This window comes from Papio anubis, chromosome 2 (assembly GCF_008728515.1).
Source record: "Papio anubis isolate 15944 chromosome 2, Panubis1.0, whole genome shotgun sequence".
In the NCBI taxonomy this organism is placed as follows: domain Eukaryota; kingdom Metazoa; phylum Chordata; class Mammalia; order Primates; family Cercopithecidae; genus Papio; species Papio anubis.
The window spans coordinates 41832001-41976179 of NC_044977.1; the positions used below are offsets into that span (position 1 = coordinate 41832001).

At 40.2% G+C, this 144179-nt stretch overlaps 1 protein-coding gene and 1 long non-coding RNA gene across 12 annotated transcripts; both read left to right on the plus strand.

Moving 5' to 3' along the window:
• The first annotated feature begins 411 nt into the window (after positions 1–411).
• On the plus strand, positions 412–62415 carry CD86 (CD86 molecule). Of its 11 annotated transcripts, none has more exons than XM_009200070.3 (7): positions 412–592; positions 33855–33904; positions 44410–44745; positions 47073–47375; positions 50135–50278; positions 59333–59378; positions 60720–62415. In XM_009200070.3, exons 1-7 carry the CDS (start codon positions 579–581, stop codon positions 60814–60816), a joined length of 990 nt encoding a protein of 329 aa, XP_009198334.1. In that variant the 5' UTR covers positions 412–578; the 3' UTR covers positions 60817–62415.
• A 2615-nt stretch (positions 62416–65030) lies between these two features.
• On the plus strand, positions 65031–75411 carry LOC116273727. Its single transcript, XR_004182067.1, has 3 exons — positions 65031–67910; positions 73926–74101; positions 74553–75411. It is a non-coding gene; the product is annotated as an uncharacterized LOC116273727 (long non-coding RNA).
• The last annotated feature ends 68768 nt before the right edge of the window (positions 75412–144179 follow it).

Sequence of the window (144179 nt, forward strand, 5' to 3'; positions counted from 1 at the left end):
TGGTTATGCAGTCCTCACAGAACATCTCTCCACCTCCCACCCCCACCCCAGCTCAGTGAAACTCTCCATACCTTGGTTGTGGAAATTGGCAGGGGTGGGTGGCTACTCACTCCCAATCCACATCCATAATGAATCACTTTTTATTATCTTACCAAAATCTGTAGATTATTCTATTTTGTAGCTATGGAGATTTGTTTTCTCTTTCTAATTATTTTATTTTCTAGGTTTTTTGAGGGAATTTCAAGAGGGGAGATTTTTTTTAGTCAGGTTCATCTTAACGTCATGTCTGGAGCTCAAGCCACTGAATTATATATTTTTTAATAGATGTAGACCTACGTCAACGAATTTAAACTGCAAGGAAAGGGTTAAATTTCTTCCTCAAGTGTGGTCAAAATCTGTAGAAAAAAGAGGAACAGCTTCTCTTAAAGAAAGTTAGCTGGGTAGGTACACAGTCATTGCCGAGGAAGGCTTGCACAGGGTGAAAGCTTTGCTTCTCTGCTGCTGTAACAGGGACTACCACAGACACACGGACGAGTGGGGTCATTTCCAGATATTAGGCCACAGCAGAAGCAGACAAAATGGATCCCCAGTGGTGAGTAATAATTCTTATTCTTTGCAGAGAAGTTATGAGTTGAGACTGCAGTGAAAGACTGAGGTTGAAGATGGTGCTTTGTTGTGTGTCCTCCACTTAGTTCCTAAGTGGAGAAGCCTTTATTTTTTCTACAAAAGATCTTTGTCACATGAAGGTGAGAATTATTTGCAATGCCCAAAGCAGTTTATTGGTGGTAGTTATATATATCTTTTAGGTGCCTAATTTTGGTTTTGTAAATTTGTTATTCAAATACTGAATGTTATGGTCATTGATTTTAAGTGAAGAATCAGGAATTTTTAAAATATCTTCCTAAGAATGACAAATAACAGGGAATATGTTTTTTGTCTACCAGGGTCAGTTTGGTCTGAGGGTGGAGGAATGAGATAGAGAAGATAGAGGGTGAGAGATCAAGAAAAAGAGAGAGAAAAAAGAGATATAAGGAGAAAATACAAAACTCAGTTAATATGTCATAGTCAGGCCATGGGAGATTCTGGGCAGGGTTGGGTAGTGGAAGGATGTAGAGTGATTAAATTAGCTACCATGTATTGAACATGCATGATGTGCTGTGTACTTTACTAGTGTTATTTCACTGAATTTTATTATTCACAATGACTTTTGGAAAGATATCATCATTCTTTTTGACAGATGAGGTAACTGTGGCTTAAAGAGGCTAAATAAACTTGCCCAAGTTCACACTATTCATAAGGCGTAGAGCTAAAATCTTTCCTGCCCGCTTCACTGTGCTCCAGAAGGTTTCTCCATGCTGTGGAAACTTCCTGGAAGGAGTCACACCCGCCCTTCTCTTGGATGGTGGCAGCTGGCACCAGTCACTACATATTTATTTATTTATCTACTTTTAATTATTTATTTTTCAGACAGAGTCTCGCTCTGTCGCCAAGCTGGAGTGCAGTGGCGCAATCTTAGCTCACTGCAACCTCCGCCTCTAGGATTCAAGCGATTCTCCTTCCTCAGTCTCATAAGTAGCTGGGACTATAGGTATGCGCCACCACGCCCGGCTAATTTTTGTATTTTTAGTAGAGAAGGGGTTTCACCATGTTGGCCAGGATGGTCTCGATCTCTTGACCTAGTGATCTGCCCGCCTCAGCCTCTCAAAGTGCGTGAGCCACCGCGCCCAGCTGTCACTAAGTACTTATAATTACTGTTCTTTGAAACTCGAAATAACTTTCATCTACCCAGTGCATACTGGTTTCAGAAAAAGCTTTGTTGCTTTTATTTCAGAAGATTAAAATTTAATTTTCAAGTAAAGACTCCTTTTGCTCCAATGGAATTTTGAAATGTTATACTCGTATGAAGAAAAAAAGAATGTCAGAATTTATAATTTTTATGGTACCATAGAGGGGATACTACTTAATTATGCCATCACTGTCTGCAGAGGTCTAAAGAACCACAGGCTGCTGTCTATATTGAACTTGTTAAGATTCCTTTTGTTTCAGAGTGCCTGAAGATTGGTCATGAACCAATAATGGCCGTTAAACAATGTTTACTCTCATAAGAGGTGAGGTAAACCCAAATTAAAACAACAGTGAAGTATCATTTTTGTCTCTATGAAAGAGATAAATATTAAATTTTAAAAAGCAAGTAAGCAAGAACCCTCCATCTTGCTAAGAAGGGAGGATTATTTATACCCTAGTTGCCCACTAACGGAGATATCATCTTTCTGGATAATAATCTAGTGATACATATCAAAAGCTTTTTAAAATGTATATGCCCTTTAACCAAGAAATTCACCTTTTAGGAATTTATTCTAAGATATAATAATACATGTTTGTAAAGTTTTAGTGATGGATATTTTTCTTGCTATTGTTTCTAATAAGGAAAATCTTAGAAACAACTTACATGTTTAAAAACAAGTGATTGATTGTTTATGGAACATCCATAATGGAATATCATGTAATTATTTAAAATTCCATTGTAGAATAATTCATAATATATTTAGTTAAAGGGGAAAAATGCAGAACGAACAGTGATGTATACAAACAATATTAATCAGAAATATAGGTGGTTTGTATTTTCTTCTGTGTGATTTTGAACTTGAATCCCATCTGCAAGCAGAAAAATAAAGCTAAATATTTAAGATAAAAAAAATAGCTGTTTTTTTTCAGAGAAGCAACCATCTAGTGGTGTGTGATAATTTATAAGTTGCGAGATTCCATAGTTAGGGCTTTAGCCCTTTGCATTTATCTTTTGTCATCTCTTGAATCCTCTTCAAAATACACCCACTCTACCCATAACTCATTAGATCTTGAAAGCAATGTTCTGATAGAATTTTATATTTAGAACAGGCCGGAGCACTCTTCCCTTATTTTACAGAAGTGATTGCATGACTCTCTAGGGTGAGTTGCATATTGAGAGGGAAGACAATGCGGTGGCTAAGTGGCCACACGTTGAAGCCAGGCTGCTGGGGTTTGAATACCAGTTCCCCAACTTCCTAGCTATGTGATTTTGGACAAGTTGCTTAACCATTGTAATTCCGAGTTTCTTGTCTGTAAAATGGGAGTATGGTAATATGTCATAAAGTAGTTGTGAGATTTTAATGAGATAATCCATATAAAGTGCTTAGAACTTTGTCCTGCTAAGTACTCAGGAATTGTTAGTAGTTTTTATTACTATTACTGTTTGGATTAAGAAACAGAGGAAAAGTGATTTGTCCAAGATTATACAACCATTTAATGGCTTTACTAGGAACAGAATGGAGGAAGGTTTTTTCCAGCAGAAATGTTCAGTATCCTCTGAGCCTGGCAGGACAACCCCAGGTTGTGCTTTTGGGATGCAGGAGCTGATCTGAAACAAGCAGTACCCAAGGACAAGGCCAGCCTCCAGGGAGTGACTGATCACAGTGGGAAGCCAAATGGTAGAAAGCCAAGTGAAGTTAGGGAAACTGAGAGTCAAGTTAGGAGGAGGAATGAAGCCTGGAGCAAAGAGCTACTATAAGAGAGAGCAGATGACTCAGAGACACTCATGGGAGGTTAATGTGGTTTGAAGTCTCAAGGTCTGGGTAATTAAATAGACAAATGGGGTTTAGATGCATGGGGGAATTTTAAGTATAGCTTTGAGAAGATGCCTAATGGGGAGTAATAATAGAGGATGAAACTGGGTGGGGTCAGAACAAGGAGCTCAGAGTCCAGGCATCCAGCTATGATCATCCTAAAGGAACAGCCTAAGTTTGAAGAATCGTAAATAGAGACATTATAAAATTTACTTTAAAAAAAATCCCCTGGCAGAAGAATGAGAACTGATTTGGAGTGACAAGGCGATCATTTAGGAGACTATTGGAGTAAGCCAAGGAGAAATGGTGAGGGCATGAAACCAGGGCAGTTATGGTGGAATCAGAGAGGAGAGCATGCATTTAAGAGATATTTAAGCACCAGAATTGACAGAATTTGGTTTTGACAGATGTAGACACTGGGAGGGGAGGAGAGATCTAGGTGCATAGTGGCATCCTTCACAAAATGGAAGGCATAGGAAGCAGAGTGGGTTTGTGCCAGGCAGAGAGAAAGGACAGATGGTGAATTCCTTCTTTAACGTGTTGAGTTTGAGGTGCCTGTGGAGCAGCTGGATGGAGATGTTCAAGTAGACAAGTAGATATTCAGGTGCAAGTTCGAGAAAGAAGAATGGCCTGGAAGGCACATGAAGAGTCTTCTGCATAAGTACAGTTGATAGCTGAAATTCTCATTGTGGGTCAATTCAGTAGCAGAGAGGATGGAGGACTGAATTGAGAGGAAGCCAAGGACAGAACCTGGAAAACCTCGACATTTAAGGAGGGAGATGAGGAAGAAGAATCTACAACAGATACTGAGGAGAGGCTAGAGATACTGGAGCAGCCCAGGAGAAAAGTGGTGTCATAGAAATCAAGTGGGCCTGTAGTCCCAGCTACTTGGCAGACTGAGGCACGAGAATAGCTTGAACCCGGGAGGCAGAGGTTGCAGTGAGCTGAGATAGCACCAGTGCACTCCAGCCTGGGTGACAGAGTGAGACTCCGTCAAAAAAAAGGAAAGAAAGAAATCAAGTGGGGAGATGGATGCAAGAAAGAGGAGAATGCATCCATGGAAAGAGCATATTTACCAAGCTTCAGTGTTGAGCACGTGAGATGTGACATAAAAGGTAACTGTAGTGACTACATGCTAAGCGTTGAACTGTGGCTCCCTCAAAGTTCATATGTTGAAGTCCTAACTCCCAGGACCTCAGGATTTGGTCATATTTGGAGATAGGGTCTTTACAGAGATAATAACATTTAAATGAGGTCATTAGGGTGGGTCCTAATCCAAGACAATTGTGCTTATTGTAAGAAGGGGAAACACACAGTGGAAAAGCGGTGTGAAGACACAAGAAGACAGCCATCCACATATAAGCCAGGGAGAAAGGCTTGCAGCACATTCTTTCCTCACAACTCTCAGAAAGAACCAACCCTGTGGATACCTTAAGTTTGGACTCCTGGCTTCCAGAAAAAAAATAAAGTTTTGTTGTTTAAGCCACCGCAGTCTGTGGTACTTCGTTACCACAGCCCCAGCAAACCAATACACTTGGCAAGAGTGCATACAGCCAGAGAAAGAAGCTGTGAATAAGTGCATCAGGGAGGAGGGAAAGAAACCAAAACAGGATTGCATCACTTAAATTAAGAGTAGAAACATTTCACAAAGCAGAGTGTAGTCACAGGTCAAATTCTGCAGAAAGGCGAAGTAGGAGAATGACTGAAAATGTCAGTCCAGAGGCCCTCAGTGACCTTTGCAGAACGCTCCCAGTTGAGTGGAGGCAGTAGACTTTGGAGAGCTCTGAAGATGGAAGCAGCACAGATGGTCTCCTGCAGAAAGTCTGGTGATAAAATGAGACCTCCTCACTGGAGTAAACTCACCTCTGCTGTCCGTGGAAATAATCTGGAGCCAAGCCAGCTAGACCCGGAGTTCTTCCTTCCTCCATTTTAAAGGTTAAACAGAGCTGAGGTCAATGGCTCATGCTTGTAATCCCAGTGACTCAGGAGGCTGAGGTGGGAGGATGGCTTGAGGCGAGGAGTTCAGTTCAAGACCAGTCTGAGCAACATAGCGAGACTCTCATTCCTAAAAAAAAAAAAAAATTTAATTTAAATTAAAAAAAAAAAAAGGCTAACCAGAAATAAAATTCGATACTTTATTTTTCCCACCCAAAACTAGTTTGGGAAGGATTTCTGGAAGAAAATAATTTTTGCAGTCATTTTACATGTTGGATTTTCAGTACACATACAGATTCTATTCTGTAGTATCAGTTCAGAGGCAAGCTATAATTTGAGGCTTTGCAGAGGTAAAGCCTCTGGTGAATCTGGTGATATAAAGAAGAAAACAAGCCAAAGAGAAATTTCAGGGATCATTTATAATTTACATCAATAAGCAGATTGGGAAAAAAAAAAAACCCATTGGAGATTGGAATAGAGAAACATTTTCTTAGAAAGCTTTGAGTCAAAATTAATCTTTCTCTAGTGGCAGGAATATGATAAGCCAAACAACCCTAATGTCACAGCTCTATATTATTAGGCATCAGATTAATCAGATTTGCACTAAAACATCAAGTAAAAATAAAAGGAATGAATATTTGGTTAAGTGAACCAACTAGTCAATACAGGCCAGAAACTGGTAAAACTGGATAAACCTAAAATACTCAGCTACCCAAAGGCCAACCTAGATTATCACCCCAATCTTACAATTATTTTCAACCTACTAAACAATAAATCTTTATCAAGAGTCTGATAGTTTAAGGTACTGTGATGAACACAAATGAAATCACTGATACCTTTTTTTAGTCTATTTAGAAATAGAAACCCGCAATTATGAAATGACAAAAGCAATTAATGCAGTTAATAATTCAGTAATTGTTTTAAAAAGAAATAAACATGACAAAGTTCATTCTCACTAAATACTAAAGAAATGCCAATTCAAACACCAATGAGATATTTTCCTGTATCAGATTAGACAGTAAAACAAACAATCCAGTTAGAAAAATGGGCAAAAGATATAAAAAGACATATCCCCAAAGAAAATATACAGATGGTGAACAACCACATAAGACAGTCAACGTCATTTGCCTTTATGAAAAAATTAAACCACTACCTACCTATAAAAATGGTTAAAATAATAAAAAATAGTGACAACACCAAACGCTGGCAGGATGCAGAGAAACTGGATCATGCATCCATTGCTTGTTGGGAATGTACAATGGTCAAGTCACTCTAGAAAACAGTTTGGCAGTTTCTTATAAAACCAAACATGCATTTAATATATGACCCAGCAATGCGTTCTTGGGTTTTGATCCCAGAAAAATAAAAGCCTATGCTCCTGAAAAAATCAGTATATGAATATTTATACCAGCTTTATTCATAATAGTAACAAACTGGGGGAAAAAAGTCCCTCAGTGGGTGAATAGTAACACAAACCGTGTGTGCAAGATGTTACCACGGAAGGAAGCTGGGTGAAGGGTACACAGGACTTCCCTATACATATTGTCAATTTATTTTGAATCTATAATTATTTAAAAAATTAAAAGTTTAAAAAGTAAAAAAAAAACAAAAATGTTCATCTTCACTAAATATTAAAGAAATGCCAATTCAAACACAAGATATTATCCTTTTACAAATTAACAATTTATGTGGATTTTGGGATGGTTGGGAGTAATCATGCTAATAAGTATGCAATAAGAGTATACCTTCATATACTACTGATTGTGGGAATATGAACGGGGAGAACATTTCTGGAAAGCAATTTCTGTCAACATATATCAAGAGTCTTAAAAATGGTTGTGCAAGCAGACACCCTGGGCACTTCCAGTTTGTCTATGTTCTTAGTAAATTTTTTTTCAGTTCATTCAGCATCTTTGTTCCAGGCACTGTGCTAAACATTAAAAATAAAGCAAAGATGAGTAAACATGATTTCTGTTCTCAAGTATTTCAGTTTTGTGGTAAATATATCAAAGGTGATTTTTTATAAGAGTTTTTTATAACTGTGTGACGTTTCACAGGAGCATGAAGGTAGCTGTTTCCTATTTGCCTGTAGGCATATGATGTCTTAGGTAAATGCAAGGGTTTTGAGTTAGTTTGGTTGGTGTCAAATAATAAGTAGTTAATAAATCATCTTCTATTTATTAGTGGTATCACTTTGGGAAACCTATCAGCTTCCTGAACTTCAGTGTCCTCTGTAAGATGAGGCTACTAGCACTTGCCAATGCCATGAGGAATATAATAATTTATAACAGACAGGAAGTCCTATGGAAAAAAAATATTTTAGGACTCGCATTCTTTGCTTTAAAATCTATTATTTCCTATATTTTTAATTGTCAGAGTTCTTTAGCTCTGCCATTCTGATTGATTTCCAGCAGATGGACTCTTACCTATAACCTAGAAGTTGCTATAGTAGATCTCCTAACTATAGATAAGAGAAGGGCATGCCAAATGCAGTTCAATCAGGTGAAAGTCAAGCAACAAAGCCGCCTAAAATAAATTTTATGTAAGGTAGGATGCCAAAAACATTAAAATAAAATTCTATTCTATAATAGTAATCATGTAAGTGCTTTCATGACGTTGTCTATGAAAACCTGCTTTTTCGCTTTCTGGACTTCTAAGTAAGTAAGCACGTAGAAAGAATTTTTTTTTGTTTTAAAGACGGAGTCTCACTCACTTTGTCACCTAGGCTGGAGTGCAGTAGTGCAATCTCAGTTCACTGCAACCTTCACCTCTGGGGTTCAGCCTCCCCAGTAGCTAGGATTACAGGCACACGCCACCACACCCAGCTAATTTTCTTGTATTTTTAGTAGAGACACAGTTTCATCATGTTGGCCAGGTTGGTCTCAAATTCCTGACCTCAAGTGATCTGCTCACCTCAGCCTTCTAAAGTGCTGGATTATAGGCATGACCCACCACGCCTGGCCTAGGAAGAATTTTAGAAAGAAAGCTCCATATCAGGAATTGAGAAGCTGGTGTTTTAATTGAGAATATATTTGCACAAGTCTTGGCATAAACATTGGTTTACAAACAAACATACAAAGTAATGTTCATTAATCTTGCATCAGGAGCTGCCCAACAACTCCGAAAAGTCAGCTTATGCAAAACCAGCCAAGGACAGATGAATCAGTCAAACAAGAGGGAAAGGAGAAGGGAAAGTGTCGTTCACAGGCAGTCTTTGAGGCAGTGCATAAACTATGCTTCTCCACCATCCAGACAAGACAACTGTGACACAGGGTTGACAAAGCAGGACAATAAAGGGTAGCTGCTCGTAAGGTGGGGATGATGCTGGAGCAAGGGGGTGCCCCAAGAGGCAAAAAAACAAAAAACAAAAAAAAAAAAACAAAAAAAAAGATAGCAAACAAATATGTCAAAATAGTCATAGTAGTTACCTCCTGGTTGGTGGGATTATGGAAATAGGATTATTTCTTTGACTAAAATTGCCAAATCTTCAGTACAACTACATTGCTCTGCTGAGCAGGATGAAATCAAGTTGAAAAGTAATCTAGTAGTGAGGTACAGCCCCTATGCCACGAGTGGCCAGCATAGATCCTCAGATGACGGAAGTGAGTGATGCAGGCCTGTGGTTTATGTACAGCTCCATGACGTATGAATGGCAGAAGCTGTGTACGCCCACAGGCAAGTCCCATTTCGAGGAGTACTTCTGGTCACCACTCTGTCGTCCTGTGTATAAGGACGTGGTTCAGAACAGCCAAGTCTTATATTTCAAGAGGAGCCAGAAAGGCAAACTTACCAGTGAAATCCTAATATTTATATAATGGCTCAATGTCTGGAGGGGCTGGTTTGGTATAAACCACCAATTTTACCTCTGACCTCTGTTAGTGCATCAGAGGTTCAGGAGAGAGTGAGAAAATTGTAAATTGACTATTTTAGGAATATTATATTGGGGCCCAGGCTGCAGTGAGTCAGAGCTAGAAAGTAGGGGGCTGGAACTATTTGACTATTAATTTATTCAATAAAGTTTTATTTAATGTTAGAAAGATGAAGATGAATCAGATGGAAATCCTGTTTAGAAGCTTCTATGGGAAGAGATATCACCATAGCTAATATGTCTTAGCCTCTGACAGGAATTATGGCATACTCTATTGTATCATATATGATCTCATTTAATCATCATAACCGCAGGAGGTAAGTACTATCATCCCGGATTTTCCACAAGTGAAAACTGAGTCTTGCTTAGTTACACAGCTGACAACAGAACCAGGATTCCAAATGCCAATCTGATCCCAGAGCCAAGCTATGAACAACCATGCTATATATTATTATGGCAGATCAGGGAAGGAAGACATTACTTCTAGCAACAAGAAACATTTGCGGATGAAAAGATTTGAGCTTGGAGAGAGCTGTGTTGAGCCATGTCCAAAACAAGTTCTGGCAACCATATGATAAAGGTAAAAGCCAGAGATTGAAAAGTAAAAGCTTGTGGACTAAAAATGGTCCTTAGACAGAGAGTCATCAAAACAACAACAAAAAAAACAAAAACCTTAATCATAATTAATTGCGAATATTTCAAAAATCTGGAGAATTCACATAAGTTTAGATTTCCAGCTCTTCTGGAGAATTAGAATATCTAGTAACAGTGTGCTAATAATCCCAGATGCATATACTGCATGAAACATTTTATCATCCATAGGCTTTTTAATTTCCTTAACAGCAGTAATATTAATAATTTACATAACCTGAGAGGCTTTCACCTCAAAACGTAAAGTCCTTCTAATTGAACAACCTCCTACTAACTTAGAGTGACTATACGCATGGTAACAACTGGTGAATCTGGCAGAGGCTGCCCAACTTCCAATGGGGTATAAGCTATCCTCTTCCTATGCAACCTGCTTGCCTCATTTATATCAGCTGCTTGGATGCTGCAGATGCTTGAGTCTAAGAGCTGTGGTCTGGAAAGTGAGGCCCCAACAAGGAAGAAGGAACAACCTATGGATCAAGGGAGGTGAGAACTGGGAGTCCAGAAATGAAGGTTATTTGCAGCAAGTCTGGACCCAGCCATTCCACTCCTTTGAGGAGACAAGATTCTAAGGAAAAGGCCATTTACATTCTGCTCTCCAAGATCTCTGAGTGTTGGAAGAAACTGAATTGGGGGAGAGGGGGAAACTTGACTGGGGCTCAATACAGACATGTAAATTTGAAGGAAACAGAGTTTAGATGACAGGCAGTAGAAAAGTTAATGTGTCCATTCTATGGCTGACCCAAGATTCTGTTTCCAGGAGATCTCTCTGGCTTGTTAAGTGTTCACGGTTGCAGGGGAAAAGTTAGAAAAAAAGAAAAACAAGCCAAAACACAGCCCCTTAAATGTTTCTAATTTTATTTTCAAACAATCAGGCAGAGTAATCCCTTTACACACTCTTCAGGCATTGGCTGAGGGTCCCAGTCAAGAACCATTCAGTTCTGGGGGCCTTAGGAAAAATATTTCCTATGATTAAAGTAACTTTGGACAGGTTATTGCCTTCTTTGAGCCTCAGTTTCTTTGTCACTTAGAAGGCTGAATGGTTTCCACGTTCAGAGGGTAAGGAATAAGAGGGTGAATGAAGAAATATCAAGTACACAGCTCAGAGTAGGAAGAAACAAGTGACCACTGTGATGACCAGGGACAAGGCTAAGAACTTACTCAAAAGGTACCCAGCTGCTCAGTATTCTGTCCAAAAACCGGACACTGACATCAATCCAACATTCTAACAGTAGTCACATAGCATTATCAGCTAGAAATGAAAACACATTCAATTCTATATTCTGCTAAAAGCTTGAGGGTCACACTAGCTGTGTGATCCTTGGCAGCTGAACAAAACCCTCTGAAAGGCAGCTTCCTCACCTATAAAATTTTTTTTTAATATTTTTTGTGAAGATTAAATGAAGTAATGCATTTAAAATACTTAGAGTGCCTTAGAGTTCTAGCAGAGTGCCTAGCTCATAGTAATCAGTTAATAGATATTGACTTTAATAAATAGATACTTAACTGAGCCTCCACTCTGAGCCTGTTACTATGCTAAGTACCAGGAGTAAAGGGAAATGAAACACGTTCCCCAAACTTATGGAACTCAGAGCAGGCCAGCTGAATGAGCAGTGACTTTTTAACAGGATGAGGAAACTGTTATAATGGAAAAATAAATAGTGTGAAGAGGGACTAAGGAAGATAAAGATATGGTGAAAAAAACAGGGAAGGGTTCAGGCTCCAACTGTGGAGTGATCTGGATCTGAAAGGAAGAGTGGAGTATTGCAGTAGAGAAAGCAGGGAAGACATTCCAGGCAGAAGAAACAGCTTCCACAAAGGTAAAGAAGGCAAAACGTTTTCAAAGTTTCTAGGGATGGGGGATGGTGGGGAAGATGGTCACGGAATAGTGAATGGTTCAAGTGTAACTGTTGTATGGGTTGTGGAGGCAGTTGTATGCGTTGGGTAATAAAATCAGAAGAGAAAAATTGAATTCACACTTTGAAAGGCCTTGTGTGTCTGGCTAAGAAGCGTGACCACTAACTCGTGAGGAGTAAGGCGTGGGTCTTTAAAGGAAGGAAGTTTCATAATCAAATTGTTCTCCATGAAAGATAATGAAGGGAGTCACTGTTGCAATCAATCGTCCAGACTAGAGGTGACGAAGACTCTAAAACTGGCCACCAATGAATTGAAAGTGGATGGTGAGGAAGAAAGAATACAGGGTGACATAAACACAATATGTAAACTCCAAGGTATGAAAATGGCCTTGTCCCTTCTTCCTTACCACAGTCATCCCAAGAGACCAAAACAAAAACACAGAAAATCTCTTTTAAAAATAATCTCTTTTGTTTGTATGCAAATAGGCCATCCACAGTGAAAATGCAACTCAAATTCAATATTTTGTCTGCAATCTGCCAAATGCAAAGACCAAATTGGTTTACAAATACTGTCCTTCTTAAAAATTCCAACTCCTCACATTAAAACTATAGCCAGCTAGTGCAAGTTAAGATTGTTTGCAATCTTAAATAAGATTTGAGTAAAGCTGAAATTGAGACACTTTTCAAAAGAGGCCATCCCTTACTCACATTGCTAAAGAGTAGAAAGAGTGACACCTTTTACCAGAAAATTTCTTTCAGGCAGTAATGCCTCTGTGTGGCGGCAGACCCTTCAAGTCTTCCAGATAAAGCATGTGATGGAAGTAGTAGGGAGCTGCAAACATTGCAACTCTTTGATTCTGCATCACCGACTTGAAAACTACAAGCCCAGGTTGACAAATGCACATTTTAAGTGTTCAGAGAAGTCTTACGTGCCTTGGTCACAAAGATGCCACAGGGAAGTAAGTCTTTGAATGTGCAGTGCCCTGTCCCCACCTCTGTTGTGAAATGGAAACTTAAAAAAAAAAAAAAAATCACTGATTTAGAAAACCACTGGTTTTTTTTTTTAACAAGTTTAGTCATATTGCCTGTGTTCTATATACCCCAATCTATTTCATTTTACTTTGTAGTGTACATTTAATTTATACTCAAATAAATATTTTACATAAGGTGCTTTCACGGATCTTCATGCTTCCTTAAATTTTAAATATGCTGCCATTTGTTAAAATGTGTTAGTTTTGTTATGTATTATATCCCTTCCCCCTGCATGCATAGAAAAAAAAATATGAACTTAACCTTCAAGCAACTTTTACATTTAGAATATTACCTCATTTTATTTCTTCTAACTGAGGTTATAAAGAAAATGGCAAATGTCATATGCTTTGTAAAGAAATGACAGTTTCTCAGAATATGTAAATGCACACCCTTAGACAAATAGGCCACTTAAATTCAGAGTCACAGTCTTTTGAATATTGGTTTAATATTCTCAGGTAAAGATTGAAAAGGTAACAAGTTTGGGAATCAGGTATCTACTTTGAGTTCTGAAAGGTAACATCACAGGTGTTGGTAGTTTATTGATATTTAATTTTTAAATGTGCTGCTGTATATATTTCATTGGTATTAGAAATATTTTACATAGTTATGTTATTTGTTAAATAATAGACCATCTTTTTATAACCTATCAGAAGAAGTCCTGATATTGTAAGATTAGATTGTAAATCCTACTGAATAGCTAGAATACAGAATTATTAAATTGGAAAGGAAGTTAAATCACTTAGACTGTCCTTCCCCCAGGAAGTTCTCTCTACAGTGTTATCCATGACAAATGTTTATGCAGGCACCCTAACCATTTAAAATATGAACAGAAGGAGAACAGATATATCGATAAACCTATTCCTGAGACAAGAAACCAGGGGAAATTTTTTTTAGTTGTGACCTACACAGCTAGTTAGAATCTACCTCATGCTTTTAAGATGGTGTTTAATCATAAGGATATCATACATAACTGAAGTTATGTAATGTTGAAAATCATTTCGTGGCAAGTACCTCAACTTTATTAGGTCAGTGTAGGTCTCCTACATTCAACTATTGTCTCTAGGAGGACAGGGACCACACTTCTTAGCTCACCCTGGATCTCAAGACCAGTCCAAGGCCTTCATTCAGTCAGAGCTAGTTAAGAATTTGTTGATTGAATGAAGGAAATTTTAAAAAACTAGAAATTCCAAATGGTGCAATTACATCTGTGAATTTTAAGGTGTTATTGGAAAATGGGAAATATTACTGAGATTCGAAGATGGATAGGAACAAAGGTAAAGCATCAAAAATGTGCATATTTGTGTGTTACTAGAGTCAATAGTGATTGCCAGTTCCTATGCAGCCCTGGCACCACCTCTGAAACCTTAGCCAACCCCTTCCATGAGGTGTTGAGATACACGACAGACAGGTGATGAAGGAGAGGTGCTCTGGATGTTGCCTTGCCGCTAGATCCTGGTCTTTAGTGTCCGTGTCCACGGGGTGAGTTGTGAGCCCATCAGTTTCCCACACTACAGTCCTTCTCTGGCTTAGCCTTGCTTCCATATCCTGTGGTCCAGGTCCCCCCTGGCCCCTGTGGCCTGCCCCCAGGGATGGACACCCCTCCACACACTTCTGAGGAGCTCCTGATTCTGGGCATGCCCCAGCACACCTCGACTCCACTCTGCCTTGTCTCCATCAGACCAGAGACCTCACTTAGACCCTGGGTATGGGGTTGCTGGTTCCCCATGTGCTGCGGTTGTCACTAGCCTGAGCTCTACCCAGGCGCCCATCTTTCTCATCTTCCACACTGCCCGTTCTGCTAAAGCAACTGCACATCTGAAGGCTATACTTATCCCCAATTCAATGGTACTTTTTCTAAAATGCATACACCCTAATGCTTACCCTTTTGACAACTTTCTCCTGAACCTACCTTTTAATATAAGCAAATTCAGTCTTCAATTCAAATAAGTGTATTTTGCTGCTGAAGCCACCATGTGATTTTGAGAGATAGTAAAGACAGACAGTCTTTTGCATTCACTTGTGGAATCCTGAAAATACCTCTTAGTGTCTCTTGCTTTTCTGACTTCTCGCTTGAAGACATCTAGACAAAAATGTGTCCCTGGGTCCTAGTTTCTGGGTTCAGAAATTGATTAAATGCAAGAAAACAATATACATTGCCTCTTCCTTAGCATGCATGAATGGTAGATGTGAATTTGCATCATGAGAAAGTAAATAAAAGAAGATTCCCCAGGGCAGCTAGGGAGGCAGAAAAAGCCAGCCTAGGATGGAAGTGGAGGACGTGACAGAGGTTATGAGAGTGAGAGTCCGCCCCCCCCACCTCGGTCACTTACTGGTATGATATAAATGCTAAGACTGCAAACTTTTGGCTCACACAAAGAAAACTACTCAACTTCTAATGCTTAACTATGTAAAATTTACTTTTAAAGTACAAGTTACAATTGTGTCGCCCCTCAAAGAAACAAGAAACTCATTACATTTCTAAGAATGTTCCTTCAGAAACATGGAACTGAAAGCTATTTTTAAAAATTGATCTGGCCCTTAGAAAACTGGGGCCTTTTCTTTAATTTACCTAAGGAATTGACATAAAAGTCTAGGGTTCTGCACCAGAAAAATGCAGAAAGTGTCAAAATAGAAGGCAGAAATACAAAAGGAGACTTTTCGCAACAACGTTCTATGTCTAGCATTTGATTCCAAGGGTGCAACATGGGGAAGTGAACATGTGGACTGTGAAATTGATGCTAATTTTCTTTCCCACTAGTCTAGCAGCCCTCAAAAATGTCATGTTATTAATTTAGTTACTTTACCAGAAATCCGTGTATGTGGTTAGTGTGTGTGTTTTTTTTTTAAATTAAGAGACTTTACTTATTTTTAGAACAGTTTTAGATTTTCAAAAAATTGAGCAGATAGTACAAGAATTCCCATCTACTCCCTTTGTGGCACACAATTTCCCCTATTTTTACCATCTTGTACTAGTGTGATGTATTTCTTACAATTAAGCCATTGTTGCTGCTTCGTTGTTATTATTATTTAAAGCCCATAATTTACATTAAGGTTCTCTCTTTGGGTTGTACAGGTCTATGGATTTTGACAAACATATAATGTAATGCATCCACCATTATAGTATCATACAGAATAGCTTCACTGCCCTAAGAATCCCCTGTGCTCTGCCTGTTCACCCTTCCCACCTCTCCCCAACTCCTGGCAACCACTGATCTTTTTACTGTCTCCACAGTTTTGCCTTTTCCAGAATGTTCTATCTTTGGAATCATAAAGTATGTACCCTTTTCAGACTGGCATCTTCATTAAGCAATGTGCATTTAAGTTTTCTCCATGTCTTTTCACATCTTGATGGCTCATTTCCATTTATTACCACAAAATATTTCGTTGTCTGGATATACCACAGCTTTACCAACTGAGGGGCATCTTAGTTGCTTCCAGTTTTTGAATAAAAGTGGCTATACATATTCATATATTTTTCTTAGTTGTGACCTACACGACTAGTTAGATTCTACCTCATGCTCTTAAGATGGTGTTTAATCATGAGGATATCATACATAACTGAAGTTGTATAATGTTGAAAATCATTTGGTGGCAAGTACCTCGTGTGTATTCATGTGTAGGTTTTTGTGTGGACATAAGTCTTCAATTCAATTGAATAAATATACCTAGAAGTGTGACTGCTGGATCATATGGTAAGAGTATATTTAGTTTTTTAAGAAACTGCTAAACTATCTCCCAAAGCGGTTTTACCATTTTGCATTCTTACCAGCAATGAATGAGGCTTCCTGTTGCTCCACATCCTCGGCAGCATTTGGTATTGTCAGATTTTTGGATTTTAGCCATTCTAGTAGATGTGTAGTGGTATCTTACTGTTTTAATTTTCAATTCTGTAATGACATATGATGCTGACCATCTTTTCATATGCGTATTTGCGTCCGTGCACCTTCTTTGGTGAGGTATATGTTCAGATCTTTTGCTCCTTATTAAGTTGGGCTGTTTGTTCTTTTATCTTTGAGTTATAAGAGTTCTTTGTGCATTTTGGATACCAGTCCTTTATCAGATATATCTTTTGCAAATATTTTTTCCCAATCTGTGGCATGTCTTTTTATTCATATAATGGTTGATATGTGTTTCTGCTTTAAGGAGGAAGGGTTTTAAAAATACAATTTACAGTAGCAGTAAACATAAAAATTCACTGCAAATGTCTTATGTTCACTCTCAGGTAATGTCAGGGAACTAGGGACCCAGCAGAGTTTAATTAAAGGGGAGTGTCAAGTCCTGGGGGCTGTGGCTGACAATCCTACTTTATTAGCAATTGTGCAGCAGGCTGAGAATAAGAAGACAACCCAGTCCTGAGCTGCATCACTTCTAAATTAAGAATAATTCAGGAACTGTGTTTACAGTGAAATCCTGTCCTTCTCCAATAGATTATATTATGTATAGGATATGAATTTCCATCCATGAATCCAAGTACATAAAAAATCATCACTTTGAAAATTTCCTTTAGCTCAACTTAATCCCATCTGTGAGCCTCCATTCTGCCGGTTAAACAAGAGACCGTAACTGGGTCATGCAGGCGTCACCTTCCTTTCCTGCAGCCCAGTCAGAATTCAAGAAGTTCACCTGGTACCTGGAAAATGATGGAAGGACCTCAAGTCCCTAGTCCGTCCTGGTTGCCATTGGCACCCTTACTATCTGAGCCCATAGTGGCCTGTGAAGTCCGGCAGCTCCCTGCCCCCATGCCACAGTGGGAAATGAGAATATCTACTGAGGCTGGGCCCCATGAGCAAAGCACACTGCCTTTCTAGGTATGAGCCGTCACACCTGAGGTTGCTACCCCTCGGGAGCACGGACAGAGGGTTAGTTGGGTTTCTACTGCTCGCGGGACCCATACAACCATCCCCTGCCCTCCCTTCTCGCATTTCAAAAGCATTCTCTCCCTCTCCTTTCACCTCTAAGCCACCTGCATCATCTCTTCCATGGGCTTTCACAAAAGTCTCGATGAACCTTTGATCTTGTATCTCTTCTGCTTTCCCCCTTGCACAAACCTCTGCATCAAGAAAGCTTAGAAAATAAACAGTAATTAACATTTCAATAAATAATGCTGCTCTAATTATTTGTGAAAACTATTCTATATTAGAACTCCCATCAGCGCCACCTCCTAGAGTGCTTTTACACTTGACCACTGGCCACAGGAGGCCACTTCCATATAACAACAAACAGATGACTGAACTTGGAAAACTCAGCTAAATGTTCAGAGGTTTCTAGACTCCCATGGGTTTCTGGCTCTGTCACATGGAGTAGATCTCTGGTGAAGTTTGGTGAGGGCAACTTTCACACCCACACATACCAGCTGCTGTGTGTAGCCTCTCCCCCTCTGGTTGCTTATCCTTGCAGCCTTGGCCTCTTCAGTTCTGAGAACATCAGAGAATGAGGCAGTGGAGGAAGTAGGCCCACACAGAAAGCAGCTTTCTGAAGTAACCTCAGCAACTTCCTCCTCACCAAACACAAGGAACTGATCTTCTCCATTGGGCTCGGCCTCCTGTCAGCCAAGGACAACGCTGTTGACCACTATCACAGTTGGCCCCGCTCCACCCTCGGCTCTGATGACATATGTGGGAGTTAGAGGAATTTTGATTGACTGACTGCTGGCCTGTCACACAATCAAGATGGGGCAAGGGGGTGTGATCTGATTTGACATGTGAAAAAAAAGCCATGGTGAGCAACCCCCTGCAACTGTTGAAAGGCTAATTCAATCTCAGACTCATTAACAAAAGTGATCTTGTTCACTGCCTGTTCTGCCCTGAGAGCCTTCTCTGCTAGGAGGTAGGTTGACTGACTCAGGGAGAAGGGTGCTGGCGGCAGAGCTGCCAATGGATGAGGGTCCTAGAGACCATCGGCATGAGGGGCAGTTGAGGACTGTAGTATTCAGCCAAGAGGAGAGACTACTAAGGAAATTTACAAAATCAGCTTTCAGTTATTTGGAAGGGTTTATATAAAAGGATAAAATAATATGTTCTCGTAGTTCTAGAAAACAGGACAGAGACAAGTAGATGGTACTTAAGGATCAGAGGAGTGAGTGTCAGTAGTTTGGGGATTATTTATAAACAAGACATTCTTCTGTTAACTCTCTTATCAAATAGTGAATTTCCCAACTTGACAAGTAAGAAAACACAGGCTAGACATGTATCTGTCATGACACTGAAGGGGTCCTTGCTTGAGTGAGAGACTGGAATGATGACTTTTGAGGTCCCTTACAGCCTAGTAACTCTAGCTAAGTTGGAGAATAAGAGAATTCCATGACACCATATCACCCCTGATTTCTGCTGCCTGCCTCACCATTCATCTCTCTTTACTCTTTTTAATATCCTTCTACGTTACAGCATTGGAGGAGGCTGCTCTAAGTAGGAACTGAAATAAGTAGATTAAAGAAGTGCTGTGGAAGGGAAAACAGTAAAACAACTCTTTTTTTTAAGAGCCTACTATTGCCAGGATCTGTGCTAGGCACCATATATATGCCATTCTATTTAATCCTCATGACATGCCTATGAGAGATTTAGTATTACTTCTGTGAGGAAGCCAAAGCTCAGAGAGGGTAAATAACTGCCCCAAGAACACACAGGCATTAAGTAGTGGAGCAGGGTTTGAACACAGGTCCCTGTGACTCCAGAGCGCACTGTGATATTTATTTTTACTGATCTGTTTATGGAAAATGATACTGCTTTCTGATTTAGTATTAACACAAAGATTTTTTTCTAAATAGATTTACTTAAAGTATGTTATAAAAATACTATATAAATAATGGAACAGATTTTACATAAGTATGAAGTGTTACTAGTAGCTAGAATGATGAAAGTTTGGGAAATACTACTCCAAATATTTTGACAGCTAGCCTTTCAATTTAGCCTGTCTTATATTTGGACTGCTGAGTACAAGGAAAAGAAGGAAACATGAAAATTAAGTGAAATATGAGTTACTTCCCCTATGCTCTGATAGGTGGGTAATTGGTCATATGTTACAATGAGAAAATCAAATGAACCCTTTCAAACAACAGCAAAAAAATTGTGATTGTAAAATCCAGAGGAAAACCCCAGGTGGGATCTATCTGTATGAAGGATGAAGTTTCCAAGGTCTGAACATAGAATGACTGGGAGGAAGTGATGACCCTGTGAGTCAAGACCCTGGACTCTGGGGGAGCCCTGTGGGTTTGAGAAGCCCTGGATGAAAGGTGAAGGGTTTTACAGACCTGTTTACAGACCTCTGTAGTGACAGAAGGGAGGGAGATCTTTGTGCAAAGGTCAAAGTAAGAATTGGGAAAGTCTGAAAAGAAAATAGGAAAGTAGTAATGAAGATGAAATAACTGCTTGGCATACTCAGTGCCACGTTATCTACAGGCAAAGACTCCTTTGTTTTTCACAACAATGCAGCAAAAAGTGATTATGAATCACATTTCTTAAGTGAGAAGACTGACATTCAAACATGCTCAATAACTGGCCCACGGTCCAGTGGTCAAGCCAGGACTGGACCTCGGACCACCAGTTCCAAACCCACACCCCTTCCCTTGCACCACACGCTTTTGCGTGGATGAGCCTCCACAACCCTGTCAACAACAAACTGTCAGTTTGCGACTTTGAATGTCTCCTGCTTCACAGGACACAGCTAGCCTCCAAGAGATCAGGGAGGCATGCCCAGAGGGGGCTGCTTCTCTCTTTTTAAGCTCAAGTGCCACAGACCTCAGAGGCACGTAAATGTCCCCCACACTGAGCAGAGGACTTTGTGGTGCCTGATCAGGGCAGAAAAAGGAGGCATGCACCTGGGGGAAGATCATATATGAGTGAAACCTGTCCCCGCTGAAGCACTAGGTTTGGAGAAATCTGCTGGGCGTTTACACACCTTTCCCACTTCTGCTTGTGACTTGTAGCCAAACTCAAGAGCACCACCCACTACCGGGAATAGTGGACCAAGGTAACAGAAACATTCTAGATTCATACAATTGGGGTTAGATTAGGATCATCTGAAAATGAAGGTTGTGTATGTCAATTGCCTTCTAACAGGATGGGTGGAGAGGTGTACTTAATGAATGATTTGGGGGAAGGGCTAGAAGTGAAGCACCTGGCCTCTCTGCTCTCACTCACTGAAGACTGTCTTCTGAAGCCTGTGGAACTCAGTGCCTGCCACATGGTTGCCCACATTTGTTGAACTGAACTGCATTTTCACCTATGGGCTTCAAAGGCTGTATGTACTCTGGGATCTCTGGGAATCTGTCAGGGAAGGCCTCTTTGTCATGTTTGTGGATGGGGCTGCCTTTGGGGGTTTCCCAGGGCTTTACACTCACGCTCCGAGGGTACGTTTGTAGTCATTCTCATCAGTGGAAATGCCCACCTGCCGACAGAAGTTATTTGGAACCAAGCAAGAGCACTGTCCCTGGCTGTGGTGTTGTTTCTCTAGTCAGTTCCCCTTTTTGTATTTGAGTTCTACCGTCAGTCCTGACATTATTTCCCTCTCTGCAAGGAGCCTTAGGAGGTACGGCGAGCTCGCAAAGACTCCTTTTGTTTTTTTCTTACTACCTTGCTTCTGTGTTCCTTGGGAATGCTGCTGTGCTTATGCATCTGGTCTCTTTTTGGAGCGGCAGTGGACAGGCATTTGTGACAGGTATGTTTGTGGAGGCTCAGACGCCTAGGGAGTGGCATGAGATAAAGCTGCAAGATGCATCTGGGCAGAGGTGCTGATGAGCTAATGGCCGGCCAGGGAATGAGTAAAAGGGGTTGCAGAGAGCATGCTTAAAACCTCTGACCATCAGGTTTGCTTCTCAGATTGACCACATTGGAGGTGGGATAGTACAAAAAATGTATCCCTTCCTGCCAGATCCCTTCATCTGTTTTTTGTGAGCTAAGAGACAGAATAGGCAGGAAATAGAAGGTGCCACTTACCAAATAACTGGCAGCTGTCCTTGGCCTTGGGGTGCTGGGGTCTCTGAGCAGCCTCTCTTCTAGAAGAAGCAGTCCAAAGATGTCAGCTGGCCCCGCCTGAGTCCCCTGTGCCAGTGGGAAATCCAGAGAAGGGGGATTTCCTCCTCTTGCAGCCTCTCTGCAATGGACTTACTTGGCTTTCCTGTTTGACCTTTCCCTTCTCTGGTCCAGAGACCCTTCCCCAATATTTCTTCCCATCCAAGTGCCCCATCCCAATATTAGCCCCACTTGGCACCAGAGACCAAGAACTAATTTAAAAAGAAATATTCTTGGGTCAAAAAAGAGCCCAGGCAAGTGATTGAACGTACTGTTTCACATGCTGTGAACATATTTGCATTTGCATTTGCAAACGGGCTTAAAATATCATCTCCATTAATAGTAATTTAAGGTTCTGGAGAGTCAGGTGAAAATAGTTTTTGGCAAAGGGAACTTCCTACTCCTCTTAAACTGTAATAATGAAGGAGATGAACTGTTTATCTTACATGTAACCTCAATCTTGGGACTAAGGCCCTGGACTAAAATGAGTCTATTTATGTGCTCAGACTTGCAGTTCGTGTTATATCTGCTGCTGCAGATACCATTAATATTATTTATGTGAGCTATCCTGTGTATAATGGAAGCTTTTATAAATCTCTATTTATGTGTTCCTAATATATTTATTAAGTGCTTGCTATATTCCAAGAACTAGGGACTTAACAGGTAGCATGAAAGACATAAGGTGAAGCTGTACTCTTGGTTTCTAGCCTAGTGGGGAAATCACATTAATTTAATCACACTAAACATGACTACATAGTGCTTTAAAGGGAAGGAAATCGTTCTATGTGACTATATCAGCTGATTAATTACTAAGCCTTTGCATTTGATATTTTGGTTAGTCTATTATTCTTCAATTTCATATGCCTCTTCCTGGGTGGGGTGAGGATGGGATTTTATGGAGTCAAGGCTAGGGCGGGTGGGGAGAAAACATGAGAAAGATGAGATGAGCCAAGCCAGATTCTTCAGCAGAAAAATCAAGGTTGAAATACCATGTTTCAAAAATCAGATTGAGGTGGGAGTTGAGGTTAGGGGTCCCTAGGCCAGGGGATTGAAGCTTCAAAGAGATAAAACTAGAGCAAAAGCAAGCGCAGAGGGTGGCAGAGAGGTCCCTGGGCAGTTTTCCACAGTCCATTCTAGTGCTGGCAATTCACCTTTCATGGCAGGTAAGAGTATTTGTGGGGTGGGAGAAAGGGTAGGGCCATAGGCTAGGCACACAGCCCTTTACTGGCCCTTATCTCTCCTCTCCTCTCCTATACAGCGCTGTTTCTGAACTGTACATTGGCTTACACTCGGGCTGAGGTTTGGGGAATAGGCGCCATTTTGAATATGTTTGGAGGAAGAAAAGTGTGTCTTCAGCACTTTCCACCTCCCCATCATGGCCCTGAGACCTCAACACCGGGAAGCATCTCGTTCCCTATTGGTCCTCCTTTATTCATGGATGGATATGATTCCTTTCTAAGTTCCATGTCTTTTTAGATAAATTAACTTGAACCTAATGCCTAATGGCTTAAAAACAAACAAAAAAAACCCTCTCTCCTCCAGCTAGCATTTGCATTTTAACAGGGGCTTTCAAAAAATGCCTTAGCCCAAGGAATGAGTAATGTGGGAATTCCAAGCAGCAGGGTAGGACTGGTGCGCAGAATGGGGAGAGAAGGCCCCTCAAGTTGTGGCCCTGAAACGTTGGCTTCCTCTCTTTGACCATGATGCTGTTTCTGAGAAAACAAGAATCAGGCTACCTTAGGGGGCCAGGATGGGCATGGCTCCTTTTTAGTGAGTTCTGTAAGCCTCATTCCTGGCAGTCAGAGCCCTCGAGTGGATGAGCACAGACTAGGAGAAGCACTGTAAAACTTTGCATGATCCTTACCTTTTTGGCAAAAAGGAAAAAAAAAAACATTGTTTTCAAATTCATCAGTAGTTTGAAATAGGGTGCGCTTTGACTCAGAGAGTTTCGATTCTAGATACAACTCGTCATGCCCACCACCCCTTTACTGCTTCAGACTCACCATCTCAAGTCGATGAGCCTATAATACTGGCTTTCTTGATCCACCCTGATACCAGCCGTCACCTCTTGACAGGGTTATTTTCTTTAAGCTGTCATTACATCATTTTTCTGCTCCCAAATTATTAATTCCAAACTCCCAATTTTCTGTTAAATTAAATATGAATTCCTTATTTGACTTTTCATGTGCTATTAAGCCATCTTGCTCCTTGCTTTACTTATAGAAACTAATTTCCCATTATTTGTCCAAAGACAACCTCTGCTTCAGTCCAGTCAGCTTTTCTTATTATAAAAATTCCGTGATCACTCCTCCATTTCCATGTGTCCTTAAAAAATGTTATTTGATTGGGTCTCAAAAAGTTTCCAAAGAACATTATGCCAATGAAAAGCATCAAACACAAGGTTATACTTGATGCTTTTACACGTGTGTGCATGTATGTGTGTATCAAAAATATGGCTGAAATGTTTATCCAGTGAAACTCAATCAACACTAAAAAATGGTTCTTTCGGAAGCATCATTTCTTTGAGATCCATTAAACAGATGCCTCGGATGCAGGGTTATGTATTATCAGGAATCTGTCTTGGGAAGAATTATCGGAAGCTTGCAAAGCCTTTCAAGGACAGAGGAAGATAGTTACCACGTTGAGTTCTAGGAAATTAACAATTGTTATTGTTAAATGAAGACAGCATTTCTCAGAGGAAGACTGTTAAACAGTGCAGTGGCCTAGGCTGACAGCCCTCATGAGTGGGAGTATCAGAATGAGCAGACTTAATTACTTAGAACCAATACTGGGTGGAACCTCATCTGCTGTAACAGAAATAGACTCGTGCAAGTTCTAACATGCAGGGTACAGTTCTGACACCAAGTCTGACTCACTGTCAAAGCTCAGCTCAACTATTACCACCTTTACACCACCCTTCCAAGCTGTAGGAGTGCTTGCTATACATGTCTTCTGAAGCCCTGGGTCACTTGTAGCCAGCTCAGCAGACTCTACCCAGACAGGGATAGAGATACTTTAAATGTACCATATTGTCTACTATGTTAAAATGAGAGGAACTGACTCAGGGTGAGAGCAATGGAGTGTCCAGATGTTCTCCTTTATTTCTCCTTATTCCTGGAAATGTAATGAGAATCTTAGCGGTGAACTGAAAAGTTATGAGTTCAACCACCCACTCAATTCGAGATTCGCTCCTAAAATGTCTCTTCTGTGTTATTACCCCCACTTTGGTTTGAATAGTACTGGTGACAGGGAGCTTATCACCTCACAAGAAAATCCAGTCATTGATTGTAGCTCTCTATTAAAAGTTTTCCATCGTCTGGAACTGAAATCTGGCTCCCTGTAACTTTTAGTTATTGGAACTACTTGCCCTTCAGCAACAGTGTATGTATCCTCCCATGGAAGGGCCCTTAAATATTTGCAGATGGCCAGCATATATTTGCAATCTTTTCTTCTGCAGGTTCATTACTGTAGTCCTTTTAGTTGTTCTTCATCTAACATAATTTCATTATTCACTAGTGAACCTTGCTGCCCTTCCCCTTGATAAACTGAATTTGTCATTGTCATTCAAGTATAACTGACCTCACAGAACGTGATACCACAAGCGATGTGGTCTGATTAGCAGAGTTCAGTGAATGAATCCTACGCTAGGATTGGATGAAATTTTAGTTAGCCATACCACACTAACATTTATGTGATTTTTATGTTTACTATGGATAGACTATTTCTCCTGTGTCCACTTATTCCTCTTATACAGTTGTTATTTCAAAACTGAAGTACAGATTCTCACACTTACCCTTAAGAAATTCATCATGTTAGTATTAGTCTCTCTTTTCAGGCTTTATGAATATTAATTCAGCTAACCAATTTTTGAGCGATCTCATTTTGTCCCATCTGCACAGCATAAGTTTGATTTCTGTTGCTTTTATTAGTAGTTTTACTAAATATGTGAAAGTGAAATAGTAAAACACAGAGTCTTGTAGCATCCACTGTGGGATCAGTCTTTTAGACAAGAATGATGCAGTTGCTGAGTCAAATGAATAAATGAATAAATCAAACAATACTTTGTCCTCATTTCCTATATTGATCTATAACCATATCCTGTTAATTATAATTCTAAATATTTCTTGATCTATCCACTTTTCCCTCTCTTCACCTGCTACTATCCCAGACCAAACAGCCATCTTCTTTTACTCAAACAACTGCAGTAGCCAACTGATTGGTCTTCCTGCATCTGTCCTGGCTTCGCTGTCATCCATTTGCTACACAGAAACCATGGTCATCTTTTCAAAATGCAAATCTGATGATGTCACTCTCAGCTCTAATTTCTTTGATGGTTCACATATAAAGACCGAAATCTTTAACTGACCCAGAAGACAAGTGTAATCTGGCCCCTGCTCACCTCTTCAGCCTTGTCTTTCACTTGTCTCTTCATTTTGGCCACAGGGACCTCCTCGTACATTCTCTCACGTGCCCTCCTGCCTCAGTGCCTTTGCATATGCTGTTCCCTTTGCCGAGAACTCTTCCTGTCAACTCCCAAGCCCTTCACCTACTTAGCACCTACCTATTCAATCTGTTCTGTTTGCCTATTGATACATTACAAACTGTCCCCAAACTTAGCAGCTTAGAACAAGGAAACCCTTACCCACTCTCACAATGTTTGGGGTCAGGAATTTGAGCAGGCCTTGGCTGATTTTTCTGTTCCTCATGCCATCAACTGGTATCACCTGATGTTATTAAGCTGATGGATGGGCTGATCTGGAGATGCACTGTCCAGTTTTGTAGACACTGATCACTTGAAATGCAGCCAGTTCTAACTGAGATGTGCTGTAACTATAAAACACCCACATGATTATTGAAGATTTGGTACCACCAAAAAACATTTAAAATATTCATTAATAATTTTTATTCTGATTACACATTGAGATTATAATATTTCAGATACATTAGATAACATAAAATATGTTATTAAAATTAATGTCACCTATTTCTTTTTAATTTCTTTAATGTGACTACTACAAGTTTTCAAATTATATCTGTGGCTTGTAATTGTGGCTTGCATTATATTCTTTTTTTGAGATGGAATCTTACTCTGTTGCCCAGGCTAGAGTGCAGGGGCGCGATCTCTGCTTATCACAACCTCTGCCTCCCAGGTTCCAGTGATTCTCCTGCCTCAGCCTCCTGAGTAGCTGAAATTACAGGTGCCCGCCACTACGCCCGACTAATTTTTGTATTTTTACTAGAGACGGGGTTTCCCCATAATGGCCAGGGTGGTCTCAAACTCCTGACCTGAGGTGATCCACCCGCCTCGGCCTCCAAAGTCCTGGGATTACAAGTGTGAGCCACCGCACCTGGCCTGTTTTATATTCTTATTGGACAGTGCTGATCTAGAGCAGGGATCAAGCAGTTTTTTCTATGAAAGGCCACATAGAAAATGTTTTCAGCTTTGCAGGCCATGAGGTCTCCATCATAGCTGTTCGACTCTTCCATTGTACTGCAAAAGCAGCCATAGATAATAATTTACAATAGACATGGCTGTGTTCCAGTACAACTATTAATAAAAGTAGGTGGTAGCCAGATTTGGCCTACAGGCTGTAGTTTGCTGACCCCTGATCTAGAAGATCCAAGATTTTATTCATATGTCTGGTGGCTTGGTAGAGATGGGAGGAAGGCCCAGATGGGACCATTGACCCAAACAGCTATACAGGCCTCTCCAGCATGATGGTCTCGGGATAGTGGGACATCTCGGGATGGTGGCTCAGAACTCCAGAAAACGTACTCAAGACAGACAGGTAGAAGCTTCAAGGCTTCTTATGACCTAGCTTTTGAAGTCCCAGAATACCCTTTGTACTGCATTCTATGGTCAAACAGGTCACTCAGGCTAGCCCAGATTCAAAGAGAGGAGATCAGACTCTACCTCTTCATGGGAGGAGTAGCAGCCAAGAATATGTGTTTATTTTTAATCTACTATATCATTCTTCAAATCTCAGTTTAGGCTGATCCTGTTATGGGCTCTCAAAGTACCATGAACCTCTCTTTTGTAGCACTTGTCATAGCTAGTTTTATATTTCTTTGTATGATTACTTGATCACTATCTTGCTTTTCTACTAAACTGTAGGCAACCACATGAAGAGGAACTGTTTCTGGTTTTGCTCATTATATTCCTAGCACCAAACACAATGCCTGGTTCAATAAATATTTGTGGAAGAAACAAATGAATGAATGAACCGATAGCAAATGAATGAATAACAACTGTATCAATATTAATACCACATCTCTCCCTATTGCTGTCAAATATATCATGAGATACTCTGTCAGAAGCCTTGCTAAAATTCAAATATATTTGATTCCCAATAACCTTCCTATTTTGCAGTTCAGAAACTTTATAAAGAAAGAAATAAGCCTGTCTTACTCCTCCCAGTATCTTGAAGGTAGTAATACCTGCTGCCAACGTATAGCTTCAGGTCCTGGTGCTCTGAGAAGCAACGCTATGCAGCATATCACACCCAGAAGCAAGCCAAGGCCCCAGGCAGCTAGGGTTGCACTGGAACTCCACTCTCCTCTCAGCAAGCTGATGACGTGCCAGTCCAGCAGGCCTGGTTTGTCCAACCACAAGTATGAATCGGCAGAAGGCAGTGAGCTGGGCCCTGAGTGCTGCGGGGCTGAGGCTGACCTAATCCTTCCTCCACAGAGGCTGTGGTGTCCCCTGCTTTGCTCAGGGCAAGAACTCTTGTATACCTCACGATAAGCCAAGGACTACCTACCGCCTTCCACACTGGCCCTGGAGCCTGCATTGTAGTTATTTGTGGACACTTCTTCTTCTTTTTAGTGTCAGGTGAGGGACCAAGGCCTGCATGTCTTTACAACCCCTCAACATCTAGAACAATCTGACACTGAGTAGATGCAGCGAATATTTGCCTGAAAGACTACCTCAATAAATAACCTTCTGAGGCACCAACAAACTTCTCAGCATTTTTCCTGATACTCTGGTTACCACTAACATTCTAGACAAAGTTGTGAAATAAATCTTTTTCTTTGTTGCTCTCCAACGTCTGCCGTGGACCCCTCCTCTCACTTCCTGTTTCGTCCTCTCTGCACTCCCCTATCCCACCCCATTTCTGGCTGCTGCCACCCCACGTCCCCTCATCCTGCTCTTTGCCTGAACAAGAACCCACACGCTCCTTCAGACCTCAGACACAAAGATACCCCTTCTTAGTTCCTTCCTTTTCTGCCCAAGTGGTCATATTTCCCCAGAGCTCTTCTAGATGTGACTTAGATGGTCCACAGTAGTGTGCACCTGAAGCCTAAACCCACGCTGGGAAGCTAGTGCCTGCCCAGGTTAGAGTGGAGAAGAACTCTCTGTACCTGGCACACAGTGGGTATTCGACTAGTGTTTGCAGAATGAACAGCAGCTCAGGGCAGAAACCCTCCTGATGCAAAGGGATGCTTTACGGCCCCTTCTCCCAGCCCAGTCTGTCTCTCTGAGTGTCCTCTCGATTCCAGGAGCCACCATCACACCTGGCCCTAGGCTGTGCTGCTCCCCTCTGTCTCAGAGGCTAGAGAGCATCAGAGTCCTTTCTGCTGGCTTCTGTGGCAGAGCAAAAACTGGGTGGCATTTTTAAAGGTGCTCCGCCAGTGTGAAAGAAACACAGTGAGGCTGCATGGGTTTAAATCTCAGCTGTACCATTTACTAGCTGGGCGGCCAAGGGCAAGTACTGTGACCTCTTTGAGACTCCATTCCTTCATCTGTAACATAGGGACAAATAATCTCACCCTGTCGTGAGCAGTAATAGTACGATTAATCATTTAGCTGGCTCTTACTCATGTTCTTTGATGGGCCAGGCATACAAAGTAAGTGAAAGTGGGTTACGGCAGGTGCTCTTCTTGGTTTCTGGAGTGAACCTTCAGTTACATGGAGGCTTGGAGGCTCCTCTTTTTAGATTGCTGACTAGTTCACCCACCTTATTCATAGACCTTATTCTGTGCTTAGCTGACAGAAATCTCCTCTCAGAGAATCCCCCCGGTAAATTCTTAGGTTCTTTCCTCTTCCATTCCCCTTTTTGCTCTCTCCCTCCAAAGGCAAGAGTTTTCACTTTACAGGCCCACTGGAGAAAGTTATGGCTTCTGGTTGTGGTTTGGGGTTCACTCATCTTCACAGTCAATGACATTGGAGAAACTGGCTTCGTAACCGAGCACACACCCTCATGCACACACATCATGGCTAGAGTGGAGAGAAATTCTTCATATGGGGCACTTGTACTTAATAAAAGAAAATCATATCAATCTTGTGTATTTTAGCATCCTATTACATCAGGGTCACTGATAAACTAAGTGTCCAGAGTGTTTTCTAGGATGGTATATGGTCTCCAAATTAACATTAGTGAAGTTTACTGGAAGGATTACTTCTGGGCCAGGCCAGGATTTTGAGGAGAGATGTGGTTGCTGTCACCACATCCTTGAAGGACTTTGGCAGAAGTGTCTTAGGCTTACTCTGGATAGCTTCAGAGGACAAAACCGGTATTGACAGAAGGAAGGTAAGGAGAAGCAGCTTCTAACCCAGGGGAAGAGAGAGTTTTCAAACTGAGAATTCAAAAATGATACTGATTCCTTGTCAGGGTCAGTGCTTCTCCCCACTGTGTGAATTACAGGGGCCATTTGTCCAAGATTCCTCAGAGCAATACTGATTTCATGTAATTATTTGAATATAATTTTATATTGAATTTATTTTATTGTGAGTATGACCATCTTTTCAAATGTATGAGATAGTTATTTCCAGTTCCATGTACTATCTGTACATTTCTTTTGCCCGCTTTTAATTTGGGTCTTTGGCTTTTTTTCTTGTTTTTCTTATTAATTTGTAGAAGCTCTTTTTTACATAGAAAATTAATACTTTGTGACTAGTTGCAAATATTTTCAGTTGCTGAAAATACACAGTACGTGTTCCATGTAAGAGCTGAACGGCTGGTTCCTGATCGCTGCCTCCCTCCCTTCCAGCCAATAGATTTCAGAGTTTGGGCATTACCTATTGAGCCAAAGCTGACACCACAACAAGGGCAGAGCGTGGGAACAGAGTTCTCTGTCTGATTCCTGTGAACTTCCTCATACTAAATCACCAACAGCAACCTACTTATCATAGAATATGAGAATTGAACAAGTGTTGGCAAGGATGTGAAGAAATTGGAGCTCTTGTTCCAGTTGTCGATGGGAATGTAAAGTGATGTAGCCGCTGTGGAAAATAGTGTAGCAGTTCCTCAGAAAATTAAAAATAGAATGACCACATGATCTAGCAATTCCCCTTCTGGGTATATACCCAAAAGAACTGAAAGCAAAGCCTTAAAGAGATATTTGTACACCCTTGTTCATACCAGCATTATGCACAATAGCCAAAAGGTGGAAGCAACTCAAGTCTCCATCAACAGATGAATGGATGAACAAAATGTAGTATATACATACAGTGGAATACCATTTAGTCTTAGAAAGAAAGGAAATTCAAACACATGCTACAATGTGGATGGCCCTTGAATACATTATGCTAAGTGAAATAAGCCAGTCACAAAAAGACAAATACTGTATGAATCTACTTATACCCCAAGCAGTCAAATTCATGGAAGCAGAAGGTGGAATGGTGGTTGCCAAGAGCTGAGAGGAGAGAATGAAGAGCTATTGCTGAATGGGTATAGAGGCTTAGTTTTGCAAGATGAAAGAGTTCTGAAGGTGGATGTAGTGATGACTGCACGACAGTGTGAATGTATTTCACACCACTGTACACTCAAAAGGTGAAGATGGCAAATTTTATGTATATCATACCACAACTAATAATGATTTCTAAAACTTATGAGATGTAATTTCACCCTTTCCTATTGCTAAAGATCACAAATTAGAAAACACTTTGGGAAAAGGTACATGAAAATAAGTACTCTTGTGTTGATCAGAGCATAAACATAGAATCTCAGGGGAGAACAATTTGCAACTATTCTTCGACCCTTTGGTCAAGCAATTCTACTTCCAGGAATGTAGCTTACTCCCACCTGTGTGATATGGCATATAATCAAGGTTTTCCATTGCAACAAAAGATTGGAAACGATGTTTAAGTATCCATCAGTAGTGGTCTGGAGATATATATATATAAAATTGTCATCCAATAGAATATAATAGACTAATATGCAGCTGTTAGCCTGAGGATACTCATTACATGCTGATACAGAATAATCTCCAAGGTAGTCATATGTGTGCAAAACTGTACACAGTATGCTACCATTTGTGCTTAAAAATAAAAAGAAAACAGAATATGGATCAATGTTTTTGTTTAGTTTTGTCTAAAGTAACTTTAAGTAGAGGCAAGAAACTGGTAACAGGTAACGATGATCACCCTGTTACATCTATAGAAGAAAACTAGACAGCTAGGGGACAAGGCTGGGAGGGAGACTTGCTTTCCACTATTTATCACCTTTACCTTTCAAATTTAGTACCATCTACATTTAGTACCATGATCTATTCAAAAATATTTATTAAAAAAAGAAAAAGTATAGTCTAGAAGGAAGAAAAAAACATAACAGACACTTCTAGCCCAATGCTTTGCACTGGGTGCTATGAGAGCAGAGGAAAGAAACCCAGATGGCTTCTAGACAACACCGTCTGGGGAATAAATTTCTGCTATTGGATCAAGAATAGTTGTACATTTTTTCCTGGAAAGAATTGCTTTGTTTTTCTCAACAGACCTACGAATTTAGTGGACAGACCTGTGAATTAATTCACTGGCTAGGTTTTCCTTTTTACATTGGCTGTTAAAAAACTATAAGCCAAACTTATGTCCCGCTCAGTGCAAATTGAGCAGATTTTTAGGGCAAGCATTTAGCACTGGCCTTGTCCCTGGCTCTGTATTATACTCCTGTATTTGGTTTGCTTTTCCACCTGTTTCTTATGTTTGTCATCTTTCCTGTCTATGGCTGTACCATCCTGAATGTGTCTGATCACATCTAATGTTGGTCACCTCTCCTTATTCTTTGCTTCCTTATAGGCCACTAAGCAGCCTTCTTGGTGCTAGTTAGGGTAAGTGCGTGGGTGGTGAAGGAGGGAGGAGGGGAGGAAGAAAGAAGATAGAGGTTATAAAGTAAAGCATATCCTTTTTCTTGGCTTCATCATGTAGATTAAGTGAATTGCTCTCAAAGCGTGGTCCTTGGGCCGGCAGCATTGTCATCACCTTATGTTGTTAAACATAAAAATTATTGGGTTTCATCCCAACCTACTAAGCCAGACTTTCTGTGGATGAGGCCCAGGAAACTCTCCAGGTGATTTTTACTCACATTCAAGTTTGAGAACCACAGGAAAACAAAAGGCAGGCTGATTTCTAAGATTAAATACAATACTCTCCAATTGCCTCCATGATGCCTGTTGTGTTGGTCAAGATAAATAATGCTAGCTACTGCAATAATCAATCTCCCAAATTTTATTTTTTGCCAATATCACAATCCAATGTAGATCAGTTGTGGGAGAGGTGTAAAGAGAGCTGCTTTACTAGTTTATTAAGCAAACCAGGTCCCTTCCATTGTAAGACTTTGCTATTTTCTAGGCCCTTGGACATTTCCTCTGGATCCCCTGCTGCTAAGAAGGCAGGAGAGAGAGGCAAGAGAGGAGATTTAGCAGCCAGATCTGGAAGAAACATCTTTTCTGCCCACAATTCCATTGGCTAGAAGGCAGTCTCATGGCCTATCTAACTGCAGGGGAGGTTGGGAAATGTGACCTATCTATGGAGCTAAGAGCAAAAGGAAATGGCTTTGATGAACCCCTGGCATTGTCTCTGCACACCCAAGAACCCAAGTGAATCCCAACCTCCACTTCTAGGTCATGTTTTGGTGAACATCGGTTTTCAGTTTCCTTTTCTAATCAAGTTTTACCTTTTCTTTTTTGACTCTAGCACTATGGGACTGAGTAACACTCTCTTTGTGATGGCCTTCCTGCTCTCTGGTAAGAACCTTTCAGCTTTGTTAAGTCCTGGAATCCTACTGTCTCCTGATGAGTCTGACCACTGCAAGCCCAGGCCTGAGACTTGGTGGGTTTTACTCACTTTCTACTGAGCGTTGTACAAGACCACATGCAAAAAAGACTTTCCTGGAGAAGAAGGAAGTGTTATGATTGAGAGCAGCTGATGGCAGGTAGCTGGGATGGAGCTCTCCTGCCATGTGCTTCTTCCGCCTCTGCAGTCTCACATCAGTGAGTCTAGATGCTCACAGTGGGGTAGCCTGGCCTATCCCATGGGGATAGGGGAAGGCTGCTGCACTGAGGCCCCTGAGACTTGACTCTTTTGCTCAACACATATTGTCTTCTGGTCTTTTCTGACCCTGTTTCTGTCTTCCTCAGGCTCCTAGGAAACAACTGATGGAATTCCAAAAGTCTCCCTTCATACAGAGCACTGGTTTTCACGTCCCTGCCTTCCCTACCCTCTCTCACTCCCTTCCCTACCCTCTCTCATTCCCTTCCCTATAGCCCATGCACATACATCATGGTTGCCACAGCTTCCTGACAACTATGGATCGTCAGCTAATTGTGTCAGCTGATTCACAGTGGAGCCTAATGAAGCTGAAGCTTCAGAGCCCTCCATTTGCACAACCCTTTCTAAATCCCCCTCAAGACCCTGTGAAGGGCCCTCTAGCACTGTGGTCACATGTCTTATGCCTTGGTAAAATTTGAGTAAGATATTTTAACCACAATGAGTTATGACCACTGTCTCCTTCCTCTGCAACTTTTCCCTCCATGCCATTCTCCTCCTATCTGGTGGTGTTAGCAGTCAGGGGCATTTCGTATTTGAATTCTACATTCTTTTTCTTAACTATCCACCGCCTCCCCTCAAAATTTTAACAGCATCCAGCCTCACAAAACTCAGATCTTCCCTGTTTACTGTTCCACTTTGAGTTTCAGTTTCTTCATCTGTAAACAGGGGTTGGCTGCGGTCCCTGCCATGTATCCTGTGACTCAGTGTCTTGTAGTTACTCCTGGGCTACCTCTTCCTGCTGCTCCTTCTCTCCACCTGCAGGTCTGAGAGGGAAGCCACCCCACTAAGACAGGGAGGTGAACTGAGCCTGAAGTTTGGCTACAGCACCCACAGGCCACCAGCCATGAGTTCACCTCCTCAAGATAACCACACACCATGCCCTTGGCCACTGTTCCCATGTCTGCTGTGGGTGATGAGGAGTCAGGGAACTACAAAGAGATGGTCCCTCAGATCCATGCTCGCTGGAATAAGCCTTTTGGGATTTCTGTTTTCTGCTTAGCTTGTGGAGTCCTTGAGTGTGAGGTCTGTAGATGTGCCAGCTGTTCACTGACTTAGGTAACAACAGCAGCTTCCAACCCCCAGGGTCCATGACCTGCTACCTTAGCTCCTGGGGAGGTGGGAGGTATGCATGTGTCAGAGAGCAAGGCAAGAAGACAAGACTGTAGAGAACATTATCCAATAAGATTCCCTTCTCATCCAACTTCTTATGTATTTATTTATTTATTATTTTTTTGAGACAGCATCTCTCTCTGTCACCCAGGCTGGAGTACAGTGGCACAGTCACAGCTCACTGTGGCCTCGATTATCTGGGCTCCAGCAATTATCCCACCTCAGCCTCCCCAAGTGCTAGAATTATATGCATCAGCCACCGCACATGACTTATTTTATTTATTTGACAAATGCATATATACACAAAGTCATGAATCATTTAACAACAGGGGTACATTCTGAGAAACACATTGTTAGGCGATTTTGTCATAGTGTAATCATCATAGAGCGTCCTTACACAAAACTAGATAGCATAGCCTGCTCCATACCTAGGCCACCTGGCATAGCCTATTGCTCCTAGACTACAAGCCTGCACAGCATGTTGCTGTGCTGAATACTGTAGGCGGCTATAACACAATGGTAAGTTTTTGTGTATCTGAACATATCTAAGCATAGAAAAAATACAGTAAAAATATGGTGTTATAATCTTATGGGACCATCATTGTATATGACTAAAATGTGGCTGTGCAGTACATGACTGTATATATATACATATATACCCCTTACTTTGTGCCTGGTACTGTTCTAAGTACCTCATAAATATTAACTTGTTTAAGCCTCACAATAACTTTCTGCTTTAGATCTTGTTATTATTTCCCATTTTAAAATGTGGACACTAAAGCCCAGAGAGGTGAAGTAGTTTACCCAAGATCGACATAGCTACTAAGTGGCAGAGCTTGGATTCACACACAGCAATGTAGATTTCGCATTTGTTCACTTGACTCTTACCCTAACTCTCATGGGAAACCATGAATAAGTGGTAAGACTTCTTCCATGAGGCCTGAACAGCTTTGGTGGATAACACAGCTTCCACCTCATCCATGTTCATCCAGTGCATCCTCCCCATCACCTGCAGCTGACACCTCAGTTGACCCAAGAGCTTGGGCCCAAGCCCTTCTCATCAAAGTGACCAGCCCAGCTCTTAAGATCTGGGAGAGAAGGAAGAAAAATGTCCTGGAAACACATTTCCAGAAAACACTAAACTGGAACACCATCTCCCACCAGCTTTTCTGACTCTGCACACTGAAAGTGAGAAAGTAAAGCCAAGACACTCTATGAAAACTGAGTTCAGCTGTCACTTTTGCCCTTGACTTGCTGTTGACACTTCTTAGAAATTTCTTAGCTCCTGAGAAAAGAGTTATCAATATTGAAAACAACAACTTCAAATGGTAACCGTTTAAGTTTTATGGTGGTGAGAGAATAAGTGACTATATTTTTGGCAGTGCAAATTTAAAGAAATAATGGAAAGCCCATGACATCAGATTAGAAAATAACATTGCCAATAATTCACACACGATGAACAGCAACAACAAATCTGATTCTATTCTTCTTTAAAAAAAGGAAAAATTCCATTTGAATTCTATCTGCCTTTCTTCTCAGGGCACACCTCTGCTTACTGGGCTGGTGAACAGTGACCTAGCCACAGGGCAGGCATCCAAAGGGAGAAAGGAGATGCAATTGACCCAAATAATCCACCCCCAAAATGTAGAGCTGAATAATTCATTTCATGTCATAGAAACAGCAATACAGTGGGGCAATTCTGTTTCACTTTTCGTTCCCTTATATGTTGTGTCCTCTGTCATGGAAATTTGACACAGTAGTATTTGCCACCCCTGCTCTTGAGGGTAAAATTGGATGGGAGTTTAAGACTGAAATGGGCACCCGTGGCCTTGCAGAATTAGGTTACAGTTTGTGCCCTGTATTTATAAAGCGAAAGGAATTTCTAGTGCCACTTACAGAGGCACCTCTAACTTTCAAGCTCTGTTTGCCGCTGTCCTGGCACCTGCATCACACTGTTAGGCTGGAGCCAGAGAGGTTTTCGAAAAATCAGTAGCTCCCACATCAGAAGGAAGTATCTTTCCAGTTTGAGTTTTGGTAGCTGCTCTCTTTTGGTCTGAGGATTCTCTGGGTCCTAGGGCTTCTCACTTCTCTTGAACAATACCTCTAGTTAATTTCATGTACCTGGAGTGGTAGTTGGAATATTTCTTCACTTTAAGATTTTTTTTTTTTTTTTTTTTTTTTTTTTGAGACAGAGTCTCACTCTGTCACCCAGGCTGAAGTGCAATAGCATGATCTTAACTCATGGCAACCTCCACCTCCCGGGTTCAAGCGATTCTCTTGCCTCAGCCTCCAAAGTAGCTGGGATTACAGACACCTACCACACCCAGCTAAGTGTTGTATTTTTAGAAGAGATGGGATTTCACCATGTTGGCCATGCTAGTCTCGAACTCCTGACCTCAGGTGATCTGCCCAACTCGGCCTCCCCAAAGTGCTGGGATTATAGGCATGAGCCACAGTGCCCAGCCCACTTTAAGATTTACGCAAGATTGGCTCAAACCTTTATTCCTGTGGAAAGGTCCACTGGTTTCCTCCCAGATTTTTGCAGATATCTGCGTGGATGGTTACTTTTGACTCCCATTTCCTGCTGTTGTTGATAGCCCTCATTAAAACCATCACCTGGAGGTGAACAGATAGCTGAGACCTATCATTCCCAAAGAATTGTCATGGAGCCTAATAGTTCTATTGGATCCACCCCCTTATGTTAAGCCACCATTTCAGTGTTTTTAAAAATAGATGTATGTTGTTTAGTAGGGAGTATCTTACCCCCAAATTAGTTGATTGTTTCAGTAGGGCTTTTAGTGTGTTCCAGAGAAAATGAGCAATCAGACAAGTTGATTTAGTGAAAGACAATCACTGAATAGGATGTGTATAGGGTTGTTTGGGAGCAAGAGTGAAACTGGTATGGAACAGAAAGGCTCCCAAGGCAAGCAGACATTTTTTTTGGAAGGAGCAAGTGTTTGACAGTCTGTGGCTTATTTTTCCTTTATGAGAGGGGAGTTTTAATACCATTTCCAAAATATGTAACCTGGTATTTTGTCCCCAGAAGTCCTGTTGACATGTATGGAAGCAAAAAACTCTGTCACTCCAGCTAGAGGAGTGCAGTGGTGCCATCAAAGCTTACTGCAGCCTCTAATTCCCAGGCTCAAGAGATGTTTCTGCCTCAGCCACTGGAATAGCTGGGACTGTAAGTGCATGCCACCATGCCTAGCTAGTTGTTTTTTTTTTTTTTTTTTTTTTTTAGAAACGGGATCTCATTTTGTTGCCCAGGATGGTCTTGAACCTTTTTAAAGTGATTATCTCGTCTCAGCTTCTTAAACTCCTGGGATTATAGGCATGGCCTATTTTTATGTTTTATAATGTTTTGTACTTTTTGATGTTACTTCAAATATCTTTTTAAGTATCCTAAATATACTTATTTAAAAACTTTTTTGAGTAAATTTATCTATAAATTATTGATTTTATGTTGACAGACATTGTTCTCTATCATTAATAATGTTAAAAATAAATAAACAAAAACAAGTAACTCAATTAATGCTTACCACAGGCCAGTATTTGCTCCAGTGCTAACTCGAATATTCATTTCTTTAATCCTCACAACAAACCTATGAGGTAGGTACCATTATTGTTCCTGTTTTTCACAAGAGGAAATTGAGACACAGGGGAGTTAAGTAATTTGCCTATAGTAACACAGGCAGTGAGTAGTTGAACTGAGATTGAACTCACACTGTCCAGAATCCATACTCTTAGTTATAATAGTGTACTGCCCTATAGTTTTCTGTTTCACAGCTACATGGCATTACTTTATATGGATGCATCATTATTTGTTAAACCATTTAACTTATTTCCAGTGTATTGTTCTTATAAACAATGAATATCTGTATACCTCTAATTTCGTGCACATGTATCTTTTGTAGAATGAATTCCTAAGAAACGGAATTGCTAAGTCAATGCTTAAGCCCATAATTAATTTTCTTACATATTACCAACTGTCCTCCAAAAAGGTTGTACCAGTTTAGAATTTCACCAGCAGTATATGACAGGACCCATTTTCCTAACACTCTCACAGACACTGGGTATTACCAGGATGATTTTTAATATGTGCCAATCAGATGGGCAAAAAGAATGGTTTCTCACTGAGGTTTAAATTGCATTTCCCTAGTTCTCAGTGTGAGGGGAAGGGATCTGGTATAATTTTCAGTCTGGGGGGAAGGCATCAAAGGCTTCTGAACAGGAGGATTATGTGATTGGAGCTGTGTTTTTAAGGGATCATTTTGGCTTGAGAAACTAGACTCCGGGACAAGGATGGAGCAGGCAGATGAGTTAGAAGACAATTACATTGGTCTCCTCCACCCTTTTCTTAACATATTGGAGTTCAGCTCTGGCTGTAGTAGTTCTAGATGTCCTCAGACACACTTGTGTAGAGCTTCTGTTGGGTATTTTGGGTATACAGATGATCCATCTTGGTTACACAGATGATTTAGATGATTGTAGACATAAGAGGCTTGTCTGGGAACCATTCCCAGACAGGGAAGCATTCCCTGAGATAGAGGAGAGGAAGGCTGAAGGAGAGGAAGAGAGTACCTGTTGCGATCTAGATAGAGACATCCAGCAGGAAGTTGGATACAAGTATCTGAAACTCTAGTGAAAGTTATGGGTTGGCAATAAGCACCGGGGCGCTATTAGCTTGTACTTGACAGTTGAATCCATGGGGCTAGAGGAGAAAAACCAGGGAAAGTATGGAGAATAAGACCAAGAACATGCACTCAACGTTACCGAAATTAAAGAGTGATTTGAGAAAATTAATGAGGAAAACAGAGATTGGGAAAGAATAGAGCATTTCAACGAGGAGAGATGCCAACACTGTTACATTTGACACAGCGGTCAAATGAGTTGAGGTCTGAAAAGAGCTCAAGCCTTGGCCATGGTGTGAAGTCAGCAACAATCTTTGTCAGGGCATTTCAGTAGAGAGGTGGGGATGGGAGCTTGGGAGTGAAGGCGGCAATTGCTGCTTACTCTTTCAGGGAGTTTGACTCCAAGGGAAAGAGAAACTAAAAGCAGCAGCGGTGGGTGTGTGTTGGAAGTAACGGTGGTGAACCAGGCAAACAGCCCGGAGGCCGAGTGAAGTGAGACTGGACACTGCAGATTTGGAATGTCACCAGTCTGCACTACTGAATAATTTCCTCTAGAACTGCTCAATTGCCCAGTTGTAAGAACAGATATGTAGACCAAAAGTAGAGTGTCCCCAGGGTAAATTTTATAGAGACAAAGGGGTGTGTTTATTGAAGTTGTGGCAAGGAATAATTACAAAGATATACTATTGTTGCATTGTCCAATATAATAACCACTAGCCACATGTAACTACTTAAATTTCAATTAATTAAAATTAAATAAGATTAAAAATTCAGCTTCTCAGTCATACTAGCTACGTATCAATTGCTCAATAGCCACAAGGGCTGGTGGCTATCATATTGTTCAGCACAGAGACAGAGCATTTCCATTATCACTAAGAGCTTCTGTGGAAAACACTGCACTACAGGGTCTGGATAAAGCTGAGGTGTTGATGAAGTTGAACAACAGATGTAGAAGGAGTAAGCAAGAGCAAAACCTGGATGAACAGCAGGTTGTGGACAGAGATTAGCATATTGAGATTAAGATTCTAGGGACTGAGCTGCTCCAGGTGAAAAGATTCAGGGTTATGTCATAAGAGGGTGGAGGGCAGCTGCTGAAATAGTCTGTGGGTGAAGACCTGTGAAGTTGACAAGATCAAAGAAATTTGAGGCAAGTTTGTTAGACTCATTCATAAAGAAGTCACCCAAATTGTTAGCAAGACCTTGCATCTAATGCCAAAATCCTCATTGAGCAAGGTGGTAGTAATTTAGTAGCTAAAAGCAATGAGAGAGTCAGACACCTCAAAAGGGGAGGGTGTTGCTCAGAGGCCCCATGAAGTGTGATAAAACAAACAGTAGCTGGGGCAGGAGCAAGTGGCTTCCTTTGGGTGAAGCCAGATTTCACTGAAATAATAACCTCAGGGAAAACAGTCAATGAAGGGGTTAAAGTTGTGGGAAAGTTTCCTTGTAGTAATTAATGGAATGAGGCGTCCAAAGGGCCAAATAAAACTTTGGGGGAAGTTTAGTAAAAGAAGGAAATTTTTTAGTACAGATAAGCATAGGAACATAAGAAGAGATAATTCTTAAATATATAAGGTATGCATTTGGGGATAATAGCCAGGGAAGACTGAAGTCCCAGTGGGGTGAGAGACTTCGTAAGGTTAGCAAATTACAGTTTTTGAGTGGCATTCCAACAGTAGAGTATATTGCTCAGGAAGTCCTTAATTATCCTTTGAAACAAATTCCTTCAGCTGATTACGAAGGCATCTAGCTGGATTCTTGAGTGACTTGTTCCTGATATCATAGCAACCCGTAACTAGACTTCAACCATTCCTCTTACCCAAGTGCTGGGGAAGGGAGAGATTCTCAATGCTTACCCACCTATGGAGTCCCAGCAAGTCCAGTTGCTAGGTGGCTTGAGGTCTGGGGTCATAAAATGGAAGGCCTAATGCCATTTGGTGATCACAGACCTTGAGCCAAACTTTCCCCATTTAGTCAGAGAAAGGATTAGCATGCCTAACTGTGTGTGAGATCATGGAAGCCAGTGGTTGGTGAAGTGCTATGGAGTATAAATTGCAAAATACTTTCAGTTCCACTCGGAATGGATTTCAGAATGATTTCCACCCCATGGGGAGGAGAGGGAGTCTGGGGAGGGATGGATGGAAAAAATTATTTCCTGTCATTTTCTGTGATCCACTCTGAAGACAGAGGCAGAGATTCTCTACAGCAGCCGCTCAAACTTTTGCTCTTGTTAAAATGGAGGTTCTGAATCAGTAGGTCTTGGGTGGGGCCAGAGATTCCGTGTTTCAGACCAGCCCACAGGTGATGTGAATGTCACTGGTCCGTACATCACGCTTTCAGTTGCTAGGTGAAGAAGGGAGCACTCGATGAGTGGAAGAGAAAGTCGTTGTAATCTTTGGGAAGAGGGGCTTGAGTCAGCGGAGTTAGACTGGTCTGTGAGTGAAGAGAATGGATGGGAAGGAAAGAAGATACTGTGAGGCTCTACTGAAAAAAAAAAATGTAAATCAGGAAGACATAAGCAGCTAAAGACGAAGTCATTTCCAGGCCCAGAAGGCACAACTAACAGCTGAGTAATAACATAACATTGACTGTTAACTGGCAGAATTTTTAACTGTGTGTTTGGTTTCTCCATCAGGTCATCTGTCAATTAACAGTCAATGTTATGATTTTAGAGTAAAACCAGTATTTTCCCAGAGACAGTGCTAAAAGCTTTTACAGTAGGTGGCACTCTTGCATTACATTAAGAGCTCAGCAAAGAAGACGCAGAAGCCTCAGGTTTGCCTTGTAAGGTGATTAATAAACACACTAAATCTTCCTTAGGTCTCCCTTTCACTGTCAGGGTACCCATATTGATTTTCCCTCCTCCCTCCAATACAGGTACGCATCCTCTATAGGTGGTGCATTTTATACCTCAAGTACTTCATGGAGTCCTAGTGAGTGTAATGCAATAGGCAGTGATTCACATTTGTGCAAACTCCCACTGATGCCTGCTGTCTGCTTCCCTTAGAGTTCAAGTCCATCACCAACCCCTTGATTATGTGTCCTCACTGGGCCATTCTGTACACAGTTTAGTTTGACAAGTGCATGTCACTGTTATTTGTCCCTCTTTCAAGAGAAAGCACATCAGTTTAATTATTCCCCCACTAAGAACTCTTCAAATGAGACTCCTCTCCTCTCTCTCATCAACCCATCTTCTCCCTTTCCTCCTCAGTGTCAACATCCCTTCACATAAATCCTGAATGATGAAATTTTATTTAGAACTTACACTAACTTCCTCTCCAAGGTGGCATCTAACTTAATATTAAGTAAGAAATAGCCTTCCCACTCTCCACCCCCATACTTCTCATCCACCACTGCTTACTTTTTTTTTTTTTTTTTTTTTGGCCAATTCTCAAGTAATTCTGTAACCTAGAAAAGGTCCTACACAAACCCTGTGATCATTCACATTTAAGTAGTTGGGTGGCCCACATCCTTCCCACAAACCCCAAAGTGCCCTCAAGGACTAAAGCCTTTCTCTGAACTCTTCCAGACTGATCTCTATGGTTGTAAAATTGTCCAGGGTCAGTGCATCCTGGGAGCAGCAAGCTTGTGGTGCCTGGGGTTTCCCCAATACTCCCAAAGCACATCCTCACCTGCCCATCTATGATTCACTTCCAGCATTTCATTCATGTGCCTTAAAGGGTCATTGACCACCACAATCCCAAAGCAACCATCAAATTTGCCCAGTTCTCTTTCTGATCTCTGAAAGAGCTCAGAGAGGTCACTGAAAATAAAGGCCTTGGTTCACTTTTGAAGTCATTTCTAAAGCATTTGACATCCTTGGAAGTGCTGGCCATGGGAGCAGTAGTCATAGGGGAAGTTCTCTAAAGGGAGCTATTTGAATTTCAAAGATGTTACTCAATGTGATTCCCCAACTAATGAAGTATAATAAAGGGGGGCTATAATTTATTGCCATTATCAGCAACCTTTTCACCATAGCAGACCAAGGAATATGTGGATAGGGAGGGGAGGGGAAAGCTTTTGGTGATGGTATAGAAGTTATGGAACCTGTAACAGCTATGGTGATGAGAACTAAAATTCAGGTTATAGAAAGGTAACTGGTGGGTGAATGGGTTGTCTACCTCTGCTGGTTTTTCCCTGTCCTGCGATTTAAATTCACAGAACCACAGTACTAGAAAGACCCTTAGAACATTTAGTCAACCACTTCATTAATCAGATGAGGAAGCTGAGGCTCATAAAGATTGTAGTTTGTACAAGGCCACACATTTAGTCAGCAGTGAAGCAAGGACAAAGGTCCTAATCTCCAGAGGCCAAGCATGTGTGCACAGTTCCAGAGCTTAATATCTAATTCTTCAGCATGATTACTGATAAGGTAGTATCTGGGTATTGTATAAAGAGAAATGGAGGTTTTCTTCCTCTTTCCTCAAATTTCTCCCTCCCTAATCCTTAACCTTCCTTTATAGGTGCTGCTCCCCTGAAGATTCAAGCTTATTTCAATGAGACTGCAGACCTGCCATGCCAGTTTGCAAACTCTCAAAACCGAAGCCTGAGTGAGCTAGTAGTATTTTGGCAGAATCAGGAAAACTTGGTTCTGAATGAGGTATACTTAGGCAGAGAGAAATTTGACAGCGTTCATTCCAAGTATATGGGCCGCACAAGTTTTGATCCGGAGAGTTGGACCCTGAGGCTTCACAACCTTCAGATCAAGGACAAGGGCTTGTATCAATGTATCATCCATCACAAAAGGCCCACAGGAATGATCCGCATCCACCAGATGAATTCTGAACTGTCAGTGCTTGGTATGTGGTCAATGGTGTGTGTTCAGATTCTTAGCTTTCTCAGATGAGACTGCAGATGAGTTAGAGAAACATTGGAGGAGGACTTGAGGGGCCCAGGGGAAAAAGGGGGTCTATAGAGAGAAGGCAGAGGACAGCCACTTCTGGGAAGTGCATTTGAAGGGAGTGTAGAGTCTGGGAGTAGGGAACTGAAAGTCTTTTGTACTTTTTATAGTCTGCTTCTGAAGGATCAGTAAAAATCTGCTTTGGGGAAAAAATAGAGCTAATTGAACAAAGATAATATGGCTAATTACCCATGGTAAAAACCATAGGTAATTTGGCCATTACAAAGTTTATATAACCATAAAGGCCTCAGATGTCTCACAATTCATTTTTTCCTTGGGTCCAAGATTTTTCACCTACCAAATCTTTACCTGGAGGTCCTAGCAAAGGGGACAGCTGACACATTTGGGTTTTCCCTTCAGCCTCGTCTAGGTTGCTTATGAGTTGTTTGCAGCCACAACCATGAGCCTGGTAGACAGAAGGGGAAAAAGCCCAACAAACATAACCCACAAACTTACAAACCAGCTCCTCCACTACACCAGACCTCAGAAGGCCTAAATGTCACTACAGATATTTTTTAAACTATCGCACAGTAAACTGTCCACTGATTTTATAGATCATGTATAGATTAGGTAACCGCCACAAGACATAGAGCATTTCTGTCACCCCAAAAATTTCCCTCAGGCTATCCCTTTATAGAGTCATACTCTGTCCGCACTCATAACCCTTGGTGGGCATCCTATAGTTTTGTCTTTTTGACAATGTCACATAAGTGGAGCCATACAGTATATAACCTTTTAAGACTGGCTTCTTGTGTTTAGCGTGCCTTTGAGATTCACCCAGGTTGTTGCACATATCAAGCTTGTCCCTTTTTATTGCTGAATAGCATTTTATTGTTGATCCATTCAACTCAGCAAAAGACATTGGGTTGTTTCTGGTTTGGGGCTCTTATGAACAGAGCTGCTGTAAACATTCATGTACAGGTTTTTGTGTGAACATAAGGTCTCAGTTCTCTAGAGGAAATACCCAGGTGTGGTATTACTGGATCCACGTTAATTTTTGATGAAACTTAGAAAGGCAGATCAACACCTATTCTAAAATCATAGAGTAAAACAGAAGCAAAAGTAAAAATAGAATGGACAGCTGCTCCCTTTGAACCCTGTGTGATTAAAACTAGGCTGCAGGGCTTTGGGAGCAGTTAACCAAGTGCTAAATCCGTGTTTTCAAAATGTGGCCAGGTACCACTGGAAATGTTTTTGGTGGGACACAGATAGACAAGCATTTTGAAAAGCCATGTTGTATCTGTTTTAATGTATATTAGAAAAACTCTAACTTACGCAACATGTGATTTCACAGATGTTGTTAATAAAGCTAAATAACAGTCTGGCAATTCACCTTCTACGACCACATAAAGTCCAAGAAGAGTGCTCAAATAGTACACTGATACAGCAAAACTTATAAAGATGACACGCAAATGGCAGACCTTTTAGTCAGAATACACTAAATTATAAATTAGTTTGTAGAACCTGCAAACTACCTAGTAACTATAAAAGAACAAGAGATTTTTTTCTGACAGAAGGCACATGACACAGATCTAGGGGCTCCACGCCAGTGATCCTGAACAGCCAGAAAAGTGTGAATGGCAAACAAAGGCAAGAGAAACACTGTGTTTATTAAGATCATGTATTTTTCCCTAAAATAGCTGGATTTGGCCTTCATCTTAGAATATGTTATGAAGACACTTTGGTGCTCATGCCAAAAATCAGTGTTCTGAATTTCAAATTCCAAAATGCCCACCCACTCACTTACCACAATCCTGCTTGGGTTCCTGAAAGATATGACCCAGGGCGTCTCAGCACCATGAACTGTCAGTTCCTGGTGAGACTTCAGCTCAATCCCTTTCTGCTCTCTTAGTCTGGTGAGCTGGAATGTGTCCCATGGGACACCTGGGCCCTAGCGTCAGACCACTTCTCCTTCCAAAGACTTTACTCCCTGGAAATACAGGCTTCATTATAAATATTTGGGGACTCAATTACAGCCCTCCTATCACTTAGCACCCCCTTGATTTGGATAAGCAGGAAATAAGCATGGCCCCAAACTCTACTGTTGCAAAATAAACATGAAGTCATTATGTGGCACTCACCTTGGGCCAAGGGTCACATTTTAGACACCCTGAGGCTCCCAGGTATGCCCCAATGAGCCCCAGATCAAGCACCCAGTTATTTGCTATTCCCTCCTAGATGCATCTAAACTTAGATTGACTTTTTGTATCTCTCTTGTGCTTTCAGCTAACTTCAGTCAACCTGAAATAGTCCCAATTTCTAATATAACAGAAAATATGTACATAAATTTGACCTGCTCATCTATACACGGTTACCCAGAACCTGAGAAGATGAGTGTTTTGCTAAGAACCAAGAATTCAACTATCGAGTATGATGGTGTTATGCAGAAATCTCAAGATAATGTCACAGAACTGTACGACGTTTCCATCAGCTTGTCTGTTTCATTCCCTGATGTTACGAGCAACATGACCATCTTCTGTGTTCTGGAAACTGACAAGACACAGCTTTTATCCTCACCTTTCTCTATAGGTAAAGATGTTTTCCAAGACTATTTCTTTCAGCAGGTATTATACACAAATGCTTAACGCAGATTATCCAACATCTCCGACTTGCTAGGAAACCTCTATCTGGGCCATGTTATGATGCTGTTAGGAAGGACCCAGATGGAGGGCTCCTGCTTCGCCTGAGTGATGCAGGGTCCAGGAGGCTATGAGCCTGTGCTGCACTTGAAGAAATAGGCTTTTAGCCCTGAAACTAACTCAGTCTCCTGGTTTACCTTTGGATGGAGGATTCTGAAGTTTTGATTAAAAAATGCAGGTTTCCTCCAGGCTAGAATTCTTTCTTTGATTAAAACACATACATGCGCTTGCACACACACACATCATGCATACACGCATACATACAAATGATACTTATTGTGAGTGTAGAACCATTTGGGACATTATTGGTTGCAGGAGTGAAAACAAAAAGATATGACACCCCCTCTGCCCTTGAGGACCTTCCAATGGAATCATAACCCTGTAATGTGCACACATGAAAAACGGGATCTTTAAAAGGTCGAATTGGAATCTAAATTTCATTCCATGGAAATATGGGACTAGATTTAAAACAAAAGTGACTGGTAATGAGTTTTATGGGCATTCAGAGGTAGGCAAGATCCCTGAGGGTCAGGGAATGGTTCCTGAAGGAAGGGGTACCTTGTAACACGTAAAATAAATTATTGGGGTTAATACATGTGGTGAGGAGGGGAGGGCATTCTGGATGACAGGTTCCCAAAACTATGGTGACTTCCTTAGCAGAAAAAACTTGAGACAGAATCTGGGCTCAGCAGGTGAGAGGACCACAATGGATCAGCTGTATCTGACATAAGGCAGGAGGTATGTCAAAGAAAGCCTTGGAGGCAGAAATGCTTGTGTGTTCAGAAGTATTCTTCAGGGACCAGTTCAGTGGAGGAAAGGACTGAAACTAAGCAGTAGGCACTAACAGGAGCCTGACATTTTAAAGTCCTGGTTTTACCCAGGAGGGCATGTGTCTATATTTGACTCCTCTTTTAAGGATCTGTAACTGCAAGATTCCCTCCTGGAATAAAGGTGGCCTGCACCTACCCTGTCCCATCACTGCCTGTGCTGACCTTGACCCCCCACATCTGCCTTCTTCTTTCCTTGACCCTTTCTCCAGCGATGACTCCTTGGCTTGCCCCCTCCAGTGACATCCATCCAACTCCTTGCTCCATTCCCTGGCTTTGTCACCTCCTTTCTCCCAGTGTCTTGTTGTTCAGACATAAATTAGTCTGTGAACAGCCCCTGGGGTCAGTCCCCACGAACCAAGTTTACAACTGGGCCAATCTCATCTCCTACTACTGACTTCTTTCTATTCAGACACTTCAGCCTCTGAGAGTGCAGTAAATGGTGGAGCCACTCATCCTGTCCCAGTTGCTTCTCCTGTATCCTCTCTTGGCCAGATAGAAGCCTCTCCAAGCTATGCCTGGAGTTCAGTACCTCCTTCAATGCGTAATTAGTTTGACTGGTGGCTATCTTGTGGCCACCAACATCACTATATATGACATGCCCCAGAGCCCTCTGTTATGGCTCCCATAGTCTACAAATTAACAGGGACTTGCCACCAATATAACCTCATCATGGCTTACCTTCCTGCTGCTTCTCAACTACTGTTCTGCCAAAACTTCCACAGGTACCCTCATCTTCATAAATGTTTCAGCTCTAGCTGCCTCAGGAAGATGGGGCTTGCCTGTCTGGGTTTCCCATTCTATCAGTTGATCAGAGATAGGTTAGACCCTGAATCAAGGGACCTTTTTTGCATATTAAAAGGTAGCAGCCTCCAAGTTAGTAAGTATAATCCCACACCCCCTTTACTGGGAGTGCCAAACTGGCTCAAGTGGGATAGACTGAGACAGACTCAAAAGGGGTTAAATATGGCCTCCAATGTCAACAACTCCTTAACATCTCAGAAACAGGGCATGTGTCCACAAATTATAGCTAAGCTAATAGATCAGCTGGTCCTAGTTTTCCTGAAATTTGGAATTAGCTACCAGAACTGTTCCCAAAAATATCTTTAAAGTGGGCGACTCAGTTCTAAGTTTTCCCCACAAAGCCTGTTTTCCAACTCCCCAGAAACTTAGGAGTTCTCATGTAAGGAAGTAGGCCCTGAAGGTGTGAAGTTTCCTCAAGGCATGAAGAAACATCAAAGGATTTTTAGTAAATGAGATATGCTGAAAGCCATACAGAGGAAACCTGCTGTGATCTCAGTAGGAAAAAACTAAACAAACAAGCAAAGGAAAACTAGAGGTAGGGGCCTGTGTGGAGGCTGTTCCATTTGTCCAAGTGAGAGGTGTCTGGAGATTATAGTGGACAGAATCATCATCACAAGAGGAACTTCAGGGCCTGAGAACTGACTGCAGAGGTGGGTGGGGTAGCAGGCACGGCACAAATGACTGCACATGCAGAGCCTCAGCACACACACCTCACCCAGATTCCAGGATCATGGGCCAGGCTGACCCTCTTCTTCCTGATCATGGTCGGTGTTATCCCCACCTCCAGGAAGGCAGGACACTCAGTCCAGGCATTTGGCCAGAGGCATGGGCTTGATTCTTAGGTCCCTGCTGAGGCCCTGAGACTGGGACTTTCTATGGCCTCCTATTGTGGATTTCAGGCTTCTCTGGCCTTAGAGCCCTAGGGAGAGCCTGGCAGGTAAACAAAGAGAAGAGCAGCTAGCAGAAACCCTTTGTAAATGACTCTCCTGGCTGATTGAAAATTTGTGGTCATTTGTAGAGCTTGAGGACCCTCAGCCTCCCCCAGACCACATCCCTTGGATTACAGCTGTACTTCCAACAGTTATTATATGTGTGATGGCTTTCTGTCTAATTCTATGGAAATGGAAGAAGAAGAAGCAGCCTCGCAACTCTTATAAATGTGGTGAGTCAGTCCTTGTCCTCCCCACAGACTGCCACTTTGCACCTACTTCCCAATCAGCTGGCTGCCTTCTGGAGCTTGTTGTCTGAGCCTAGACTGGCAAAAAGTCAGGAAGTTGTTGGGAAAAAAGGTTTTCCCTTGGAGTTTTGAGCCTATACAAACTGGCAGCAGCTGATAATGTTGCTCTTGGACTTCAAAGAAAGGCAACACTTCTAACCTCAGGTTTACAAATGTACTTCTGATTTCCAGGGAAAACTGATTACTTACTTTATCTACCTCACTTCCTGAGGTTACTGTGACATATACATAAAGTAAAATGGTGAAACCACTCTTAAATGTTAAAGGTTATGGACCTGGTTGTGTTCAAGCAGGGATATTTGCTAAATGACCACAAGAATCAGCTTCTCGTCTCTAAAAAAATCTAGGTTTCTTATTAAATAAGTTAGATGAATTATTGCCCATTGACCTATAACAAACAATATTAACTTTTACTAATTTCTAAGTAATACATATCCATTATCATATATACCAAAAATAAAATCATCTATAATTCCAGTAGTAAGAAAAAATGATTACACAAACATTTTTGGTGCCTATCTTTAAGATTTTTCTATGTATCAATCTATGTTGTTTTCCATAATTAGGATTATCATAAGGGTTATTTTTCACAATTTGGATAATATATGTACTGTGTTCTAACTTTGTTATACTAAATGTAGCAAGACAATTTTCAATGCCATAAATATCATTCTACAGCATCATTTTAAACTGCTGCAAGATATTCCCTTATGTGGATACACCTTAATTTATTTATTTAACCAACCTCATTTTTTTGACACTTGAGTTAGTCCAATAGTTTTGTTATTATAAACATCCTCCCCACTGACTTCTGTTATAAAAATGTTTAATGAGGACAAAATGGTCCCTAACTTTGTAATAATGCCATGCCTTTTTGTAGTTTGGGCTGGTTCGAAGATAAGATTGGACTTTATCTCAGTAATTGCCTCCAGTAGTAATTAGTTTGGTGCTAATAATTAAGGTAACCTTCTTACTGACTTATGGTAGAAAGCACAAGATAAGTATTGCCTCTGGCCAGCATCTTGTTTTTCAGTATACTGATTTTAAAATCTATCTAGAAAATAGATGGATGACATTAGCAGTCATTCATTGCATCCTGCTGTACTTTAAAAATAAGAAATTGGGGAGCAATGATCAAATTTAAATAAATTAATACAAAGCATGTGGCAGAGCCATTCAAACTGCCAATGTATGGAGTGTGCTGAGAGATTTCTATGATATAAAAGTATAAAATTCATAGCACAGATGTAAAGACATATCATGCTTGTCCAGGCTTTGACTTTTCAAGGTGAGAGTTTTGAGCTTCACTTTCTTTCAATCTCATTGCCATTTAGAATTAGTCAAATATGAAGAAGCGACTTACATCTTGGGAGTAAGCTGTTTCCTAAATTTTTCTTCACATTACAATGATCAGCTTACAAATGAAACAAAGAAGGGATAGAGAAAAAGATTAAGGATGTTTCTTCCCCCATGAGGCAATGAGAAAAAAATCAGGAGAGTAGATAGGGGAGATAAAGAAGATATGTGTGTTCACATGAAAGAAGTTAGAAGGTGGTTAAACAAGCTCTTTGGGTACAGATGAGATGGTCAGATTGGGCTGAGTGGCACATATATGACCCCCAAGAATGTAATGAAGAATATTGGTAAGAAAAAGTTATTTATTCGGACAGTCATCCATGCCAGTGAGTTTGATCAAAGAGAGAAGCCTTGCTATCACTGTAGGGAGGGAGATGCAACAGGTATAACTATGCCATTATAGATATGAGATATTTGTAAATTTGGATTCTGTAACTTCAGCAATATCTACCCTTGCTTTGTGGGTACTCTTGGCATTGGCTATGTGATAGGCAAAATAATGCCCCCCATAAGATGTCCATCTCCTATACTCCAGAACCTGTAATATGTTATCTTACATGGCAAAGGAACTTCACACAGGTGATTAAGGCACCAAGCTTGAGATGGTGAGATTAGCCTGGATTATCCAGGTTGGCCCAATGTAATCACATGAGTCAGAGAATCTTTCCTAAATGGGATAGAGAAATGAACTGGAAAAAGGAGGAGAGATCTGAAGCTTGAGAAGCTCAACCCAGCATTTCTAGCTCAACCCAGCATTTCTAGGAGGAAGCCATGACCAAAGGAATGTAGGTAGCTTCTAGAAGCTGGAAGTGGCTCTCAGTTGACAGCCAGCCATTAAGGAAATTAGGATCTCAGTTCTGCAATTATAAGGAGCTGAATTCTGCCAAGAGACCAATGTGGAAACAGCAGATCCCTCCACAGAGACACAAGCTTACTGATAACTGGTAGGAATTTCTCCAAAAGTGGAGCTTCCTCCTACTCCAGTGTTAATCCCTTTCTCGGAGGAGACAGCCCTCAAACTAACTTGGCACCAAAAGTCCTGTCCAATGTTTTCTCATTATAGATTTTCTATGCCTCAACTGTACATATTTACCCTGTTTAGGCTGTTTAAATGAATAAAAGGGAAATGCCATAGTTATTCTAGCCAGTTTCCAACCTCTTTTCTCTTTTTTTGTTTTGTCAAATAGGGCAGATAAGGCATGAGAATTTGTAACTATGAATTACTGTCTTTTCCGAAACAGAAATCACCCTATCAGCTTACCCATTGGGAGAAAGACAAAAATGAACTGTTTCTGAAAACAGTTGTTTCATATATTTTGTCTGCTTTCTAGTTGTTTATGGAAAGAGGGCAATTCCTATAGCAGTTAATCTTTTGTTGGAGGAAGCAGAAGTCTATTTGATCAAACCCTGAAATTTTACTTCCTCATTTGGGTCTTATGTGACTGAAATCTGTATATAATGCCCTAGCAACGGTTTTTACAACTTGCCTCCCTAGAACAAACCTAGGAGTCTCAGCTCTTTCAGGAATGATTTCTTAAAGGTACAGTGTCTTTTTCAAAACAAATTATTATTATTATTATTTATTCATTTTTTTGTGAGACAGAGCCTCATTCTGTCACCAGGCTAGAGTGCAGTGGCACAATCTCAGCTCACTGCAGCCTCTGCCTCCCAGGTTCAAGCGATTCTCCTGCCTCAGCCTCCCAAGTAGCTGGGACTACAGGTGTGTGCCACCACACCCAGCTAATTTTTGCATTTTTAGTAGAGACGGGGTTTCACCATGTTGGCTAGGATCGTCTTGATCCGTTTTTAACCAACATTTAAACAGAAATATTCACAGGCTTAAAAACTGAAAGTTAGTGATATCATCATATTTTCCCTTCAAAATGCTAAATTTGTAATCAAATTTAAAAGTTTAGAATCTACCTTTTAATTATCTGCTTTCATTTTTTTGATAGTGGCTTTTTTTGATATGATGACTATTTTGTCATGGGTATAAAAGGATAATTTATTTTGTGTTAGTCTGAAGACATCTGAAACACTGTATTCAACTATAAGTACCATTTTTTTACATTTATAATAAGATTATTTTTCAACATTTTTATTTCAACAGTTTTTTGGGAACTATTGAACTAAACTAAGTGATTTTTGGTTACATGGTTAAGTTATTTAGTGGTGATTTCTGAGATTTTGATGCCACCCATCACCCGAGCAGTGTACACTGCACCAGTGTGTAGTTTTTTATCCCTCACCCCTCCCACTCTTTCCTCTGAGTCCCCAAAGTCCATTATATTATTCTTATGTCTTTGCATCCTCATAACTTAGCTCCCACTTACAAGTGAAAACATACAATGTTTGCTTTTCCATTCTTGAGTTACTTCACTTAGAATAATGGTCTCTGGTTCCATCCAAGTTGCTGCAAATGCCATTATTTTGTTTTGTTTTGTTTTGTTTTTATGGCTGAGTAATATTCCATGAGTTATATATGCCACATTTTCTTTATCCACTCATTGGTTGATGGACATTTAGGTTGGTTCCTTATTTTTGGAATTGCAAATTGTGCTGCCATAAACATGCATGTGCATGTGTCTTTTTCATATAATGAATTCTTTTCCTTTGGGTAGATACCCAGTAGTAGGATTGCTGAATCAAATAGTAGAGTTCTACTTTTAGTTCTTTAAGGAATCTCCACACTGTTTTCCGTAGTTTTTGTACTAGTTTACATTCCTACCAGCAGTGTAAACATGTTCCCTTTTCACCATATCCACACCAACATCTATTATTTTTTATTTTTTAATAATGGCCATTCTTGCAGGAGTAAGGTGGTATCTCATGGTAGTTTTAATTTGCATTTCTCTGATAGTTAGTGATATTGAACTTTTCTTCATGTTTGTTGGCCATTTGTATATTTTCTTTTGAGAATTGTCTATTCATGTCCTTATAAACACCATTATTTTTAAGAAGAAACTTTACAAAAGTAAAACACAGCCATATTTATAAAGCATCTGGGAGCTCAGTCAAATAAGAAATAGCTCAAGTAACTGAGGATGCTTCACCTGAAAGAAGGCCTAGAGAGAACAGAGATGCTGTCTTCAAATATCTGAAGAGCTGCCATAGGATGCAAAGATTGAACTTAATGGTATGACTCTGAAGGATATCTCAACAAATGAAGGTTATGAGAGGGTGTAAGGAATTAAGAGAGACTTTTCTAACAATTAAAAGGTCTTTTAGGCCAGGAGTGATGGCTCACACCTGTAATCCTGGCACTTTCGGAGGCCGAGGCAGGCAGATCACCTTAGGTCAGGAGTTCGAGACCTGCCTGGCAAAACATGGTGAAACCCCATCTCTACTAAGCATACAAAAATTAGCTGGGTGTGGTGGTGGCCACCTGTAATCTCAGCTACTTGGGAGGCTGAGACAGGAGAATTGCTTGAACCTGGGAGGCAGAGGTTGCAGTGAGCCAAGATCGCACCACTGCACTCCAGCTGGGGTGACAGAAGAACCAGATTCCGTCTTAAAAAATATAAATAAATAAATAAATAGTCTTTAAAATTTTATAGAATAAATAGACTTCTGCTTCCTCCAACAAAAGATTAACTGCTATAAGAATTGCCCTCTTTCCATAAAAAACTAGAAAGCAGACAAAATATATGAAACAACTATTTTCAGAAATCAGACGACAGAGAGCAGAAAACTGTAGTCCCTGAGTGAAGGAAAGAAAAAATGAGATAAGCCCTATGATTGCTCCAGTTTACTGCCTGGAGCCAGTGTCCAGGCTGCTCTGAAGGCAGGGGAGCCCTGATACTGAAAGAGGAAAGACATTGCAAGAAAAGAAAACTACACACATCTCTTGTGAAATGCTTAACAAAATTAGCAACTAAAATCTAGTAGTATGTTAAAAGTATAATACGTCATGATCAAGTGGGGTTTATTCAAGAAACACAGGTAAGCTCAACATTCAAAAATCAGGCAATAACCTTTACTACATAAATAAACTAAAAAGAAAAAACATGATCATGTCAATGGATACAGGAAAAGCTTTTGACAAAATTAATACTCATTCACAGTTTTAAATGGAAAGAAAAACTCTCATAAAAATAGGAATGCAAGATGACTTCCTCAACCTGACAAAGGACATCTACCAAAAATTCTTCTGTTAACATAATATTTCATGATAACAGATTGATTGCTTTTACTCTAAGATGGGGAATAAGGGAAAGATGTCCACTCTCTCTACTTTTGTTCAACATTGTCCTGGAGGTCGTAGCCAGAGAAACAAGACTAGAAAAAGAAAGAAAAGACACACAGATTGGAAAGGAAGTAAAATGGTCTTTTTACACAGATAATGATCATGCTTGTAGAAAATCCTGAGGAAGCTATCAAAAACCTATTAAAACTGATAAGTGAGTGTAGCAGAGGCACAGGATACAAAGTCAATACACAAAATCAATTATTTCTATATACTAACAACAAGCAATTGTACATTGAAAAAATAGCATTTACAGTAGCATCAAATAATATTAAAAACTTGGAAATAAATTTAACAAAACAAATACAAGGCCTATATACTGAAAACTATACAATATTACTACTGAAGAAATTAAAGTAAACCAAAATAAATGGAGACATAGGCCATATTTATGAATCAGAAGACTAGATCTTGTTAAGATATCAGTTCTCTCCAAGTTGATCTATGGATTAAATGTAATCACAATCAAAATCCTCATAAGCTCTTTAATAGATATTAAAAATCTTACTCTAAAAGTTATAGGGAAATGCAAAGAACCTACAATTGCCAAAACAATTCTGAAAAATAAGAACAAAGGTTAAAAATACAAAATTAGCTGGGCGTGGTGGCGCATGCCTGTAATCCCAGCTACTCCGGAGGCTGAGGCAGGAGAACGGCTTGAACCCAGGAGGCAGAGGTTGCTGTGAGCTGAGATCGCACCACTGCACTCCAGCCTGGGCAACAAAAGCAAAACTCCGTCTCAAAAAAAAAGAAAAAAAAAACAAAGGTGGATTTAACCTACCTAATTTCAATATTTACTATATAGTAATAGTAATTAAGACAGTGTGATATTGGTAAAAGGACAGACATATCAGTCAATGGAACAAAATAGAGAGTCAAAAATAGATTCACCCTGTTGACAAAGGTACCAAGGTAATTCTACGCAGATAGTCTTTTCAACAAATAGTGTTGGGACAATTAGATATCCACAAGGAAAAAGTATGAAGGTAGACACACACAAAGTAACTTAAATATTAAGAATTAAAATGAAAAGACTTCTGAAAGAAAACAGAGGAGAAAATCTTTGTGACTTTAAGTTAGGTAAGTCTTCTTAGATAAGACACAGAAAGCAAAAACCATATCATAAACAGATAAAATGGATATCATCAATATCGAAAACTTCTGTTTTTTGACTTTGTTTAAAAAAGGAAAAGTCACTGGGTGCGGTGGCTCACGCCTGTAATCCCAGCACTTTGGGAGGCCGAGGCGGGCAGATCACGAGGTCAGGAGATCGAGATAATCCTGGCTAACACGGTGAAACCCCGTCTCTACTAAAAATACCAAAAATTAGCTGGGCACGGTGGCGGGCACCTGTAATCCCAGCTACTCGGGAGGCTGAGGCAGGAGAATGGCGTGAACCCAGGAGGCGGAACTCGCAGTGAGCCGAGATAGCGCCACTGCAGTCCGGCCTGGGTGAAAGAGCGAGACTCCGTCTCAACCAAAAAAAAAAAAAAAAAAAAAAAGGAAAAGTCAAACCACAGACAGGGAGAAAATGTTTGTTTGCAAAATATGTATCTGATAAAGGACTTGTATGCAGAATATGTAATTACATATTGCGACTCATTAGTAAGACAATCCATTTAATAAAAGGCAGGAAACAAGAGACTTGAACAGATACATAACAGAAGAAGATATACAAATGGCTGATGAGCACAGTCACAACATCATTAGTCATCAGGGAAGTACAAATTAAAACTATAATAAGATACCACTGCACACCCTCTAGAATGGTCTGATAAACATCAAGTGTTGGAGAAGATATGAAGCAACTGAAACTCTCATGTACTGCTATACAACCCAAAATCCTAGACTTTTACCAAACAGAAATTTTAAAAATATATAAAAACTCATACACAAATGTTCATAGCAGCTTTCTTCATAATACCAAACCTGGCATCCTAAATTTACATCAGTTAGTGAATGCATAAACAAATGGTGGTATATTTATACACTGAAATACTGCAAAGCTATAGAAAGGAATGAACTACTAACAATACACAAGAACATAGATACATTTCAAAAGCATTATGCTAAGTGAAACAATCCAGGCACAAGAAGAATACACATTATACAATTTCATTTATATGAAATTCGAGAAAAAGCAAAACTATTGTAGGTAGACTCATAGTTATCCATGGGATGGGGGAAAGGAATCAGCTAAAAAGGAGTAGAAGGGAACTATTTTGGCTTATGGAAATGTTCTCGATCTTGATTGTGGTTACAATCTTGGTGGTGGTTACGTGACTATATATATTCGTTAAAATCACCAAACTCTATACTGAAAATGATTGGAAATGATTGGATTTTATTATTTATTAATTATACCTCCATAAAGCAGATTGTTTTTATCTTTTATTTTTATTTTATTTCAATAGGTTTTGAGGAACAGGTGGGTTTTCGTTACATGGATAAGTCCTTTAGTGGTGATTTCTGAGATTTTGATGCACCTGTCAACCGAGCAATGTCCACTGTACCCAATGTGTAGTCTTTTATCCCTGATCCACCTCTCACTCTTCCCCCCGAGTACCCAAAGTCCATTATATCATTCTTCTGACTTTATGGCCTCATAAAAGCTGATTGTTTTTAAATACACACATACACACATAAAAGAGAACTTCCAATGACAGGAAGTGTTCAAGAATACTCTATTTAGTAAAGACAGAATCATAAAACCAACAGAGGTATTGTTGAGTGGATTCTTGTGGTCTATAAATACCTCCATGGACACTCAGGTTAGCAACCTGTTGGGCTTTAAGTGGGACAATAGCATCATCACAACAGTCAGCCTAGAGAAGTTTACATCCCAAGTTGTGTCAGTATCAAGTCCCTATCAATAGCAACTCAGGCTTTGTGAGGTCTAGCTGGCTAGAAATTTCCCACTTGGGCTTGTCCGTGCAACATTGTATAATATTCTTAGCACCATCTGGCTAGTCCATTTAGGCAACAACATCTTCAAGACTTCTTTTCCTCCTCCTTCTAAACCTTGCTTTCAGAAAAGGATTAGAAACTCTTCCAATCGCAAAATGATTGCTAAAACTAAATATATTACCCCTCCCAATGGTATTTTTTGGTTAGCCAGGATAGAGCTATAAGCGAAAAATATATTTCCAGTGTTACAATTTAAGGTACAGTGAGCAAGGGAAGGCATATACTTTTTGAATGCAAGAAACTTCTTCCCAATGCCCCTGAAATTGCATCATTTAAGTAACTGTCTCTTCCATATAAAAAGTCACAACAATTTCTCTCTGAGTCCCAGAACTTTGAAGCCTTTTCAAACTTTCCTTCTTTTGGTATCTATGAGGAATACATTTTTGAAGATTGGTCTTGGTGTCTTTCAGGAACCAACACAATGGAGAGGGAAGAGAGTGAACAGACCAAAAAAAGGTAAATCCTGACCCTGAGACATTGATGAGAGAGGTATAATCCCCAGAGTGCCTGTTATTTGAATAGGCTTATGCCTAAGGCATGTTGAGACCTCAACAAACCTGAACTAATAGAGAGGGAGAGGAAAATAAGACTAGTTAAGACCTAGAAGAAAATAACCTGTTAATGGATGTCAGGGTATCCAATGCACAATGCCCAGAAAGCATGACAAGCTCCGTCATGGTCAAGCAAAAGTCAATACCAAAGATTTCAGAGGTGGTGAACCTGGGCTGCATCTTGTCTGCCACAGTAACCCCAGTACCTAGCACAGTGCCTAGATTAGTGGGCATCCTACATGCGTGGAATGAAAAAATGAAGAAGTGGGGAATGATAACATGTTTGCTTCAGCCTGAGCATCTTAGTATTTGCTATGACCCTGTTTAGATGTTCGTCTGCTACTTCTTTACCTCATTCTTCAGATCTTGCCTCAAGCAGCACTTTCTTAAAAACCGTTTCCCAAACTAGAAAATGTCCACTTGTTACAGTGTCATGTGGATCCCTTGGCTTTTTCTTAATAACACCAGATTATGCTTACATATTTGTGTAATTATCTTATTAAACTCTATAAACTAGACTAAACTAAATTCTATGAAGAGCAGAGACCATACCAGTTAAGCTTATCATTGTGCTGCTAGCACTTAGCATGGTGCCTGGCGTATAGCAGGTTCTCAATAAATGCTTATTGAAAGAATGATTGATGCATGATGAATACATAAAAGTTCTTGGTGATCAGTCCTTTCACAATGTGAAAGATAGTCTGTAACTCTAGCCCTCCTGAGAAATTAAGCTCTCAGGAATATTAAGACTCTGACTGCATACCCATAGGATCAAAGCAACCCTCAGTCGCAAGCCTGGTTTCAGAGACAGGGTCATAACCCCCAGGGTGCACAGACAACCAAGAGAGCCCAGCACTAATCCAGATATACCAGCCACTGTGATTCTAGCAACAAGACTAATAATTCCGGGCACCCTTGGACAATGAGAAAGGGTGCTGAAATCCTGCCTACCCTGTCAGATTCAGTTTCAGAAATGGTCTGGAAGAGCCTGAAGAGGGCAGGCAGCAGAGAATCAGCAGAGGGCATGGGAAGGGCCAGGCAGAAATAAACAGTAGTTGTTGATGCATAGACAACAGTGTAGACCATGGTTCTTTTCTCTTGCCTTCTCCACCTTTCTCTTCAATAGTTCGTTTCTCCTCATTGCTGTTCCAATGGCAACCTCTATTGTGCCCTATCATTGAAATCTAGAAAAAGAAAGTAGCTCAACTGTGAAATATCACCTAATCTTTTCTTCTATTTTTTCCAGAGAAAAAATTAATGTACCTGAAAGATCTGATGAAGCCCAATGTGTTTTTAAAAGTTTGAAGACACCTTCATGCGACAAAAGTGATACGCATTTTTAATTAAAGAGTAAAGCCCATACAAGTATTCATTCTTTCTACCCTTTCCTTTGTAAGTTTCTGGGCAACCTTTTTTATTTCTTTCAGAAGGCAAAAAGACATTACCATCAGTAATAAGGGGGCTCCAGGACTCCCCCTAAGTGGAATAGCCTCTCTGTAACTCCAGCTCTGCTCAGTATGCTAAGAGCAGACTAATTCTCTTATTGCTTCTTTTCACTTCAGAGCACATTTATGGGCCAAGCCCAGCTTAATGGTTCATGACCCGGAAATAAAATTTAGGACCAATACCTCCTCCAGATCAGATTCTTCTCTTAATTTCATAGATTGTATTTTTTTAAATAGAACTCTCAATTTCTGGAAAACTGCCTTTTATCTGCCCAGATTTCTAAGCTGGTGCCCCACTGAATCTTGTGTACCTGTGACTAAACAACTACCTCCTCAGTCTTGGTGGGAGTTATGTATTTAAGACCTTATGTTGTTAATATTTTGAAACATGGAGATCTATGTACTGTAATAGTGTGATTACTATGCTCTAGAGAAAAGTCTACCCCTGCTAAGGAGTTCTCATCCCTCTGTCAGGGTCAGTAAGGAAAATGGTGGCCTAGGGTACAGGCAACAATAAGCAGACCAATCTAAATTTGGGGAAATTAGAAGAGGCAGAGACAGAACCTGGAGCCACTTCTATCTGGGCTGTAGGCTAATACTGAGGAGGTTTGCCCTGCCCAACAAGCCCTAGTGGAGAGAACTGAATAAACAGGGAAGTGCTGGAGCTTGTGAACCCTGTTTCTCTTGAAGAACTGACCAGTGAGATGGCCTGGGGAAGCTGTGAAAGAACCAAAACAGATCACAATACTCAAAAGAGAGAGAGAAAAAAAGTGAGATCTTGATCCACAGAAATACATGAAATGTCTGGTCTGTCCACCCCATCAACAAGTCTTGAAACAAGCAACAGATGAACAGTCTGTCCAAATGGACTTAAGATAGACAGCAGTTTCCCTGGTATTCAGGGAGGCGTTTTGGTGATACCCAAGTTATTGGGATGTCATCTTCCTGGAAGCAGAGCTGGGGAGGGAGAGCCATCATCTTGATAATGGGATGAATGGAAGGAGGCTTAGGACTTTCCACTCCTGGCTGAGAGGGGAAGAGCTGCAATGGAATTAGGAAGACCAAGATGGAGATCACCCAGGGGCTTACTTAGCCTACAGATGTCCTACAGGAACATGGGCTGGCCCAGCACAGAGCTAGCAAATTTGAGTTGGATGATTGTTTTTGCTCAAGGCAACCAGAGGAAAATTGCATACAGAGACGGATATACCGGGAGAAACGACTTTGGAAACCTGGCTCTAAGGTGGGATCAGTAAGGGATGCGGCAGTCTCTGTCCAAACCTAAAGAGAACTCTGGGGGGGCCCGAGCCACAAAAAATGTTCCTTTGTTTTATGTAAACAACCTTCAAGGGTTGTAGACTGCCATGCTAGATAAGCTTGTCCATGTAATATTCCCATGTGTGTACCCTGCCCCTGCCTTGATTAGACTCCTAGCACCTGGCTAATTTCTAACATGTTTTGTGCAGCACAGTTTTTAATAAATGCTTGTTACATTCATTTAAAAGTCTACATTTTCTGCTTTGGCTTCAAGAGTACTACTCAACCCTTGTAGTCTGATATTCCCCACTCTGTCCTCTGAATGTACTTCCTTTCTCTTTACATCTGTATGGCTAGAAGCCTCTGACGCATGCTATATCTTCTCCTCCTCTCTTTCCACTACCATTATTTGAGAAAGGAGGCTTGTATACTTCTATATGTTTATCTCAGTAATGAGTCAGAAAAAAATCAAGTAAGAATGGTTGTTTTTGAGGACAACTAAGAAATCTGGAATAAGGAAGGGAAGCTTACTTTTGAGTTTGTAACCTGTAATGTGTAACTTTTAAATTATATGCTTATATGTACATTAAACAAAAGTTTGTAAAAAATGTAAAAATATTCCTTGAAAACACCATGATTATAAAATAAGTGCATATATACATACAGCATGTGAGAGGAGCCAGGAAAATTCTGGACAAAAGAAAATGACCTAGACTCTGTGAGGGCAGGAATGTGTTTAATTTCTCACCAATGGATCCCAGGTACCTAAGATAGTTGTCTATCCTATTGTCCATCTTTTTGTCTTTTGTTCTATTTCTTAAAGATTTCCTCAACTTCATCTTCTAACTTCTGTTGTATTTTTATTTCTGCTATCATGTATTCTTTTCAGAATTCTTTTTTCTTCTCTCAAAACATATCTGTTTAAAGATTGAATGAAATATTAACATGCCCTATGGTGAGAACATCCCTCCTTTGTATATTAAATTCGCTAAACTACTGTATTCTAAGACTAGGGGAAAGAAAAAGGAGGTTGAAAGAGGTCATTAGGCAGAATAGTACTAGCTAACGTTATTTCACATTTACCATATACCAGTCGCTCATCTAAACCTTTAAACTTATTATCCTGTTTAATCCTCACAATGACCCTGTGACATAGGTAATGGAATATTATGCCCATTATGCTGATGAGAAAATCTAAACACAGAGATGAGTCAGAGTAATTTACCCAACACTGTTAACTTTGTAAGTGGCAGAACTCGGTAACAGGCAGAGGTTGGAAGAGTTTGGAGGGCTCAGAAGAAGACAGGAAGATGTGGGAAAGTTTGGAATGTCCTAGAGACTTGTTGAAATGCTGATAGTAATATGGACAATGAAATACAGGCTGAGGTGGTCTCAGATAGAGAAGAGGAACTTGCTGGGAACTGGAATAAAGGTGACTCTTGCTATGTTTTAGCAAAGACATTAGTAGCATTTTGTCCCTGCCCTAGAGATTTGTGGAACTTTGAACTTGAGAGAGATGATTTAGGGTATCTGGCAGAAGAAATTTCTAAGCAGCAAAGCATTCAACATGTAACTTTTGTGCTGTTAAAAGCACTCAGTTTTATGTATTCCCAAAAATATGGTTGGGAATTGGAACTTATGTTTAAAAGTTTGGAAAATTTTGGAGCCTGACGATATGATAGAAAAGAAAACCAATTTTCTGAGGAGAAATTCAAGCCAGCTGCAGAGATTTGCATAAGTAACAAAGAGCCAAATATTAATTGCCAAGACAATGGGAAAATGTCTCCAGGGCATGTCAGAAGTCTTCACAGCAGCCCTTCTCATCACAGGCCAAGAGGCCTAGGAGGGAAAAATGGTTTCCTGGGCCAGGCCCAAGGCATTGCTGCTTTGTGCAGTTTCGGTACTTGGTGCCCTGCATCCCAGCCATGGCTAAAAGAGGCCAAGATGCAGTTCAGGTCATGCCTTCAGAGGGTGCAAGCCCCGAATTTTGGCAGCTTCAGCACAGTGAGCCTGCAAGTCAAGAATTGAGGTTTGGGAACCTCGCCATAGATTTCAGAGGATGTATGGGAACACCTGGATGTCCAGGCCAAAGTTTGCTGCAGTGGTAGGGCTCTCATGGAGAACCTCTGCAAGGGCAGTGCAGAAGGGAAATGTGGGGTTGGACCTCCCACACAGAGTCCCCACTGGGGCACCGCCTAGTGGAGCTATGAGAAGAGGGCCACCATCATCCATACCCTAGAATTGTAGGTCCGCCAACAGCTTGCACCATGCACCTGGAAAAGTCACCAAAACTCAATGCCAGCCCATGAAGGAAGCCAGGAGGGGGCTGTACCCTGCAAAGCCACAGGGGCTGAGCTGCCCAAGGCCATGGGAGCCCACTTCTTGCATCAGCATGACCTGGATATGAGAGATGGAGTCAAAGGAGAAAATTTTGGAGCTTTAAGATTTCACTGCCCCACTGGATTCTGGACTTGCATGGGGCCTGTAGCCCCTTTGTTTTGGCGAATTTCTCCCATTTGGAATGGGTGTATTTACCCAATGCCTGTATGCCCATTGTATATAGGAAGTTACTAACTTTCTTTTGATTTTACAGGCTCATAGGCAGAAGGTACTTGCCTTGTCTCAGATGAGACTTTGGGACTTGGACTTTTGGGTTAATGCTGGAATGAGTTAAGACTTTGGAGGACTGTTGGAAAGGCATGTTTCGAAATGTAAGGACATGAGATTTGGGAGGAGCCAGGGGTGAAATTATATGGTTTGGCTGTGTCCCCATCCAAATCTCATCTTGAATTGTAGTTCCCATAATCTCCATGTGTTGTGGGAGGGACCCAGTGGGAGGTAATTGAATCGTGTGGGCAGTTACCCCCATGCTGCTGTTCTCATGACAGTGAGTGAGTTCTCATGAGATGTGATGGTTTTATAAGAAGCTTTTCTGCCTTTTGCTTGGCACTTCTGCTTCCTATCATCCTGTGAAAGAGGATATGTTTGCTTCCCGTTCCACCATGATTGTAAGTTTCCTGAGGCCTCATCAGCCCTGCTGAACTGTGAGTCAATTAAACCTCCTTCCTTTATAAATTAGCCAGTTTTGGGTGTGTCTTTGTTAGCAGTGTGAGAAGGAACTAATAAATACATTAACCTAGGCTTGAAAGCAAAGAGTCATCTCTGATGACTGCATTCAACCTTTCCCTCAGCACCCACTGCTCACTCCTTCCCTCCTGTCTCATTCTGTTATCAGTCATCACCAGGCCAGGAAAGCATCCTCCCACTTTCACATCCACCTCTTCTTTTCTCATTCAGGACCTTATTTATTCATACCAAGAACATGACAGTCACTTCCCAACTGATCCCAGTCTCCTGTCTCTCTTACCCTGCATTCTGTCTAACATGCCAAGGGAAACAAGAAGGTAAATAGTGAAAAGAAGGTCTCCCTCACATTCCCTTTCCCTAGCCACACAACTTTGATCTCCAGCTTCCTGGGTATCCATTCGTAGTTACACTATGCCTATATTATAAGTGTGTGTACACACACATGCACATATTCCCCTTATTCAGGCAGATTTGGTTTTAATTTACACCACAGTCTAAAGAAATCAGAATACTCTTGCTAGGATGATTGACATCAGTTTTCAGTGTAATCCTTCATATTAAAAACATACATCTGTATGTATAAGTTTTCATTCTCACCAACATTCTAGCATTATTGTGGATCTTATAATAAAAGTGAGATTCCATTGGATTTTACTATGTCTACCTGCTCACTTCAGAAGAAAAGATACTTACAGATGCGGAATCCTTCACTGTCCTTAGACATAAAGTTTCAAACCTGCTCCAATCTGAACAAGTTACACCCTAGGTCTGGTAAGCAACAGTTACCCTGAAGGGATCTCCCAATTCCTATGTCTATATAGTTGTCTTTCTTGATTTACCCCCTCACTTTGGTGGTGCATATCCTTCAGTAGCTTGCTCCAGTAGCTTTCTGAGAAAGGATCTGTGGGAAATATATTTAATGAAATTTTATGTGTCTGAAAATGTCTTTATCTTACCTTCCTGCTTAACTATTAATAATAATTTTCCTTTGTATAAAAATTTGGATTGGAAATTATTTTCATTGTCCAGTTTCCAGTGTTGCTCTTGAGAAATCTACAAATATTCTGACTCCTTATCTTTTTACATGAAAGCCTTTAGAATCTGCTTAGTGTTCTAAGCTTTTGTCATGAAATGCCTGTTTGTCCATTGTGATTAACACTCAAACGGACTTTTCTTCTGGAAACTCATGCTCTTCCCTCCAGGAAAATTTTCCTGAATTATTTCATTGATTATTTTTTCCCCTCTATTTCACTAGTCTCTCATTTTAGAATGTCAGATTCCTGAATGTTGAATCTCCCAGACTGATCCTCCAATTTTCTTATTTTCTCTCCTGTTGTCCATATTTTGTTTTTTGTTCCATTTCCTAGAGATTTTCTCAAGTTTATCTTCCAGCCTTTCTGTTGTATTTTTTACTTCTGCTATCATGTTTTATTTTCAGAGTTCTTTTTTGTTTTCTGAATGTTTCTTTTTGCAAGGAACCTGTTCCTAATGGTTGAAATATTATTTCTTAACTCTCTTAGGATATTAACAATTAGGTTGTTTGTTTTTCAAAATTTTATATTCCAAGTTATTTCTTCCTGTTTGTTTGTTTTGATCTATATTATCCATGTTAAAGTAGTCCCCAGCTGTCTGATGATCCTTGATTGTCTGTTCATGATTAAGAGTGAAAAACTAAAAATTTGGAAGATCTGAGTTTATGGATGGGTTTGTCAATTTTAGCTTCATGGTAGAGGGATCTGGAGCAAGACATTTTTAGGAAATCATTTTTAGGTCTTCTTTTTTGAGCTGGTAATTTCAGTATCTTGCATGGAAGGTGGAGGTATAGCTGCTGGTATTTTGGGAGCCAAGTGAGAGAAGAGGGGTGGATATGAGTAGTAATGGAACCTCTGCATTCCTTATTCAGTATGCATAAATTTACTTACTCCATGTGTTTTTAGTATGACAGCCCTATCCTCAAATGTGTGAGACGTCTCTCTATTCAAGCTCTCTGCTTTATCCTCTCCAGAGAACAAGATTCCAAACTTCTGCTGGGGTGGAAAGAGGGAAGTTGCCCAGTGGTGTTGAGTGGGAAAAGGGAGTGCAACTCCAACTGCTGCTCAAAGAACTTTTACAATGCCCCTTATTTTGGCCCTCATCATTCCCTCAACTTTTGCCCTCGATGAATTACCAGTCCTGCCAGTTCCAGAGGCTTCTGAGAATTCTGGGGCATGAATTGGGTTGTTTCTTAGGTTTCCCCACTGTTCTGGCTTTGGTTTCTCACCCAAAGTGTGATTTGGTTTAGGTTTAGTTCCTAAAAAAGCTGCCTCTCACCATCCAGGGTAATCATCCCCCTACCCATCTCTACCTCCTGGACTTATTATTTCAGAGCATTTACACCAGACCAGCTCTTTCCAACCAATAGGAAGCCACAGAAGGTAAAGGTGCTCCATGTATCTACCCCTTTATTTTAGCAGGCATCCTTGTTAACTAAGCCAAACCTCTCATTTCATGAAATCATATACTTTTAGAACTTAAAAGAAGTCAAACTATCCTTGGCTCTCCTGGAAGATAGGGGCCAGGTATCACAAGAGTTGGAAAGCACGATCTGGAGAGACAGGAAACAGAAAACAACGCTGGCATGCACAAGAATGTGTGGAGTGTTGGAAAAGGTGAAGTAGAATAAAAAAGGAGAAATGCGTGTTTATGTCAAAATTTCTGAATCTTGCTATGCTTTAAGTTTGATAGTATGTAAAAAAATGCTTCTCATTATGTAAACCGTTCTCTCTGTCCCTTATACATTTCTTAAGAAATTATTTTCTTGTAAACAGTGCATTAACAAGCACGAAGAATAAAAGGTATGGATCATGAAGGAAATAGAAAAGAGATCAAAATCACTAGTTTTTATATCTTATAAAGAAGCACATAAGATTCCCCACTTCTCAAACTATTTCCTGTTAATCTACACTTTCAATTACAGTGATTAATAAATTATCTTTAGTGGATGAGGAAAAAGGAACATATCTCAGTATTTGTAGGACCCTACACATGTAGGGTCTAAATCAGAATCATACGTTTGGGGGAACCACAGATACCGTGCCTACTGATGATGTCTTCAGAGAAAACTAAGTTCCATCCTGGCACAACTTATGTTTCCTATCCACACATCACAAACACAATGAAGCACTTTTTTTTATAAACAAGTGTAACTTGACAAACATTTGAGCACTCAGAACTTTTTAAATGACTTTATTGTGAAGCCTTTCAAAAATATACATGAACTTATTTCAGAAAGTGGTCCTCACTTGCAGTAATGCCAGATCAACACTACTTGTAGCATGTGGCAAAGTGGTTTCTATTCCCATGGTCAAATTATAACATTGACTCTGAGATTAAACATTGTGAACTCAGTTTCCTAAATATACCAAGTACAGAGTAAAAAGTCACAAATTGTCCTAACAGTCTATTAGAAATGGAAGAAATTCAGAAAGCAATGAGGAGAACCTTCCCATTGTATGTGGCAGATGAGGGCAGAGAAGGGAGTAATTCACCCAGCACCAAAGAGAGCCATGACTAGAACTCAGGTTCCTGATTTCTCAGTCCAGGGTTCTTCCCACCCCACTGTGCCCCCCTAGCCTTCCTGTTAACTGGAAGAGCTGGAAAATGTGTCAACAGAGCATAATGAAGGAAGATTGTGGACTTCAGGTCAGATAGACTTGACACCACTACACTTGACTGTGTGACCTTGCCTTAATTATTTAATCTCTCTGATTTTCAGTTTTCTTATTTGTAAAATAGGGTTAATATCTACCTGCCTTATAGGATCAAGGGCAATCCAAAAGATGAGGATTATACTGTTTAAAAAAGGAAAAGAAAGAAAAATCAAACAGCCACAACAAATAAGCAATTGGGTAGCTTGTTTCAACAGGGTGGGCTTGAGGATGGTGAGTGAGCATTAGTAGTGGGAGGATGGCAACTTCACGTGAGGCTGATGTAGGAGGAGCTATAGGTTGGGCTGTACATGGATTAACAGGTGTGGGCTTGGATTCTTTCATATAACACTCAGCCCAGAAGTCTTCCAAACACCCTGCTGAAAGCCAGAAATGCTCCTACAACTCCTCGTGCATCAGCCTCACATGAAGTCCCATTCTCAGGATCTCAACTTAGGGACTGAGATGATTCATGCTCTCACCTTATACATGTGGAACTTTTCCATCTTTACCTTCTGAGACCAAAGTCAAGTTCCTGGGACCTCCTTTATCTTTCCTTTCTCAAGATTATTTCCAGACAATCAATAGTATCTACTTCTTTGTGAAGATAACAGGAAGCTCATTCCTTCCAAATATAACATGAAATTCTAAGCAGTTAAGCTGAGAATAAAAAGGACCAAAGGCTCCCAGTCAAGATTTTGGAAAGCCCTTGTCTTGAGGAGCAGCCGTGTAGAGGATGGTTTGTATCGGGGAGGGCTGTGCAAATTGGAGGGAGGGAAACCATTAGGAAACAGACACAGTTAACCTCAACAAGTTTGGCAATTCTAAGGAGTTGAATTAGCAGAAGCCTCCTGAAATTTCTAGATTAGATCCTGGTACCCAAGCTTATTAGACCAGGAGCAGGGCAAGGTAGACTCCATAACAAAAGTAAACTCAAATCAGAGGGAAATAGAAACTAACAGGAGCTGCTTTATTGGAGATGGACCACAAGAGCTTTCTGCACTCAAATGATATGGGGAAAAAGAAATCCTAAAATATAATGTTGGAAAAGTTGGATAGCCCAGGCACAGCTAGCAGATGGAAATAGTATTAGAAATCACAGTTTTTTATTTAATCACCAGGTTGAAAAGATCCTTTTCTTTAGCATAGACCCAGCACAGGGGTGAGGTAGGGGCTAATTTCTGGTATGAGAGACCAGAGGCACAGAGCATAGAGCAAGAAGCAGGAGCTGATTGCTTTCTGATCACTAACTGCCAAATAATTAAAACATTTTCTTAAATTCATATTTTGCAACCCAGAACATATACCTGAAGCTTATTACTAGAACATGTTAGGGTATAGTTACAATGCTAACTGGCGACACAAACTAGTTACATGCTGTTTCCACCAGTCTATCTGCCACTTTTTAACTACACACATCAAGTATTTGCCCCCAGGCTTCAGGCCTCAACCTCTGTAAGAACAGTTGAGCTGTGTCCACTTGACGGAAAAACAAGTCTATTCCACTTTTTGTTTCAAAAAGTCAACCCATCCAATCAAATAAATTCCTTTACCCTTTTTTTTAAAAAAAAAAAAAAAAAAAAAAAACACATTTACTAGTTTTCCTCCAATTTTCAATGTGTTTGTTGAACTCTCTTGGAGTTACAGTCTTGGAGTATTTTTGAGACTCCTGTTATCAATTTAAAAAGAAAAGAAAAGGAAGGAATGCTTTTTAAAAAAAACAATAAATCTTGTTCCTGTGTCCAAACCAGCCATGCATATTAACGTGTGTGACTGTTCTCAGGGTTTAAAATGTTTTAGCTGGGAAAAAATATATTGTAGAAGACTTAAAGAAACAAGATGGCATAGCAATGAGAATTTTAAGAGTTTTCATTCTCCCTGAGAAATTACTTATATTGAGAACTTATTAGGAGTAGTTTATTTGCAGCAGGAAATACAGGTATGATATAAGAAAACTCTTGATCATCAGGGTCTTAGGCATTAGAAACACTCAGATGCTATGATCCTATATCTAGAAAACCCCATAGTCTCTTCCGAAAGGCTCTGGATCTGACAAACAACTTCAGCAAGGTTTCAGGATACAGAATCAATGTATCCAGGGTACAAAGTAACATTTTTATATACCAATAACATCCTACCTAAGAGACAACTCAAGACTGCAATCCCATTCACAACTGCCACAAAAAGAACAACATACAGCTAAACCAGGGAAATGAACAATCTCTACAATGAGAATTACAAAATACTGCTGAAAGAAATCAGAGAAGACACAAACAAATGGAAATATATCACATGCTCACAGATAGGAAGAATTAATATTGTTAAAATGGCCATGCTGCCGAAAGCAATTTACAGATTCAATGCTATTCTTATCAAACAACCAATGGCATTTTTCACAGAATTAGAAACATCTATTCTAAAATTCAGATGGTATTCATGCAAGGCAGACGAGCCTCAAATTGGGGCTTATCCTGGGAGAGTCCTTGGCTTTGCTCAGGAAAGAATTCAAAAGTGAGTTGGTGGCTCACACCTGTAATCCCAGCACTTTGGGAGGCCGAGTCGGGAGAATCACGAGGTCAGGAGATCAAAACCATCCTGGCTATCGTGAAACCCAGTCTCTACTAAAAATACAAAAAATTAGCCAGGTGTGGTGGCGGGTGCCTGTAGTCCCAGCTACTTGGGAGGCTGAGGAAGCAGAATGGCGTGAACCCGGGAGGCGGAGCTTGCAGTGAGCTGAGATGGCACCACTGCACTTCAGCCTGGGTGATAGAGCTAGACTCCGTCTCAGAAAAAAAAAAAAAAGTGAGTGGTTGGTGGAAGAAAACAACTTTACTGAGGTGGCAGTGTTACAGCTCTGTGACTGCTCCTGCAGAGCAGGGCTACCCCATGTGCAGTGTGCTGAGAGCAGCAGCTCAAAGGCAGTTCTGCAGTCATATCTACTTTTAATTACATGCAAATTAAGGGGTAGATTATGCAGAAATTTCTAGAACGAGTGGTAACTTCTGGGTTGTCAGGTTGCTGTCATGAAAAGGGGCAGTAACTTGCAGGTGTTGCCATGGAAATTGTAAGCTGACACAACACACTGGTGGGCATGTCTTATGGAAAACTGCTTGTGCCCCATCCCTGGGGCATTTCTCAATTGAGCCAGTCCTCAATTTGGTCTGATGTCTGAGCCCAGAGTCCAGTCCTGCCTCCTACTTCAGAATCAGAAAGGAGGCCAAATAGCCAAAGTGATCCTAAGCAAAAAGAACAAGGCCAGAGGCATCACATTACCTGACTTCAAACTATACTACAAGGCTATCATAACCCAAACAGGATGGTACTGTTACAAAAACAGATACATAGACCAATTGAACAGGTAAGAGAACCCAGAAATAAAGCCACACAACTACAACCATCTGATATTTGACAAAATCAACATTAACAAACAATAGGAAAGGATTCTCTATTCAATAAATGGTGCTAGGATAGCTGGTTAGCCATATGCAGAAGATTGAAACTGGACTCCTGGCCGGGTGCGGTGGCTCAAGCCTGTAATCCCAGCACTTTGGGAGGCCGAGACGGGCAGATCACGAGGTCAGGAGATCGAGACCATCCTGGCTAACACTGTGAAACCCCGTCTCTACTAAAAATACAAAAAACTAGCCGGGCGAGGTGGCGGGCGCCTGTAGTCCCAGCTACTCGGGAGGCTGAGGCAGGAGAATGGCGTGAACCTGGGAGGCGGAGCTTGCAGTGAGCCGAGATCCAGCCACTGCACTCCAGCCTGGGCGACAGAGCGAGACTCCGTCTCAAAAAAAAAAAAAAAAAAAAAGGAACTGTACTCCTGCATTTCACCATATACAAAAATCAACTCAAGATGGATTAAAGATTTAAATGTAAAACATAAAACTATAAAACCCTAGAAAAAAAAACTAGGAAATACTGTTCTGGACATTGTCGCTGGCAAAGACTTCATGATGAAGACTCCAAAAGCAATTACAACAAAAACAAAAACTGGTAAGTGGGTCCTAATTAAACTAAAAAGCTTCTGCACAGTAAAGGAAACTATCAACACAGAAAAGAGACAACCTACAGAATGGGAGAAAATATTTGCAAACCATGCATCTGACAAAGGTCTAATATTCAGAATCTAAAAGGAACTTAAATCAATAGGCAAAAACCAAACAACCCCATTTAAAAGTGGGAAAAGGACATTAATTAACAGACAGTTTTCAAAAGAAGATATACATGTAGCCAACAAGCATATGACAAAATGCTCAGTATCACTAATCATTAGGAAAATGCAAATCAAAACCACAGTGAAATACCATCTCATACCAGTCATAATGGCTGCTATTAAAAAGCCAAAAAATAACAGATGCTGGCAAGGTTTCAGAGAAAAGGGAACACTTATACACTGCTGGTAGGAGTGTAAATTAGCTCAGCTGCTGTGTAAAGCAGTCTGGAGAGTTCTCAAAGAACTTAAAACAGAACTACCATTCCACCCAGCAATCCTGTTATTGGTTATATACCCAAAGGAATACAAATTATTCTACCATAAAGATACATGCACACATATGTTCATGACAGTACTATTCACAATTACCAAAGACATGGAATTAATCCAGATGCCCATGAATGATGGACTGAATAAAGAAAATGTAGTAAAGTTGCAAAGACAAAAAACATTTTTATATCTTCTTAAACCTATGTAAGGTACATTATTGTTCGCCCTCTCCTCCTCTTCTTCCTCCCTCTCCTCCACAGTGCTGTTTATTGAGCATACCATGTGCCAGGTACTGTGTTAAATAGTTTACATACATTGTCTTGGGAAGAAGGAAAAAAGGCTATATTGCAAAAGTCTAAAAAGTTATTTTAAGAAGAGAAGGGGGAATCAAATGGAAAGAAGAGTGAATTGAGATATTCTGAGAATTTAAAGAAGAAAAAAATTATGAGAGCAGCAAAACAGTGAACTAGTGTTTTGTTGTATTCTGGCAGGAAGAAGAGGTGTGATTTGAGCCCACGTTGTCCTCTACTATGATTCGGGTATAAGTGATCATAAGGAGAAGACTGGTGGGGAAAAGGAGGGTGCCAGGAAATAATCCATCCTAAAGAAAGACAGAATCCAGGCATGGATGTTTGATTCAGGATCATGGAACCATTGTCAAAAGTGGGTAAGTAGAGTTTTGAGAAAACCAGAATATCTGTCACTCAGCCTATTGTCTGATTCATATTTGACCTGAAGATGGAGCCAGTTCTAAGAAAGAAGATCCATGGATCATGGTGATGTCATGCACAAGCTTTTTCCAGCCACGCTTGAAACAAATCTACTCCTGGGCTTTCCCATTATGTGAGCCAATAGACTGTTTTCTTCTCTCTCTCTCTCTCTCTCCTTCTCTCCTTCAACCCCTTTTTTATTCCTCAAGTTGGTTTTGCTCCTTAATTCAAACTTTCTATTCCATACCAAAAATAATTCCTAATTTATAAATTATAGAATGGAAAAGTGTTGGCCTTGCTGAGTCCAAAGGCACAATGAATGTTTTCAGCCCACCCTCTTTCTCTCTCAGGTTTTGTTCTTGGCACAGATTTTCTTTTTCATGTTGATCTCCTTCTCTCCTATTATAGGAAGATTCTTCTGTGCAGCTGGGAAAAATGACCACAGATGGCTCCAGTGTATGTTGTCCACAGCATCTTTTCTGTTACCTCCAGCAAAAAATATCCTTGAGGAGGATGCAGATTGGGCTCATTTGGGTCACAAGTTCATCCCTAAAGCAATCACCATGGCCAGAGATTTTTGACTTTATTAAAAGGACCAAGTGTTTTTCTCTTCTGCTCCCTCCCCCAAATCCTAGGAGAATGGAGTTAACCCAAAATTAAATAAATAGAATGGGTGAAAGGTGGTATAATAGATATTGTTGGTTCCTCACCCTTACCTGGCCAAGGCATCCATCCCCCAGATGCTGTGAGTGTTGACTGTTAACAACCCACAGTCGCTCTCTCTGTGAGACTTGCCCTTGACCAAATAAGAACCCCTTCCCCTAATTCTATGTTTATTTAAAACTTTATTGTGTTCATCATGAATTTGTAAATTCATTTTTATTTATTTAATATATTGCATTAATATCGTATTAACCTTGATTATTGGGTTTTTTACTTTCTCTCAAACTTTACCCTGTTCACTTCACCCCAGTCCTGGCCCTGGCTAAGAAGCTATACTCCAGCTCTCCATCACCCCTCTAGGGACAGACCTCAGCCAATGATTAACTGATGTAGGGGTACAAAAGGTCACCCCCTTGCCTCAAGGTAGGGATAACTCTGCAGTAGAATTTGTGTTCCAGATTTGCCCCAGGATCAGGCACTAAAGCTAGTCACCAGCTAAGACCACATTCTTGCTTTTATCCCTACCCTGTCCTGCCTTCCTCACTCTCTTTTCTTGAGAGTGTTCCACACACATATCACTTGGATAAGATTACCTGCCTTAGGTTCTGCTTCTAGGGAAGCCTACCTAAGAAAGCTGACACCAGGAAAGGTCCTAGGAAGCAGACAGTAAGTGTAGGATTTTGTCATTGGATTACTCACCAGCTGGATAACAATAGGACCAGCTGCTGATACTGCCTGGATGCTGTGTGCCATGCACCAAAAAAGTATTTTTGTGGCAGCAGTGAAAGTGGATTTTTAAGGCTTTTACCGGTAGTGAGCTATAACGGGATACAGGTGCCAGGGGATGCACTAACTGGTACAATATCCTAGGTTAGTGGTTCCAGTAATCTGCACATTAAAGTCACCTAGGAAACTTAAAAATTCCTAGGCCCAGATCACACCTAAGACTAATTACATTACAATCTCTGGGGGTAGGACACTGGCACTGGTATTTTTAGACACTCCCATGTTATTCCTATGTGCAGACAAGTTTAGAAACTACTGCCTCAGGCAGTTGGGGCTTGTAGGGTAATAGTGCCTGCAAGAAAGGATTGTGGAATGGATAGCTGTTGTTAATTATTATTGATTCACGGCAGAAAGAAAAATCTCAGGCTCAGATCTATTAATCAACAACTTTAAGGCCAGGTGCAGTGCCTCAACCTGTAATTCCAGCACTTTGGGAGGCCGAGTTGGGTGAATCATTTGAGGTCAGGAGGTCAAGACCAGCTTGGCCAACATTGTGAGACCCCATCTCTACTAAAAATACAAAAAATTAGCCAGGCGAGGTGGCAGGTACCTGTAATCCCAGCTATTCAGGAGGCTGAGGTAGGAGAATTGCTTGAACTTGGGAAGTGGAGGTTGCACTGAGCTGAGATCGCGCCACTACATTCCAGCCTGGGTGACAGAGTGAGTCTCAAAAAAAGGAAAAAAAAAGAAAAAGAAAAAAAGTTTAAGCAAAGTGTAAGAGTCAAAGTATCTCCTTGAAAGCATTTAAAGACACTCATTTCCTGCAGTAGGAGAGCTGCACAACTGAAGATCAGGTTGAGGATTTTCATAAGAATTTTCAGTTGCCTAAACCTCTTGGTCTGCAGAAGTGACCAACTCTCCCTTGTTATAAGATAGGGGCCTTCTATTTATTGAAGGCTATTAAAAGGTGTCAAAGGAGGCAGTGCTTTGCAAATAAAGTTGCCAGATAAAATGTGAGATGCCCGGTTAAATTTTAATTTCAGATAAACAATGAATAATTATTAAATTTTCACGAATTATTACAGTATCATAATCTCCTGTATCCTGTGTTTTTATTTGCTAAGTCTGGCAACCCTATTTATAAGGTAATACTTACCCTACTCAGGATCTGCCCTAACCTTTCATCCGGCCTCCAGACACATTTTTAAGGGTGGAGGATGGGAAGTGGGTGAGAATCGAAAAACTATTTATCAGGTTATATGCGCATTACCTAAGTGATGAAATAATCTGTACACCAAATCCCCAAGACATGCAATTTACTCATATAACAAACCTGCACATGTACCCCCTAAACCTAAAATAAAACCCAAAGTGGTGGAATTACAAGTGTGAGCCACCGCACCTAGCCTTAAAGTTGTTGATTAATAGATCTGAGCCTGAAATTTTTCTTTCTGCCATGAATCAATAATAATTAACAACAGCTATCCATTCCACAATCCTTTCTTGCAGTTAGAAAGGAAAAAAAAAATCATCAAAACCTGATTGAGGAAGTATGAGGCTTGCTAAGGGAAGAGAGAGAAAATATGCCAAAGGAGCCGTAGGACCTGGTAAGAGGGGAATAAGGATTGTTGAAAATCTGGTAATATCTGTTATCTCTAGGCAGGAATGACAGTATAAAATTCTATGTCAGAAGTGGGCTTTACAGTATCAATGGGATAAGTGTATTCATTTGTTTTGGACTGCTGTAATAGAATACCTGAGTCTGGGAAATTCATAAAAATTAGAGATTTATCTCCTCCAGTTCTGGAGGCTGGGAAGTCCCAGGCTGAGGGGCCCTTATCTGGCAAGGGCCTTCTTGCTGTGTCATCCCATGGTGGAAGGTGGAAGAGCAAGAGCGCACACGAGCACACAGGCACAAAAATGCATGAGACGAGAGAGAGAAGGGGGCAAAGCTGCTTTTATGATGAACTCACTCTCACAATAATGAACCCACTCCTGAAATAACAACATAATCAATTTATGAGGGCAGAGCCCTCATAACTTAATCACATCTTAAAGTTCAGGTCCCACCTCTCAGCACTGTTGCATTGATAATTAAGTTTCTAACACAGAAACTTTGGAGGACATATTCAAACCATATCACCTGTTTATTAGTTATTATTATATTTATTATAATTGCAGATACATTTCTGCTTAAATCTATCATTTTATTTTGCATTTTTTATTTGTCTCACATGTTCCATGTGTGTTTTCTCTTTTTTTCTTGCCTTTTTTTAGATTGTTTTAAAACATATTAGTTTTTTTCCTCCACTAGGTATGAAATTAAACATTCTCTTTCCATTGTTTGCAAGGTTTCTATAGAAATTACAACATGCAAGCTTAACTAATGGAAGTCTACAATTAATCATTATCTCTTATTGAACAAGGTCCACAGAATATTTTAATATCATTTAAACCCCTTCCAACTTACATATTATTTTTTTCATGTATTTAAATGATATATTTTCTTCTTCTAACAATAAAAACATCATTATTCCTTGATTTGATTCATTTCCCTTAGATTTGCCCACATATTTACTCTTCACTGCACTTTATTTCTTTTTACATTGTAGCCTTTCTCTGTAGGATTATTTTCTGCCTATATAGGAAGTATACACATTAGAAATTCTTTTAGTGAGGGTCTGCTGTTGGAAAAATCTCTTAGTTTGTATTTACCCTATTCAGGACAGGTGTAAAATTCTATGTTGGCAATTATTTTCTCAGTGCATTGAAGGTATTATTTCACTTTTTTTTTTTTTTTTTTTTTTTTTTTTAGCATTCCTCGTTATGTTGAGAAACCAACTGACAAGTTGTTACTTCTTTGAAAGCTATCTTTTTTTTTTGAGACGGAGTCTCGCTCTGTCACTCAGGCTGGAATGCAGTGGTGCAATCTTGGCTCACTGCAGTGTCTGCCTCCCGGCTTCAAGCAACTCTCCTGCCTCGGCCTCTCAAGTAGCTGGGACTACTGGCGCTCGCTGCCACGCCTGGCTAATTTCTGTGTTTTTAATAGAGATGGGGTTTCACCATGTTGGCCAGGATGGTCTTGATCTCCTAACTTCATGATCTGCCCACCTCAGCCTACCAACGTGTTGGGATTACAGGCATGAGCCACCGTGCCCAGCCTCTGGCTTCTTTTAAAATCTTCTCTTTGTCTTGGAAATTCTAAAGTTTCATTATAATGTGTCTAGATATGGATTTCTTTTTATTTATGTTGTTTGGGTTTTATTAAGCTTCTTGAGTCAGTGTTTTAGTGTCTCTTCTTCATTTCCGTTAATGTCAGCCATTATCTCTTCCTCCATTGTTTCTCTTTCCTTTCCTACTGCAACTCTAATTAAGTGATTTGTACCTTCCCATGCTAGCCTTCTTGTCTCAGCTTTTCATCTGTCTTCCTAAGCTCCTTTCCCTGGACACTTTTTCTGTCCTATCTTATAATTCACTATCTTTACCCATGTCTAATTTGCTCTTAAATATTTCCATTGAGTTTTCCATTTTAGTTATAAATTTTTCATTTGTATAAGCTCTATTAGTTTTTTTCAAATATTTTTAGCTTCCTGGCCCTTGTAGATGTGTTTAGTTCACTTAATCTATAACAAAATACCACAAATAGGTATTTCTCATAAACAATAGAAATTTATTTTTCACAATTCTGGAGCCTGGGAAATCCAAGATCAAGGTCCAGTCGATTCAGTGTCTCATGAGGGTCTGCTTCCTGATCATATGTAGCCATCTTCTCACTGTGTCCCCACATGGCAGAAGGGGCAAAGGAACTCTTTGGGGTCTCTTTTATAAGGGCACTAACTCCATTCATGAGGGTTCTGCCTTCACAACGTAATCACCTCACAAAGGCCCCAACTCTAAATACCTCTCAATACATTGGATATTAAATTTCAACATACGAATTTGGGGGTAGGGGAAAGTACAAACATTTAGTCTGTAGCAAGATGTTTTTGAACATGTATTTTATTTTGTAACTATGCAACTAAGCATAGCTTTTAAGTAGACTGTCAGATAATGACAATATACAAAAGTTTTGTATATTCGTTTCTGTATACTTTGTTTCCCTTTTGTACATGGTTATTTTTTACATTGTGCTACTCATTGTCTTTGAGTTTATAGAAATATTTATGACCTAGAGTAAAAATGCCTTCCTCTAGAGAGGATTTTTACTGAGAATACTCATTAATCAAGTTCATAGCCAAAGGTTCCTGGGATGACCCAAGGGACTTGAACTCAAGCTGCAAATTCACTTGAGATGGATTGTTTCTGGTTCTCCTTTTCCCTCAAAATCTTCAACTATATATTTTGAAGGAGTTATTGGTTGGAATCTATTTATATCTCTTAGGATTTAAGTAATCCGGACAAGTCATGTATTCTTATTCATTAGCCTACTTACCTCTCAAAGGGTAAAGTTTCTTAGCAATTTTTGATAGTATATATAGTTATCTGAGGACATAAAACCCTTGCTATCTTTGGCTTTCAGAGAAACTCCCTAAAAGTTTCAATACACTTCTTCATACACACAGGGAAATATCTTCAGGACTCCTGGGGGAAAAAAGCCTATGGTAGGGTAGTATCTTTATTTGAAACTGAAAAGTAAATTTATCTCTTCAGTATATAGAAATGCTACACTTGCCAGACCACTGACTATTCTAGTTTCCTAGGGTTGCCATAGCAAATTTCCATTAAATTTTCAGCTTAAAACAAAAGAAATTTAATTTCTCACAGTTCTAGAGGCCAGAGTCTGAAATCAAGTTGTCACTAGGGCTAACCCCAAAGACTCTAGGAGAGACTCTTTCCTTGCCTTGTTCCACTTCTGGTGGCTGCAGGCTTTCCTTGGCTTGTAGCTGTATCACTGCAATCTCCCTCCATCTTCACATGGTCTTTTCCTCAGTGTCTGTGTCTTCTTCTCTTCTGTCACTTATAAGAACACTTACATTAGATTTAAGGCCCACCCAGAAAATTCAGAATGATCTTATTTCCTAATTATCTCACTCATCTCTTAGTTTAATTATATCTATAAAGACCCTTTTGCCAGATAAAGTCATATTTACAAGTTCTAGGGGTTAGGACTTAGACACATCTTTTTGGAGGCTGCTAGTCAAACCACTACACTTACCATCTTTCTTCTCCAGTGATTAGCCTCCTTTTAAAAAACAAAAAAAGAAAGAAAGAAAAAAAGAAAACCTTGTCTTGAGGAAGAGGAACATCTATTGAATTTGAGCTATTTCCAATAGAAACCAATACCCATAACTAGTATATGTGGGTGAACACAAAATCGTGAGATCTTTGAAAAGTTATCAAATCAGTTCCTATTCACATTGGTGTTTTTTGTGGTTGTTTGTTTTGTCTAACAGCAATGTGGTAATTTTGTAGATTATTTTTATGGTTCCAATAAAAGAGAGGCTGTATTTTATTCATTTTATCCTTCTGTTTAATGTTAAAAACACAAAAAGAGTTAAAGCAGTTTCTAAAAATGCACTTTTAAAATATTCTTCAAAATAGTTTACTATAGGTGATGAAACTAGAATAAAAGGAAAATCAAGGCAGGCAAAATAAATTTTAAATCAAAAGTAAAAATAATTCACAAAATGCATGCAAATGTGAATTAATTTGGGTGCCAGAAGAAGGTTACAATTTGAATCTGTGCTTCATAGCTGGTAAGGCAAAGTTAAGAACACAATCAGGTAAAATATTTATAAACCAACTGCTCTGGGGAAGCAAAATCTGGTTTTGTTACTGAGATATGAAAAAAATTTCCCAAGGTTTTAAAAGGGGATGATCATGAAGTGTATCAGATAATGTCTTTAATAACAGCCCAATAGTAGATACAATTATAAATTCCATGACCTCACTAGAGAACAATGACAAAAACTGAAGCAATTTTACATAGGCAAAAACAATGACCCAAGATAAGCACTCTGATAATCAAACTAGAGCTAAGAATAAAATACAAACCATCTGAAGAATAAATGGCTTGTATGTCTTCTATGCAATGTTCTGTGACTGTTATCTCTCAAAATTAAATTTTCAATAAGAATTGGCTGATGAACATCACTGGCCATCAGAGAAATGCAAATCAAAACCACAATGAGATACCATCTCACACCAGTTAGAATGGCGATCATTAAAAAGTCAGGAAACAACAGGTGCTGGAGAGGATGTGGAGCAATAGGAACACTTTTACACTGTTGGTGGGATTGTAAACTAGTTCAACCATTATGGAAAACAGTATGGCGATTCCTCAAGGATCTAGAACTAGATGTACCATGTGACCCAGCCATCCCATTACTGGGTATATACCCAAAGGATTATAAATCATGCTGCTATAAAGACACATGCACACGTATGTTTATTGCGGCACTATTCACAATAGCAAAGACTTGGAATCAACCCAAATGTCCATCAGTGACAGACTGGATTAAGAAAATGTGGCACATATACACCATGGAATACTATGCAGCCATAAAAAAGGATGAGTTTGTGTCCTTTGTAGGGACATGGATGCAGCTGGAAACCATCATTCTTAGCAAACTATCACAAGAACAGAAAACCAAACACCGCATGTTCTCACTCATAGGTGAGAACTGAACAATGAGATCACTTGGACTCGGGAAGGCGAACATCACACACCAGGGCCTATCATTGGGGGGGGGGGGGGAGGGATTGCACTGGGAGTTATACCTGATGTAAATGACGAGTTGATGGGTGCTGACGAGTTGACAGGTGCAGCACACCAACATGGCACAAGTATACATATGTAACAAACCTGCACGTTATGCACATGTACCCTAGAACTTAAAGTATAATAATAATAAAAAATAATAAATAATAAAAAATAAAAAATAAAAATAAATAAAAATTAAAAATTAAAAATCTTTAAGTAACTAGAAAAAAAAAAAAAGAATTGGCTGATGAAAAACTCAAAGTCCTATTTTCTTACAAGAACCTGGAATGTATTTCGATGTTCAACCAAACAAAGGAGGTAATGTTGCCATCTTTCTAAAAAGATGAGAACTCTGATCAAAACCCCAACTTTAATGTGAGGATATTCCACTTCCAAATGGACACAGGACAATGAAATGCTTATGGCAGATAAGTGTATTTTTAAGTATTTCATACCATAAGTAATGCATATAATTTTTTTTAAAGCTGAAACATTATAGAGAAATGAAAAGTCCCCTTTGACTACCATCTTCATTCCTTGTCCTCTTTCCCTCTCCAAGTGTGATCACAGTTAGCAATTTGGTACATTCTTTCATTACTTCTTTGCATTTGCATATGTATGTATAGAAAATATCTAGTATAAAGTATTATTTTGTGCAAATTGCTCTTTATATAAAAATTTCGGTATTTCTATTAGTCACTTTTTCCCCACTCAACAGTGTACATTGGATTTCACATCATGCCATTACCTATAAATCCACTTCATTCTATTTCCTTCTTTCACAGGTGAACATGTAGGTTGTTTACTAATCCAAATATTGTTAATGACTATCTTTGCATCTGCCTCATTGGCACAGGAGCATTTCTTGACTACTAGTTTTTGAGAAGTGGAATTGTTAGATGGAACTTATACTTTTTTAACAGGTACTGCCAAATTACTCCCTAAAGTGATTGCACCAATGTACACTTCTTCAAGTAGTGTATGACTGTACCTGTCTCCTTAGGCCCTCAGTAACACTGAACATTATGAATCTTTTAACAATTTTTAATCCAAAAAAATGAAAATGGTATCTCGTTGTTTGAATTTGCAATTCCCTGAGTATTACTAAAGAAGCACTTTCTTTTCATCTTGAGTGATCACTAATGTTACCTCTCCCACCCAGTTTTCAAATAAATTTATTTTTATTTTATTATTTTATTTTTAAATTTGAGACAAGGTCATGCTCTGTCACCCAGGCTGGAGTGCAGTGGCACAATCATAGCTCACTGCAGCCTTGAATTCCTAAGTTCAAGGGATCTTCCTGCCTTAGCCTGCCTTATAGCTAATTTCAACACACCATTATGCCTGGCTACTTTTCAAAATTTTTTTATAGAGATGGAGTCCTGCTATGTTTCTCAGACTAGTCTCAAACTCCTGGCCTCAAGTGATCCTCCTGCTTTGGCCTCCCAAAGTGCTGGAATTACAGGTGTGCTGCCAATATGCCTGGCTCTTCAACCATTTTTTTAGTAAGTTATTTGTCTCTTACTTACTGACTTGTAAGAATTGTTTTATTAAGAATTATTTTATACATATATAGATATGTATATAATACAAGTCATTTGCCTATTATACACATTGTAATCATTTACTTTCAATATATTGTGTCTTTTGTTTATGGCGCAATGTAAAATACCAACATTTTTCATTTTGGTGTAGTCTAATTCACTGACCTTTTCCTTTACTTCATTTTAGTATCTTATATTGAAAACATAAGATTCTCTACCAAATGCAAATTTATTATGCAGAAATCAGAAGCCACTTGTGACTTCCTTTGCCTATAAATCCCTTACTATTCTCTCTTCCCACCTGATCTTTACTATCCACCCTACAACATTTAGCACATCTTCTATGAGAGGCAGTCCTTGGGCCTTCACAGGGTAGAATGGTTGCCATTCATTAATTTATTCATTCAATTAATACTCAGTAGTTATCATATGCCAGGCACAGTGCTAGGCCTTGGTTATACAGCTGTGAATAAAGCAGGCAAGATTTTTGCCCGCATGGAGCTCACAGTCTAATGAAAACAACATCCATTTAACAAATAATTAAAAATGTATACTCATCACATACTGTCACAAGTATGAAGAAAGAAAAGGACAGGGTGCTGTGAGAGAGAGTGGGTGTTGGATCTTCCACGGTGCTGAGCTGACCTCCATGACGGCTCTCATCATACTGTATTCTAATTTTCTGATCCCTATGGCTTTTATACTATGGCCCCCACTATTGTTTGTCTGACACCAGTTTCCCCAGAGCCATCTTCCCTGACAGGGCCAGACTCCAGGTTTGACTATGCCTGCCTCTGTCTTGCTGCTCTGCTGACTTAGCACAGCATGAGTCACTCTTGCTCTGAGAAACAAAGTTCTGAGAAAACTGAGCCAACAAACAGGTGACAGAAAAATAAAACTCCTAGCGTAAGGGATTTGGAGCACGTAGGGGTGGAAAAATCACTCCGGAGTTGTCAGATGAACCTGATCCCGATAAATACTCTGGGCTTGGATGAACAATCAGATAGCAAACTAAATAAAAGTGCATTTTGAGTACTGTTTGAAACAGTGATGTGTAAACACCTTCTATACCTTGGGAAAGGCCCTCATGGTAACAATGAAGATCTTGTCACAGAACAAAACTATAATATTTGGACTACGAAAAAAAAAACAGAAGATAGAACATGGATCCAATGAATCCACATTCCCTGTCACTGTCATCTGGAAAATCAGCCATTATACCCTCAGGGTTTCAAGATCTTAGAAGAAATCATGAAAAGGCAGGAACGGGCCTCCCACTGCCTTCCTCGCACTTGAGGCCTGGCATCTACAGCCAACCCTCTGATCCACCAGCTGTATAATGTTAGGCAGGTGGTTTACATCACTGTCTCTGCCTCAGTTTTCTCATGTGTAAAATGTGAATAAATAATGGGCCTCCTAGAGTCTTTTTAAGTGCTTAATACATGATGGGCATTATACTTTTATAGTGCATAATTTTTTCAGCACTGAGCCTGTCAGTATGTTCTGCAAACTGCCACCTCGGACTTGGAGGCAATCCAAGACAGCCAAGCCCAGCTAAGGCCTCCAGGCATGGAAAGGAAATAAGTTCTTCCATTTTCCTGGCCCAAGTTTCTTGCTGGACTTATTGACCTTCCACCTTCCTAGGTAGAGAGCAATTTGGATATTCTTTATTTAAATAAATAAATAAGTACTAAGTAATGCTTATAAGCATTTTCTTAGACAAGTTCAGCAAAAAGGAAAACTCACGCTGGCCAAAAAGGCTTCACTACCAACTGCTCAACACACAAGTTTGAGTGGCATTAGCTTTCCCTAGCAGGCCAGCAATCTGGCACCAGGCCCCACACTCAAATCTGGAGCTCTCCTTCCTGACCAGAGCTCTATCCCATGCTCTGAAGGTCTGAGCCAGCTCACATGTTTTGCCTCTCCCAATCAAGCTACAGAAATTCTCTCTTCTATTCTGTTATCTGCTTCACCTCCCCAGCCACAATATGCCAAATCATGAACTGTCCGATGATGGGGTGGTGCCTGCCTGTAGGGCCACTACCTCTGGCTGTCTCCCTGAGTGTTTACTGCTAATCTGAGCTCTGCGGGGCAACTCTGTTCACGGTGATCTGGCCCCTGGGGTGAAAGGGGTCTCACTCTGATTTGCACTCAGTCCCAAACCAGGTTGTAACAAGGAATAAACAGGGATTCTCAGGGAAGAAGAGAGACATTCTTCAGGCTTTTCTACCTGAAAGGGTAGACTTCATCCTAGAAAAGGCTAGAAAATATGATGGACTCAATCAGTAGATCACCTAAAATCCAAGGAGATTTGCTTTGTACCACAAAGAAAAATGAGGGCAGAATTTTTCTTCTCAAAGATGCCTAAGCCACTATTTGGAAAGGAAGTTTGATATTTACAACTATGGTTTTCTCAATAATCAGTTAGCAACAATTTTAAAAATCAAGAATTGAGACAGAAAAAACACTCAGAAATGAGCTTGGGACATCATAGTTGAAATCAATACTGTGACAGTAAAAGAGTCAATCCTAGGTTCACAGCTGTGGGATAATTCAGAAAAAAAAAAATGTTTTTTCTATTTTTCTATTTCCTGAATGCTAAGTACTAGGTTCTCTGTCTAATCCCAGGCCACTTTATCCTAATAAATAAGGAAGTCGTGCTTATTAACAGGAGCTTAATAAGATTGAAGCCCCTTTAAATATCCTGAAGACATTGGCAGCTCTCCTCTCTAGCAGCAAACTGTGGTGGGCATATTAAGGTCATTTCCTGTCCTGTCCTTGACCACTGCCTGCAGCCTGTGGACATGGTTGACCAGGGCACAGGGCCACATGACTCATCGTTCTTGTAACACGTGGATATGAGGGCAACATCGTTTCACAGAAAAGCAAATACAATTTTGTTTTATTTTGTCTAATACGGTTCTGGCACAACACAAGCTGTCCCTATTCTAAGGCTGGAGAATTTGATTTCCTCTCTGGCCTGTGGAAATGGGCTCAGCATATAGCCCTATTTAATCACAGAATGCTAACACTAATCTGACTAAGATGGCTGACTTGAGGTGCTCCCTAGGCTGCAGCAGACAGTGCTAATCCTTCTAGCTGAACCTGGGCCCAACTTCAGAGAACAGAGCTGTTGGCTGTTTAATCACTCATGTAGGCATGACTGATTGAAACCATCATATACTTCCTCAGTTCAAAGACACATATGATTATTTTCACTGGGAGGATAAACACAATACTATTTTGACAGTTGGCTCCAGAATCCCACTGAGGGGAGAGAACAGTGAGTTCTAGCAACAGTAATGTACATTCTTTCTGATACTCCTTTCAGTGCCATTTTCAACCCCCCACTCCATTATCTCAAAATGCTTAGTAAAAGTCTAATATCCTTGTATCCTGAGGCCTTGGGGAATGAAGGCAAAGATGGTGTGGGAGAGGAGAGCCACTGCAGATGCGGGAAGAAATGGTAGAAGCCAAGAAATGGCAAAGAAACAGGTGGTAGTGTGGGCAAATTCAGAAATGCAGGCACAGGAGAAATCTTGCCGACAGGGGCAGGGAATGGGGAAACACCCAGAAGGGGTAGACTGCCTTGGTGCTGATATATGAAAAGCAGCTTTCCAAGTGCTAGACATTTGAATTCAATGAATATTTGCTCAAGACATCTGTAATGATAACTCATGTATAATCTAATACTCTGACGTTTTGCAAAATATAATCTCAGAAGCACTTTCTATGTGAATAATATCATCGTAAATATCATTTTCAGTGGTGTCATAATAGCCTATTGAGCAGATTTGCCATGGTTTATTTAATGTTTCCCTTTTGGACTTTCAAATAAATTCAAATGTTTAGCTATTAAGGATAATGACGTTATCCTTAATGTCTAAAGATGTTATGAGCATCTTTAGACAGAAAGCTTTTACCACAGTTAGGATAATTTCCTCATGGTGAATTCCCAGCAATGAAGTTCACTGGGTTAGATAGCATGAAATTTTTGAACTTTTGATAAATAGTGATAAAGTGGTTTTCACTTCCATCAATACTGATGAGGATCCTAGTTTCTCTGCACCTGGGAATCTCAGTTTCTCTGCACAAGAAAAACTATTAAATACCACTTATTCTCTGGAGGGAGATGTTCTTAAGGTTGACATGTATTTTTAGAGGCTACATTCTTAAAGGTAAAATTACTAAGTCAAAAAGTATGTATATTTGAACTTTTGGAATCAATATCTTCAAAATGGCCATACTGCCCAAGGTAATTTATAGATTCAATGCCATCCCCATCAAGCTACCAATGAGTTTCTTCACAGAATTGGAAAAAACTACTTTAAAGTTCATATGGAACCAAAAAAGAGCCCGCATTGCCAAGACAATCCTAAGCCAAAAGAACAAAGCTGGAGGCATCACGCTACCTGACTTCAAACTATACTACAAGGCTACAATAACCAAAACAGCATGGTACTGGTACCAAAACAGAGATATAGACCAATGGAACAGAACAGAGCCCTCAGAAATAATACCACACATCTACAGCCATCTGGTCTTTGACAAAACTGACAAAAGCAAGAAATGGGGAAAGGATTCCCTATTTAATAAATGGTGCTGGGAAAACTGGCTAACCATATGTAGAAAGCTGAAACTGGATCCCTTCCTTACACCTTATACAAAAATTAATTCAAGATGGATTAAAGGCTTAAATGTTAGACCTAATACCATAAAAACCCTAGAAGAAAACCTAGGCAATACCATTCAGGACATAGGCATGGGCAAGGACTTCATGACTAAAACACCAAAAGCAATGGCAACAAAAGCCAAAGTTGACAAATGGGATCTAACTAAAGAGCTTCTGCACAGCAAAAGAAACTACCATCCATCAGAGTGAACACGCAACCTACAGAACGGGAGAAAATTTCTGCAATCTACTTATCTGACAAAGGGCTAATATCCAGAATCTACAAAGAACTCAAACAAATTTACAAGAAAAAAACAACCCCATCAAAAAGTGGGCAAAGGATATAAACAGACACTTCTCAAAAGAAGACATTTATGCAGCCTACAGACACATGAAAAAATGCTCATCATCACTGGCCATCAGAGAAATGCAAATCAAAACCGCAATGAGATACCATCTCACACCAGTTAGAATGGCAATCATTAAAAAGTCAGGAAACAACATATGGATGTGGAGAAATAGGAACACTTTTACACTGTTGGTGGGATTGTAAACTAGTTCAACCATTGTAGAAGCCAGTGTGGCAATTCCTCAAGGATCTAGAACTAGAAATACTGTTTGACTCAGCTATGCCATTACTGGATATATACCCAAAGGATTATAAATTATGCTGCTATAAAGACACATGCACATGTATGTTTACTGCAGCACTATTCACAATAGCAAAGATCTGGAACCAACCCAAATGTCCATCAATGATAGACTGGATTAAGAAAATGTGGCACATATGCACCATGCAATACTATGCAGCCATAAAAAAGGATGAGTTCATGTCCTTTGTAGGGACATGGATGAAGCTGGAAACCACCATTCTCAGCAAACTATTGCAAGGACCAAAAACCAAACACAACATGTTCTCACTTATAGGTGGGAACTGAACAATGAGAATACTTGGACACAGGAAGGGGAACATCACATACTGGGGTCTGTTGTGGGGTGGGGGGAGGGGGGAGGGATAGCATTAGGAGATATACCTAATGTAAATGATGAGTTAACGGGTGCAGCACACCAACATGGCACATGTATACATATGTAACAAACCTGCACTTTGTACACATGTACCCTAGCAATCAAAATATAATAATAAGAAAAAAAGATAATGTCAAATTACCATCTAAATAGGCTATATCATTTAAACTTCTATCAACCATCTATGAAAATACTCATTCCTCCACACTATCTCCAACCATGGGTTGTATCAAACTTAAAATAACATTTTTTAGTCAAATCTGATATCAAAAATATCTCATTATTTTAATATGCATTTCCACAATGGCTAGAAAAGCTAAATGTCTTTTCATATTATTAGCTACCTGTGTTTTTTTCATCTGTGAATTGCTTGTTCATATACCTTGCTCATTATTCTCTTAGTTTGTTCCTATTTTACTTATTAACTTATAGAAGTGGTCTATTACTGGCCGGGCATGGTGGCTCACGCCCGTAATCCTAGCACTTTGGGAGGTCAAGGCGGGTGGACCACCTGAGGTCAGGAGTTCAAGACCAGCCTGGCCAACATGGTGAAACCCCGCCTCTACTAAAAATACAAACAAAAAGTAGCCGGGCATGGTGGCAGGCACCTGTAATCCCAGCTACTCGGTAGGCTTGAACCCAGGAGGCAGAGGTTGTGGTGAGCCGAGATTGCGACACTGCACTCCAGCCTGGGTGCCAAGAGCGAAACTCCATCTCAAAAGAAAAAAAAAAAAAAAATATATATATATATATATATATATATATAGCCTATTATGTACATTGCAAATATTTCCCACCTTTTCTTTGTTTATTCCAGTCCTTTTATTGTACAGAAAATTTTAATTTGTATATATTTAGATCCATCTGTTTTTCCCATTTTACACCTGTTTTTAATCTAGTTTAGGAAGGTTTTAACTATCCCATGGTTATAAAAATATTCTCCAACGTTTTGTTCTAATAGTCTTGTTTTTTATTCTTATTTAATTTATATGGAATTTAGCTTTGCATATGTTGTGAGGTATGATTTTGTCCCAAAATTTTAGCAATTGTTCATTTATCACGAAATAATTATAGTCTTCTTGGATCCGGTTTTCTACTCTCTAGTCATTAACTTCATAATAGGTTTTGTTCTGGTGAAGCAAGCTCCTTTTATTTTTCTTGTTTCAAAATTTTATTGGTTATTCTTGTGCATTTATTGTTCCAGATGAACTTTGAATAATTTTGAAGGGAATTAGTTTTCAAAGTTAGTAATTTTCATTGAGATTACACTGAATTTACCTATTAATTTGTGAACAAATTATGCTTTTGTAATATTATAATACTAAATCTTTCTATGAAGAAAATCACATTACTCTCCATTTGTTTATTTATTGGACTACTTTTCTGTTTCTATTTCTACTGATACCTTCAAATTTTTCACCTTATCTTGATTAAATTTTTAATAATAGCTTTATTAGGATACAATTCACATAACATAAAGTTCACTTTTTAAAAATGTATAATTCGATGGTATTTAATATATTCACAGGGATGTGCATTGATCACTAGTGTCTAGTTCCAGAAGATTTTAATCACTCCAAAGGGAAACCACATATCTGTTAGCAGATATTCCCCATTTCCTCCTTGCCCTAGCCTCTGGCAACTACTAATCTATTTCCTGTCTCTATGAATTTGCCTATCCTGAAGATTTCATATAAATGAAATCACACTGCCACGCATGATTCATACATGTGACCATTTATGTCTGTCTTCTTTCACTTAACATAATTATTTCAATGTTCATCTATGCTGTAGAATATTACTAAAACTTATTTTTATGGCAAAATAGTATTTCATTTTATGACTGTCACATTTTGTTTATCCATTCTTCAGTTGATGAACATTGGGTTGTTTCTGTTTTGGGGTTATTATGAATAATGCTGCTGTGAATATTTGTGTGCAAGTTTTCCTTAACCATATGTTTTTAATTCTGTTGTGTATATATGTAGGACATAGATATACATACTTAAATCTACTCCTATATATTCCTGGAATTAATGGATCATATGATAACTCTATAACAATTTGAGGAACTGCTAAATTTTCCAAACTTGCAAAGTGGGTGTACTATTTTACATTCCCACCAGCAATTTATGAGGATCCCAATTTCTCCACACCTTCACCAAGACTTCTTGTTTTAATTACAGCCATCTTAGTGAATACGACGTTATTTCTTATTGTGGTTTTTATTTTTATTTCCCAAATCACTAATGATGTTGAGCATGTTTTCAGGTGCCTGTTGACTATTTACTTCTGTGTTTTCTTCTGAGAACTTTGTAGTTTTAGCTCTTATATTTATGTCTATAACCTACATTTATTTTTGTATATGGAGTGAGGTAGGGGGGTCTATCTTGTTTTTTTGTTTTGTTTTGTTTGTATATGGCCATCCTGTTTTCCCAGTATCATACATTGAATAAACCCCCACCCCTTCAGTGGTCTTGGTACCCATGTCAAAAATCAGTTGATCATAGATGCATAGGTTTATTTATGAACTCTCCATTCATTTCCATTGATCTATATCTGTCCTTATGCCAGTACTACATAATCTTGATGACTATATCTTTGCAGTAAGTTTTGAAATCAAGAAGTGTGAGTTCTCAAATTTGTTCTTTCTTTTTAATACTGTTTTGACCTTTCTGAGTACTTTGCAACTTCATAAGAATTTTCTAATCAGTTCTTCAATTTCTAAATGAACTCAGCTGGGTTTCTGATAGGGATTGAATTGAATCTGCAGACCAATTTAGCAAGTGTTGCCATATTAACAATATTAACTCTTCAGATTCATGAGCATGAAATGTCTTTTTATTTATTTCAGGTTTAATTTCTTTCAAGTATGTTTTGTCAGTTTTAGAATACAAGCCTTGCACCGGTTTTGTTCAATTTATTGCTAAGTAATTCACTTTTTGATACTATCGTAAATCAAAATTTTTCTTCATTTTCAGATTGTTTTTTGTGTACATAAGTCACTTGGTTTTTGTATATTGATTGTGTATTCTGCAACCTTGATAAACTAATTTATTTGTTCTAATTTTTTTGTATTTATTAGGATTTTCTATATATAAGATCATGCCATGGAGATTGTTTTACTTTTACTTTCCAATCAGAATGCTTTTTATCTCTTTTTCTTGCCTAACTGCCCTTGCTAGAACCTCCAGAATAATGTTGATAGGAGTGGTTAGTACAGAAGGAAGGGGCTTCATGATGGCTGACTAGATCTGTTACTTACCTCTTCCACGGAGAAAAACCAAAATGGTGAGTAATCACACTTTGAATACATTGTCTAGGAGAGAGCACTGGAATTCAACAGAGAATTGATGGGAAGCACCAAATGGAAAGAAGAAGAGGAAAGTGTGGCAGCCTGCTCAGCTGGGATCAACTGGAAGCCTGGAGAGGCTTCCTAATGCAGATGAAGGGTCAGTAAGAGACCCCTAGTGGCCCAAACTCCCACCATGAACTCCAACAATTCTAACCACAAGACAGCGCCTCAACCCATACAGGACCTCAGACTAACACAGGGAGCTGTCTGGAGACTGTGCAATGGCATTGCTCCAGAGAGGGAGCTCATGCTGAGGCCTACAATCCCCTGAGTACTAAGCAGCTGCAGCATGGCATCATTTTTGGAGCCCAATATCTATTAGAATGCTTCCTGCCCTGAGGACCAACAGCCCTTGCATCTCCACATCTTTGGTGCCCAGTTGACATTTTCTATCTGTAGCCACTACTGCCAAGGTTGAGTAAGAAGCCACTGGCAGCAACCCCACACCCCCAGGAAAGGTGTGGCCAAGCATCTTCACATTCTCGAAGGACAGATCCCACAATCCACAATTTCTGCAGCTGCGGGCTGCTGTGGGGCTGAAGTGTAAGTAAAGTGTGTGCCCCCCAGCTGCCTGCCTACAGCTGTTCTCACTGAAAGCAATCCCATACTCCCTTGTAGCAGGGCTGCAGCATAGCTACTGCTGCCACAACCTAACCATTCCACTGGTGGCTAGAAGATCACCCTGCTATATTCATAGTAGAGCAAGCTCCTGCATGCACCAGTGGGAGGCCTCAGGACAGGTCTGCCCAGCCCAGCTTCATCCCCCAAATACTCAAGCATGCCATTCAGGTGCCTGGGAATTGCTCAGCCCAGTCCTCTACCATTGGTACTTGAGCACTCCTCCTAGGATCTTAAGTTAGGCCTACCCAAACTGCTACAACAACCACAGCTGACACCCACCGCCATGTGCCACCTGCAGGCCTGGGGACTGGCCCACTTATCCAGTCACACCTTAACATGGACCAAGAACACTTGCATCCCAGAGGGTTGTCCTACCATTGCTACTGTCATAACCCATACTTCCTGCTGCCCAGGGGCCCCAAGAACCTACCTAACCACCCAGACTACTGCTGCCACTCCTGGCACCCAAGCAAGGCACCTGGAGGTCCAAGAATCAACCTGTCTGGACTTACCAACACTAGTGTGAGTACATGCTGCTCTGGGGCCCAAAGACAGGCATGCTCAGACTGCTGCTGCCAACAATGGGGCCACAGGACTGGCCATGGCATTCCAGTCCCCAGCAAAACTTCATCACAACCTCCACTAAGAACCACACCCTAAGCCAAACAGGAAATTACAGATAACACTGACCTTGTTTACAGCTGAAGAAACCACACAGAGGCTACACTACCACATGCACCCACAATCAAAGCCAAAGCACCCTACCCAACAAACACTATAGATACATCTTTAGAAAAATGTCCTCCCCTGTGAAAGCAAACTCAGAAAACTGGAAGAAGCAACTGTTACACAGGAAGCTATCTGGAGACTGTTACCAGATGTGCAGATATCAATGTAATGTCATAAGAAACATGAAAAAGCAGGGAAATATGAAACCCCCAAAGGAACAGCATAAGAATTATAATGGAGAACCACCAACAGATCTCAATCAAAAAGAAATTTATGAATTTATGAAATCCCCCCCCCAAAATTCAAAATATTGATTTCAAAGAAATCCAGTGACAGACAAGGGAGAAAGATACAATGGAATCAGGAAAACAATTCAGGATATGAATGGAAAATTTACCAAAGAGATAGATATAATAAAAAACAACCACATAGAAATTCTGGAAATGAAGAATTTATTGAATGAAATACAAAATACATATGAAAGCTTCAACAATCGATCAAGCAGAACAACTAAATCAAGCAGGAGAAAGAATCCAGCAATTGAAGATAGATGTTTTGAAATAACTCAGTCAGATAAAAATAAATGAAAAAGAATTTAAAAAAATTAGCAAAGCCTATGTGACATATAGGACACCAAAAAGTGACCAAATATTTGGATTTTTTGTGTCCTAGCAAGCAAAGAAAAAAACAAAAGAATAGAAAACCGATTTAATAAAATAATAGATGAAAACTTTGCAAGTCTAGCAAGAGATATAGACACCCAGATACAGGAGGTTAAGAGGTCCTCAAATAGATACAATTCAAGAAGGTCTTCTCCTCAGCACATTATAGTCAAACTGTCAAAAGCTAAAGACAAAAAGAGAATTCTAAAAACAGCAAGAGAAAAGTATCTGGGCATTTATAAAGGAATTCTCATGAGAATAACAGCAGATTTCTCAGCAGAAATCCTACAGGTCAGGAGAGAATGGAATAATATATCCAAACTACTGAAAGAAAGAAAGAAAAAACTGCTGGCACAAATATTATACCCAGCAAAGTTATCCTTCATGAATAAAGAAAAAATAAAGTCTTTGCCAGACAAGCAAAAGCTGAGGGAATGCATCACTACTAGACCAGACCTACAAGAAATGTTTAAGTGAGACCTACACCCAGAAGTGAAAGAATGATATCTAACATCACAAAAACACACACAAACATAAAAAACACTGGAAGAGCTAATACATAAGCAAGGAAAAACTCAAATGTTACCACCACAGAATACTGCCAAACCCCAATGATAAACAATAAAAGAGAAAAGAACAATTAGAAATCAGTTACTAAAATTATGGGAATAAGCCCTCACATATATAATATAAAAGATAGAGGCTGGCCAAATAGATAAAAAATTATAACCCAACTATATGCTGCCTATAAGAAATTCATCTCACCTATAAAGACACATATAACTGAAAGTAAAGGGATTGAAAAAGATATTTCAAGTAAATAAAAACCAAAGCAAGCATCAGTAGCTATAATCATATTAGATAAAATAAACTTTAAGTCAAAGACCTTAGAAAGAGACAAAGAAGGTCATTATATAATAATGGAATCAATTCAGCAAGATGATATAACTATTCTAAACATATATGTACCCAATACCAGAGCACCTAGATATATAAAGCAAATATTATTAGATACAAAGGGAGAAATCGATTCCAATACAATAATACAATATATCAGAGAATATTATGAACAACTATACCCTAACAAACTGGAAAACTGGAATATAAATTAATACAATCTCTATGGAGAACAGTTTGGAGCCTCATAAAAAAACTAAAATTAGAGCTACCATACAATCCCCCTCTCTCACCATGTGATATGCTGGCTCCCCTTCACCTTCTGCCATGGTCGTAAGCTTCCTGAGGCCCTCATTATGCTTCATGTATAATCTGCAGAACCAGCAGCAAAATAAACTTCTTTTCTTTTTAAGTTACCAAGGCTCAGATATTTTTTTTAATAGCAATGGAAATGGACTACCACGTAAGGTGTGTTTCTTCTATGCCTAGTTTGTTGAGAGTTCTTTTGTTTTTGTTTTCGTTTTTGTTTTTGAGACAAGGTATCACTCCCATTGCCCAGGCTGGAGTGTGGTGGCATGATCTTGCAACCTCTGCCTCCCAGACTCAAGCAATTCTCCTGCCTCAATCTCCCAGGTAGCTGGAACTGCAGATGCAAACCACTGTACCCGGCTAATTTTTGTATTTTTTGTAGAGACAGAGTTTTGCTATGTTGCCCAGGCAGGTCTTGAACTCCTCAGTTCAAGTGATCCACCCACCTCAGCCTCCAAAAGTGCTGGGATTATAGGTGTGAGCCACCACGCCTGGCCTAGTGTTTTTATCATGAAGAGATGTTGAGTTTTATCCAATGCTTTTTTCTGCATCTATGAGGTGATCATATGATTTTTTGTCCTTCATTCTATTGTGATGTATCACATTTACCAACTTGCATATGTTGAATGATACTCACATCCCTGGAATAAATCCCACTTGATCACGGTGTATTCTTATTATTTTTGATAAGCTGTTGCTAGTATTTTACTGGTAATTTTTGCATAATGTTCATCAGGGATATTGGTCTGTAGTTTTCTTTCTTTCTTGTATCCTTGTCTTGTTTTGGTATCAGGGTAATGTTGGCTTCAAATAATGAGCTAGAAATAATTCTCTTTTCTTCAATTTTTTGGAAGAACTTGATTAGAATTGGTGTTAATTCTTTGAATGTTTGGTAAAATTTGGCAGTGAAGCCATATGGTCCTGGACATTCTTTTTTGGGAGGCTTCTTATTACTGATTTGATTTCATTACTCATTATTGGTCTATTCAGGTTTTCTACTTCTTCCTGATTCAATCTTGGTAGCTTGTATGTCTCCAGAAATGTATTCAGTTTGTTAGTGTATAGTTGTTCAAGGTGAGCTATGAGTCAGGTGAAATAAGACAAACCATGAGAATGGAGTTTTGATAATGTGTTTTGGAAATAAAACAGTAATTATTCTCTAAAGATGAAACTTTGGGGAACTCCAAAGTCCTTCTGCTTCCTCCAGTGATTTCTAAGGCTGCCAGTTTTCATAATGACCATAACTGCATGACTCTTGGCTTTCAAGGTTTACCCAGAACTGGGAAAGGAAAGTTATAATAGAATTAAAGCAAGTCGAAATGCCACAAGGCCTGCAGTTTCTACTGAGCTTCAGCCAGTTTTCTTGAATAAACACTTTTCTGATTGTTACAAAACTCAAATTTTCAGAGTACTAAAAGACTTGGTTTTGACTGTTTGTTTGTTTGTTTGTTTGTTTTTGAGATGGAGTTTCATTCTTGTCTCCCAGGCTGGAGTGCAACGACACAATCTCAGCTGTTTTTGAGATGGAGTTTCATTCTTGTCTCCCAGGCTGGAGTGCAATGACACGATCTCACCTGACTGCAACCTCCGCCTCCTGGATTCAAGTGATTCTCCTGCCTCAGCCCCCCAAGTAGCTGGGTGCCCACCACCATGCCCGGCTACTTTTTGTATTTTTAGAAGAGACGGGGTTGCACCACGTTGGCCAGCCTTGCCTCAAATTCCTGACCTCAGGTGATCCGCCTGCCTCAGCCTTCCAAAGTGCTGGGATTACAAGCGTGAGCCACTGCTCCCAGCCAACAGACTTTTTGCCAGCATTCAAATTGCTTTTTTAGAAGAGGAGAACTACTTTTATTGCAGAAGTCCTTACTATAGCATTCCAGAAGTCGAGTTTTTCTTTTAAGTTGTGAACTTTTTAAAATTTTTAGTTTTTGTAGGAACATAGAAGGTGCAATATTTATGGGGTACATGAGATACTTGGATACAGGTATACAATGCATAACAATCACATCAGGGTAAATGGAGTATCCATCACCTCAACATTTATTCTTTGTGTTACAAACAATCCAATTATATACTTTTAGCTATTTTGAAATGTACCATTAAATTATTATTGACTATTGTCACCCTGTTCTCCTATCAAATACTATATCTTGCTCATTCTCACTATTTTTAGTCACCATTAACAATTCCCACTTCCCCACAATGCACCCCCACTATCCTTTCCAGTATCTGGTAACCATCCTTCTACTCTCTATCTCCATGATTTCAGTTGTTTTAATTCTTAGTTTTGTAATTGTCAAAAGATGTGAAATATGTCTTTCTGTGCCTGGCTTATTTCACATAACATAATGACCTCCAGTTCCACCCACGTTGTGGCAAATGACAGAATTTCATTCATTTTTATTACTGAACAATACTCTAGTGTGTATATGTACACTTTTTTTTGTCCATTCGTTTGCTGATGGACCCTTAGCTTGTTTCCAAATGTTGGCTGTTGTGAATACTGCTGAAATAAACATGGGAGTGCAGACATTTCTTTGATACACTGATTTTATTTCCTTTCTTTGGGGTATATACCTAGCAGTAGGATTACTGGATCACATGACAGCTCTAATTTTAGTTTTTTGATGAGCCTCCAAACTGTTCTCCATAGTGGTTGTACTAATTTACATTCCCATCAAAACTATACAAGGGTCACTTTTTCTGCACATTCTCACCTGCATTTGCTATTGGTTGTCTTTTGGATAAAAGTCATTTTAATGAGGGTGAGATGATATCTCGCTGTAGTTTTGGTTTGCATTTCTCTGATACTCAGTGGTGTTGAGAACCTTTTCATATACCTGTTTTCCATTTGCACGTCTTCTTTTGAGAAAGGTCTATTCAGATATTTTGCCCATATTTTGACCAAATTTTAGATTTTTCCTATAGAGTTGTTGGAGTTTTTTTTTTTTTTTCTTTTTTTTGGAGACGGAGTCTCGCTCTGTTGCCCAGGCTGGAGTACAGTGGTATGATCTCGGCTCACCGCAACCTCTGCCTCCTAGGTTGAAGCCATTCTCATGCCTCAGCCTCCCTAGTAGCTGGAATTACAAGTGCACACCACCATGCTTGGCTACTTTTTGTATTTTTAGTAGAGACAGGGTTTCACCATGCTGGCCAGGCTGGTCTCAAACTCCTTACCTCAAGTAATCCACCCACCTCGGCCTCCCAAAGTGCTGGGATTACAGGTGTGGGTCACTGTGCCTGGCCAAGGTTGTTGGAGTTCTTTCTATATTCTGCTTATTAGTCCCTAGTCAGATGAAGAGTTTGCAGATATTTTCTCCCATTCAGTGGGTTGTCTCCTCACTTTATTGATGTATCCTTTCCTGTACAGAAGCTTTTTAATTTGATGTGACCCCATTTATCTATTTTTGTTTTGGTTGCCTATGCTTCTGGCGCATATGCTCAAGAAATCTTTTTCCAGTCCAATGTCCTAGAGAGGCTCCTCAATGATGTTGTTTAGTAGTTTCATAGTTTGAGGTCCTAGATTTAAGTCTTTAATCCATTTTGATTTGATTTTTTACACGGTGAGAGATAGGGATCTAGTTTCATTCTTCTGAATATGGATATCCAGTTTTCCCAGCACCACTTATTGAACAGACTGCCCTTTCCCCAAAGTATGTTGTTAGCACCTTTGTGGAAAATGAATTCACTATAGGTGTATGGATTTGTTTCTGGGCTCTTTATTCTATTCCATTGGTCTATGTGTCCGTTTTTTATTCCAGTATCATGCTGTTTTGGTTACTATAGTTCTGTAGTGTAATTTGAAGCCAGGTAATGTAATTCCTCCAGTTTTGTTCTTTTTGCTCAGGGTAGGTTTGGCTATTCTGAGTCTTTTGTGGTTCCATATAAATTTTAGTGTTTTTTTTTTCTATTTCTGTGAAGAATGTCATTGGAATTTTGATAGGGATTGTGTTGAATCTGTAGATTGCTTCGGGAAGTATAAACATTTTAACAATATTGATTCTTCCAATCCATGAACATAGAGTATCTTTCTATTTTTTGTGTGTCCTCTTCAATTACTTTCATCAGTGTTTTATAGTTTTCAGTGTACAGATCTTATACTTCTTTGGTTAATTCCAAGGTATTTTATTTAATTTGTTGCTACAGTAAATAGGATTACTTTGTTGTTTCCTTTTCAGATTATTTACTGTTGGCATATAGACATGCTACTGATTTTTGTATGTTGATTTTGTATCCTACAATTTTATTGAACTTATTTATCTGTTATAATAGCTTGTTGGCAGACTCTTTAGGTTTTTCCAAATATAATATCATATCATCTGCAAACAAGGATAATTTAACTTCTTCCTTTCCAATTTGGATGCCCATTATTTCTTTCTCTTATTTGATTGCTTTAGCTAGGACTTCCAGTAGTATGTTGAATAATAGTGGTGGAAGTGGGCATCTGTGTTGTGTTCCATAACTTAGAGGAAAAACTTTCAGTTTTTTCCCATTCAGTATCATGCAGCTGTGGGTCTGTCACATGTGGCTTTTATTATGTTAAGTTATATTTCTTTTATATCCAGTTTTTTTAGAGATTTTTATCATGAAGGGATGTTGAATTTTATCAGATTCTTTTTCATCATCAGTTGAAATGATCATATGGTTTTTGTCCTTCGTTCTGTTGATATGATATATCATATCAATTGATTTGCATATGTTGAACCATCGTTGCATCCCTGGGATAAATCACACTTGGTCATGATGAATGATCTTTTTAATGTGTTGTTGAATTCAGTTTGCTAGTAGTTTTGTTGAGGGTTTTTGCATCAATATTTATCACGGATATTGGCCTGTAGTTTTCTTTCTTTGATGTGTCTTTGTCTGGTTTTGGTATCAGGGTACCACTGGCCTTGTAGAATGAATTCAGAAGTGTTCCCTTCTCCTCTATTTTTTGGAATAGTTACAGTAGAAATGGCATTAGTTCTTTATATGTTTGGTAAAATTCAGTAGCAAAGCTATCAGGTCCTGAGCTTGGCTTTGCTGGAAGACTTTTTATTATGACTTTGACCTCATTACTTGTTACTGACCTGTTCAGATTTTGAATTTCTTCTTGGTTCAATCCTGGTAGGTTGTATGTATCTCAGAATTATTGACTTCTTCTATGTTTTCCAACTTACTGGCATATAGTTGCTCACTGTAGCCATTAATATCCTTTGTATTACTGTTATAGTTGTTGTAATATCTCTTTTTTAATCTCTGATTTTATCTATTTGAGTTTTTCTCTTTTTTTTCTTAGTCTGGCTAAAGCTTCAGTTTATCAATTCAGTTTATCATTTCAAAAAACCAACTTTTCATTTCACTGATTTTTAAAATTGTTTTCTGTATCTCAGTTTCCTTTATTTCTGCTCAATCTTTATTATTCATTTTCTTCTACTAATTTTGGGTTTGATTAGCTCTTGCTCTTCTAGTTCTTTAAGATGCATTTTTGTTTATTTGAAGTATTCTACTTTTTTTATCTAGACACATATTACTATAAACTTCCCCCTCAGTAGTGCTTTCTCTGTATCCTGTAGGTTTTGGTATGTTGTGTTTCCACTATCATTTGTTTTACAAAATTTTTAAATTCCCTTTTTAATTTCTTTATTGACCTGCTGGTCATTCAGGAGCACATTGTTAATTTTTATATGTTAGTATAGTTTCCAAAGTTCCCCCCATTTTTGATTTCTAGTTTTATTTCATTGTGGTCAGAGAAGATGCTTGATATTATTTCAATTTTTCTGAATGTTTTAAGACTATTTTGTGGCCTAATATGTGGTTTATCCTTGAGAATGATTCATGTGCTGCAGAGAAGAATGTGTATTCTGCAACCATTGGGTGAAATATTCTACAAATATCTACCAGGTTCATTTGGTCAGTAGTGCAGAGTAAGTCTGATTTTTCTTTGTTGATTTTCTGTCTGGAAGATCTATTCAATGCTGAAAGTGGAATATTGCGGTCTCCAGCTATTATTGTATTAGGGTCTATCTCTCTCTCTAGCTCTAACAATATTTGCTTTATACATCTGAGTGCTCCGCAGTTGAGTGCGTAGATATTTAAAATTGTTATATCCTCTTTCTGAATTGACCCATTAATCATTATATAATGACTTCCTCTGCCCTTTTTATAGTTTTTGTCTTGAAATCTATTTTATATTATATAAGCATAGCCACTCCTACTCTCTTTTGATTTCCACTAGCATATTTTTCCATTGCTTTATTTTCAGTCTATTTGTGTCTGTATAGGTAACGAGTTGTTTTTGTAGATTGTTCAGTCTTGTTTTTTATCCCTTCAGACATTTTATATCTTTGATTGGTGAGTTTAGTCCAACTACATTCAATGTTATTATTGAAAATAAAAACTTACTCCTGCCATTTTCTTATTTATTTTCTGGTTGTGGTCTTCACTTCCTTCTTCCTTTTGTTCTTATCTTCCTTTAAACAAAGGCAATTTTCTCTGGTGGTATGCTTTAATTTATTGTTTTTTATGTTTTCTGCATTCATTGTATGCTTTTTGATTTCAGGTTATTGTGAGGCTTAAAATAATATCTTATAATCTATTATTTTAAACTGATGACAACACTAATCGCATAAACAAACACAGTAGCTAACAAACAAGCAAAGATAAAACTAATAAAAAACTCTACACTTTAACTTTATCCCCCTGCTTTTTAAATTTTCATTGTTTCTATTTATATCTTGCTGTACTATCCGTGTCTTGAAAAGTTGTTGGACTAATTATTTTCGATCAGTTCATCTTTCAGTCTTTCTACTCAAGATATGAGTAGGTTATGCACCACAATTATGGTGTTATAATATTCTGTGTTTCCCTGAGTACTTACTATTACCAGTGAGTTTTGTACTTTCAGATGATTTCTTTTTGCTCATTAACATCAATTTCTTTCAGACTTAAACCTCCCTTTAGCATTTCTTGTTCTGGTGTTGATGAAATCCCACAGCTTTTGTGTGTCTGGAAAGTATTTATCCTTCATGCTTAAAGGATATTTTCATCAGGTATTCTATTCTAGGATAAAAAAAATCTTCCTTTAGCACTATTTATTTGTTTATTTTATTTATTTATGTATTTATTTTTGAGACAGAGTGTTACTCTGTTGCCCAGGCTGGAGTGCAGTGGCGTGATCTTGCCTCATTGCAACCTCCACCTCCTGGGTTCCAGTGATTCTTGTGCCTCAACCTCCCAAGTAGGTGGGACCACAGGCACACACCACCACCCATGGCTAATTTTTGTACTTTTAGTAGGGATGGGGTTTCCCATGTTGCCCAGTCTGGTCTTGAACTCCTGGCCTCAAGTGATCCACCCACTTCTGCCCCCAAAGTGCTGGTATTACAAGCGTGAGCCACTGCACCTGGCCCCTTTAGCACTTTAAATATCCCACTCTCCCCTGGCTCATAAGGTTTCCACTGATAAGTCTGCTGCCAGACATATTGAAGCTCCATTGTATGATTTTTTGTGTGTGTGTTTTCGTTTTGTTTGAGACGGAGTCTTCTTTGTCACCCAGGCTGGAGTGCAGTGGTGTAATCTCAGATCACTGCAACCTCCACCTCCTGGGTTCAAGCAATTCCCCTGTCTCAGACTCCCAAGTAGCTGGGACTACAAGAGTACACCACCACTTATGGTCAATTTTTGTATTTTTACTAGAGATGGGGTTTCACCATGTTGGCCAGGCTGGTCTCAAACACCTGACCTCAAGTGATCCATGTGCCTCAGCCTCCCAAAGTAAGCCATCATTTGTTTCTTTTCTGTTACTGCTTTTAGGATTCTTTCTTTATCCTTGACTTTTGGGAGTTTGATTATCAAATGCCTTGAAGTAGTCTTCTTTGGATTAAATCTGCTTGGTGTTCTATCACATTTTTATACTTTGATACTGATATCTTTCTCTAGGATTAGGATGTTCTCTGTTATTGTCCCTTTGAATAAACTTTCTACTCCTGTCTCTCTATCTCTTCTGTAAGGCCATAACTCTGAGATTTGCCCATTTGGGGCTATTTTCTAGATATTATAGATGTACTTCATTCCTTTTTATTCTTTTTTCTTGTGTCTCTTTTGACCATGTATTTTAAAATAGTCTATCTTCAAGCTCACTAAGTCTTTCTTCCACTTGATCAATTTTGCTGTTAAGAAACTCTGTTGCTTTCTTCAGTATGTCAATTGCATTTTTCAACTACAGAATTTCTGCCTGATTCTTTTTAATTTCAATCTCTTTGCTGAATTTATCTGATAAAATTATAATTTCCTTCTCTGTGTGTCTTAAATTTCATTGAGTTTCCTCAACTCAAGTATTTTGAATTCTCTCTCTGAAAGGTCACATTTTCCTGTGTCTCCAGGATTGGTCCTTGGTGCCTTATTTAGTTCATTTAGTAAGGTCATATTTTACTGGATGGTCTTAATGCTTGTGGACATTTGTCAGTGTCTGGGCATTGAAGAGTTAGGTATTTATTATAGTCTCTGTAGTCTGTGCTTGTTTGTACCCATCCTTCTTGGGAAGGTTTCCCAAGTATTTGCAGGGACCTGGGTGTTGTGATCTATGTTTTTGTGTCACTACAGCCATATCCGCATTAGGGAGCACCCAGAACTCAGTAGTGCTCTTGGAGACTTGTAGAGGTACAGTCTTGGTGGTCTTAAGATCCAGAATTATTATCTGAATTACCAGGAAGAGACCCTGTTCTTGTCTCTTCCTCCCAAACAGATGCAATCTTTCTCTTGGCTGAGCTGCCTGGAGCTGAGGAAGGGATGACACAAGCACCCTTGTGCCCACCACCATTGGGACTGTGCTGGGTCAGACCTGAAGCCAGCACAGCACTTTGTCTTGCCCAAGGCCTGATGTAACCACTACCTGGTTACTGTCTATGTTTACTCAATGCCCTAGGGCTCTACAATCAGCAGGTGAAGAAGCCAACGAGGCTTGTGTTCTTCCCTTAAGAGCAGCGAATTCCCCCAGGCCCTGGGCAGATCTAGAAATGCAGTTGGGAGCCCAGGATTTGAATCAAAAACTTTAGAAATCCATCTGGTGTTCTATTCTAACTGCATCTAAGCTGTCCCTCAAACCACAAGACAAGGTCCTTCCCCTTGCACCCTCATCTTACCACAGTCAGAGGAGTCTCTCCCAGTGGCTACTACCACCACTGGTCCAGTGGGAGTTCTGCCAGGCCACTGCCAATGTTCGCTTAAAGCCCAAGGCTCCTTAGTCAGCTTGTGGTGAATGTTGCCCGGTCTGGGACTCACCCTTCAAGGCACTGGTCTCCTCCTGGGGTAGATTCACTTTCAGTCTATGTGTATCTATGTAGGTGAAGTGTTATTTTCGTAGATTGCCAAGGCAGGCTCAGAAATGGCATCCAAGAGGCAAGGCCTGGAATTGGGGACCCCCAAGAGCCTGCTTGGTTCTCCACCCCACTGTGGCTGAGCTGGTACCTGAAGCACAAGACAAAGTCCCCTTTATTCTTTTTTTTTTTTTTAATTTTTATAGGAGTTTTGCTTTTGTCCACTTGGCTGGAGCACAATGGCATGATCTCAGTTCACTGCAACCTCTGCCTCGCGGGTTCCAGCAATTCTCCTGCCTCAGCCTCCCAAGTAGCTAAGACTACAAGCACCTACCACCACGTCTGGCTAATTTCCATATTTTTAGTGGAGATGGGGTTTCACCATGTTAGCCAGGCTGGTCTCAAATGCCTGACCTCAGGTGATCCACTCACCTTGGCCTCCCAAAGTGCTGGGATTACAGGCAAAGTAATCCCTTTACTCTTACCCCTGCTTTTCTCAAGCGGAAGGAGTCTCTCCTCATAGCCATGTTGGAATGTAGTAGGTCATACTTGAAGCCAGCACATCTCAGCGACTCACCCAAGGACCATGGCATGTGCTACCCGGCTACTGTCTCTGATTATTCAGGGCATAAGGGCTCTTTAGTCAGTACATGACGAATCTTGGCAAGACTGGGTCCTTTTCTTCATGGCAGCAGGATCTCTTTGGCCAAGAGTGTGTCCAGAAGTGTTGTCCAGGTGTTAGGGCCAAGAATAGGAGACTTACAACTCTGCCCAGTGCCCTGGCCTACTGTGGCTGAGCTGGTAACCAAGATGCAAAACAAAGTTTTATTTACTCTTCACTCTCCTCATGTGGAAGGAAGGAGTCTTTCAGTGCTGTGAGCTGCACTACCTGGGGTTTGGGGAGGGGTAGCACAAGCACTTCCTTAGCCACCCTGACTGGTGTTTGACTAGGTCCTGTGTCCCCAAAGTCCACTGGCTCTGAGCCTAACACAGCATTAAGACTTGCCTAGGAGTTTCAGTCCCTGTGGCCTGAACTGCCTTTCAAGTTTATTTAGAACCCCAGAGCACTTTAGCCCAGAGTGGTGAGGCTTGCTGGAACTCAAGTTCCAACCACTTGGATGAGTGGCTCCCATCTGGCTAGGACTGGTTTAAATGCTCCCTCCATGGACATCAGCTGAGTTCTGCCCTGTGTTGCTTTCCACTGTGGCAGGGTGGTACTGAGTTCCAATGCAAAGCCCCATGATTGCTGCACTTTCCCTCCTCCAAGTGCACAGAGTCTTCATGGCACACAGCCACTGTGAGGATAGCACAAGGGTGACATCACAATTCAAGACTGTCTATCCTACTCTCCTCAGTGCCTCTTTCAGTGATATGAAGTTAAAACCGGGTACTGTGATTGTTCACATGATTTTTAGTTCTTATGACGGTGGTTTTTTAGTGTAGGTAGATGTTGAATGTGGCTGACTGCCATGGTTACTACTTGAGACCATCACTATGACAGCTACTACTGTTACTACTTAAGACTGTCATTACAAGAGCTACTACTGTTACTACGTGAGACCATCATTCCAAGACTGAACGAAGGGGGAGGTATGCAGAAATGAAAACTTAAGACAAAAGTAACTATTTTAAAGGAAAGGTAACATGTGGAAGAAAAGAGAAGAGGACTCCCTGCTTCTAGTGAGCAAAGGCAACCACCTAAGCCTCTACAGCCCTTTGTATTTATTGGGTACAAAGAGTAGGGAGGAGGAGATAATGATTGATCAGCTGCTTAACTGAGGTTCACATTATTGCTAACAGGCTTCAGATGTGCCTAATCACAAGAAATACTTGTGCCTGGGTTGTGACTGCCCTCAGCATTCCTTCTGGGTGACAGTTTGTCAGTTTTCCAACATCCTGTGTTCATGAGAACAGTTTGCTGTTTACTCGTATAGCCTCCAGTAGCATACTGAGATGATCACAACCCTTACTCTTTTGGCCTGCAACATCTCTCTGTTTTTGAATTGAGAAAGGCAATAGCAAAATGTGCAACAGTATAGCAAAAAAGCAATCCTTTAGCCTTCAATTTGCACTGTATAGGTGGTTCTATTAGATGCTATGGGTTGTGAAAGATAAATTTCCCATGTAGTTGCACTTCCAAATCCCTGATTTCCTCATTTCTCCTTTGGTGGAGAAGGGTGCAATTTACAGGGAATAAGGAACAGTTGAGCAATATATTCTCCCTGGTTCAAAAACCTAAAGATCTTGTGACATTACCACCACTTAAATTTCTCCTTCATAATCTGAGTCAACAACTCCTGCGACTACAGTAATGCCCTGTAAGTTAAGATGACTTTTACCCAAAACCAATTCCATGTATCTTGTTTTTCTACACTTATAACATTTAGCATTTCTGCAGCCACAAAAGAAGACGGTACAAGCCAATTTTCATCCTCCATCTCCTGTTCACCGCTTTTCATAGGTGCTGTAGGTGGGGCAAAAAAAAAAAAAAAAAAAAAAAAAAAAAAAAAAAAAAAAAAAAAAACCTCTCTCAAACCCTGAAATAATAAAAAGATGGAAAGATGGTATGTACCAAATTCCAACTCCAAATAAAAAAGAGAAAATAACCTAATCCTTCCCCATGTTACCCTGATTCAAAAACTTCCCATTCTTTGTACATCTTTATCTATCCCTATCTGTCCCTATGGTCCCTGTTAGTTCCTGCAAGTCCCTGTCCTTCCCTACCTATCTCTATTTGTCTCTATTTATTTCTATTTATCCTTACTTATCTCTATTTGTCCCTGCAGGCCTCCTCAGGTCCCTTCAGGTCTCTGTTTGTCCCTGATAGTCCCTGTTCGGGTGCCACTTGTGTCTGACTGCCACAGTTACTACTTGGGACCATCATTATGACAGTTACTACTGTTACTACTTGAGATCATCATTACGAGACTGAATGAAGGAGGGGGACAAACAGAAATGAAAACTTAAGACACAAGTAGCTATTGTAAAGGAAGCATAACCAGGGAAGAAGAAGAGGGCTCCCTGCTTCTAGTAGCAAAGGCAGCAGCAGCCCAGAACTTCTACAGCCCTTCATATTTACTGGATAGAAAGAGCAGAGGAGATAATGATTGATCAGGTGCTTAATTGATCACAGGTTCACACTATTGCTAACAGGCTTCAGATGTGCCTAATCTCAAGAAATACTTGTGCCTGGGTCATGACTGCCCTCAGCATTTCTTCCAGGTGGCAGACGCAGTTTGTCAGTTTTCCAACATCCTGCTTTCATGAGAACAGTTTGCTGTTTACTCATATAGCCTCCAGTGCTATACTGAGTTGATCACGAACCTCACTCCTTCAGCCTGCAACAGTTAAATTGAGTGTTCTTGCAGGGAGGATGATCAGTGGGGGCTTCCATTTTGCCATTTTGCTCCTCCTCCCCAGAAGTCAAGTTCTTGGTTAAATTTTGATTATTTATATTTTTCTACTGATTTTTCCACTTTACATTGCCAAATATATTAACAAAATGAATTTTGTTTCTTCTATTATTATAATTATGTGTACTTCTTTGTTTCTAATGACATTTGTGACATCTCTTTTCGTGTTTTTTGACTTGGCAAAATTTTTCCATTTATTGTTTTTCTTTTTTTTTTTTTAATTTATTTATTATTATATTTTAAAGTTGTAGGGTATGTGCATAACGTGCAGGTTTGTTACACATATGTATACTTGTGCCATGTTGGTCCTGCCGCCCATCAGCTTCGTCATTTTACATCAGGTATAACAATGCAATCCCTCCCCACTCCCCCCCTCCCATGATAGGCCCGGTGTGTGATGTTCCCCCTTCCTGAGTCCAAGTGATCTCATTGTTCAGTTCCCACCTATGAGGTGAGAACATGCGGTGTTTGGTTTTCTGTTCTTGTGATAGTTTGCTAAGGAATGATGGTTCCAGCTGCATCCATGTCCTACAAAGGATGCAAACTCATCCCCTTTTATGGCTGCATAGTATTCCATGGTGTATGTAGTAACCTTACATTTTCTTTTTCTTTTTTTTTTTTTTTCTTTTTTTTTTTTTTCACAAGGCGGTCTAAGCTCTGTCGCCCAGGCTGGAGTGCAGTGGCCGGATCTCCAGCTCACTGGCTCTGCTACTCGAGGGTTCGCCATTCTCCTGCCTCAGCCTCCCGAGTGGCTGGGACTACAGGCCGCCACCTCGCCCGGCTGGTTTTGTATTTTTAGTAGGGCGGGGTTTCACCATGATGACCAGGATGGTCGATCTCCTGACCTTGTGATCCGCCGACCATGACCTCCCAAAGAGATGCTGGGATTACAGGCTTGAGCCACAGCCCGGCGTGCCACATTTCAACAATCAATCTGTCACTGATGGACGTCTGGGTTGATTCAAGTCCAGCTATTGTGAATAGTGCTGCAATAAACATACGTGTGCATGTGTCTTTATAGCAGCATAATTTACTAATCAACTGAACCATCTGGTAATGGGATGGCTGGGTCATATGGTACATCTAGTTCTAGATCCTTGAGGAATCGCCATACTGTCTTCCATAATGGTTGAACTGGTTACAATCCCACCAACAGACAAAGTGTTCCTATTTCTCCACATCCTCTCCAGCACCTGTTGTTTCCTGACTTTTTAATGATCATAATTTATAATCCTTTGGAATTTATATCCCCAGTAATGGGATGGCTGGGTCATATGGTACATCTAGTTCTAGATCCTTGAGGAATCGCCATGCTGTCTTCCGCCAATGGTTGAACTAGTTTACAATCCCACCAACAGTGTGTAAAAAGTGTTCCTATTTCTCCACATCCTCTCTCCAGCACCTGTTGTTTCCTGACTTTTTAATGATCGCCATTCTAACTGGTGTGAGATGGTATCTCAGTGTGGTTTTGATTTGCATTTCTCTGATGGCCCAGTGATGATGAGCATTTTTTCATATGCTGTTGGCTGTATAGATGTCTTCTTTTGAGAAATGTGAACCATATCCTTTGCCCGCGATGGGGTTGTTTGTTTTTCTTATAGAATTTGTTTAGAGTTCTTTAGCAAGGTTCTGGATATTAGCCCTTTGTCAGATGAGTAGATTGCAAAATTTTCTCCCATTCATGGGATTTGCCTGTTCACTCTGGTGGTGGTTTCTTTTTGCTGTTGCCGAAGCTCTTTTAGTTTAATGGTCCCATTTGTCGAATTTTAGCTTTTGCTGCCGTTGCTTTGGTGTTTTAGACATGAAGTCTTTGCCACATGCCTATGTCCTGAGATGATAATTTGCTACCTAGGTTTTCCTCTAGGTTTTGTGGTATTAGATTAACATTTAAGTCTCTAATCCATCTTGATTAATTTTCGTATAAGAGGTAGGAAAGGATCAGTTTCAGCTTTCTGCCCATGGCTAGCCAATTTTCCCAGCACCATTTATTAAATAGGAATCGCTTTCCCCCATTTCTTGTTTTTCTCCAGGTTTGTCAAAGATCAGATGGCTGTAGATGTGTGGTATTATTTCTGAGGACTCTGTTCTGTTCCATTAGTCTATATCTGTTTTGAGCAAGTACCATGCTGTTTTGGTTACTGTAGCCTTGTAATTATGGTTGAAGTCAGGTAGTGATGCTCAGCTGTTCTTTGATAGGATTTGTCTTGGAATCTGTGAGGCTCTTTTTGGTTTCTTGGAACTTTAAAGCAGTTTCCAATTCTGTGAGAGAAACTCATTGGTAGCTTGATGGGGATGGCATTGAATCTATAAATTACCTTGGGCAGTATGGCCATTTCCGCGATATTGATTCTTCCTATCCATGAGCATGGTATGTTCTTCCATTTGTTTGTGTCCTCTTTTATTTCACTGAGCAGTGGTTTGTAGTTCTCGACAGAGGGTCCTTTACATCCTTGGGAGTTTGGATTCCCTAGGTATTTTATTCTCTTTGAAGCAATTGTGAATGGAAGTTCATTCCTTGGTTGGCTCTGTGTTTGTCTGTTATTGGTGTATAAGAATGCTTGTGATTTTGCACATTAATTTTGGCCATTCTGAGACTTTGCTGAAGTTGTATCAGCTTAAGGAGATTTTGGGCTGAGACAATGGGGTTTTCTAAATATACAATGTATTCTGCAAACAGGGACAATTTGAAGGCTTCAACCTTCTTTTCTAACTGAATACCCTGATTTCTTTTCTCTTGCCCTGAATTGCTAGCCAGAACTTCCAGCTTACTATGTTGAATAGGAGTGGTGGGGAGAGGGCATCCTGTCTGTGCCAGTTTTTCAAAGGGAATTTTTCCAGTTTGCACCCATTCAGTATGATATTGGCTGTGGGTTTGTCATAAATAGCTCTTATGATTTTTGAGATACGTTCCATCAATGCAGCGAATTTATTGGCGTTTTAGCATGAAGGGGCTGTTGAATTTTGTCAAAGCCTTTTTCTGCATCTATTGAGATAATCATGTGGTTCTTGTCTTTGGTTCTGTTTATATGCTGGATTATGTTGATTGATTTGCGAATGTTGAACCAACCTTGCATCCAAGGATGAAGCCCACTTGATCATGGTGGATAAGCTTTTTGATGTGTTGTTGAATCCGGTTTTGCCAGTATTTTTATTGAGGATTTTTGCATCGATGTTCATCAGGATGTGGTCTAAAATTCTCTCTTTTGTTGTGTCTCTGCCAGGCTTTGGTATCAGGATGATGTTATCATAAATGAGTTAGGGAGGATTCCCTGTTTTCTATTGATTGGAATAGTTTCAGAAGGAATGGTACCAACTCCTCCTTATACCTCTGGTAGGAATTCAGCTGTAGTCCATCTGGTCCTGGACTTTTTTGGTTGGTAGGCGTGAGTATTGCCTCAATTTCAGAGCCTACTATTGGTCTGTCAGGGATTCAACTTCTTCCTGGTTTAGTCTTGGAAGAGTGTAAGTGTCGAAATTATCCATTTCTTCCTAGAGTTTTTCAGTTTATTTAGCATTAGAGGTGTTTATAGTATTCTCGATGGTGGTTGTATTTCTGTGTGGGGTGGGTGGTGATATCCCTTTATCATTTTTAATTGCGCGTCGGTTGATTCTTCTCTCTTTTTCTTCTTTATTAGTCTTGCTAGTGGTCTGTCAATTTGTTGGTCTTTTCAAAAAACCAATACTCCTGGATTCATTGATTTTGGAGGATTTTTTGTGTCTCTATCTCCTTCGGTTCTGCTCCTGATCTTAGTTATTTCTTGCCTTCTGCTAGCTTTTTGGAATATGTTTGCTCTTGCTTCTCTAGTTCTTTTAATTAGATGTTAGAGTGTCAATTTTTGATCTTTCCTGCTTTCTCTTGTGGGCATTTAGTGCTATAAATTTCCCTCTACACACTGCTTTAAATGTGTCCCAGAGATTCTGGTATATTTGTATCTTTGTTCTCGGTGGTTTCAAGAACACATCTTATTTCTGCCTTCATTTCGTTATGTACCCAGTAGTCATTCAGGAGCAAGTTGTTTCAGTTTCCATGTAGTTGAGCGGTTTTGATTGAGTTTCTTAGTCCTGAGTTCTAGTTTGATTGCACTGTGGTCTGAGAGACAGTTTGTTATAATAATTTCTGTTCTTGTACATTTGCTGAGGTGCTTTACTTCCAATTATATGGTCAATTTTTAGATTAGAATTTTGATGTGGTGCTTCGGAAGAATATATATTCTGTTGCTTTAGGGTGGAGAGTTCTATAGATGTCATTAGGTCTGCTGCAGAGATGAGTTCAATTCCTGGATATCCTTGTTTCTGTCTTGTTACAGTCTGTCTAATGTTGACGGTGGAGTGTTGAAGTCTCCATTATTATTGTATGGGAGTCTAAGTCTCTTTGTAAGTCTCCTAAGGACTTGCTTTATGAATCTAGGTGCTCCTATGTTAGGTGCATATATATTTAGGATAGTTAGCTCTTCACATTGAATTGATCCGCTACCATTATGTAATGGCCTTCTTTGTCTACTTTTGATCTTTGATGGTTTAAAGTCTGTTTTATCAGAGACTAGGATTGCAACCCTACTTTTTTGTTCTCCATTTGGCAGTGAAATCTTCCTCCATCCTTTATTTTTGAGCCTATGTATGTCTCTGCGTTGTGGATGGGTCTCCTGAATGGCAGACTGATGGGTCTTGACTCTTTATCCAGTTTGCCAGTCTGTGTCTTTTTCATTTGGAGCATTTAGTCCATTTATATTTAAGGTTAAGATTGTTATGTGTAGAACTTGATCCTGCCATTATGATATTAACTGGTTATTTTGTCGTTAGTTGATGCAGTTTCTTCCCTGTAGCCTCTCGATGGTCCTTACATTTTGGCGTGTTTTTGCAATGGCTGGTACAGGTTGTTCCTTTCCATGTTTGGTATTTCCTTCAGGGTCTCTTGTAAAAGGCAGGCCTGGTGGTGACAAAATCTCTAAGCATTTGCTTATCTACCAAGAAGGATTTTATTTCTCCCTTCACTTTATGAAACTTAGTTTGGCTGGATATGAAATTCTGGGTTTAAAATTCTTTCTTTAAGGAGTGTTGAATATTGGCCCCCCCACTCTCTTCTGGCTTGTAGAGTTTCTGCCGAGAGATCTGCTGTTAGTCTGATGGGCTGCTTTGTGGGTAACCCGACCTTTCTCTCTGGCTGCCCTTAAGATTTTTTCCTTCATTTCAACTTTGGTGAATCTGGCAATTATGTCTTGAGTTGCTCTTCTGGAGGAGTATCTTTGTGGCGTTCTCTGTATTTCCTGGATTTGAATGTTGGCCTGCCCTACTAGGTTGGGGAAGTTCTCCTGGATGATATCCAGAAGAGTGTTTTCCAACTTGGTTTCCATTTCCCCTCACTTTCAGGCACCCCAATCCAGACCTTGGGTGGTCTTTTTACATAATCATGCCTTCTTGCAGGCTTTGTTCATTTCTTTTTCTTCTTCTTTTTTTTTCTTTTTTGGTTTCTCTTCTGCGGCTTCATTTCATTCATTTGATCCTCAATGCTGATACTCTTTGTTCCAGTTGATGCAGTGTTCGGTTACTGGCTTGTGCATTTGTCGTATTTCTCGTGTCATGGTTTCATCTCTTTCATTTCATTTATGACCTTCTCTGCATTAATTACTCTAGCCGTCAATTCTTCCACTTTTTCCAGATTTTTTAGTTTCTTTCTTGGAGTGCATAATTCCTCCTTTGGCTCTGAGAATTTGATGGACTGAAGCCTCTCATCTCGTCAAAGTCATTCTCCGTCCAGCTTTGATCCGTTGCTGTGATGAGCTCGCGCTCCTTTGCGGAGATGTGCTCTTATTTTTTTACCCAATTTCCAGCTTTTCTGCCCTGCTTTTCCCCCATCTTTGTGGTTTATCTGCCTCTGGTCTTTATTGATGGTGATGTACTGATGGGGTTTTGGTGTAGGTGTCCTTCCTGTTTTGATAGTTTTCCTTCATAGTCAGGGACCCTCAGCTGCTCAGGTCTGTTGGGGTGGCAGGGTCCACTCCAGACCCTGTTTGCCTGGGTATCAGCAGCAGAGGCTGCAGAGATGGAATATTTCTGAACAGCAGAGTATACCCTGTCTGATTCTTGCTTTGGAAGCTTCCTCTCAGGGTGTACTCCACCTTGTGAGGTGTGGGGTGTCAGACTGCCCTAGGTGGGGGTGTCTCCCAGTTAGGCTACTCAGGGGTCAGGGACCCACTTGAGCGAGCAGTCTGTCCCTCACCCAGATCTCTACCCTCCGTGTTGGGGGAGATCCACTGCTCTCTTCAAAGCTTTGTCAGACAGAGTGCGTTCGTCTGCAGAGGTTTCTGCTGCTTTTTTTTTGTTGTTGGCCGTTGTTGTTGTGTAGCTGTGCCCTGTCCCAGGGGTGGAGTCTGCAAGGAGACAGGCGGAACTGTGAGCTGCTGTGAGAGCTCCCGCAGTTAGACTTCCCAGCAGCTTTGTTTACCTACTTAAGCCTCAGCAATGGCGGGTGCCCTGCAAGCCTGGCTGCTGCCTTGCCGGTAGATCACGGGCTGCTGTGCTAGCTTAGTAGGGAGAGCTCGTGGGCGTGAGACCCCTCCCAGCCAGGTGTGAGATATGATCTCCTGGTGTGCCTGTTTCTTAAAACACCAATATTGGGGGTGGGGAGTTACCCGATTTTTTCCAAGGTGTTGTGTGTCTCAGTTCCCCTGGCTAGAAAAGGGATTCCCCTTCCCCTTGCGCTTCCAAGGTGAGGCAATGCCTCGCCTTGCTTCCCTTCTCGCTGGTCGGGCTGCAGCAACGGTAGCACGGTGTGCGACAACTACCACGGTTGAACAGAATACCCGGTCTTCTGTGTCGCTCGCGCTGGGAGTTGGAGACTGGAGCTGTTCCTATTCGGCCATCTTGCTCCGCCCCCCCCATTTTATTGTTTTCTTGGAAGAATACTAGTTGTTTATTGAAGCACTGGATTTTTTGTGTGTTTTTATTTTATTAATTTCAGTCTTTAACTTCTATTGATTTCTGTCTTCTATGTTTTTAGGCTCATGTATTGTTCCTTTTTTGACTTAAATATTTACTTTATGTAGTACTTATTTTTTTCCAAGGAGTAAATTTAAGACTACAAATTTTTATTTGAATAATACTTTAAATTCAACAGGTTTTTATACGTGCTTATTGCTAGATCATTTATAATGTCAATTTGATTTCTTCTTCTTTAACATAGGAATTATTTAGAATACTTTTTGTTAACATTCAAGTGTAGAGATTTTAAATTGTGGTGTGCACACACTTATAATTAGTTATTATAATTAGAATAATTAAATAATTTTTAAAATGTGGCTTTTATGAGGTCTACTTCGGAGAATGTTGTTTTCTATGTAGTCTAATACATGGACAATTTAAAAAATACATTCTAGAGGTGATCAAAAAAGAACTTGCCACGCACATCCATGTGAAGAGACCACCAAACAGGCTTTGTGTGGCAATAAAGATTTTTAATCACCTGGGTGCAGGTAGGCTGAGTCCAAAAAGAAAGTCAGCGAAGGGAGATGAGGTGGGGCAGTTTTATAGGATTTGGGTAGGTAATGGAAAATTACAGTCAAAGGGGTTGTTCTCTTGCAGGCAAGGGCGGGGGTCACAAGGTGTTCAGCGGGGGAGTTTCTGAGCCAGGAGAAGGAATTTCACAAAGTAATGTCATCAGTTAAGGCAGAAAACGCCATTTTCACTTCTTTTGTGATTCTTCAGTTGCTTCAGGTCATCTGGATGTATATGTGCAGGTCACAGGGGATACGATGGCTTAGCTTGGGCTCAGAGGCCTGACAGAACTATTCTATGTTGAATACAGTGTTGTACATATGTGTGTATGTTTAATCAGTCTTAATTGTGTTGTTTGTGTACTCTATGTCTTATTCATTTTTTATCTACCCAGTCTTTTAATTTCTTTAAAAAGATGTCTTAATTCCCCTTTTATGAATGTTAATCTGATAATTATCTTTGTTCTTCCAATAAATTTTCTATGTTTCAAGATAATTTTTGGTATATTATCTATGTGCTTTTTGCTCTTGGTAATGTCTTCTTTCCCAGTTTTTCTTCCTCCATTCAAACCAGACCTTGGACCTTTCATGCCTCAAGGGAGGAAAACTGCTATAGAAAAGAAAACAGAAGAAAATAAAATTCAATATTAGAGTTGAATGCTTTTGAGTGGTACATGCCTGCATTTCACAGACCTAACTTATGATGTATTACAGTCCCTAAGCTATTAATATATTTGCAAGAATTATGATGTTCTAATAGCTAGTTTTTACTATCTCAGACTAAATGCAGGCATACTTTGGAGATAGTGCAGGTTTAGTTCCAGACCACCCCAATAAAGTGAATCTCAGTAAAGTGAGTCACATGAATTTTTTTGTTTCCCAACACATAAAAAAGTTATGTTTGCATTAAACAGTAATATATTTTGTGTGCAATATATTACACCTAAAACATACACATACCTTAATTTTAAAATACTTTATTGCTAAAAAAATCTGATGATCACCTGAGCCTTCAGTGAGTCGTTCTCTTTTTGCTGGTGGAGAGTCTTGCCTGCTGTTAATGGTTGCTGACTGATCAATGAGGTTGTTGCTGAAGGTTGAAGTGGCTGTGACAATTTCTTAAAGTAAGACAGCAATGAAATTTATCATATAGATTGGATCTTTCACAAAAGACTTCTCTGTAACATGTGATGCTATTTGATAGCATTTTACCCACAGTAGAACTTACGTCAGAACTGGAATCAATACTCTCAAACCCAGCTGCTGCTTTTTCAACTAAATTCATATAATATTCTGTCATTTGCTGTCATTTCAACAATCTTCACAGTATCTTTGCTAGAAGTAGATTTCATCTCAAGAAACCACTTTCTTTGCTCATCCATAAAAAGCAACATCTCATCTGTTCAAGTTTTATTATGAGATTTCAGCAATTCCGTCACATGTTCAGGCTCCACTTCTAATTCTAGCTTTCTTGTTATATCTACCACATCTGCAGATACTCCCTCTATTGAGGTCTTGAAGGCCTCAAAGTCATCTATGAGGGTTGGATCAACTTCTACCAAACTCCTATTATTATTGATATTTTGACCTCCTCCCATGACACCTAGAATGGTGAATCTTTTCCAGAAAGTTTTCAATTTACTTTGCCCACATCCGTCAGAGAAACCACTATCAATAGCAGTTATAGCCTTACAAAATGCGTTTTTTAAATAATAAGACTTGGAAGTTAAAATTACTCTTGATCCTTGAAATGCAGAATGGATGTTGTGTTAGTGGGCATGAAAACAATATTCATGTCCTTGAACATCTCCATCAGAGCTCTTGGGTGACTAGGTGCATTGTCAATGAGCAGTAATATTTTGAAAGGAATCCTTTTTTCTGAGCAGTAAATCTCAACAGTGGACTTAAAATATTTAGTGATCCATGCTGTGAAAAAATGTACTATCATCCAGGCTTTCTTGTTCCATTTATAGGGCACAGGTAGCATAGATATAACATAATTCTTAAGGGCCCTAGGATTTTTGAATGGTAAATGAGCTTGAGTTTCCACCTAAAGTTACCAGTTGCATTAGCCCCTAAAAAGACAGTCAGTCTTGTCCTTCACAGCTTTGAAGCTAGACACTGACTTCTATCTAGTTATGAGAGTCCCAGATGAAATATTCTTCCAACATATGACTATTTCATCTGCACTTAAAATCTATTTAGTGTGGCCACCTTATCAATTATCTTAGCTGGATAATTTGTTGCAGCTTCTATATCACCACTTCCTGGTTGCACTTTTCTATTATGAAGATGGCTTCTTTACTTAAAACTCATGAACCAAGCTCCGAGCTTCAAATTTTTCTCCTGCAGCTTACTTACCTTTCTCAGCCTTCATAGAATTAAAGAGAGTTAGGGCCTTGCTCTGGATTAGGTTTTGGCTTGAGGTAATGTTGTGGTTGGTTTGATTTATCCAGACCAGTAAAACTTTCTCCATATCAGCAATAAGACTGTTTCACTTTCTTACCATTCATGTGTTTACCGGAGTAGCACTTTTAATTTCCTTTAAGAACTTTTCCTTTGCATTCCCAGTTTAGCTAATGGGTGCAAGAGCCCTAGCTTCCAGACTGTCTTGGCTTTTGACATGCCTCCTTCACTAAGCTTCATCATTTCTAGCTTTTGATTTCAAGTGAGAGATGTGTGGCTTTTCCCTTCACTTGAGCACTTGGAGGCCATAGCAGATTTATTATTTGGTTTAATTTCAAAATTTTGTTTCTCAGGGAATAAGAAGGACAGGTAGAGAGACAGGGAAAGAACCGGTTGGAGGAGCAGTCAGAACACACAAAACATTTATCAGTTAAGTTTGCCATCTTATATGGGCAAGATTTATGGTACCTCCCAAAATTTACAATCATAACATCAAAGACCACTGATCACAGATTAGTGTAACAGATATAATAATAATGAAAAAGTTTGAAATACTGTGAGAATTGCCAAAATGTGATATAAAGACATGAAACAAGCACATGCTCAATAAAGTGAATCACAGTGGTCAGGACTCAAAACATTTCAGTGAACTGGAATGCTAGGATATCCAGCTAAGATACCAGCAGATTCAAGCTGGGTACAGTGATGTCTGCCTGTAGTTGCAGCTACTGCGGAGGTTGAGGCAGGATGACCGCTGGAGCCAAGGAGTTTGCACAACAATCACACCTACGAAAAGACACTGCACTCCAGCCAGGACAACTTAGCAAGACCCTATCTCTAAAACAAACAAACAAAAATCCCACAAAATTTAGCAGGAACTGATTCAAATTGTATAGGGCCTGAAGTCTATAGAATTTGAAATCCCCTCTTTAACAACAACAAAAAAATACAACATTATGAATAACAAAACAAAAATCAAGTACAAAAGTGAATATTTATTAGCATGGGAAAGAAATCACCAGTCTTGGAGTTATGTCCCATTATTCAGAGAAGCTTACTTTAAAATATTTCTTGATTATAATCTAGTTTTTATTCCCCACCTAGAACACTCTACAAGTCCCATAATCTCTCAGCATTCACAGAGGCCATACAAATGAAAGACCCCAAAGCTTAAGATTTATTTAGCCCTTTATTAGCTTCAGAGTGTAACTACCTCTGGTGAAAGTTCTACATTTATGTTAAAATAATTAAATTTTATTTTTAAAATACACGATGAAGAGAGCCTGACTTTGAGACACTTGTGTTAAAAAAAAAATCAGGGGAATTTTCTTCATTCACAATCTTCCTGTGCATTAATATTATGACAGTAAATAAAAATGGGCCAGCTTAGGCAAGGGGTATTCTAACTTTACCACATGCACTAGTCAAATCACTTCTGGGAGTTCAAATTGAAAAAGAAACATCGGCAAAGCAGAGCCATACTAAGGGAAGCAGACAATGTGACGAAAGAGAGATTCTTGCCATATGAGGAAAGGACTACTGAAAGAACTGAAGTGTTTGGTTTTGAGAAGTAAACACTGCTGGGAGATTGCTGATGAGCAGTTGTGTGCCACTTCAAACTATATTACAAGGTTACAGTAACCACACTGTATGATACTGGTACAAAACAGACACATAGACCAATGGAACAGAATAGAGAACTCAGAAATAAGACCACATACCTACAACCATCTGAACTTTGACAAATCTGACAAAAACAATGGGGAAAGGATTCCCTATTTAATAAATGGTGCTGGGAGAACTGGCTAGACAAATGCAGAAAACTGCAACTGGGCCCCTTCCTTATGCCTTATACAAAAATTAACTCAAGATGTATTAAAGACTTAAATGTAAAACCCCAAAGTATCAAAACCCTAGAAGAAAATCTAGGCAGTACCATTCAGGACATAGGCACAGGCAAAGATTTCATGACGAAAACACCAAAAGAAATTGTGACAAAGCAAAAATTGACAAATGAGATCTAATTAAACTAAAAAGCTTCTGCACAGCGAAAGAAATTATCATCAGAGTGAACAGACAACCTACAAAATGGGAGAAAACTTTTGCAATCCATCCATCTGACAAAGGTCTGATACACAGAATCTACAAGGAACTTAAACAAATTTACAAGAAAAAAAACATTAAAAAGTGGGCAAAGGATGTGAACAGACACTTCACAAAAGAAGACATACATGCTGCCAAAAAAATACATGTAAAAAAAGCTCAGCATCACTGATCATTAGAGAAATGCAAATCAAAACCACAACGAGATACCATCTCACACCAGCAAGAATGGCGCTTGTTAAAAGTCAAAAGACAACAGATGCTGGAGAGGTTGCAGAGAAAAAGGAACACTTTTACACTGCTGGTGGGAGTGTACCCATTCGTTCAACCACTGTGGAAGACCACGTGGCGATTCCTCAAAGATCGATAGGCAGAAATACCATTTGACCGCCCAGCAATCCAATTACTGGGTATATACCCAAAGAAATATAAATTATTCTGTCATAAAGATACATGCACATGTATGTTCACTGCAGCATTATTTACAATAGCAAAGACATGTCATCAACCTAAATGCCCATCAACGATAGACTGGATAGAGAAAATATGGCACATATACACCATGGAATGTTATGCAGCCATAAAAAGGATCATCTCCTTCGCAGGAACCTGGATGGAGTTGGAAGCCAGTATCCTCAGCAAACTAATGCAGGAACAGAAACCCAAACACCGAATGTTCTCACTTGTAAGTGGGAGCTGAATGATGAAAGCACACGGACACATGCGGCAGCGGGAACAACAGGGTTGGGTGGGAGGAGGGGGAGCATCGAGAAGAACAGCTAATGGATGCTGGGCTTTATACCTAAGGTGATAGGATGATCTGTGCAGCAAACCACCATGGCACACGTTTACCTATGTAACAAACGTGCACATCCTTCACATGTACCCCTGAACTTAAAATAAAAGTTGAAGGAAAAAAAAAAAGAAGACTTACTCTTATTGTTCTAGAGAAAGAAAGAGTGACAGTTGCAAGCAGCCGATTTCAACCCAATGTAAGTCAATTCAATTCAATAAATATTTTTGGTGTCTAGTATTTGCCAGAAATATTTTCTGGCACTGGAGATAAAGCAGTGACCAAAATGGACAAAAGTTCTCCTCTCATCGAGTTTACATTAATGCAAGAGAGATAAATAACAATACATAAATATGTAATATGTCAAATGTTGAGGTGATATACCCTAAGAAGAAAAATACAGCAAAGTACCAGCAACAGTCAATTGAGAATAAAATTTTTTACAGATGCCAAAGCAAATTGCATCAAAAAGCATCAAACATCTAAGAATAAATCCAGCAAAATATGTGCAAGACTTCTACACAGAAAACCGTAGGAAGCATTAGTAAGAGAAATTAAAGAATACTTAAATAAATAGAAGGCTATACTGTGTTTGCAGATTGGAACTCTAAATATTATCAGGATGTCCATCTTTTCCAAAATCGACCTATAGATTCAATGTAATTCCCTCAAAATTAAGGGGTGTGTGTGTGTGTGTGTGTGTGTGTGTGTGTGTGTGTGTTGATCAGATGATTCTAAAAATGTATATGAAAGTAAATGTTCACAGAGAGGCAAGGTGAACTTAAAGAAAAATAAAGTTAAAGAACTTATTGTACCAGATTTCAAGACTCATTATACAGCCACAATAAATAAGACAGTCTGATATTTTAGCAAAAGAACAGACAGACAGGCTGATGCGATACAATAAAGAGTAAAGAAACAGACCCACACGTATACTGATACTTTATTTATGACAACGATGACACAGAGCACTAGAGGAAGGTGGATATTTTCAATAAATGGTGCCAAGTCAATTGGATATTCACTGGAAAATAAATGAAATTTCACCCATACAAAAATCAATTCCAGGTGGGTTTTAGATCTTAACGTAAAAGGCAAAATAATAAGGCTTTTAAAAGATAACATTGGAGAATATATTCGTGACTTGATGTAGGCAAAGTTTTCTGAAGCAGGACCAAAACACACTAACCATCAAGAAAAAGATTAATAAATTGGACTACACTAAAAATAAGAACTTCTATTCATAAAAAGGCACTATTAAGAGAGAAAAAAGGCAAATCACAGAAATGGAAATGATATTTGCAGTATCTATAGTCTTAATAATTAAAGAGTAAATTTTAAATGTTTTCACCACAAAAAATGTTAAGTATCTAAGATGATGAATATGTTAACTAGCTTGACTTAATTATACACATTGTGTTAGCAAATTATAAAATCACTTTGTACCCCGTAAATTTACATAATTATAAATTGGCAATTTACAATTAAAAATCTATATTTGACAAATAACCTACACCTAAAATATAAAAGGAACACTTACATATTAGTTTTTTAAAAGAGAAATAACCCAATTTTTTTAAAGGAAGGAGAGAAGGAAAGACAGGCTTTTCATTGAAGAGACTATCCAAATAGTCAATAAACATTTAAAAAGGTATTTAGCTTCACTAGTCATCAGGGAAACACAAATTAAAAGTGCAATGAGATACCACTTTACACCAGCCAGAGTAATAAATAATCTTTTTTTTTTTTTTTTTTTTTTTCCTGAGACGCAGTTTCACTCGTGTTGCCCAGGCTGGATTGCAATGGCACGATCTTGGCTCACCACAACCTCCATCTCCTGGGTTCAAGTGATTCTCCCGCCTCAGCCCCCCGAGTAGCTGTGATTACAGGCATGCACCACTACACTCGGCTGATTTTTCTGTATTTTTAGTAGAGACGGGGTTTCTCCATGTTGGTCAGACTAGCCTTGAACTCCTGACCTCAAGTGATCTGCCCCCCTCGGCCTCCCAAACTGCTGGGATTACAGGCGGGAGCCACCACGCCCAGCCACAAATAATCATTTTTTAAAAGATTATACCAAGTGTTGGTAAGGAAAAGGATACATAAGAACTCTCATTTGCCACTGGTGGAAATGTAAATGAGTATGACCACTTTGGAAAATTCTTTGGTAATATCTTCTAAAGCTAAACATACATATCTTTTGACCCTGTAATTCTACTGCCATATATTACTCAACAGAAATGCAAGCACAGGCACACAAAGAAGTAGCTACATGAATGTTGATAGCAGCATTATTCATAATAGCTTAAAACTGGAAGCAAACTTGTATGTCCATCAAGAGTAAAATCGTTCGATAAATTGTGATACAGTCATACAACAGAATATTATATAGCAATGAAAAGGGAAAAAAAGCTACTGCAAAATATGGTTGAATCTCACAAATGTTGTTGAAAGAAGCTAGACCAAAGGAGTATTTACTAAATAGTTATATTAATACAAATATAAATGACATATAGTGTTATATATCAGGTTAGTGGTTACTCTGTGGGTTTTACAGAATGAAAAAGGGTATGGAGGGTTTCTATAGTGCTATTCAAGTTGTACAGATTTATACATGTGTGCTATATTTCAATAAAATAAGTAAATTAAAACAAAACAAAAAATAGGCTGGCAACTGAGTTTCTTAGAGTAATCCAAGAGAAGTTAGGGCTGTGGGTGAGAGATTGAGAAAATGCTACATTAATGAGACAGGAGACTGGGAATCCAGAAGGAAAGACAGTCAATGAGAAATTCACAGTATTAGGATTGCCTAAATGTTTTTAAAGAACAGAGTATTTAATGTTCACTTTAAAATTGTGTTCTATTATGACTGTAATCCCAGCTTTGTGGGAGGCCAAGGTGGGTGGATCACTTGAGGTCAGGACTTCAAGACCAGCCTGGTCAACATGGTGAAACACCATCTCTACTAAAAACACAAAAACTAGCCAGGCATGGTGGTGCGTGCCTGTAATCCCAGCTACTCACGAGGCTGAGGCAGGAGAATCACTTGAACCCGGGGGGTGCAGGTTGCAGTGAGCCGAGATGGTGCCACTGCACTCCAGCGTGGGTGACAGAACAAAACTCAGTTTCAAAAAAAAAAAAAAACAAAAATAAAGGAGGGAGAAGAATGCCCCAGACTGAGAGAGAACGAAATGCAAAGGTCCAACACAGGGTATGCTGGGCACATCCAAAGACCAGCAAGGAAACCAGTGTGTATGAAGCCAAGGAAGATGGTAGGGAGAAGATCAGAGACATAGCCAGGACCCACATGATGCTGGCCTTAATGGACCATGAATTTTACTGAATTTCACTCTGAGACAGGAATCCATTACAGATATGGTTTTCAGCAGAGAAATGATCGAATCCAAGTTTATTTTTAAATGTATCATTGCAGTTGCTTTGGGAAGAACCACCAGATAGGAGGTCTTCTGAGAGAGAGATGAGGCCAGCTTGGATAGGGCTGGTAGTGGTGGAGGTAGGAAAAAGAGGTTGAGTCTTGATGTATTTTGAAAGTCAGGCCGTCAGCACTTGTGGCTGGTTGGAGATGGTGCGTGAGGAAAGAAAAGGCATCAGAGGTGTCTCAGGAAAAAGCTTCCTAATCCTGTCGAACAAGCTTCCGCTGATGCAGCTCCTCCAGTGGAAGCATTTAGTCCTTCCACTAGACTGTCTGAATGATCTTTTCCCTCCAGCTTATCTTCCAAATAGGTTCCCAAGTGGCTTTCTGTTCTTAGCAATCACGGGCCCAGGTGATGTCTACACACCAAATATTCTTGAACCATAAGGCAATCAGATTACGGTTTTGTACATTATGAATTTTCAGACTTCATGGTTTCAAAATAAATTTCCTATACCAAAAATACTTCTTAACTGCTGGTGACCCTATGTACCCATTTTTCCCCGCACATCCATTTTAATACTGGTCCAAAGGGTTAAAAATAAATAGCAAGGGGAGCTGACTTAGCGGAAACAGAGGCCACAAGATATGGAATTTGGGGATAAGAAATGCCGGAACACGAAAGGAAGGAAGAACAGCCCCATCATCTTGGCCCTCGGGATGTTACGAATAGAGGGAACACCAGAAGAAGGTGTAAGGGAGTAAATGATTGACGTGTAAACAAACATCCCAAATGTTGTCTCTTTCAAAAGTTACTTTAGAGAGAACCTACTAGAGTGTCTGGAATTGGTGGGTTCTTGATCTCACTTACTTCAAGAATGAAGCCGCAGTCCCTCGCGGTGAGTGTTACAGTTCTTAAAGATGGTGCGTACGGAATTTTTTCCTTCAGACTTTCATATGTGTTTGGAGCTTCTTCCTTCTGGTGGGTTCGTGGTCTCTCTGTCAGGAGTGAAGCTGCAGACCTTCGTGGTGAGTGTTACAGCTGTTAAAGGCAGCGCATCTGGAGTTGTTCGTTTTTCCCGGTGGGTTTGTGGGCTCATTGGCTTCAGGAGTGAAGCTGCAGACCTTCGCGTGGTGACTGTTACAGCTCATACAGGCAACGTGAACCCAAAGAGCAAGCAGCAGCAAGTTATTGCAAACAGCGAAAGAACAAACCTTCCGTGCTGCGGAAGAACTCCCCACGAGCTTGCAGCTGGCTGGTTTAGGTAGCCTGCTTTTATTGCCTTATTTGGCCCCACCCGCATCCTGCTGATTGGTCCATTTTACTGAGAGCTGATTGGTCCACTTTACAGAGAGCTGACTGGACCGTTTTGACAGGGTGCTGATTGGTGTATTTACAATCCTCTAGCTAGACATAAAAGTTCTCCAAGTCCCCACTAAGTTAGCTAGATACGGAGTACCAATTGGTATATTTACAAACCCTGAGCTAGACACAGAGTGCTGATTGGTGTATTTACAAACCCTGAGCTAGACATAATAGTTCTCCAAGTCCCCATCCGGCTCAGGACCCCAGCGGGCTTCACCTAGTGGATCCTGCACCGGGGCTACAGGCAGAGATGCCCGCCAGTCCCGAGCCACGCCTGCACTCCTCAGCCCTTGGGCTGTCGATGGGACCGAGCGCCACGGAGCAGGGGGCAGCGCCCGTCGGGGAGGCTCGGCGGGAGCCTACCGCAGGTGGGGGAGCTCAGACATGGTGGGCTGCAGGTCTCGAGCCCTGCCTCGCGAGGCCGGGCGAGAATTTGAGCGCAACGCCGGCGGGCCGGCACTGCAGGGGGACCCGGCGCAACCTCCGCAGCTGCTGGCCCGGGTGCTAAGCCCCTTACTGCCCTGGGCCGGCCGGGCCGGCCGGCAGCTCTGTGTGCGGGTCCCGCCGAGCCCGCGCCCGCCGGAACTCGCACTGGGCCTCAAGCGCAGCGCGCAGCCCGGGTTCCCGCCTGCCTGCGCCTTTCCCTCCACACCTCCCCTCAAGCAGAGGGAGGCGGCTCTGGCCTCAGGCAACCCAGAGAGGGGCTCCCATGGTGCCGTGGCGGGCTGAAGGGCTCCTCAAGCGCCGCCAGAGTGGACGCGGAAGCCGAGGAGGCGCTGAGAGTGAGGGCTGCTAGCACGTTGTCACCTCTCACTAGTGCTCTGTTAATTATACATGATCACAGAGGTGCTGCTATTGTTCTCAGCTTACTTGGAACTCTTCTTTGGGAGCTGTCCAAAAGCAGTGAATGTAACTTACACTAAAATCTGTGTTTCTAGAGGTCAGATTCCTGGGAAGCCCTGCTGTCAAGAATCCCAGATTCTCCTGGTTGGCAGGAACTTTAAAGCTTCTAGCCATAGTGTTTGAGCTCCCAAGGCAGTCCTTCAGCATCTTCCCAGGCAGCCCTAATTCACTGTGGACAGAAACCTGCCTGTCATTCCTTCTATCCACTGGTCATAATAGAGCATGAAATTTAAATATCACTGGTCCTATTAGTTCTTTTATATCTTTCATTCAAGTTGCTCATTTTTCTCCCATAAGAAAATTTACCTTAAATGGAAACCACATCACTTTGTAAGTGGAAAACTATGTCAATTGGAACCTAACTGCATAAGGGGATGGAAGAGAAAGTGATGATATTAAATTCTACTTAGGAGTTGTTGCCTAGCAAAGGTTCTGAGCGAGAGGCAAGCTTTCTCTTTGTTAAAACAGGAGATTACCAAGTATTATACAGGGGTGCAAAGACAAATACCACAAAAATGATACTCCTTCCTTGACATAATCCATAGGAACAAAAGAAGTGAGAAGGGCATATCTTTTTTCACCTTGTGATCCACTGTTATCTAATTTTATTGTCTGTGTACCACCCAATACCATGCTTCCAATCTCTACTGGAAGATGTACACACTGGGACACACTGGTAAAGTGATCAAGCACCAGGACTGTAAGTCAAGCTGATTTGGTTCAGCTCTTGGCTCTGCCAACTCCTAGCAGCCCAACCCTAAATACTGGAAACTGTATGCATAGTTTCTTCATCTTTACAATGGAAGCAATAATAGATCTTCAGAGTAATGCTTTCTTAAAGATAGTGCCCAGATTTGGACATTATGCCCAGGTGTAACCTGACCATTGAAGAGGACGAGTTCAGCCTAAGATTGCAGCCTCATTCAGGTTTTGAACTGAACTCATTCAGCCTTTGGGTGTTCACAAGGTTGTGCTTGTAGCCAACTAAAATAAAATCTAAGGTATTTTGATGTACAGCACTACTGAGCCACATCCCCCATTACCAACTTGTATTGCTAGGTGTTTCGGCCTGAGGGAGGACTTCACGTTTATTCCTATTTACTAGATTTTCCTCCTGCCCTGGTTCTTTGGCATTTGCTCAGCTCCTTCTCCTACACTGTATTTGAGGGAAAGGAAGCCAAATGGGTAGAATTGGGCCATAATGAGGATGTGTTTGACATGCTGGATTTGAGTCTGTGTTCCATTGAAGAAAAGAAATGGAAACTTTGTTGAGTATCCATTCTATACTAGGCACTTTCCTTGACTATTTCATTGAACACTCCAAGGACCCCTTGAGGTAGATGTTATGGCCGTTTTGCAGAGAAGAAATCAGCATTTTTATTTGAAGTTATTAAACATGGGTAAATGACCCAATTTTCTGCTTTTTGCTTAACAATAATTTGCAAACATTTTATCATGTTACTTCATGTTTCCCTTTTTTTCTTTATAAATAAATACATACTCCCTCCTTATTCTAAAAAGAATTTGAAGCACTTCTGTCTTGATGTTTATCATTTTAACGGTTGTATAATATCCCATTAAGTCACCCTAATTTACTCAACCAGTTTCCTACTGTTGACAGTTTGGCTCTGTTTACTTTTTGTGGTTTTTAAATTTTTTTTCTGTAGTAAATGATCCTACTAAAAAACATCTCCGCATGAATGTTATTTTGTTCTGGAAATTTCCCCAAGCATGGAATACTGCATTAAAGGGGATATTTTTGGTGTTTCTTTATAGAGACTAGCAAATTGCCCACCCAAAGGAGTATGCTTTATTTGAGGGTAAAAAGCCAAACACACACACACACACACACACGCAAATGGTTTTCTACAAAAGAAATTAATTTTCCACTTATTCATAAAATATTCTAGTGCTGTGATGGGTGGCAGGCACCTTGCCAGGGGCTAGGGACAAGGATAAGCAAGGCCAGGTCGGAGCCTCCAAGCAGCGAGCTGTGGAGTCGGGTAGAGTAGACCAAGAGCAACAGGCGCCTGGCTGCAGCCAGGGAGGATCGCGCGCCCTTTCGCGCAGGAGAGTGGAAGCAGGGAGCTGTTTGTCAGCGCCGAGGTAACGCTTGACCTGAGTCTTGCACAATAAGTAAGAGTTTGGGCACGCGATTTGTATTTATTTTATTGTGAATCTCTGGCCTTATATCAGAAAAAAAAAAATTGTGCCACCCTCGGCACAGAGAACGTTGGTGGCGTCGTAAGCCCTCTAAGTCTCTTTCCATCGCCAAGGAGTAGGGGTCCGGGAAGAGGACCTCCCCGACAGCAGGCAGCAGGAACAGGATTTGGGAGCCGGGAACCCCTGGCTCGGCACGGAAGAGGGCAGGAGAGGACCTGAGCGCAGGGCTCACCGTCTGCTGGGGACCCGAGCCGGCGTGTGGCCCTCGGGGAACGGAAGACGCGCCCTCAGCGACCCTGAAGAGTCAGCTAAGCTATCTGCGGACTAAGGAGACGGTGAGGGAACGGGGACTAACTGGGGTGGGGGTTAGAGGGCAGCTCGCGAGTGGGCTCCAAGGGGAGCTGGGCTCAGCAGTCCGGGACCCCGAGGGGGCAAGCGGGCGGGGAGCACGAGAGGGGCGGAGCTCCGGGGCCGGGGCCGCCGCGGCTGCCCAGAGGGTCTGCGGGGGCTGCTGCGGCCGGTCCCGAAGGCGGGCGCAGGGAGTGCAGTGAGCCATGCGCGCCTCTCCGAGACCGTGACCTTGGCATAGGGAGCAGGGTCCGCGCGCCGTCCTGAGATCAGACACAAGCCCAGCCTCGTGAAGACCCACGGCCGAGGGGCTGGAGCTGCCTCTGTGCGAGGGAGCCCTGGCCAAGGCGCTGGTAGGACCAGGGAACCCGAGGAGGGCGGGCGGAAAGCGCCCCCAGTGGGGGAGGGGCCGTGGCGGGGTCTGGGGGCCAAGGGCTCGGGGCCGAACGAGGGGCACACGCCGGAGCAGCTCTAGCCTGGGAGCATTGGGCGTGAACGTGGGGGAAAGTAGGGACCACATTATAGGATCAAGGCTTTCCCCGGCTCAGAACTGGACTGTTCAGTGTACCCTAGAAGGGGCAGCGGGTCACCTACGCCAATGAACGGGAGTTCACACCAAAACGCCTGCTGTCGGTAGTTTCTTGTGCCTCAGCCTTGCTTCTGCCTGTGATGTAGTCAGAAAGGACTGGCTTTCCATGTGTTAACAAGGGGACAGGTAGCTTCACAGAGTGTATGAATATGGAGGGGAGGGCCACAGCGTCAGCTCTGGCCCCAGGGGGCGTCAGTGTCCCTGCAGAATTCCTGGTCCAAGCCGCCAGAATTCCTTGGGGACTTTGCTTCAGTGGCATCAAATTAGACTGTCAGTTCCCGGGGCCTGATCACCAGCCTCCATATGTATTTCTTGGGGAGAAAAAGCATACCAGACTTATGGAGTCTTATCATTATTTTAACATTATAGCTTTCAATAGATAACATGCATATATTTATTTTTTAAGTCAAATAATACAAACATTTATCTTCTAGAGGCACTGCCTGCACTAGCATGTGTCTATTGCTATCTCATTTCTATACTCATAGCCTTTCACATTCTACATGTTCTGTCGCCGTCTTTTGATTCTTTATCCAGAAAATGATGTCACCACCACTGCCCACATCCTTTAATCTCCAGTGTTCCTTCTCGCAACGCCTATCTTGTCCTCAAATGTTTTTCACAAGGTGTTCCTCAGGGTAGGGAGCCCACTAACGAGAAGACATTTCATTTACTTGCTTCAACTATCCCAGAGATCTGAAGAAAAGGCACATTGGGGAACAGTCCATGACAAGTTCTAAACACACCTATCTTTCCCCTTAAACTGGATCTTCCAAGTGCAGTTTAGGTAGTCTGTTATTGAGAGGAAATAATGCAGGCTGTTTTCTGAAATGCTCTGGATTTCCAGAACTTAACACCACAGTAGTTCCTATTCCTTAAAACAGAACTTCATCAGTCACACCTTGCTGTTGCTTTTCCCGTCTCCATTCCAGGATCCCCTAACTGGCATGCCTAGGATCTTTTCCTCTGTAGGAACCTGGGACACCGGGTGCTTTATACCTGCCTGGGAGGTGTTCCCTGAAGGGGTTGAGGGACAAAGCTTTGTGGTGGACAAGGTGGGAGGGGAAGATGTAGGGGAAGTTGGAGGGGAAGTAGGAAGGAAGAAGCAGGCCAAAACCCTTGAGTACAGAAGACTCCTCAAGCACAGAGCCCTGTCATTTAGGAACAGTCCCCATATAATTTGCTAAGAGACCACACATGCGGGTTACTTCCTGCCAACAATCAATACAGTCAGCTCTGTTTCAAGACTTCTATGTTAGGCCAAAACATAGTAAGTGGAAACAATCAGCAAATCAACCAGTTTTTGTCTCTATGATAAAACAGAGTGGTTGAAACTAAATTAATTTAAAAAATTTTTTTACTGAATTAGCGGGTTCTTTAGGAGCTGTGTCCATTGTTTAAAATCACCTAATAGGTACTCCAGTCTCCACATTTTTCCTTTATTTTGTTTATCTTTTCATATTGCATAACCTTGAACAGGATCCCAACCATGTCAGAAAGTTCAGAAGCTGCCGCTTCTAAGACTTTTTGGTGGGAGATAGTGGGGAGGAGAGGATGAGAAAATAATGACTGATCCTTGTGATAGGGTAGGTGCATAATGAAGAGGAAGAAGTTGACTACAAGTTTGAGACTGGTGAGGAGTCGCATATAATTCTTAAGGTAACAGGGCAATGAGTAAGAAGTAAACAAAATTGTTCATCATTCATCATTCAAAATGTTTATAGAGTGCCTGGCTATGTACCAGTCACTGGGAACTAAAAGGTATATAAAATCAGGTGAGGTCCCTGCTCTCCTGGAGCTTACAGATGCTTTGAGGTGGCAGCTGTTAGAAAAATAAATATTGACTATATGTTATTACAAACTAAGATAAACTGTCTAAAGGAAAGAAACAAAGTTCTTTGAGGGTTTATACAAACTGAACTGTGAGACCAGGGAAGGCTTTCTCAAGGAGATCTCCCTTGAGCCAAGATTCAAAGATGGAGAGGAAGATTGAGGATATATTTGTTGTTGACATAGGACCAGGATGTATCCATTAAGAATAGTGTTTGGCTGCTAGTCATTAAGAAGACTGACTGCCATGTGACATTTGCTGTACTACATGAGCACATATGCCAACTTGGCATTTTTGGCACTTTGGGAAAGAATGCTTCTTTATCACAGTATCAGAGTATCAGTTGCATTGTCTTTAGTTGGTCATGGTTTATCATTGCTGTATTCTTGCTTTATAATTAAATGTTTCGATTAACATTATTCTTATCCGTTTATTATACTGTGTACAACAAAATGTATGTATTGCAGTTCAATTGTGAATCATCCATATTCCCATTAATAAGGTAAATATATATAACCCTGATACCAAATATGGTTTATACACTGACTGTTCAATGTTATCACTAAATAGATTTTTCACAGGTGAAAATAGGTGTGGCAGGTGGACTGAAATATCTTCCCTCCATCCCTAGCCACTGCTCTAATTGGGAGGATGCCAGAATTTTTCGATTATTCTAAAGCTTCGTGATCCTTTTCAAAGATTCACATACAGCTCTTCAGTAAAGAAAAAAAATCACCAATTGCACTGATGCTGTAAATATAAATCTCACAAGGTAATTCCTGGGGTGCTGTAACCAAGCAACATATTTAACATTCAAACAAATATTTTTATTCATTCAACAGTGTTTACAGTAAACCTTTTATGTGCCCAGAACTGTGCTAGATACTATAATTAAAATTGATTACTAGGACAGAGTCCCAACATTTAAGGAGTTCATAGAAGTCTAAGAGAAGGAGTCATGCTCATCCATGTGCAGGTAGTATTGTGTTCATCACAATGAAAGCATAATCAGGGTATGTTGATGTATAAGGGAAGGGAGTGGTCAATTCTACCAAAAGAGGAAGGGTCAGTGAAAGGTTCTTGGAGGAGGTAATGCTTGAGTTGAATCTTGAAAGATGAGGAGTTACACCAGGTAGACAAAAGAAGAAAGTATAATGGGAGAGAGATTCATGTGCAAAAACAAGCAACCAACAACAACTGAACCAGAGGCATGAAGTTCTAGGACCTGCAAGTGGTTCAAAGGAGCTGAAGCATACGGAGCCAAGAGGTAGGGAGGCTAGCAAGGTGGCTAAAGTATGCACAATGGGGTCACAGAAACAAAGGTTTGAGTCGTGGTTCTGCCACTTTCTATCTGTGGGATCTCAGTTAAGTAATTTAGCCACCGTATTTAAGTAATTTAGCCACAGTAATTAATGATAATGAAGGTAGTACTTCCCTCATAGGATTGCTGCAAAGATTCAGATAAGATATGCACAGATTATGTACTCAGGAATTGTTGGCTATTCATTATTTATTCTAGGGCAAAGGAAGCTGCTGGAGGGTTTTACATAGAGGAATGAGTCCTGAGCATTTTTGCAATCACTCTGGCTGCATATGGATGCTGGGTTGAAGGGGGGTCATTTGGAACAAAGTAACCACTTAAAGACATTATAACCATTTAGATAATGGTAATGATGGCCTGAACCACCGTGGTCATGGCAGTAACCAAGAAGAAAACGAGCTAAATGCTTGAGATATCGCCAAAGTAGACTCCAGTACAGAACTAAGTTATTCATTAGATGTGGTCAGTGAGGGAGAGGATTTGAGGAGGTGAAGCCTGAGATTCTGGTCTGTTATCCTTTGATTCTGTCAATCAAGTGATCTTGGGATAGAAAAAAAGAAGTGAGTATCAACCAGGACTGGGGATCAGGAATCTGGGAAGTGCTTGTATACAGAGAACTTCATGATTGGTACCAAAAAAAAAAAGTCTTCTGATTCAGAAGAGCCCTTGACCATTTCTGTGTCTGAACATAAAATAGGATCAGTTAATCCATACCAAATATAATATCCATCTTCTCTCTCTCTCTTTCTCTCTCTCTATTTCTGGGAGACTTTCAGTTCAAAGGGGATAGACATTAGACTTCACCTATTTGTCACTGCCTTGAAGTGACACATGTAACCCTCACTCATGCCTGGTACTGTTGGTTCAATTTTTGCCTGACACCAGCCTGATTCACTTGTTTCTCCTTTTTCTCATGTCTTCTCATATACATTAAGCACTAATTGAGGTGCCCACATGGACTTTATTAAAGTCCATGAGAATTAGAGGATTCAGGTAGTTCCTATTTCATAATGCAATGCAGTCTTGGTAACCACAGTATCCATTCATAAGGCAGGAAACAATACAGACATGTGTGATAGTGTTTGTTGAAAAGCTTTTGAGAGCTTTATTACTGTTTCCACCAAAGGTGGAAGTGCTGATTAAGGGTGTGCTTTTGAATTCAGTTGCTCAAACAACTGTATTATTACTCGAAGCCACAGAAATGAACATTATAATTAGGCAGAGCCAAATGAGTGAGATGGTCCAGTATGAAATGAGGAAAACAAGGTCTGCCTCTGCCATGGACAGTCTAGTTTGGTGGAAAGTGGGCTTTCTATCTCTGACCTTCAGCATGACATTAACCCAGCTGAGCCTCAGTTTTTAGTGGTGGACATTCCTTTGAGATCTGTCTTGTGACATTTAAATGAGTTAAATGTGCTAAATACAATGTGTGGCGTATGGTGGGTGCTTAACTAGCTCATATCCTTTGGCTCAGTTAATCCCCAGGGTCTTTCCTCACGTTGAAAAAACAGGAAGCGTGCAGATTTCTTGGGTTAAGTAACCTGAATTAATTTGTTTTAATGAGTTTTTCATCTATGATTGATTTTTTTCCCCTGGAAACCAGGGTGGAAACCTGTTTTCCTCCACCCTCGGTGAATGCTTATCAGTGATGATGGGGGCAAAGGTAATATGATACCTGCAGAGAGGAAACTAATTTTAGCCATTCTTCCTTCAACAAATCTGTCACACACATGCAAGTAAAATTACTAACAAATAGAGAAATTGAGTAATTTGACTTCTTCCTCCCATATTTTCTGTTGGTAGAGTTCCTATTAAGCATATTTTTTGTTTATCTTTTGTTTTTCATGTAGGTACAAAGAAGCAGGTTCAAAGAAATTGTAGTTGTACCCCTCGATAATTGTTTGTCCTTAGGAATGAAGCTTTACTTTTCTCCTCTTAACAGAAGTTGACAGTTGAAAGAACTATATCTTTCATATACTTTTTCTAAATATTCTATAATTTGACATAAGCTTTTAGTTTAGTTTTGTTCACCAGTTGGGCCCCAAATGCATGTCAGATGTTGAGCTGGCACTGTGTACTCAGAGACAGCAACTGTGGTGCCCAGATCTCCAGTCTGGTAGCCCTTGTGGGAGAGACTGGGTAGGAAGAGAAGTGGGGTGGAGAGTGCAAGCTGATCTTAAACAGCTGATGGGGAGCTTGGAGGGGGACACTCAGGCTGAGGCTCTCTACCACAGCTTCAGGCTTCCAGTCCATCCAATCATGCGCTCCTTTGGGTCAAGATCTGGGTCTACTCATCACTATGCCCCAAGCCCCTGCCCATTAGAGCCTTTATGTGCTAAGTGCTTGTCGATCAAGAGATTCAGGGAAAGGTAGTGAGGAGGCTAGGTGACCTCTTTTCACACTTTTTTTTTTTTTTTTTTTTTGTGAGACGGAGTCTCGCTCTGTCGCCCAGGCTGGAGTGCAGTGGCGCAATCTCCACTCACTGCAAGCTCTGCCGCCTCCCAGGTTAATGCCATTCTCCTTCCTCAACCTCCCCAGAAGCTTGGACTACAGGCGCCCGCCACCACACCTGGCTAATTTTTTTTTGTATTTTCAGTAGAGACGGGGTTTCACCATGTTCGCCAGGATGGTCTTGATCTCCTGACCTCGTGATCCACCCGCCTCAGCTTCCCAAAGTGCTGGGATTACAGGCGTGAATCACCGCGCCTGCCCCACACTCTTAAAAATGAAAATAGTACAAGTAAAATTTATACTCCCTGCAATTATCAACCAATTTCCATTCATCCTCATCTTTTGAGAGGCAGTACACTACAGTGGTAATAGCCTGGGGCCAGGAATTAGACTACCTGAGCTTGTATCCCAGTTTGACAGCTCACTAGCTTTGTGACCTTGGGCAGGTTGTTCAACCTCTCTATGCCCCATTTTCCTTATCTGTAAACTGGAGTTATTAACACTACTTGCCTCTTTGTTCAAGCTCTTCAAGCGTAGACAGCGTGTCTTATTCAACACTGAAACTCCACAATCCATCATAGTGCCTGGTACATTGGAGGAGCTGAATGAATGAATGAATGAACAAATGAATGAGTGACTTAGTGAATGAACAAATCTCAATATGTAGACTGCTATAACAGTCAGTAATTGACAAAGCACCCTCTTAATGTTAATTCGTTTGATTCCCAGAACATGTCAGGAGATAAATAAGGCAGCTGGGCAGGGAAGGTATTATCTCCATTTCACAAATTAGGAAAACAGGGTACTGAAAGGTTGGCTTGCCAAAGAAAACACAACTATAAATAAAAGACCTGGTTAACGTTGCTGATTCTACTTACTCCTAGCTGTCTGCTCTTCTCAAGATTCGGCTGCCTCTCCACCCTCTACAGATTTCACAGAACTCAAAGGATGTCCACCAGCAAAAATGAACACACATAGCTTATTTAGCTTTCTGAAGAAATTAGCTTCTTACTGTAAATACACTCGGTCAAGTTAAAACTTAAAGTTACAACTTGAAGTTTGCAATGTTTTTATTTTTTGGAGAGGGGAGCAGTGGATATTTTGTAAGAATGAGGAAGTTCTTTCTAAGTATGAAAGTAGCAGAGAATCATGAAGGAAAATATTGGTAGATTTCATTACATAAACATTTAAAACACTTGGAGTTTTTTTGGTTTTTTTGTTTTGTTTTGTTTCGTTTTTTTGAGATGGAGCCTCACTCTGTCACCCTGGCTGGAGTGCGACGGTGTGATCTTAGCTCACTGCAACCTCCGCCTCCTGGGTTCAAGCAATTCTCCTGCATCAGCCTCCCAAGTAGATGGGATTACAGGCACACACCACCGTGTCTGGTTAATTTTTGTATTTTTAGTAGAGATGGAGTTTTACCATGTTGCCCAGGCTGGTCATGAACTCCTGACCTCAGGTGATCCACCTGCCTCAGCCTCCCGAAGTGCTGGGATTACAGGCATGAGCCACCATGCCTGGCCAACATTTAAAATACTTGTGTATAAAAAGTTATAATTACATTAAAATGAAAATAAACTCAAAAAATTTTGCAACAAATATGCCAAAATGTTCAAATTTGTAAATATAAAGAGTTCATAGAATTTAACAGGAAGAATATTAAGACCGTGGTTTCAAAAACGTAGTCAAAGGATGTAATGGTTTTCAAATGAAGACAATCACATGGATGGCGAAACATACAAATATTTTAACTCTTCTTGAATAAGGGAAGCATTTTTACAATGATATACCAATTTCCTTATCAGGAACATTAAGATGCTGAAGATAATGCTAGCGGAGTGGGGCACAACGGAAACTGTCATAACAAATTACCTGGAAAACAATTACCTTAAAACTGTTCACAGCCTTTGACCAAAGAATTTCCACTTTGAGAACTGTATCATTAAGAAATTATCAGAAATATGGTTAAAGATTTATGCCCAATTATGTTCTTCACAATGAGTATTTGAAACTGAAACACAAGAAAAAGCCTGAGTCCAATAATAAGGGAATAGTTAAATATAGTGTGATGGATAGGAAGCAGCATAGGCTAGCAGCTGAAAGCAGGGATTTTGAGTCTTACCACCTGGATTCAAATTCTGGCTCTGTCATGTGTTAGCCCTGTAACTTTGGAACCTCTCCAGGCCCTACTTTTTTCATCTGTACAATGGGGACGATAAGAGTATCTAACATATAAGGCTGTTATGTGGCTTAAATGGGTTCATACAGGTCTACACTTCCAAAATCCTCAAAGCTCTAAACACCTAAAGGTTTTATGTAACTTAGTTAGCAGCAAAACATCAATGAACTGACACAAATCTACTTTATTCCATTTACTGTGACTGGATTTGGCAGATATAATCAATGTTAATCCTTTTCCATAGTTTTACCTTTCTTGCAGAATCTCCACGATTTTCTTTATGAATTAATAACAATCTTACACATTTGAAAAGACTAATTTTGAAGTCAAAGCTAACTAGAGGGCAGGTATATGTATTTTGAACTAATCTCTTGGCCAAGAAACTTTCCCAAATCCTCCATCCCAGGGCTCTCAAACTTTAAGGTGGGGAATATTCTTAACACATAGATTGCAGGATGTCCATCCCCTAGAAAATCTGATTAAGTGGGTCTGGAGTGGGGGCCAAATGTATGTAGTTCCTGCAAGCTCCCAAGCAATGATGGTGAGGCTAATCCATGGACATCTCTTGTCTCTGCTCTTCTCACGATCCAGCTGCCTCTCCAGCTTACAGAGATTTCATGGAACTCCTGTCCACCAGCAAAAATGAACACACATAGCTTATTTAGCTTTCTGAAGAAGTGAACTTCTTACTATCAATATGCTCAGTCAAGTTAAAATCTAAAGTTACAACTTGAAGTTTGGAAAGTTTTTAACTTTTGGAGAGGGGAGCAGGTAGCCCCACTCTAATCCACTCCTTCTTTAATTTTCATCACCCCTCACATTGTACCTTTTTGTTTGAACCTTTTCATTTCTGAAAATCTTTGATTTTTTTTTTCATATTATCATTCTCCTATTCTCTCATTTCTGTTTGCTTATTTGTTTGTTTTTTACAGAGTCTCACTCACTCTGTCACCCAGTCTATAGTGCAGTGGGGCAATCTCAGCTCACTGCAACCTCCACCTCCTGGGTTCAAGCAATTCTCCTGCCTCAGCCTCCCAAGTAGCTGAGATTACAGGCATGCACCACCATGCCCAGCTGATTTTTGTACTTTTGATAGAGACAGGATTTCACTGTGTTGGCCAGGCTGGTCTCAAACACCTGACCTCAAGTGATGCACCTGTCTTGGCCTCCCAAAGTGCTGGGATTACAGGCATGAGCCACCGTGCCCCGGCCCTATCCTCTCATGTCTATGGTGTGCTTTTATTTCTAGGAATAGTAATGTAATAAAATTATTTATCAGTTTCTGAGTACTTACCATGTGCCAGTAACACAGTTAAAAGTGGAAAGTTTCTTGGCCAAGAGATTAGTTCAAAATACATATACCTGCTCTCTAGTCAGCTCTGACTTCAAAATTAGTCTTTTCAAATGTGTAAGATTGTTGTTAATTCATAAAGAGAATCTTGGAGATTCTGCAAGAAAGGTAAAACTATGGAAAGGATTAACATTGATTATATCTGCCAAATCTAGTCACAGTAAAGTAACACAGTTACTACAGTTCCTTTATTTTTTTATCCTTCTGACAACCCTGAAAGGAGGGTTATTGGAAGGGTTTTTATACTTTATCCTTTTTATCCGGGAAGGGATAAAAACCCTCCCGATAACCCTCATTTAAGTGATGAGAAGACTGAAGTCCTAGGCCTGAGGGTTTGTAGGTGGTAGAAACTAGTCATCTTGGCCCCAAAACCTAAGCTCTTTTCATTTCACTGTCCTGCCCATTTCACATGGTGGTACACATCCCCTGCTCTCCAGTCTACCTGCCTTCTCATTCCTGCCTCCACTACTTAATTCCTGCAGAGTCCCCAGCTTGGAAACCCCTATCTCCTTATCACCTATTCAGGTACCAATCTAGGCCTTCTATAACATGAAGTGTCCCCAAATTTACTTGCACAGCCCACACTTAGCTGCATCTGTTGTTCCTAGTTGGCCATTTATCATATATGCATTTGTTTTTTTACACCAAGGGATTTTTGTCTTCCTAACTAGATTTAGAGCTCCTTGAAAACAGGGCCCGTCTCATGCATCTCTGTGTTCCCCTTGGAACAACCATGGTGAGGACTGATTGCCTCCTTCACCCCCCCTCCCACTTTCTACTCTTCTTCTTTCCTGTCCCCCCACTCACCACTTGTCCCTTCCTATCTTGGTGAAATCAAACCACACTAACAAGAAGGCAAAAAAATAGGCCAGGTTTCACCCTTCCTAATCTCCTTCCCTGTGTGTGGTTTGTTAGTGTTTGCCTTGTGGTTCCACAATGTCATGAGAGGGAAGTTTTTTTATGAGAAGGAACTTTTCTCATGAATGTTATGAGAAGGAACTTTTCCTCTACTTGGCAGGGAGGTACTAGCCATGTCTTATAACCCTTGGCTCTCTTGGCTCTCTTGAGGGTTTCCAGAACTCCCTTCCCTCCTTCCATGTTTATTCAAATTCCATTTTCATTATTGTACTTCCCAGTTTCACCCAACACCCATGTTATCATCCAAGTATATTTCAAGAGTCCTTGCCTACCCATTGGCAGCTTATACATCTATGGAGCTACTTTCTGCAGTGAGATCTGCTGGGGCCAGCATGGCCAACACATTCATTTGGTCCGTACACTTTGATTATATTCTTCCCTGCCCCCTCCCTTCCTCTTCCTCCTCCTTTCTTCTTCTTACTCTTTCCTCCTCCTCCTCCCCCTACTTCCTGCTCCTCCTCCTTCTCCCTTTTCCTCCTCCATCTCTTTCTTCACTTCCCTCCATCCCTCCCTTCTCCATCTTCCTGAGGTTATTACTTCTATTATTAGTTGGGTAGTGTTATCAACCCACTATGACAGCACTCAACACTCAGCTTACACATCCCAGAGCTTGTAATCTCCATTTTGTAATTTTCCCACAACTTGTCATTATTTCCTTGTAACAGGGCTACAGAGCAGCTGGGCCTCCCAGCAAAAGGGTGAGATTTCCTGTGGTGCTTTCATTTCCTCCCCATCCGTTTAGTACAAAAGTGCTGCTTGTGTTTGTGTTACAGGCTCATGTAGCTACACTGCTACACTGACACCACCACTATTGCATAATTTCAGATTGAATTAATTTTTTGTTCAAACGGGTTTTTTCTGACCCATATTTATGAACCAGCTTTGTGGTGTTCTTGTTGCTTTCCTTTGGTGTGCTCTGTAATCTGAATTTCTTCTCTTTGTGCCTCATTCCACGTGCTATTCTTGGTAGTTGTCATACTGGAATACTAGGGGAAAAAATTATCCTGAGGAATATCATTTACTATTTATTTAGTGTTGACAATGCGTTAGGCATTATGCTAAAGATTTTATACATTGCTTAGTTTACCTATCAAAAATTTTAGGTAGTTATTATCCCAGTTTACATGGGGAGACTGAAGTTAAGTCAGATTAATTTGTCTGAGGTCTCATGGCCAGTAAGTGGAACACACTAGATTCAAAATCAGTTCATATCATTCCAAAGCCCATAGTCAAAAATGTAGTTTATGGGATCTTTTAACTCACCTTTTAAAAATGTAATGAGTTTTTCAATAGCTGTCTCATACTCTGCTGTGGGAGTATAAATGAATACACTCTTTCTGGAGGGCAATTTAGCACTACATATAAAAAGCTTTTTAAAATATTCTTATCCTTTAATCTAACAATTCCCATGCCTGACTTTATGCTAAGGAAATAATCGTTAATATGTTCAAAGATTTTACCCTAAGGAAATTCAGGACGGCCATATTCATAATATGAAAAATTTGAAACAGGTTCTATGTCCAATAGAAGATAATTGGCTAAATAAAACATGATACATAATCAATTAAATACCAAGTAGTAATTATAAATCATGTGGGAAAAGACTATGTAGTGACATAGAAGTGTGTTTATGATATAAACACATGGTATGGTATGGTAAATAACATAAACATATAGTATGGTAAATAACGTATACAACATATGGTATGCTAAATAACATACCATAGGATTTCAGATTAAATCATTTTTTAACAAATAGGTACTACAAAATAAACTCAAAGGGAAATGATATCAAACTAGGACATGAATATGTAGCATATATTTTAAAATGTGAAAAGCTGTGAGTTGAAGTAAGGTGCTGAAATTAAGACTAATTTTCATTTCTTCTTTTATCTTTTTTACTATGTAATAATTAATTTTTAGTTGACATTTACCTTTTTTTAACTTTTTGGTTTTGGTTTTTGGGGTTTGTTTTTCTTTTGTTTTGTTTTTGAGGCAGGGTCTCACTCTGTCATCCAGGCTGGAGTGCAGTGGTGAAATCACAGCTCACTGCAGCCTTGACCTCCCCAGGCTCAGGTGATCCTCCCACCTCAGCCTCCCAAGTAGCTGGGACTACAGGCATGCCCCACCAAGCCCAGCTAATTTTTGTATGTTTTGTAGTGATGGGATTTCACCAGGTTGCCCAGGATGGTGGTTATTTTTTTAATTGAAAAAACGTCTGCATGTTGTCCCCTTTGCTACCCCCAGTTTTACTGAGGTATAATTGACAGATAAAATTGTATATGTTTAAGGTGTATAATGTGATGATTTGACATATGTAAATATTGTGAAATGATTACTACAATCAAGTTAGTTAACATATCTATCACTTCACCTCAGTTACCTTTTTTTGTATATGTGGTCACAACATTAAAGATCTACTCTCTTTGCCAATTTCAAGTGTACAATACAGTATTATTAACTACAACCAAGATGCTGTACATTACAGCTCCAGAATTTATTCATCTTATAGCTGAAAGTGCGTACCCTTTGACCAACATCTCTTTGGACTTCCATCTTGGGCATTTCCTCTGTTGGTGTTTTTATGCTAACTCCTTGGTCAATTTTTGGCCCACTAACCTGGTGGGTTGAACTTGGGAGCTAACCATTTGGCCTGGAAATATTGGCACAAAACTGAGCTTTTGTCTGGTGCTGTGTATCCTTGTGTGGCTCCAGTGGGAAATTCATAACTTGTTTGATCAAAACAAGCTAACTAACTAAATGTCCTTTCCGCTTCCCTCTGCTAGTTTTGTGAACCCCAGCAGCCCTTATTTTTTCCTCTAGAGTTTAGTAGCTATCTTTCTTAACCCTCACTCACATTGTGAAGAAAATTCTATGCTTTTTAAAAAATTACAAGACCTTTGACCAATGTTCATATTTAACAGTGTTCCTATTTTATATTTATAATTTCCCCCATAACCAAATAAGCATTTCTGTAGACACGAAGTTCTGTCTCCTCAGTTTCTTTAATAACTCTTTTTTTCTTAATTTGGGTTTTCATTTGTTTTTCTTCTCTTTTGACCCAGGGTGTTTCATTTGATCCGGTGTCAGGAGCAGGCCACTTCCCAACTGCCTTATGCTGTTGATTCAGATCGATCTCCTAAACTTATCACATCGCCTCCCCTTCTTTCAGGCTTCAAGATGTCTTTGCAGAGTGCCCCATTCCTTCTTCAGCTTTTCTTTCTGCTGTCATCACTTTATTCATCTGTCTGCCAGCTTTAGCTTCCTTCATTGATCCCCTTTCATTCCTCACCTATAAAGTCCACCTATCGGTCCCTCATCTATTTTTATTCTTCATTGACTGTTTCAACTGCTAGTCCTCAGTCTAATCATTTAAGCCTTTGATTTGGGCCTTCCCTGAAGCGTTTTTTCAGATCTTTTAAAAAATGTCTCATCACTCTGACTCCTCAGAGCTCTGCAAAGCTTTCTGACTCATGCCTTTTTCTTTAGGGCATAATCTATCATAGAAGGAATAATTAGCCTCAGAAGATAAAATACTGAAACAAGACATCAATTAGCATTCCTTCTATTAAAAAAAGATTAGAAAAAAAAGCAAGTCATAATAAAGAGCAAATTATCTGTAGCCAACTCAGAGAACAGGATTTATGACACAGAATTCCTACCTCTCAGAAGAAATGCTGAGGAGATAATCAGACAAATATTAAATAAGTACTTGAAAATAAGTAATTGCAATGTTATTTGTAGTAGTAAAAACTTCAGAAATATCTTAAACACCCAAGAGTAGATGATTGGCTATGTAAATTTTGACTCATGCGTACTGTGAATCACTAG

Excerpts from the sequence above, each read along its gene's own strand:
- CD86 (XM_009200068.4), top strand. The coding sequence starts at position 21,313 with ATGCCCACCTGCCGACAGAAGTTATTTGGAACCAAGCAAGAGCACTGT. Across the intron at positions 50,279-59,332 it reads TCGCAACTCTTATAAATGTG|GAACCAACACAATGGAGAGG; the intron begins GTGAGTCAGTCC and ends GGTGTCTTTCAG. Across the intron at positions 59,379-60,719 it reads AGTGAACAGACCAAAAAAAG|AGAAAAAATTAATGTACCTG; the intron begins GTAAATCCTGAC and ends TATTTTTTCCAG.